This window comes from Meles meles, chromosome 9 (genome assembly GCF_922984935.1).
Source record: "Meles meles chromosome 9, mMelMel3.1 paternal haplotype, whole genome shotgun sequence".
Classification (NCBI taxonomy): Eukaryota; Metazoa; Chordata; class Mammalia; order Carnivora; family Mustelidae; genus Meles; species Meles meles.
The window spans coordinates 32,871,056-33,015,234 of record NC_060074.1 but is presented as its reverse complement, the minus strand read 5'-3'; the positions used below and the strand labels follow the sequence as shown (position 1 = coordinate 33,015,234).

Here is a 144,179-nt window from a genome sequence, read left to right as displayed (position 1 = left end):
TTTAAGGGCCTAACGGTTTTGCTGCAAAGCTACCGAGGGCAGGAATACACAGAGACATTAGCCAGAATTCCTGAACATTCGCTTTTAGACTTCTGGTTTCTCAGCTGAAGTATTAACATTCTGCTACCCAGGGAACTTTGCAGAGTCAAATGTGGTGTCAGTCTCCCGGGTTCACTGCTGGGAAAATGCCAGCATGAACCAGGGGCGATTCGCCCTGAATCTCCCAGTTACATGTGTTCTGAGTTTCCAACTGCTCCTTTAAATAAGCAGATCCGTTCTCAGACTAACTGGCCAAGTGGGAAATATTTTGTCCAAGCTTCCTCACACCAGGCCATACAGGATTTATCACAGAGTCTTAAAATCCAAAGACATCCTCCCAGCCCCCTGGGGATCTAGATTCAGGAGTCTCATGAAGGCAGTAAGCCTCTTGACGACATGCCCAGGACCACACAGCAAATCAGTGTCAGGGATCGGGATCAGAAAACAGAACCTGTACCCCTGCTTTGTACAACCTCTGTCTGAGTATGGCCCTTTGAGGTCTCGGCTACGTGACAAAATGCCATATCACGGAGGCCCACTGTATGTCAGCTCCCAGCTCAGAAAACTAGGCTGGGAAAAAAGTAGCAGCAGAGCTAAAGACTTGGCCTTATTCAACCCCACGTCACCCCTTCTAGAAAGATCAGGAAGAGTCCCCTGCACAGCTCTTCAGAGTGCAGGTTCGATTTTGGGGAAGCCCTTCCAACCAAGAAAATATCATGCCGGCTGTGCGATCCTGGATGGTCTGAGGTCAGAGTCCAAGGTCATAGGTTAGACAAAGGGTCAAAACAGCAGATTCTGTTTTCTAATCCCAGCCAATATTAACAGGTTTAAAAGTTGCTTTTTTTTTCTTACAGTATGCAAAAGAACCAGGTTTGAATCTCTTTCTGCCATCAACAGTCCTCCATCAGACATCCCCCTGCAACCCAAAAGACCTGCAAAGGAAGCTCCATAACCTGACGTGAGGTAAGGCCACAGGTATACCGTAGAGGTACTTACAGTCCGGGTCTAGAACAAAGCTCTAGGCAAATAAGCAAATCAAAACCAGTCCCTCCACATGTCCTAGGCATTGGGCAGCCCTGGGAGTGGGCAGATGGCCCGGGGGTTAACCAGGACATTCAACGAGAAAGCAGCAAGCACAGAGCCTGCCAAATTCAGAACTGGAACCCCAAGCCCCAGACTCCAAAGTCAAGGTGCACGCTGCCCATCTTTGGGGCTTTCCAGGGCCAGGTCTACACCACAGGCCCGGCGTGGATTCCTGGCTGCTGACTCCCACGGAGTCTTGTCCCCCACCACCCCCATGCAGGGGCTCGCCAACGGTCTCTTTAAAGTGGCAGCTGCCCTGCCAAAGTGAAACCAGACACTGAAAGTGTCCTTCCCCTCTCTAAGGGTGCTGGCTGACGGGGCCGCCTCCCGGGGCCCTGGGGGTGCTAGGAATTCTGATGGATGTTCTCTGAGGACCCTTCACTGCTTTCGTTGAGGAGCGTCTCCGAAGTCTCCCCCAGCTCATCATCCGCCCCCTCCTCCTGGATGGTGAGGTGCACGTCTGGGGAGGAGGACTCAGAGCTCACGCTGTCTCCTTCCATGGAGCAGAGGGTGCAGGACAGGGCGGGCGCCACGCTCTCCTGCAGCATGTTCAGCATCATGGGCACCTGCACCGACCTCAGGCCGGACACCATGGGCAGCGGCTTCATGGCCTCCCCCCAGAGCCTCTCCTCATCTTTGTACAGCAGCAGGAGGCTGGACTTCTTCTCCCGCCTCTTAGATTTCATATAGCCCAGCATGATTCCGATCAAGAAAATGCCGTAGAAGGACATGACAACCAGAACGTAGAAGTATTCATTGCCATTGTCGCTCTCACTGCCGGGCACGTGGGACACCAGGTGGCCGCTGGGGGCTTCGGTGCTGGGGTGCGTGCTGTTCAGAGGCTCCATCTTCAGCATTGAGGCACCACGCACACGGCCAAGGTCTGCAGAGAAACCTGCAGGTTAGAACTTGCCCACGGGCCCGCAGTATAGGGAGGAGGCTGAGCACGAGTTTGTGGGATTGCCGCATCAAAAAACCTGACAACTGCATGGAGAAATCCTGTTAGGAAGGAGCACAGAATAGCTAACAGGGGTTAGCTGTGCGAGGCAGGAGTGGATGGAGGGAAGGGAGGAAGGCATAGGGAGAAAGGCGACAAGGACTTTCCTTTTTTAGGATATACACGTCCTCATATCTGCATTTCATAAAGCGAGCGTGTAAAAAGCATTGCTTTTGTGGTTTTAAAAGCCAAAGGGAAAAATCAGCCTAAGACAAGGGAGTTTAGAGAAAATAAATCATGTTTTAGTCACTGGGAAACTTTTTCTAACAGAGCAGAGAAAAAAAAAAAAGAAAGCTTCTCCAACGTAAACCTATTTTTAATTCAAAACTGGGTTTCCTGAGAACAGAGAAAGGGAAGGAAAACCTCATCTACTCACTGCACAGAATAGCCCTCTCTCAAATGTTTCTGAAGCCAAGTTGCATTGCTAACTTACCCAAGGCTGGCAAATTCTTCCAAAGTCCTGAGTTGCTAAGTGGCCAAGTCCAAGAACGTCCTTCCTCTCTGCGGGGCTCCGTGCTCTGACAACTCTGCTGCTGCCCTTGGGATATATAGTCAAGAAATGCATCGTCACGTGTTCTGGGAGGAAGATTTACAACAGAGGTTGGTCGTGGCAGAGTGAACAGCACTGCGGTTCAATTCACTGAACTCCGCAGCTGTGCACAGAGAGACTGGGAATCCGAGACCGCTCCTCACCGCCCCCCAGCCCCGAGCCAAAGTTTCCAGGTGGCCCTGAAAACGAGTGGAAAGAGGAGAAAAGAATGTGCCCTGTTGGAACTGTTATCCCAAAGTGCGCTCTCATTCAAAATGAGTTCGTGCTGCATCTCCCTCTCGGGGAATAACCATGATGCCTCCGCAGATTTTCAGAGACAGTCAAATACCATCGTCGGGATAAAAGACAGTTGGAAGCAAGTGCAGGATTTACTGTCAAGACACTCGCGCTTCTGTTTCAGTTCTTCCACGCACCATGCAAATGTCATAAATCCTTACTGAACCTTTCTGCACCTCAGATGCCTGATCTGTACACTTGCTGGGTGCGGGAGCTTTGACATGGAGAATCAGATGAGCTGTTGGAACTTCTGAATCCCTGTCAGCTTCATCATTCTAAGATGTAAGGCTGCCTGATACAGGGGAGCCTTTTTAATACCCGTCTTCTGCATCAAGCTCATACATTTATTTTTTATAATCAAAATATATCTTCCAGATTCTTTTCAGTCACCTGCATGAAGTGAAAATGGGTTACAACGCAAGACACTGTGAGCAGGTTTTCTCCTGTTTGATGGCACAGTGCTTCTCCTTCGTAAGCATCCCACAGAGACCATCCACACATCTCTTTGCAGTCTCTGGCGGGTCAGGGGAGGAGCAGAAATTCTTCTGGTGACCTGCTGAGCACAGTTCAAGCTTTTAAAACCTATGCAGACCTTGTGTTAAAATGGTTGCTGTGATCAAAATTGGAAAAAGGAATTGAAGACTTTGATGTCAGTCCATCCGCTCCCTGGGATGCTTATTCTGAGAGGCTATTATTCTAAGTTAAAGTAAACTGGGAGGGAGGCTCTGTTCCCAGTGGTCTGGTGGCCTATGAATTACAGCCAGACTGTCTTGGGGAATCAACTCTAGAGAAAACATTTCTCGTGGTTCTGGCGTTGTTCAGCTGAAGCGGGGGGGCGAGCATGGCAACATCCCTCGTTCCCATCTGGAATGTATAGAGCCCATGCACTGGGACCTTCATGGCGGCTACATGAACCCACCCAGGTTAGTGCCTGGCCCTAAATCTGTTGGGATACCTGTGGAAGAAGCAGGCTAATGAGTACGAAATGCTCTTTCCCCACTGGTGTCCTCACCTGACGGCTGAGGCTGTGTTCACCCATAAGTCCCCAACTGGCTCCAAAGCATAACTGTTGAGCACCCCAACGCCAAGTTCATCCGTACACTGGACCTTTGCTCACACCAATCAAGACATCCTCACAGTGCATCAGTATTGAAAAGCTCTACAGCTACCTTGACCAAAGTAGACTTGGCCTTATCAACTTGTATTTATCTAGAGTACCTGAAAACTTCCATCTTCCACTATGCCTACCATGGTTTGTCAGGGTCATCAGAACAAGAGAAACCCGGGAGAGACAGGGAGGGACATTCCTGTTGATCGTGAACCCCATATTATAGATTATGTCCTTTGGGACATATGAGTTTAGTAATCACCCATCAACGGCCAAACACAGCAGACTGGAATTTTTGAGGAGGCAGACAGGAGATGGAAAAAAGGGAGAGCAGATTTAAGGAGCAAGGAAGCATGGAACCTGGTGCCAAGAAGACAAACTGAGGCCAAAGTTTCAAATAACAGAAATCACCAGAATCAAACCAATGGTCCCAAGACAGTAAAACCAATAAAACACAGATGAAGACCAAGAACGCAGTCCAAAAGACAAAGCAATTCCGAGACATAGGAAGAGCAAAATCTTTCACAGGCATAAGGGAGGGAACAGTCCAGATGAAACTCTGCCAGATGCCTGCTTGGTGTCTCTGCTTCTTCTAGGGCTCCATGCTGACTTGATGCATAGGTGTTTCTCCTACACATCAGTGAAATGATGCAAGGCACTTAGCGCCCTATCTGCCAGATGGATGTGCTCCACCGGTGCTTTTTGTTGTCATCTTCGAGAGTGCTTTGTTGCTAATAAGAACTTCAGGTTGCTTGATGCGCATGTGCCTGACTCCAGCTTTTTTATCGTTGCTCTTTCCTCTCCCACCAAGAATACAATTTAAGTTGTGGGGCTTGCAACCTCATTACACACAGCTCCATCCTCTCTCCAGCTCTCACTCTTAACACTATTATGAGAATTATGGCAGTAAATAATGACATAAATAATGAGGGAGGAAGGAAGAGCCTCTACAAAGTGCACTTTATCAGGGAGAGGATGGCGACACAGCAGAATTATTAATTACATCTACTCTATGCCACAATGTTAAGAGACAGCAATGTTGAAGACGTAAATCCATCTTCCCCATATTTTCTCCTACTCTATAGCTTGCATTTCCATTTTCTTAACAGTGTCTTTTGAAGAGCAAAACTTTCTTCTTATTGATGGAGACCAATGAATCAAAATTTTCTATGGTTTGTGTTTTTTTGTATCTTAAGAAATTTTTGTCTAACCCAAGGTCATAGAAATTTTCTCCTATGAATTTTATAGCTTTAGCTCTTACACTTAGGTCTATGGTTCATGTCAAGTTAATTTTTGTATGTAATGCAAGGTGCGGATCAAGACTCATTTTCTTGTTGCGTCGTCCAACCGCTCCAACATTACATATTGAAAAGACGATCATTTGCCCATTGAGTTGTCTTGAAACCTTGATCAAAAATCAATTAACTATATATGTGTAAGTCTATTTCTGAGCTCTTTATTCTGTTCTTTTGATCTATCTATCTTTGTATCAATACCAGGCTGTTTTGATAAATCTATTCTAAAGTGGCCTAAGATAAAACTAAGAAGTCTAAGATTTCTGCAGCCCGTACTTAGCTGAGTGTCTCTAGTCAATTGAACATTTGTTGAAGGCTTTGCTTACCTCAACCCTGTGAGGTAAAAATTACCATAACCATTCCATAGATAAAGAAACAGAAGGTCAGAGAGGCTAAGCGAATTACCCAAGCCAGACCAAGAGTAGTAGGCTGAGGATTCCAACGCAGGTCCAAACAATGCCAGAGTCCATTCTCTTTTTCCCTGCCCTTTGCCTCACTCATTGAGAATCAGGAAAGGGACTGAGTAAAAGTAGAAAATAGAAGATGAGTTTTTTCCAACTTTCTTTTAAAAAGTGAATTCCCGGGGCACGTGGTAGCTCAGTCGGTTTAGCATCTGTGTTCAGCTCAGCTCATGATCTCAGGGTCCTGGGAATCCGTGCTCAGCAGGGAGTCTGCTTCTCCCTCTGCCCTTCCCCCTGCTCTGGCTCTCTCTCTCTCTCTCAAATAAATAAAAACCGTAAAATAAAGAAATAAATAAAAAGTTAATTCCTCCGTGGCCAGACGTAAATACAAGTGTGTATTTACAAACTGACTCAAGCATAAATGCTATCATGCAATTGCAGACTGTTTATTCTGAACTCATGCTATCAGAAACTTTGGGGGCTACACCAACCTTAGTATGTTCTAGAAGTTATCAGTGAAATAGTCATATTTTTATCCTATCTTCATATTGTCCTAGTAAAACAGTTTCCCTTGTGCTTATATTTATAGCTGATTTCTGGTCTTGTTTTGATTTTTTTTTCCCCTACCCAATCCCAACCCACAACTTTCTCCAGAGCTTTGAGTATCTTAACTTCCTGGTAACGTCATTGTCACCAAATGACCCTGGCCACACATCTCTGAAATTATGTTAGCAGCTTCTGTGACTAAACAAACTTGTTGCTGGGATAAGAGCATCGTGGTGAGTCTCATCAGACTGAACGTAAGTCTGGAGTCCAGAGTTCTGACCCTGCTCGGCCTCCCCCGTGCTACGTGACTGACTCAATTACATCATTTCTCTGTGTTTCAGTGCTGGCCCCTCAGGCATGTCAAGACTAGGATAATTAATTGTCTCCAGATACTCAGAAATGTCCCATAATCCACGAGGATAGCCATCTTCAGAGTAAGGAACAGAGCAGAACAAGATATGGGATAACCAGGCTGCAGGACTGGCGGAATATTGCAAAACGCAGCTCTCCGTGTCCACCCCTGATATTGCTGTTCCCAGAAACCCTTTCTGAAAAGTTGTGTCTGGGAACTCTTGCTGTGGTCATCCCTTGTAATGCCCTGAGTCACCGTCCCTGGACACATGCTTTATAGCATTCCTAGCACTTGGGAGTAAAACAGCACTGGGTATCTGCTAGTGCTCAAGAAGGCCTCCAGACCCCTCCTAGAGCACCAGCTGTGTCTCAGGGGCATGTGGCTGTAGGCAGGACATCACCCACAAGAGATTAGGATGCAAGAACTCGGCATTCTTAAAATTGGGGAATGCCTGATAAAGTTGTCATTAACTTGCCCTTGTTATTTATTCAAACTCTTTTTTGCCTGGTACTTATTTAGCAAATACTTGCGTAGTGCCTGAAATGTCTCAGGACTGCTATAAACACCTCCCAATTTTTTTTTATTTAATCCTCCTAAAAATCCTGTGAGATAGGCTCTGGGATCATCCCTATTCCATGGATAAGGAAACTGAGGCACGGAGTGGTTGGAGTAGCTTGCCCCAGATCGCGTGGCTAGTACATGGCAGAGCTGGGCCCAGAACCCAGAGCTGAGATTTTGAACACAGAGTCTTTGAGTCTCACCACCACACCGCATGGCCCATTCTAGTTAACTGAGTGTCCCAGGCACAGCACTATGTCCTGAATCTGCAGGAGGTGAGAAGAGAGAGAGAGAGAGGGAGAGTCTCAATGTCTCTTGCAACCTGCAACCTGTTGGATACGGAGGACTGGGGTCATGCCTACACCTGGAAGCATCTGAAGGGTGAGAGGCTGTGTCCAGTTCTGGCTCTGAAGAAAGACTGTTGAGTAAGGAAAGCTCAGGCTCCCAGAGTTTATCAGGAGAAAGCTATGGGAATGTTTCTGATAGGCCAGATGTGGGCCACACAGAAGGGAGCACACAGACCTGAGATACAGACTAGTTCCTGCCCAAGATGGCAGGCGGCCCAAGGGCTAAGGGAAGAGATTCATTCCCCACATCCAAAGAAAGTGCCTGGAATGGAGGCAGAGCCCATGGTCCTCCCCAACAATGGCTTTCAGTCTTCCCAAGGCCCAAGGGGAGGGGAACACTTAGGGAGAGGGAAGGACAGAAGTTGTTTAACTGTAAATGAACTTGAGAGGTTCCTACCATCATGTGGGAATGAACATTTTAATTACCAAACAGGGGCTGCTTGGGGAGACTAGAACAGCCAGAGGACTTTTTGTTACCTAAGAGTGACCAGAAAGGCCGTGGGATCGGCTCCCAGACTTCCACCCTGGTGCAGGGGAGGAAATGGCCCCAGAGAATGAGTCTGAAGAAGTAACAGGACTCATCTTAAGGGTTGTGTTGTAATGACACCCTGCAAGCCTTGCCTGTTTTTCAGGAAATTACCCGTGCAGAACGCTGGCCCCAGTGCCTGCCGCTGTTGAGTGTCTGCTTATCACAAATACAAAGCAGTGTTACAAAAAGACAACATTTGGGGAGCTTCACGGCAGGATCTACCTTAAATTTAAGTTGAAGAACTGGAAATGATTGTTCCTGGTTTTATTCCAAAGCACCTAGAGTAGAACAGTAGCAAGAATGTGCCAGAGACTCGTCACAGACATCCTTATTTAATTTCCACAAGAGCCCAGGGCAGGCTGTTCTGAGCACAATTGTATAAATGAAGAGAATGGGGTCTGAGAAGGCAAGTAACTCATCCTGCTCCCGCAGCAGGACACAGCAGACCTGCGATGGGCCATCCTGCCTCCCACTGAAACCATGCCAGACACGTACTCCATTCCCAGGATGTACACTGCTCAGCCGTCGCTGGTCACTTCCTCTGGCCTCAGCTAATCAAGGGGTCAGGACTGGCTTCAGAACACCACTGACAAAGGGTGCTCATGAAGGGCTTCGGTGGATCCAGTTGAGGAGGGCAAAGCTGACAGTTTTTTTTTTTTAAAGTTTTGAAGCCCTTCAAAGATTTTCTTAAACCCTCTAGGTAACAGATTATAACACGGGGCCCAATAAAAGCTAAGAGGTGGACTATAGTTAATAATATAGTATTACGTACTTGACAGCCGCTGAGAGTAGATTCAAAGCATTCTTCCCACAAAAAAGGAAAAGTGAGCCATGTTAACCATGTGAGGTGATGGATGTGTTAATTATCTTGTTCTTGGTAAACATTCTACTATGTGTATGTATATCAAGTGATCACATGGTACACTTTAAATATATACAATCGTATCTGTCCATTATTCCTTAATAAAGTTTGAAAAAAAGAAACCTAAAAGACAGAGCTGGAGTCTAAATCACAGGACAGCCCAAAGCCAACAGGCCATAAGAGTCTATTTTGCCACAGCCATAACTATGCAAGCAGTCAAGGTCAGCCCTGCTGGGCATGGAGAATGGGCAGCTATCCAAGTACTGCTCCCTGTTGAGGTCCTGTCGGCAGGATTTACCTATAGGATCACAGCTGGGACCCAAAGAAACCAAAACTAGCTCTTCATGCAGGGTAGCAACTGCAAAGAGGCATCCTGCTTCCTGTAAGAGATCAAGGAATGAAGACCCGAAAACAGGCGTATTAAGTCTGATACCCAGAGCCATGCTAAGAGAGCAAGCATTCCTTCTGAGCTCAAGAAATAATTCACCCCTGCACATAAGCAGGAAAAGAGCGTCAGAAATGTTGATTCATACTGAACAGTGAGCATGAGGAGAAGACAATGTACCCCTGCCCTGTCTGGGAATGAGGGAGTAAAGGGGAGGGGGTCCTGGGAAGTGAGAAAGCCACACGAGCATTTGGTCATTGACCATCAGTTAGATGGATTCAGAGCTTGGTGTCTTGGATTAATCTTTCCAAAAATTTCAACCAAACCCCATCATAATCCTGGCCCCATGCTCCACTGTGCATAACCTAAATAAGTGATATATTCATTTGGTCTGTATCTCTTCATTTATTCATTAACAGATTCATTTATTCAAATAAATACCTATCTCCTGCAACCTAAGCAAACAGGTATTGCATAAATTAAAGAATCAAAACAACAACAAATGACTGATTATAAAGAAAAGAAGTCAAAATAAAAATTAGCTTTGGATAACAGTGGCTGGCATTGGAACTTTGTCAGATCCTAGCTTCCTGCATAAATGATATTAGCTTCCTCTTTGAAGGAGACCAAACATTTGTCTACAATGGATCACTCCTCCCAGCAGCTCAGACATGGGACTGTTATCCCCTCCTTGAGCTAGATCACCATGGTACTGCGCTAGCCTCTAGCAATTGCCTAGTGTGAGAGCAGTCAGGCTCAGCCCTGGGGTGACTCTATGACACAGATAAAACCCATGGAAAGCCAGGTTCTCAAAGCAAGTCTGCTGGGGAAGGACCACATTTTCTTTATCCATTCACCTGTTGAAGGACATCTCGGCTTCTTCCACAGTTTGGTTATTGTGGACATTGCTGCTATGAACAAAGAAAAACTCTAAATGGATCAAAACATCAATGTGAGACAGGACTCCATCAAAATCCTAGAGGAGAACATAGGCAGTAACTTCTTTGACATTGATCACAGAAAATTCTTTCAAGACATGTCTCCAAAGTCAAGGGAAACAAAAACAGAAATGAAGTATTGGGACTTCATCAAGATAAAAAGCTTCTGCACAGCAAAGGAAACAGTCAACAAAACAAAGAGGTAACTCACAGAATTGGAGAAGATATTTGCAAATGACACTACAGATAAAAGGCTGGTATTAAAGATCTATAAAAAACTTCTCAAACTCAACACCCAAAAAACAAGTCAAAAAATGAGCAGAAGTCATGAACAGACACTTCTCCAAAGAAGACATATGAATGGCTAACAGACACATGAAAAAATGTTCAAAATCATTAACCATTAGGGAAATTCAAATCAAAGCCACATTAAGATACCACCTTACACCAGTTAGAATGGCAAAAGTTCACAAGGCAGGAAACAACAAAAGTTGGAGAGGCTGTGGAGAAAGGGGAACCCTCTTAACGCTGTTGGTGGGAATGCAAGCTGGTACACTTTGGAAAACAGTGTGGAGGTTCCTCAAAAAGTTAAAAAATAGAGCTACCCTATGACCCAGCAATTGCACTGCTGGATACTTACCCCAAATATACAGATGTAGTGAAAAGAAGAGCCATATGCACCCTAACACTTTTTTAAATTGAGATAATAATTGTCACACCATAAAATTCATGATTTAAAGTGTACAATTCAGTGGTTTTTCATTTATTCACACTGTGCAACTACCATCACTACCTAATTCCAGAACATTTTTATTGTCCCCAAAATAAACCCCATACCCATTACCATTACCCCACTCCCTCCAACCAAGAGCCTTCTGTCTCTATGGATTTGCCCACTTTCAATAGTTCATAGAATTAGAATCACATGGGTTGCCTGGGTGGCTCAGTCGGTTAAGAATCTGTGTCTTGGGGAGGTGAACCATAAGAGACTATGGACTCTGAAAAACAACCTGAGGATTTTGAAGGAGCGGGGGTGGGAGGTTGGGGGAACCAGGTGGTGGGTATTATGGAGGGCACGTATTGCATGGAGCACTGGGTGTTATGCAAAAACAATGAATACTGTTACGCTGAAAAAATAAATTAATTAATTAAAAATAAATAAAAATTAAAAAGATTAAAAAAAAAAAGAATCTGTGTCTTGATTTTGGCTCAAGTCATGGTTTCAAGGTCTTTGAGATTGAGCCCGGCAAGGGGCCCCACGCTGGGCATGGGGATTCTGTCCCTCTTGCTTCTCTTGCTTTCCCTCTGCCCCCCAACCCCCTGCTCTCTCTCTCTCAAAAAAAAAAGGGAAAGAATAAAAGAAATAGAATCACACAATATGTGGTCCTTTGTGACTGGTTTCTTTCACTTGGCACAATGTCTTCAAAGTTCATTCACATTGAAGCTGATATCAGTACTTCCTTCATTTTCAAGACTGAATAATATTCCTCTGTGTGGATCTACCCCATTTTGTTTATCCATTCATTGGTTGGTGGATATTTATGTTGTTACTGCTTTATGGCATTTGTGAATAATGTTGCTGTGAATATTCATGTACAGGATTTTGTTCAAACATATGTATTCAATTCTCTCGGGTATATACCTAGGAGGAGGGTTACTGGATCCTTTAGGAATTCTATATTTAACTTTTTGAAGAACCACCAAACTGGTTTCACAGAGGCTAGACAATTCCATATGCTTGCCAACAAATTTGAGGGTCTCCTTGGCCACACTTGTTATTTTCCTGTATTTGATCACAACAGTCCTAGTGGGTGTAAAAGAGTATCTCAGTGTGTGGTTGTGTTTTTTTAAAGATTTTATTTATTTGACAGACAGAGATCACAAGTAGGCAGAGGGGGAGGAGTGGAGCAGGCTCCCAGCTGAGCAGAGAGCCTGATGTAGGGCTCGATCCCAGGACCCTGAGATCATGACCTGAACTGAAGGCAGAGGCTTAACTCACTGAGCCACCCAGATGCCCCCTCAGTGTGGTTTTGATCTGTATTTCCCTGATGGCTAAAGATGTTGAGTACAGGCATTATGGTCGTTTGTATATATGATTTGAGAAATGCTATTCAAGTCTTTTGCCCTTTTTTTTTACTTGGATTGTCTTTTTACTGTTATGTTGTAAGAATTCCTTATATATTCTAGATACTAAACCCTTATTAGATATATGATTTGCAAACACTTTCTCCTTGTCTGTGACTTGCCTTTTCATGTTCTTATTAGTGACCTTTGATCCACCAAAGTTTTTAATGTTGATAAAGTTCCACTGATCTCTTTTTTCCTACTATTTCCTATGCTTTTGTTATCATTTCTAAGAAATTGTTGCCCATCCAATGTCACAAAGATTGACACCTATGTTTCCTTCCAAAAATTTATAGTTTTGGCTTTTATATTAAGTTTCTTGATCCACTTTGAGTTAATTTTGTATATGATGTGAGATAGAGGTCCAAATACATTATGTTGCATGTGGATATCTTTTCTCCTTTGAATGGGCTTGGTACATTTCTGGGAAATCAGTCGACTATAGATGTTTGGCATTATTTGAGAGCTCTCAATTCTATTCCATTGATTCATATGTCTAGCTTTATGCCAGTACCACATTATTTTGAACTCTATACCTTTGTAGTTAAGTTTTGAGATCAGAAAGTGTGAGTCCTCCAATTTTCTTTTTCTTGTTTAATATTTTTGGCAATTCTGGGGTTTTTGTAATTTTTTTTTCTTTTTTTTTTTTTTAATAAGTGAATCTTTTTTTTTTCCTTTTCAGTGTAACAGTGTTCATTGTTTTTGCACCACACCCAGTGCTCCATGCAGTACATGCCCTCCCTATTACCCACCACCTGGTTCCTCAACCTCCCACCCCCCGCCCCTTCAAAACCCTCAGGTTGTTTTTCAGAGTCCATAGTCTCTCATGGTTCATCTCCCCTTCCAGTTTCCCTCAACTCCCTTCTCCTCTCCATCTCCCCATGTCCTCCATGTTATTTGTTATGCACCACAAATAAGTGAAACCATATGATAATTGACTCTCTCTGCTTGACTTATTTCACTCAGCATAATCTCTTCCAGTCCTGTCCATGTTGCTACAAAAGTTGGGTATTCATCCTTTCCGATGGAAGCATAATACTCCATCGTGTATATGGACCGCATCTTCCTTATCCATTTGTCCATTGAAGGGCATCTTGGTTCTTTCCACAGTTTGGCGACCGTGGCCATTGCTGCTATAAACATTGGGGTGCAGATGGCCCTTCTTTTCACTACATCTGTATCTTTGGGGTCAATGCCCAGTAGTGCAATTGCAGGGTCATAGGGAAGCTCTATTGTTAATTTTTTGAGGAATCTCCACACTGTTCTCCAAAGTGGCTGCACCAACTTGCATTCCCACCAACAGTGTAGGAGGGTTCGCCTTTCTCCACATCCTCTCCAACACACGTTGTTTCCCGTCTTGCTAATTTTGGCCATTCTAACTGGTTTCAGGTGGTATCTCAATGTGGTTTTAATTTGAATCTCCCTGACGGCTAGTGATGATGAGCATTTTTTCATGTGTCTGATAGCCATTTGTATGTCTTCATTGGAGAAGTGTCTGTTCATATCTTCTGCCCATTTTTTGATATGATTATCTGTTTTGTGTGGGTTTTTGTAATTTCTTATAAATTTTGGAATCAGCTTGTCTACTGCTAAAAAACAAAGACAACTGGAATTGTGATAGGGATTATATTGACTCTGTAGGTCAGTTTGGGGAGTATTGCCATCTTCATAATATCCAGGCTTCAAATCCATGAACACAGATGATTTTCCATTTACTTATTTAGAAATACTTGATTTCTTACAAAAGTTTTTTTTTTAGCTGTTCATTAATTTATTTATTTTTTTCAGCATAACAGTATTGTTTTTGCACAACACCCAGTGCTCCATGCAATACGTGCCCTTCCTATTACCTACCACCTGTTCCCCCAACCTCCCACCCCCGACCCTTCAAAACCCTCAGGTTGTTTTTCAGAGTCCATAGTCTCTTATGGTTCGCCTCACCTTCCAATTTTTTTTTTTATAAACATATAATGTATTTTTATCCCCAGGGGTACAGGTCTGTGAATTGCCAGGTTTACACACTTCACAGCACTCACCATAGCACATACCCTCCCCAATGTCCATAACCCCCTCCCCGTCTCCCAACCCCACCTCCCCCCAGCAACCCCCAGTTTGTTTTGTGAGATTAGGATTCATTTATGGTTTGTCTCCCTCCCAATCCCATCTTGTTTCATTTATTCTTCTATCCCCTAATCCCCCATGTTGCATCTCCATGTCTTACAAAAGTGTTTTGTAGTTGACAGTGTATAAGCCTTACACTTCATCTGGTAAGTTTATTACTAAGTATTTCACTCTTCTTTGATGGTAAGGTAAAAGGAATTGTTTTGTTTTGTCTTGTTTTCATTTTATTCTCATATTGTCATGCTAGTGAAATACAATGACTTTACATAGCAGTATATTCTGCAACTGCACTGAATTTGTCTATTAGTTCTAACAGTTTTTTTCTTAGTAAATTCCTTAAAAATGTTTTATATATAAGATCATGTCATCTGCAAACAAAGATAGCTTTATTTCTTCCATTTCTATCTGTGTTACTTTTATTTCCTTTGCTTGTCTAAATGTTGTTTGTTTGTTTGTTTGTTTACTTTTCTGGTCTAATTCCACACCATCTGTATTCTTTGTCATGTGTGGCTGAAATCTGTACTCAGTTTGTTTAATGGTTAGCAAATGGGGTGCCTGGGTGGCTCAGTGGGTTAAGCCTCTGCCTTCAGCTCTGGTCATGATATCAAGGTCCTCAGATCGAGCCCCACATTAGGCCCTCTGCTCAGCGGGGAGCCTGCTTCCCCATCTCTCTCTGCCTGCCTCTCTGCCTACTTGTGATCTCTGTCTGTCAAATAATAAATAAAATCTTTTTTTTAAATGATTAGCTAATAATCACATAATGATTCATTTTATTTAACTCCTAGAACCAATAAATTTCCTAGTCATCATCACAGGATTCTGTGTGCAAGTTGGGGCACATCATCAACGCTCAGACAGGCAGTTTATAACTCTGCCTTAGCACTTCCCACTCACACAGAGCTTTACTTTCAGCCAGAGGTGAGAGACTATGGTCTATTCAGGTCTTTCCTGAGCATGCACACTCCCCATGCAGGTGTGTGACTCTCTAGGTTCCCAGGAATGTGTCAGAGCTTTTCAAAACCTCTGTGAGAATCTCATTCTTTAGTTTTTTTTTTTTTCTTTTAAGTGTTCGTTTTTGTTTTTCTGATCAGTTTATTGTTGGCCCCAATCATCATCCACTGCCTCAGATAATCACAGAGTTAATCAATGCCTTCTAATTGTTTCAACAAGTGCCCTGGTTTTCCTTGATAGACAAATTTGTGCTAGGCAAAGAAAGACGACTTTGCAAAGAGTGTCTCCTAGGAAATGACTAGAAAGGTAAAATAACAGCAATACTCTAAAAAAGAGGTTTTTAAAACTCCTTTAAGGAGTTCCCATGCCATTCTGCTCCCTCTGGTGGCTGCCAGACTACTGGATTTCAGTGTGATTTCATCTTCAGGCTGTTAATTTTTCAGGCTACTGCAGAGCTGAAAAGCAGAATAGGAACAGAATAACTTAAAACACCATAAAGCATGTTATTCTTACTGAAATTCAGTCATTGTTCCTGAATAAACATGCCCTAGATTGTGGTGAGCCTTTGGTTAATTTCCAGGGTTCTGAAAAAGTCAATTATGACCATTTTTGCCAGTTTTCTTGATGCTTTTATCAAAGAAAGGATTTTCAGAGGTCTTTAAAGGGCCATTTTCACTGACATCACATCAGCCTAGTATTCTGAATGCATTATAGCACTGTGGTCAGAATTTGGGCTCCAGCAGACAGACTGGGTTCAAATCCCAGCTCTACCAGTTACTAGCTGTGTCACCTTAGTCAAGTTCCCCAACTTCTCTGCCTCATTTTCCTTCTCTAGGAAATAGAGATATAATAATAGTATCTACTGCATCAGATTATAGTAAAAACTAAGAATTAATACATGAGAGTACGTGGGTGGCTCAGTCAGCTAAACATCCAACTCTTGATCTCAGCTTAGGACTTGATCTCAGAGTGGTGAGTTAAAGCCCTATATTGGGCTCCACGCTGGGCATGGAACCTATTTTAAAAGGGGGGGGGGGGATTAATACATGAAGAAATTCTAGTACAGTGCCCAGCATATAGTAACAATTTGATAAATATTGGTAATATTGGTGCTGCTATTATTGTTATTGTTATCATGTCATTCCTAAGCATTGTTAGGGGAAGGGCTATTATTCTATCTGTTTGACAAATGGAGAAAAGGGAGCAGAGAGAGGGGGAGGGAACTTGCCAGGGGTCACACAGCTAGTGGTCCTGATTGTATTGCCACAAACCAAGATGTAAGGTGACCTCCAAGTTCTTGTTTTCTTATGCCACTGATCCACCATCAAGAAGTCAGGACTTGGAGGCAAATATGACAGAAACTGAATTCTGTGCCTACAAACACTGATCCCCTGAGGACCAGAGACTCTCACTGCACCTCCTTTTTTTAGTATGCCCAGCAGAGAAGGGAGAATGAAAGTCCATGCACACAGGTGGTACAAAGTAAGCCCCAGGGAAAGGGAAGAAGGGGAAATGTGCAAATGGAGAAAGCGCTCCTGGAGTAAAAATCAGTGAGGTGAAACATCACGTTCTCCACATTGATCTTCACCCTTCCTTACCATTGACAGGAAGGATATTCCTTCATCAGTTCCAATTATATTGATATCACCACTTTCTAGGGTCTGGTGGCATCCAGGAGACTAGCCACTCCAAATTTGTTTTTGCAAACAAAAACAGTGAGCACCCCACTAGGAGGTCCAAAACCCTTGCAGCCCACTCCCTATGCTTGCCACCTCCTGCCATCTGTCCTAGGCGGTTCCATTTATCAAACAAATATTAAGCATCCTCTCTGGGCAAAGCACACCATGCCATGGGGTGTGGGGAGCTCTTCATTAAAAATATCTCCAGCTTCAAGAAGTGAAGAGACAAGGAGAAAAATAAGGCAAAAGCTCAGTCAAGTGGAGAGCCATTAGCCCCAAGGCCACCAGTGGAGTAGAAACCATGGGTCTCATGGTTCTAAAGGAAGTACTCCTTCAGCATGGGTGGATCAGGAGCCTTGGCTTCAATGCATGGCTATGAGTTGAGTGAGAGTTCAGTGGGTTGGAAGGAGTCTGATCCAGGGGCCTGGAGCTGCCTCATGAAAGCAGAGAATACAAGACATGATCAGGCACACGCTGGGAGAGTGGGAGCCACAACAGGCAGGGCCCTCGTGCCATGCCAAAGAATGTGGGCACAATACAAGTGTGACTAGGGGGAACCTCTGAGAAACTGGAAAAGGGGAACCCCATGGTCACGTGTGGGAGGCAGGTTACCTAACAGAGCAGGACTTTGAAGGTGGAGGAGGAGGGTGTTGACATCTTCAGAGTACAGCATGGCAGTGGAGGCTGGATATCCCTTCCCACTGGAGGCAAGACTGGATGGGTCACCAGCACTCAGGCATCCTTGGCCCCTCACCTGTCATGAACCAAAATGCTCTATGAGCCTAGAGAGCTAGGAAACTGAGTAGGAAAGGTGTAGGGGCCATTCAGGGGCTGGCAAGGGTGGGAGGCCTCTCCTATTGGGTCATAGGAAGGGCATGTGGCCCAACAAGCAAGGAATAGAGGCTTTTTCTGTCCTCCTGGGAAGAGAACCAGGACGGCAACAGCAAGAAAGGAAGGGAGGAACTGGATGTGAGCGATATCATGGGGATGTACCAAAGGCGGAACCAATGGCACTTGGGGTTTTTTCTTTCTCTAAAACCATATTCAGGGTGCTGGTAGCCACTTCCAACCCGCCGCCCACTCCACTCTACCCCCTCAAGTGGGCAAGTGTGTGGCATGAGAACATCGCCTTTGGAGCATGAAAGTAAGCTTCCCAGAGAGGGAAGACTAATATGGCCTGTCGTGTTCAGGCTTGGAGAGGAAAACAGACCTTGGGAAATGAAGGAGCCAGAGTCTGGATGTCTGGGCTCCAAGTCACCCTTTGCCACACTGGGGCCATGGCCAAGATCTCAGAAAGTGCCTGAGAGGAGGATCAGGGCCTGTGAAGAGCTCAAGGAGCATCCTGCCATGTGAACGTCCATTCAAGGAGCTGAGGAACGCTGCACATTGACCCAACACCATAACAGCTCAGGCGCAGGACGCCCTTTGGGCACCACGATGCTTCCAGGTCTCCCTGGCACCTCACATGCTGTCTAGTGAGAGGGGGAACTGCCACCTGGACCTCAAAACCTTTTTCCCAAATCACTTAGCCACTACCTGGAGCTGGTTGGTGTGGTGTCGGGGTGGGAGGAATCACCAATCAACCTACCATGAGGCTGGCCCAGGGCACATTAGGGCACCCTAAACAACGTGGGAAGACAGGAAGAAGGTCAAAGGAAACATGAACATCTGGGTGAAGGGTGAAGTTGGGAGGATATGCTAACTTGGAAGAGAAACCGTGTGTTCCTTTTGGGAGCAAGTGCCAACAGCATAAGACATAATCTGCCCCCTATCGTGCAAAAGCTCTTAAATAGTAAAGTTCCTCTGAGCTGCTATTTCCCTGGTCCCCCAGCTGTTCACCCTGGAACACTGTCTCTGCCACCTCTCCCACCCCACATCTTCACCTTCCCTCTACCTTCAAGACCTGATTCATGTGCCAATCCCACAGCTGCTTCTTCTCTCCCCTCACCCTCAAGAGACACCTCCCCACTCTGCGCTCCAACAACCTTTGCTTATGGACAATTTACGGCTCTGCAGATGGGTATCTAATTATCTTGCATGGGTGCCCAGGTGACTCAGTCAGTTAAGCGTCTGACTCTTGATTTCAGCTCAGGTCATGATCTCAAGTGTTGTGAGAGGGAGCCCCGCATTGGGCTCTGCACTAGGCTTGGAGCCTGCTTAAAATTCTCTCTCTGCCTCTCCCTACCCTCTCACTCTCAAAAACAAAAACAAAAAAACAAAACTCTTGCAAGGCAGTACATAGTATGTGTCCAGCAGGGTGTAAGTTCCTGGCAAGAGGACTCTCTTAGAATATTTTCCTCCATCTTCTACACGAAGCCAACAAATATTTGAAGTCAGAATTCATCCCTTGCCTGCCCCTCCTCTACAAAGCTCTTCTTTCTCCTCTTAAACACACTCATAGTCCAAAAGGGGCTATAACGTAACTAGACACTAGAAAGAGAACAGGAAAAATGAAGTTCAAAGACAGAGAGTGCCTTGTTTTGGTTTGAGGTTTGGATGAGATCCAGCTCCCCAATTCTATGATCCATTCTCAGGGAAGAAAGACACATATCCCTGGAATGCTCAGGGAAAACAGTGGGATTCTGTCACTGCCTCAAAGGGCACCAAAGGAAGGACAGTCAATACCTGGACATGGCAGTCAGGTGATGCTTCCGGCTCCCCAGAACTTGTGTGTAGTTTTTCTGGAGACCAATACTACCTTCATGGAGCCATGGAGACCTACAGAAGCATGTGTTTTACTCAAGAGACTATGAGACCACAGGGATCATTAAACCCATGTCTTTCCATTTGCATGTAAGAAAACTGAGGCCCAAGGAGAGGAATTGAATGAACAGTTATCTAAATGTATCCTCACAGACCTAGATTTCCATTGTCTTTAACTGGGTTCACCTCTGTCCTCAGCAATTACAATTTCAGGCGAAAACAATGGCTCCCCCTTCCCCTGTTCCCTGATACTTCACATCCTCACCAAAGTACAGACCCGCAAGTTTAGAGCTAACAAATGCTTTAAAGGATGTCAACTCTGGGATGTCAGGTGGAGCCAACAGCTGATGCAAGTTGTCCTGATGTCCAAGTTCTCAGGTTCACAGATCAGCTTCTTGAATGTTGAGTATGTTCATTTATAACATACGCATGCATATGTTATATGTATATTTTAATATGTATCAAGTGTAATATTTCTAAAAGATCATAAAGGAAACAACATGTGAGTGACTTCCATCTACGTTCTTTTCCTTCAAGTGAAGAGGAAAGAGGAAGACAAAACAAAAGGACCCTGAGAATTTTATAAGAGTTTGTCTTAGCAAAGAAGGGCATTTTGAGGCTGTTTAAACGTTGGTTTTATTGCTATATAGTGCGCACAAGAGACATTCAGGACCCCTACTCCGGATATCTTTTACAAATGTTATTTAGTAAAATGTTTTTATGCCTGATAGATTAATGATGTATCTTTGAACTAAATCCAAATACAATGTATCCATCAGAGATGTGAGAACAGTGTTCTCACAGCTCAGCAATGAGCCAAAGGCGGCCTTCCTGTCCTCTTCTGCCTAAGCCTCATCTCATTGCCAGGGTGGGTGAACAGGAGGGGAGAAATCTAAGAAAAGAACAAATGGAGTAAAGCAGAGCAAGAAGAGAGAAAGCTAAAGAAGGAAACTCCACGTCCAGAAGAACACAAGGAAACACATGGAATAGCAGTTAAAATGAACACAGTGGAGAGATATGTCTCAACATAAATGTCAAAAATATAATAGTAGAAAAAATAAAAATAACCTTGGAAATTTAAAAACAGGGGCGCCTGGGTCGCTCAGTGGGTTAAGCCTCCGCCTTCGGCCCAGGTCATGAGCTCAGGGTCCTGGGATCGAGCCCCGCATCAGGCTCTCTGCTCAGCTCTCCTCCCTCTCTCTCTCTGCCTGACTCGCTGCCTACTTGTGATCTCTCTCTCTCTCTCTCTCTCTGTCAAATAAAGAAATAAAATCTTTTTTTAAAAAAAGGAAAATTTAAAAACAAAAATACATATTAGACCTTGAAAGCAAATTGCAGGAAACTACATAGAGTATATTATTTCACTAAAGCTTAAGCATGCAAAACAATTTGTTCTGCATGGATATGAACCTAAGAGTGAAAGTATAAAAAAACTGCACAGGAGTAGTGATCACCCAGTCAAGTTGGAGGTAACATCCCAGCAGGAGAAAAGAGAGGAAAGACAGGAAAGGAGACTAGGAAAGAGAATGAGGGTAGTGGCTTCACTTGACTCTACATGGTTCTGCTTCTCAGGCTGCATGGGGAATATACATGCATTTGCTGTATTATTAGCAAATAATAGACCTTTGTGTATGCCTAAAGTACTTCCTAGCCAAAAGAACTAAGTCAGTGTTACTCCCAAAAGAATTGGAATACCTGTCCCGCTGCCTCTTTCTTTCCTCTCCATCTCTCTTTTCTCTTTCTCACTATCTACTCATCCCTATACAATACATAGTTTACATACATATGTATTAGGAAAGGAAAGATTAAATAGGTGGATAAGACAGGTGATGGATGATAATGATGGTAGATAGAAGATGGATGGGTGGATAGATAGATAGAAGATAGGTATGGAAAGATAGGATCACTATTATATACATAGTGTTATTATATACACGTGCTTTCCATGATCTCTTACTTAATACTTATAGTGACCCGTCTTACAGATGAGATAATTGAGGCACAGAGAACCTATCTCACAAAGCTATCAGGTGGCAGACCCCCAAATCAAGCCCAGGTGAGTCTGATCACAGCATTTACTGATCTTCTGAGCCATGATACCACTTGAACTAAAGAAGCCAGAGGCATTCAAGAGTTCCCATCCCGGGGCTTCTGGATGGCTCAGTGGGTTAAGTACCTGCCTTCAGCGTAGGTCATGATCTCAGGGTCCTGGGATCAAGACCCACATCGGGCTCCCTACTCAGTGAGGGAGTCTGTCTCTCCCTCTGGCCCTCTGCCCACTTGTGCATTCTCTCTCTCTCTCTCTCTCTCTTGCTCTCAAATAAATAAATAAAATCTTAAATTAAAAAAAAAAAGATTTCCAGTCCTTCCTCTAGAAATCCAGAGAGGAGAGCTTGAGATATAAAAAAAAATAAAATAAAAACAAGTAAATAGAATGAATGGGATGGACGAAATAACTTATTCTTAGCAGAAAGGAAACCGCCACCCAGGTTCTATCTTCCTGATTTTTGGCTGCAGCTTAATGAGGTCCTTCTTCCTCATAGCCCCAAGGAAGAGACATGCTAAGGAAGAGACCACGTGTCTTCCAACACGCAAATCACTGCAGAAGCATCTTATTTGTCGCAGCCACGTCCTACAAATCTTCTGTCCTGTTTGACTCACATCAGTTTACGCATCAGCATCAAAATGTCCATGCTTTCCTGCACTTACAAACCCAGAGTCTTGTGAACACTGATAAAGTTAGGGAGACCTTCTTTGAGGAACGCTGCTGCTTCCTGGTTCCAGCATGAATACTTAGTTGCATTGCCCCAAAGGCTCAGGATCAAACCCCACCATCAGCAGTGACTCAGTAGGAAACCTCACCATCCTGATACTTTTGCAACTACGTGTCTTTTTCAAAACCAACAGTGACGTCACATAGTAGGAAATAAAATACATTTGTAGAAAAATTTGATCTGAATATTTAAAATTCAAATAATAATTCTTACCATTCAGATGTGTGGAGACTTAATAGGCCTATTCTTATTTGAAAATTGCATGTGTAGGTTGTTTGGGATTAATACTTTAAAAATACATACTGCTTAACCATCTGCTTTGTGTTTGCTCTTAACATTGAAGTTGTGGTTAAATGATACATATTTTACATTTAAATACTTGGAAACATGGCCAAGATTCATTAAGAAAAGCAAACATTTAGCTCCCCATTTCCTCTGACTAATTTTCAGAACACTTTTGTCTATGCCTTTCCTGGAGAGTAACCCTCCATCCCACCAAAGACAGATATGTTCATTTCAATGATTTCAAATAACATAAGAAATGAAACTCATAGTGCCAGAATATAGGTATAACAGATGCTCCCTGGGGCACAGAACAAGGAAGCAGTTTTCTGGACTACATGGAAGAAGCTGAGCTCGCTTGGGCACATTCTTCTGCTTACAGAACAAGTCTTTGCCTGTAATACAAGACTGGATGGATGGGACATTTCTACAAGCACCAAAATGTGTCATTTCCTTTCTTCTTCTTGCTTTGACCAGGGTCAATAATGCCATCATCTTGACTATTTGGGACGTAAGCAGTCCAAACTGCATGCTTAGCTGATGATTATGCAACAAGGAAAATTTCATTATTGCAAGTTGTGGCAAAGATATCTAGCTGTCCGACAAAGACTTGTACTTTCCTCCTATTGTATAGAGATTCTGTGAGGAAATGGCTGTCAATCCAGAAAGATATCCCCTTTGCCTTTACACTAGGTGAGGTCAGTTCTCATCAACAGAGCATGAGCAAAGGGATGAGTATCACATCTCAGATAACAAGCGGTAAGAAGCCAGTATGTGTTATCCACAAGGTGGAAGGGAGCTGGATCCCTGAATCACTCACTGCACGGAAGGCAGCATGCCCGAAGCCACCTTGGACTTCATATGAGCAAGCAGTATGGTGTTAAGCCACTGAAGTTTGGGAGTTTCACCGTAAAGCAACTCATCTGATTACTAACATGTGGATCCAATGAGAACCATCTCAAAACATAAAAATATCTCCCCAGCCAGTAAGTTACCTGGACACCTTGCCTACATGCTCTGCTTGTTAATGAAATGATGAGATAGCAGACCCCAAGGCTGTGACATCAGTGCCCCCTCACTTAAGAAAGAGTAACAATTAACTCAAATCAGCCCCAAGAGGACTCCACAGTAGCCTCTTCGGACAGTTCCGCTGAGTCGCCCATGACACAGCACCCAGACTCAGAAGAACAGCCCCCAAATGATTTCTATCTTTGTTTAAGAAGAATAAAGTAGAATAAAGTATGTGAAGAATACTGGGATACACCAATCATTCTGTTTTAAATTTCTGGAAGTCCCTTAAGCCTTCTGTTTTACCGCACCAAATAATGAAAGGCTTAGCTAAAATTGCCCTTTGCAGAAATGTTCCCCCCCCCCATTTTTTTTTAATATCTGGGCTTTTTAATCTGTTCCATCAACTTAGTCAAACAGGTCACAATTGAGATCAGAAGGAAAAAAGTCAAAAAGCCATTGAATTCATTTGGCACATGACCTACTGAGGAAATGGCTATGTAAATACAGCCCTAGCTTAAAGCCTTCTGTTTGCTCAGCTGTGTTTATTTAAATTAAATATTAGCCCTAACTAGGTCCAATATTTACCATCTAACCTCCATTCTGCTCACCTGAACTTGGGGTTCTAAGTCGTGGGCAAGTAGGACCAAGAAATTAAATACTTGTGGTATGCCTATTTTCACATGAATTCAGGTGAATGCCATAAATTGGGGCCAGGGGTTCCAGAAACACAAGCCTCGGTGACGTGAAGTGTCAGCGTGTTTTGAAGCAAAGCCCAGTCAGTGCCTTTCAAACATTTTTCTAGTACTGGAGCCCATATTTCTCAAGTGAGCTTGCGCAGAACTCAAATAAGCCAAGGAGGCACATTCTGAGCTGCCGTAATTAAAGCCCCTCCCCTCACTGTTCCCCCTTTCCCTCTGGCATCCCTGGGGCTCCTCTGCCAACATCTGGGTTCCAAAGATCCAACTCAGAAGAAACCGAGGCCCCGTAACATGCCCATAGCCACTTAGCCAGTGGGGGGCTGGGTAAGGACTGGAAAGCATCCCAACTCCCAGCCCTGTACTCTTTCCACATCATGGGCAGCGGCTAGCTTCTTCTCTAAATATGTGCACATCATCTCTGCATCCATGAGTTTCCTGCCTAAATTGGGAGCATTTCCAGAGACACTTATCTTCTGGTTCTGAGGCCAGTTCACGCAGCCACCTCTGTCTAGACACTAGCATCCTGGGGTCCAGAAGTCTCACTCGAGGGTCGCTAGAAAGTCCTTGAAGTGAGTGCTCTGTGCGTGGAGGGCTGTGCGTGAAGTGACATGTGATTTGCGGTGTTCATGCAGTGGCTCTGTAGACTGTGGACCCTCTCCCTGCAGGAGACAAGCCAGTATATCCCATACACTAGTGGTTCTCAAACTTTAGTGTATCTAAGAACAATTGGGGGGGGGACAATATTTTTTTTTAGAAGATTTTATTTATTTATTTGTCAGAGAAAGAGAGAATGTGTGAGAGAGAGAGAGAGCGCACACACACAAGCAGGCAGAGTGGCAGGCAGAGGCAGCGAGAGAAGCAGGCTCCCTCCAAGCAAGGAGCCCGATGTGGGACTCAATCCCAGGACCCTGGGATCATGACCTGAGCCAAAAACAGCAGCTTAATTAACTGAGTCACCCAGGAGTCCCTAAAAGGCAGATTCCTAGACTGTTTCCCTGGATGCTCCTCTTTTCTTCCATCAAAAATCTGCAATTGCAGTCACATGAATGAACCTGGCTGGGGAAATGAAATGATATTCTGGGTTTTCTAAAAGGAAAAGGAAAGAAAGAAGAGAGAAGAAAAAAGAAGAGAAGAGGAAAGGAAAGAATAGGAGAGGAAAGGAAGGGAGGGGAGGGGAGGAGGGAGGAGAGGAGGGGAGAGGAGGAGAGGGGAAAGTCCCTTAAGCAGTGGTTCTCACCCTGGGCTGTATCTGTGGAGCCCTGGGGAGGTTTATAAATGGATTTCAAGGGACACATGACTTCCCTGAAGTTGAAGGTAATTTTTTTTGTATGGATATAGAGTCTTCCAAGGAAGATTCTTCATTTTCCTCTGATATCTGATCCACAGAAAGGAAAGACCCACCACCCTCGAAGCTGAAGTACATAAACTTGCAAACCATATACATCTCCACCTGTGAAACCTTCCAGGTAAACCTTCCCCTCGCACCCTTGTCCAATGAAAGCAGATATTCAAGGAGTTAAATCATTCATGGGACTCTAGTTGTCTTTTATTTGCTATTTTCAGGACCCAAACTGAAGGGAGCAGAGAAGATCCTCAGAGCCTGGTATCTCTTTTACCAGATGAGAAATGGAAATCTAGAAGGTCATTGGCCCAAGGTCAGCTCAGCTGGTAACTGGTGGAGCCTGGGGTGACACCTGCTGAGCGTCACCACCCACCCTGTCCTGCTGCCCCCCCCACCGCCCACTCCTCCTCGTCCTTCCCTAACCACCCCCCACCCCCAGACCATCCAAGTCAAAACAAGTTTATCTCTATTAAGATGCAGGTTAGGTAGTGGGAACACACAAGCCAGCTGAGTATGTTTCCATGTACACGTAATCAGGAACAGAATTCCCTTTCACGGTCAAAAGTGTTCCAGTCTGAACATCACATGACTTGGTCACCCAAAGCTTGAGGATCTGCTTACAATTTTCACTATTCTCCTTCAGCGGGAAAAATTAATCTATTTCTAATACTTCACAATTCCTTTCATGAAATTTAACAACTTCTAGGCACGGGGCTTGCAAACCAGCTATCCCCAGGTCGGATGCTGCTTGGAAATGTATCTGGGGACTCAGCACTTTTTTAAAAAATGATGTTAAATGGCTATTAGGCATTTTTTTTTAATTTGAGAAAGTTCATCAAAAAAGCCTGGATTAGCAGGCTTCTCTTAAAAAATTCTGCATCCCAGAGGCTCCATTTCCTCCTGACTGCCATTCCCTGGCCCGGGCTTTTGGGTTCAACACAGCCCTGCCCCGAGGCCTGGAGCCTGTGGTCTCTCCATTTATGTGAATTTATGTATATGTGCTATGGTTGAATGCGAATGTTCAAGTACTGACCCCAGTACCTCAGAATGTAACCCCATTCGGAAATAGGGCCATTGCAAATACGATTAGTGAAGAGAAGTCATGAGGGGGCCCCTAATCCAGTAAGATTGGTGTCCTCATAACAAGGGGAAATTTAGACACAGATTTGGACATAAAGACACACACAGGCGAACCCCATGTGGATAAAAAGGCAGAGTCTGTGCCAACCTGTCTACAGGCCAAGGAAGACAGCTCCCAACCCTGCAGAGGAATGCCCCGCCCCACCCCCAATCCCCACCCTCGACAGAATCATCCAATGCCAAGGCTGACATAGGCTGACAAGGCTGACATATGACCCTGACATAGTCCGACGCCACAAAATAGGAGCGTGCCACGTGAGCCACGTATCAGGCACTCGGACTTGGCCTCAACTCATTTCATCCACCCCACGACCCGCAGACACAAGGTCATCATCCCCACTCAGCACATGAGGAAACTGAGGCTGGCATCGAGATTAATGAACTTGCCATCATCCCGGCCCTGGAGTTCAGGCTCAGAGCCCTTGTTTTCACCCAGACACATGGGTCAGGGGGCTGAAGCCCAGAACGAACGAAACCTTTCCTCTTTCAACCCGTCATTTATTCAGGGGAGCATCTCTGAAAGGTCTCTCTTCGGTCTTGACTCGTTGAAAATGCTCATTATAACCAGCTTTGTCACGCTGAGCCCAGCGTGTTCTGTCTGCCAAAAAGGGACTAGGACTAGATGCAATCAAGATCCCCTCCTTCCATGAAATCACCAGGCTACGCAGGAAGCTCATCACGAAGCGAGAAACAGCAGAAGTGACCCCCAGGCTTTGAGCCTGATGCATTCGTTCCTTAGGCAAATCGTGTTATAAATATTTGAGAAATGGTGCAGTCAGCCGGAAATGAACACGGCCTCCATCTCCCAGTTTCCCTCCGTAACCTGGGGCATATGTCCTGGGTCACATTTATACGTAAATAGCGGCTGTGGTGCCGGGACTCCCAAGGGCAGTCTGCAGAGACCCCCCTCTCCAAATAAGGAGCAGAATCCCTTATTCCACCAACCAGGGCTTCAGATCGGGGGCTCTTCGGTGGGACTCGAGCCTCAGAGCTGTCATCCCCGCTCCATCAAACAGGGGAAATAATGATACAAACACAAGTAAGGTGTTTGCAACTGTGCCTGGCTCATAGTCAGGATTCAGTAAGTGTCAGCCATCATCAGTGAGGGCACACTGCTTTCTCCCTGGGTGACCTTGATCGGCTTTCAGATCTGTAAAATGGGAACTGTAGGAAAAACACGCTCTGCTAGCCTCTGTACATTTTTGTACGAATTAGAAGGAAACATGGATTCCAAATTACTGTGTACATTGCAGGCACTGTACGAGTGTACAGGTGTCCCTGTCTGGCCTTTCTGTTGGGGATAGGGCCTGGGCTCCCCCAAAAAGGCATTAGCAGGAATTCAATACCTAGCTCTATCTCTCGCCTCCTGGGGTAAGTCCTGGGACTCACCAGGCACATTCCAGAGCCTGCTTGGCCTCTCACATCAACCCTCCTACCATCTGATTGGGTCAAGACTCTTTCTCTCTTCAGCATGATTTTGTCCCAGGGCCCTACCCTGTCACTGGGCACTGCTCAGACCCATGCCTGGCTACCATGAGAGATTTCAGTAACTGCATCTCAGGCAAATGTTCCTGGAGCCCAGGTTTGGTTTTTTTTTTCATCTCTGAAAGCGCCATCCCAATGTTCCTGTTCTCCCTGCAGCGTCCATCCTCCATAAATCATTAGTTTCCTTCACCTGTAAATAAAGGATAGATTGTCCAGATATCCTGCTTCATACTCAGGCCATACTCAGTCCCTTAGGAAGATGGTCACCTCCCTCCACTACCTTCTAAAGATGATTCTCCAGACAACTGGTAACCCCATAGCCAGGCTGTCTCTTAGCTTGGGTGACCCTACTTGTTTTTGATACTTGGGGCCCCCAGATTAACTTCTATGAGAAAACACTCTTTGGGGAGGGCTTTGTGAGGCCCCAAACACCCCAGACATGATGTAAGTGAACCTGAGTCCTAGACTTCCAAGGATTCAATCAAAAGGACCAAACATTGGGGCACTTGGGGGACTCAGTTAAGCATCCCCCTCTGGGTTTCAGCTCAGGTCATGATCTTAGGGTCATGGGATTGAGCCCTGAATCAACCTCCACTTTCATTTTGCTTGAGATTCTCTCCCTTTCCTCTCTTCCCTCACCCCGTAATTCCACTGCTCCCTCTCACATGTGCTCTCTCTCTCTCTCTAAATCATTTTTTTTTTTTTTTTAGAAAAAATGCTCAATATCTTTTTAGAAAACCACAACTCTCTATGGGGCGCCTGGGTGGCTCAGTGGATTAAGCCGCTGCCTTCGGCTCAGGTCATGATCCCAGGGTCCTGAGATCGAGCCCCGCATCGGGTTCTCTGCTCAACAGGGAGCCTGCTTCCTCCTCTCTCTCTCTGCCTGCCTCTCTGCCTACTTGTAATCTCTGTCTGTCAAATAAATAAATAAAATCTTTAAAAAAAAAAAAAAAGAAAACCACAACTCTCAAACTCCGTGACCACCTGACCCCCTACTCACCTTGGCTCTAACTAAACTCTTAGTGAGGCAGAGATCACTGCACAGGGCCACCATCTGGAAAGGAAATATGTGAATGTGGCACAGGAAAGAGCTTTGACAAACAAGATGCAGGGTTATTAACATTACCTGTTCATTCTGCCTTCCAGGCTGACTGTTCAAGAGAAAGCCGCAGAGACTGTTCATGACGTTCAGAGCCTTGCCCGCTTTCTTCTTCTGACAGGATCCACCCAGGCACTCAGGGCCTCCCTCTGAACTAGGACAGTGCTGGGGTCTGCCCTGTCACCTTCCACTTGTGTCAGGGCTGGGAACTTTACAACAAGATCGCTGCAGGGGAGACGGGATTCCAGTCCTCAACCACATAGCGTTGGATGAGTGGGCATCCGTCCAAAGGTGCCAGAAATGTGTGTGAGAAGGATTAGTTTTAAAACACTTCTTGGAGGAGCACCTGGGTGGTTCAGTAGGTTGAGCATCCAACTCCTGGTTTCAGCTCCAGTCCTGACCTCAAGATCATGATATCGAACCCTGTATCAGGCTCTGTGTTCAACATGGAGCCTGCTTGAGAGTCTCTCCCTCTCCCTCTACTTCTGTTTTCTCTCTCTCCCACCCTCCCTCCCTCAAATAAATAGATAAATAAAATCTAGGGGTACCTGGGTGGCTCAGTCAGTTAAGCGTCTGCCTCTGGCTCAGGTCATGATCCTGGAGTCCTAGGATCGAGCCCTACATCAGGCTCCCTGCTCATTCTGTTTTTCCCCCTGCCCCTCACCCCACTCATGCTCACACTCTCTCTCTCTCTCACGAATAAATAAATAAAATCTTTAAAAATAAATAAATAAATAAAATCTTAAAAAAATAAAAACACTTCTTAGAAATGAAGTCTAAGATATGAAATAATCAGGCAGCAAAACAAATACAGGTATCTCTATTACTGTGTCCTTTCAACCAATGTCCAGTGTGGTCTTTACACTAGGGTTGGTTAGGATTTTTCTGTGAGGGACTGATAACTGCCTCTCCCCCATTAACAAGTTAGAAAGAAGCGGGGCCTGAGCCTCAGAATCCTGGAGAGGCCAGCAGACGCCTTAGTCTTCCCAGAGCTAAGAGGGGATGTGTCCCATCCTGATGGGATCTGGAGAGCAAGGTGAGGGCACAAAAGGAAATCCTTAATTCCCTCAGAGGAAGGGCTTTGCAAATCCCAACAAAGCTTACTCCTAGTTTCTATTGCTATGTAACCAACCATCCCAGACAGTGGTCTATTGATAACCAGCAGATGCTTTTATCTCTCCTGGTTGCACAGGCTCCACTGGGCAGCCCTGCTCGGCTCGGGGTCTTTGTTGGGGAGCAGTCAGAGATCATGTTGGAGGCTTGTCCGCTTACACGACTGGTGCCTGGGCTGGGAAGAGCCAAGCAGCTGGGTGTTAGCCGCTAGCATTCCTCCGATAGCTCTGTCTGCCTCTGGGTGGTCTCTCCCCACGATCCCTCCAGTGTGGTGGCTCAAGTGTAGGTCATTCTTAGGCGGCTGCTTTGCGCTGTAAAGGCACGGGGGAGAGGAAAAGAGATAGAGAACTGGGTGGACACCGTGTCGCCCGTCTGATCAAGCCTTGAAAGTTATGCAGTGATACTTTCATTGTATTCCATCGGCTAAAAGCCAGTCACTACACTGGCCCGCATTCAAGGGGAATTAGATCCACCGTTTGATGGAAGGAGTATCAAAGAGTTGCATGTTTTAAACTCACCACAGTGGTTTTCAACCCCATTTACACAGGAGAATCCCCAGGGAGCGCTCGATGCTCACACCCCACTCCAACTGAGGTAGACTCTCCCCCAGTGGAGCCCAGGCATCGATCCCTCAGCAGCACAAAACCGAGTTTAAGAGCCACAACTTTAGGGGCACCTGGGTGGCTCAGTGGATTAAGCCGCTGCCTTCGGCTCAGGTCATGATCTCAGGGTCTTGAGATTGAGCCCCGCGTTGGGCTCTCTGCTCTGTGGGGAGCCTGCTTCCTCCTCTCTCTCTGCCTGCCTCTCTGCCTACTTGTGATCTCTCTCTCTGTCAAATAAATAAAAATAAAAAATCTTTAAAAAAAAAAAAAGAGCCACGGCTTTAGACAGACATAATTTTTAAAGGTACTTAAAACTTACGCCTCCTAATCTCACTTATTAACCTCAGCAAACCCAATGCTGGCCTTTTGTAATAAATATATATTTCTATTTATAAATAAACATATATATTTGATCTATAACATGATATCAGTTTCAGATATACCACATAATGACTCGATATTTGTGTACATATATATTTTGAGGAAATACATATGTGTGTATTAAGCTATGTGAATGCACATATCTATAAATATTTCTACATGTAAATATCTCTATCAGGCTAACCTTGGATTTACACTGACGTCTCCAGCTCTCACTCATTACAGCATGAATAGTTCCAGGCACCCCTCTGGTTCACGTGTTGGATTACATCATTTTCCAATAGCGAGACGCCTGGCTCCCAGCATCTGTTATCCACTTACTTGTTCAGTTCCAGTGTGTGTGTAAGTGCGTATGCGTGTGTGAGCACACCCATACTGGCCTCAGAATTGTGGTATTTGTCCGTATTAAGAGATGATCACCACAATGCCTGGTTAGCACCCAACAGCACACATAGTTACAGAAGTTTTCTTGAGATGAGAATGTTTAAGATCTAATCTCTTAGCAACTTTTCATATCTAATACAGCATTTTTTTAAGATTTTATTTATGTATTTATTTGTCGGAGAGAGACAGAGCACAAGCAGGGGGAGTGGCAGGAGGGGCAGAGGAAGAGGCAGGCTCCTGGCCAAGCAAGGAGCCCGATGTAGGACTTGATCCCAGGACTCTGGGATCATGACCTGAGCTGAAGACTTCACCGACTGAGCCACCCAAGCGTCCCTACAGCATTGTTAACTACAGTCACCATGCTGTACATTGTATCTCCATGACTTATTTATTTTATAGCTGGAGGATTATACCTTTTGACTCCCCTTACCCATTTCGCCAGCCCCCCCAGGCCCCTGTAATAAATATTTTTAAATATCCTATGTTTTCAATTAAAATTCATGGGTAATATAATTTGCCTATACAGTTTGCCTATTTGCCTAAATAATAATAATAATAAATATAAAATAATAAAATAATAACTCGCCTATTTCCCAAAATAGCAATATATCAACCTAACTACCGTCAAAGGTAAATACAGAAAGGTAATTTATAATATGGTGGGGTTAATGTGGAGCACAAACTCAGCCATCATACCTGGCTGACTAAAATGTAACACAGAGGCCGCTGAGGGCAGGACGGGTTTCAGAGAAGCAGGTAAGCAAGCCTTTGGGATGCCGAGGCCTGGGGACCACTCTGCAATAGAAATCCCGCCAGGGGCTGCCTTCCTGGAAGCTTTCTTAGCCCAAACAGCCACCCTGTGATCTAAGCACAGCTCCTCATTGTCCCTTAGGCTATGTTCAGCACTCGGAGAACATGCAGATTAGCAGATTAGCATCTGAGATTAAGAGACTCTTAATCTCAGGAAACAAACTGAGGGTTGCTGGGGGGTGGGGGAAGGGATAGGGTGGCTGGGTGATGAACACTGGGGAGGGTATGTGCTATGGTGAGTGCTGTGAATCGTGTAAGTCTGATGAGTCACAGACTTGTACCCCTGGGGCAAATAATACATTATATGTTAATAAAAAAAAATTTTTTTTTAATCCTCATAGTTTCAGCAAGACCCCTTGTCACACATCACATGCTTGAGAAACAGTGATAAGGATTTGTGATTATCCTGAAGGACCAACAAAACCAGGAGCAAAGAAGAGCAAAGGGTCTTGGTCTCTGAGCGTTGATGCCCTTGCCTTCTCCTGTCTTTCACAGCGAAGTGTGGAGGCACCTTTCATCCATCGGTGCAGGGATGCCTGGCCATTCCCGGCAATGATACAGTAACAGGAGTGTCCCTAAGCAGACGCTCAGACTCCACAGTGTCATGTGTCATGTAGTCAGACTGTTGCGCTCTGTGTAGAGTCCCCAAGAATGTGACCACTACAGCTGCATGCTAGCACGATGTGTTGTGCTGGGGACTCAAGCGCAGTGAGCTGCTTGATGTCATTAGTGTGACTTCTCCAAACAAAGCAACCCCTAATACCCTCTTCTCATAAGGATGCCATATTGAGCCCTCTTTAATGACCCCATTTTTTTTTAAGATTTTATTTACTTATTTTACACAGAGAGAGAGAGATCACAAGCAGGCAGAGAGGCCGGCAGAGAGAGAGGGGGAAGCAGGCTCCCTGCTGAGCAGAGAGCCCGATGTGGGGCTCGATCCCAGGACCCTGAGACCATGACCTGAGCTGAAGACAGAGGATTAACCCACTGATCCACCCAGGTGCCCCTAAGGACCCCTTCTTAACTGAACTACCTCTTTACAGGCCCTGTGTCGACACAGTCACATTCTGAGGTACTGGGGGCTGGGGCTTCAACATGTCAACTTGGTCCATAATAGTAACCAGCTCTTGGGAAGCTTCTAAACAAAGCAAAGTTGTCTATCTTCAACCCATTTTCAGAGTAATTGTGTTCCAACAAGACGTATTATATACTATTGAAACTGTGCCCCCACCAACACCAGCATTAAGTTTATATGTGAAATGGAGAGAGATTCTAGGCTCGGTTCATTAAAAACAAGTTTTACACTTACATGGATGTCCCATTGGGCATCTGACGATTGTGAAGGCTGAGAGACAATTCATGTGTGCGGAACACAGTCAGGCACCACCAGCTTCCCCCTACTAACTGCCAGTGACCCTGCTTCAATTATTGTGATGCTCAGAATGCCCCCTAGGGCCCAGAACTGGTTTGACTGAGGATATTTGATTTAAAGGAAGCCAAGGATAAATCACAACAAATATTTCTCTTGTCAGTGAAAAATACTACCCCCTATTTTATTTGCTTAGCAAGTTTTGTTATTAGCATTTCTAAAATTGGGGGCAGACTATTATTGTGTTCAGTTCTTGAGCTTAACTGCAGGGCTATGTGACTTTACCCAATGGAAATTACCGAAGGCAAAGGGAATCCCAAACAAAAGTTGTTTTGCTTTTAGTCTATTCCAAATCAGCCATACGGATGATGCTGTCAGTTGGCCTAATAAATAGTCCAAGGTTGACAGCATGCAATAAGAGAAAAGAAGTTCTTCCCTTGTTACATTCTTAGGAAAAAAAAAAAAGAAAAACAAATTTACCATTGATCAAATTTTCTAAAAATGTTTCAAAGTTTGAATGTTTACTTTGAATTTGAGGTCATATGTGTACACACAAGTAAAAAAAAAAAGAACATTATAAAGAAAAAACATCATTGTTTAACGAGGAATAATATTGTGCCCCAAATCCCAAGCAGGGCAGGTGGTGAAGCCACACATCCAGCACAGGTCTGCCTGACACCAGGGCCACGCGGTCCACCCTCACACAATACAACATGGATGGGTATTTGGGAGAAGGACCAACACAACACAGCCGCACACTGTGGAATGCGCAGCATTTCTCCTACAAAGCAAGAAGGCTTTGCTATCAGGTAGAGCATGTGGGATGCTCCCTTAAAGCACTTCTTGACACATCTCCTGTACATTCTTAGTTATCTTTGGACAAGACCTAAATGTCACTCAGACAATCAATGTCTAAGTCTAGAGGGAAAAAAAAAAAGACATTCTCAAACATACATACATAAGCCTGAACTTAAAAACATTTTAATGTTCAAATCCATTATTGCCTTAATGGTTAGAGATTTGTTTTTTTTTTATTTTTATTTTATTTATTTCTTTGAGAGAGAGAGAATGGGGGGGAGGGCAAAAGGGAGGGAGAATCAGACTCCTTACTGAACAGGGAGGCTACACAGGGCTCGACCCCAGGACCCTGGGATCATGTCCTGAGCTGAAGGCAGATGCTTAACTGACTGAGCCACCCAGGCGCTCCTTTAAAGGTTAGATTTTAAATGGCCTGAAAATTAAAACATTATTATTCCATGTTTGGATATTTTCTTCTTCAGCACATGTAAAAGTTGCTTTGTTGGGTCCTTTGAGATATGCCGAGATAATCTTACTTCTGCATAGCCGGAGATAAAACTGCCCCACATGACCCAGTCTGTCCATCAAGATAATGTCCATGAAGACCCAGTCTATTTCTGTCTCAGCATTCAGGAGTTTCTTGCCCAGAAAGAAGGGAGTAGGAAGCCAAAGTCTGAATGTTGTTGCTTTTTAACTGATTTTCTTTTGATTACAGCTATGGATTCTTTTATAGCACGAGAGAAATCATTTGTGGTCATGTCTATATGTTGAAAAATAACAGACACCTTCTAAAATATTAGCCAGAAGAGTTTTAATAGTTTTCATGGCCAACGTAAATCACAGCGCAAGTGATGACAATAATAGTTTGATACATATTTGTTGAATTAGCAAATGGATGGTATGATGGCTCAAAGCACGTAAACACACGAGAAAAGTCAAAATGACCTGGAATAGTCAATATGGTGACAGACATGACAAAAGTCCCATCTGAATGTCATCTTCTAGGGGACAGAAAAGGGATTTTACTTTAGCCAAGGCATTCAAAACCATATGTTTTGGATAAATCTTCTTAGACACAATCATTATTTGTATTTGAAGCCGTTGAATGATTCTCAAGGACTTCATTCTGGCAAGAAAAAGACATTGTTTATAATTCATCAGATGCATGTTACAGTATTTTGTATTCTGTGATTTTAGCCTGAAATCCCAAGAGTCCCCACCACAGACTCTTTCCCTGTGGTCCTGAGACGGCTGTAACAGTGCAGGGTTGAAGACTCTTACAGTGGCACGAGACACTGCTGTGGGAGACCCCACACCTTTTCCTTTGAGACTGGTACCCACAGGAGCACCACGTACACATGTTACTCGGTATGGGTTATAAATCTACAGAAGTTCAGAAAAAGTAGTGATCAATTAACACTGGACTTAACGAATCCCTTTTTTTCTTCCACTTCCATCTCCTCCTAACACAGTGAGGGTGGCCTTCCATGACTGATGAGATCACGTGTGCATGGTGGATTCATCCAGGTCAATGTCGTGAGAAAAATACCCAAAAGGTACACAATTATAGTCTAATCATTGTGTCATAATGTATTCAGACTATTATGCTAATTTGACAACAGCCAAATGGAATTTGAACAGTGCAACTAATTTTCCTTTCAGGTCATCCCTATTATACACCACCCAGCTGACCATCTGGCAATTGATTTCAGGGAATGATTGAACATTATTTCAAGCCTGCCTAGAGACCACCAAGGGAATTTGACAAAATGGAAATAAAATGATTCAATTGCGGACCTAATATTCACAGATTTTTAAGACTTTTAAAAATTATTTTTCTTCTCAGCACACATTTACTCAGCTGTTATGTTCCCTGCATGGAACAATATACCAGACATCGAAAAATGAATAAGGCATGCCCCTCAAGAAACGTATCGCTGAAGCAAAGGAGAGAGAGTATACAATGACCTACAACGTAACGTTGGCTGTTCACTAGGGTAGCCACAGCCAATGTCTCTGTGAGACATTGTGAGTATGCTGGCAATGTACTTAGTCTAAACTGAGTGTGCTGTAAGTATATGATACACAGAAGATCTCAAACAACTTGTTATACCTCCTTTATAAGCGTTGCATTGTTACATGTTGAAATGATATTTTTAGATATATTACATGCAGGAAAATATGTTTTCAAAATTAACTTTTGCATTGCTTTCACCTTTTTCAATATGGCTACTGGGAAATTTTAATTCTATATCTGGTTCAGGTTATACTTCTACTGGACTGCACTGATTGATGTATGTGCTACAGAGAGACAATTGCACACAGAGGAAAAGGCGATAGATTCTGCTGGGCAGAAATTTTGAAATTTAATGCATGTTGGTCTTTAAGGGATTACTTTAGAAGAAGTTTGGGGAGAAAACCAAAATGGAAGAAATAGAGGCAACATCACAGAGGCCTTAAACTCCTTGGCGAGTCTGTGGAATGGCTGGTAGACCAGAGTGGGAGAAGGAAAGCCAGTAGCCATAGACTAGGCTGGGAAGCATATGGAGGCCCAGACAGGTAGGGTCTTGTCTGTCCTAACAACGAGTCCAACTTGATCCAATGAACTAAGGAACATCATCAAAGGTCTTTAAGCAGGTGATTGACATGTTTAGGACTTGCTTATTCTGGGAGCAGAGAAGGAGGCAAAACCAGGAGAAGAGAGACCATTAGAAAATCAGGCCAGGAATAAAGAGAGCTTGAATAAGAGTGATGATGGGAAGGGCAGCCATGAATGAGACACATCAGCTCAATCTCAAAGCACCAAATGATGTGGTGCTTTCTTTGAAGTCAGGACAGAGTTTACCCGCCAAGCTCATGCTTACTTTCTATCTGATAAATGCACTTAATCTTACTGTCAACCAATAAAATTGTAGAGAATTATATTTTTTTAAAGATTTTATTTATTTGACAGACAGAGGGTCAGGGAAGAACACAAGCCAAGGGGTGGGTGGGGGTAGGGGGAGCAGACTCCCCGCTGAGCAGGGAGCCCCATCCAGGGCTCCATCCCAGGACCCTGAGATCATGACCTGAGCTGAAAGCAGACGCCCAACCGACAGAATCATACTGATTTTCAGATAGTCTCTAGAATTCATAATCTCTACGTTCTTTAGGGCTTACTTCTCATTCATCCTGAGTCCACAGAGGACGATAACAGCAACTTCTTGCTAAGTCAGTGCACGTGGGGTGCTTCCTCATGAGACAGGCTCTTCCTTTATCTCATGCCGTGCCGCTGTTGCAAAAGACGAGTCCACGCGGCCAGACCCGGACTTGACTTGCTCTCCTTCCACTTTCCTTTTGCACAAAGGCCACTGAAATCTGTCCTCTCATTCCTCTCTTGTTTACATAATAGCTACTTCAGTCTTCTGTCCTCTTTTTGTTTTCCCTTGGGGAGAACAATGCTACGGTCCCCAGGATTCATGAGAAAAAATGAAGAGTATAGTTCAATTAGCACTCGTCAGAGGCAAACATTGGAGTGTTCCAAGTAAGTAGCAAGACACGAAGCCAGCAGAAAGTTCGTGGAGGCTGAGAAGGGGAGATGGAAGGCAACGGCACAATAGTTTAGCCCTGTAAAGAGAGCTAGAAAGAGAAAGTGATATATTTAATTTTATTGGGAAAGAAATTAGTAGAGGAAGAGAGATTAAAATACACACACATACACGTGAGCACATGTCCACACACACCCACTCACAAACCTGAGAGCCGCTGACTATGGCTGTAAAAGTAGGAATCTTCGTTTTTTAGTCAATATGTCTCTTCGCTCTCAAGAGCCTATTGGATGATTGGTATCATTTTCAAATGTTCACAACAGCTTTCTGAATGGAACCTCCTAGAGAGTCATATGTAACAAAACGTGAAACTGACTCATAAAGTGAAACATTCGATTTCCAGACATCTCAGTGTATGACTCAATTAACCAGACCACATGATCTGCTCATAAGAAAGTGTAGGGGATTCCATTCTCCAAAGTAAACACTCCAAAGTATTCTGTACTCAGTTACTGACCAGCCAGGATATCCTAAAATACTGGTGGGGGCTGGGAAGCTGGAAACTGCCCCAATCAATCAGGGTTTCTTAGTTGTAAGCAACAGAAACCGACTCTGGCTATATTAAGTAAAAGAAAGAGAGAGAAAAAGAAAAGAAAAGTATTGAAAACCTATGGAATAATTCACAGAAGTGAAGGAAAAGTAAGTAGAGAGACCTAATTTCAGAAAAGCAAGGAATCAGGGAAGCTCTGGAGAACTAAGTAGCAGGAACCAAGGACAGTCTATTCAGGGAGCTGACATCAGGATTCATCGGGTTACCCCATAATCCTCTGCATTACTCCATGTGATGTCCATGTTCTAGGGAAAGAGCTTTTTATCAGTGTAGTTTGAATCACCGATCCACTTGTCTAGGGAAGACAAGGTTCCTTGGTTGGCTGCCCCTCCAAGCCTGAAAGCAGCAGAGAAAGTATGGTTGAGTCCTCTGAATGGAAGAAGTGGTGTAGGGCAGGCAAAGCAGCAGGTGTCCTCTACAAGACCGACACACTTTCTGCATGCATGCTATCCACTATCTTCACCCACCCACCCACATGGTCCACCTTCAATCCACTTTCTCCAAGAAGCCTTTTCTGGATTTACAAGCCCTGTCGACCTCTTTCACTTCTGAACATATACAGTACAGCTAGTCATTCGCACATTCATTCAACAGCTTTTCAAGCCTTCACTATGTGCCAGGTACTCACTCCATGGCATACCATTCTTCTCCTGATGGTCCCACTCCTCTCCTTCATGTTTCAGTTATAATTGTTCACATTTGGGAACTCAATTAAGATAGTGCAGCACTTATTGGTCATTTGTCAATCTTTGTTGCAAGTCTCAACCTTGGACCAAATGCTCCAACCTAGATACAAGCTCTGAAATTATTTTAAAAACCTGTACCACCCAACTACTGATAAAACCAAAGACCTCAGACATACTTGCAGGACAGATCAAGTCTAACTCTAAGTAATACAAGTAGGGATCCTGAGTTTACACTTAATTTGCCGTTATTCATCCCATCAATAAACAATACCATCAGATGTGTTTTTTGTGCAGGACACTTTCCTTCACAGAGCTGACATTCAACAGCACACACTGATACACTTGTCTCCGTTTTGTTAAAATAGTGAGAATTTCCATGGTGGCTAGTCAATAGTCACTGTCCTGAGCCTCCAAGTACATTATTACCATACTAGCCACCCATCCCCTTTGCTATGACTCCTCCCCCGGACCCCACCTTCTCACAGTCCAGTGACGAAGGGTTCGTCTTTGGCACAGGACTCTGGTCTAGCCATCAAGCCAGTGTCTGCTCTGATAGGTGCCCACACCATCCCTATGGATAAATATTTCTTATATCTCCCTGGTTCTAAGTACAATGTTGGGGTTAAAGATGGGCAGACCCTGTCTTTAAAGAACTTGCTGATAGAGTACTACCAGCAGTAAAAAGGAACAAAGTAGATAAATCTTAAAAACCTTGTGTTGAGCAAAGGAAACCAGACATAGAAGAATGCATATTGTATGATTCCATTTATACAATGTTCTAGAGCAGAAAACAAATGAACTTTGATAATATAAACCAGAAGAGTAGTTCCTTGGGGTGAAATGGAGGAGGAGGGTGTGTCTAATGGCTTAAAATCTATTTACTTAGCCGTATGTGAATTATACATAAAAAAGAGCTTAAAGTCCTATGAGGAAGACACCACCTTCAAAAATTAGTTTAATGCTCATTAGAAAGCCAAAGTCCCACAAGAGACACAGCTAGAACCTGCATAGACAAGTGGTTATGACTGTTTTCTCTTGGGTTGTGCCCAGCTGTCCAGATTTAAATCTTGTTTGGTGTTGGGGTGCCTGGGTGGCTCAGGGGGTTAAAGCCTCTGCCTTCAGCTCAGGTCATCATCCCAGAGTCCAGGAATCGAGCCCCACCTTGGCCTCTCTGCTCAGCAGGGAGCCTGCTTCCCCCAACCCTCTCTCTGCCTACCTCTTTGCCTACTTGTGAAATAAATAAATAAAATCTTTTTTTTAAAATCTTATTGGGTGTGACTGCAGGCAAGTTGCTTTAGCTCTCTCAGTTTTCTCATCTGCAAAATGGTCACAATAACAGTAAGTATCTAGGGTTGTTTTAAGAGTCAGATGCATTTCAATTTAAGATTGAAAGCATTTAGGATGTTTGGTACATGGGAGGTATACAACAAATGTTCATTATTAATGAGATAATTATTGGACTTCACAGAAGGAGGTTGTGTCCCACTGGGAGAGCCCTGAGAAGGAACATTTGGGCTGAGATTTGAAGAACTGATTATAAAATGTGGCCATGGGGAGAAAGTAGGACATTTTTTGTGTGTGTGCTCATCTGGCCACTCTAATCCAAGAATTCTCTGCAGTGTCATCTTCTCAAGCAAGGAAGTGATCTTCCCTTTGGCCACATTACCTCTCTCTCTACATATGATCTCATACACTTGCATTTATTTTTTTTAATTTTTTTTTTATTTATTTGAGAAAGACAGAGAGCATGAGAGGGGCAAGGCAGAGGGAGAGGGAGAGGCAGACTCCCCGCGAAGCAGGGAGCCAGATGCAGGGCTCGATCCAGCACCCTGGGATCATGACCCAAGCCAAAGGCAGATGCCCAACCGACTGAGCCACCAGGTGCCCCGACACTTGTGTTTAATCAAAAAATTAATCAATTAGTATTTAAGTATTTACTTCATATTTATCTAGGAGACTAGAAGCTGTAGGTGGCCAAGACACTCACTTTTATATCCCCAGGTGTTAGCACAGAAACTTTCAGGAATTACTTAGTTGTAGTGAATAATTACATCATTTATTTTATATAAATCAAATTACGCTTACTCCATTCGAGTCGACTCAAACTATGTTCATGGTGGACCAGGCTTCCTCTATGGGCATAAGTATTGGCTCTGCACTTTCTCCAGGTGAACCCTGGGCAAGTGAGTGAGGACATCTATAGGCCAGTGTCCTCACATGTAGACCAGGGTCATAAGAGTTCATCTACATTGGGACGCCTGGGTGGCTCAGTTGGTTGGACGACTGCCTTCGGCTCAGGTCATGATCCCGGACTTCCAGGATCGAGTCCCGCATCGGGCTCCCAGCTCCACAGGGAGTCTGCTTCTCCCTCTGACCTTCTCCTTGCTCGTGCTCTCACTGTCTCTCTCTCTTAAATAAATAAATAAATAAATCTTTTAAAAAAAAAAGAGTTCATCTACATCGACTTGTTGTTGTTACAACCAAGAGAACACTTGTAAGGCACTTATCACTGTGCCTGTCTCATGATAGGCGCTCAAAAATGGTGCCATTCTCAGTGTCAGAGAGTCATTTTCAGTCCCTCTACCCACACTGGAGCACTGTATCACTCCACCCAAGATGCCGCTATGCCAAAAACATTAAAATGTATTAAAATACTCTTTTTTTAAATTTTTTTTAATTTATTTATTTCACAGACAGAGCGATCACAAGTAGGCAGAGAGGCAGGCAGAGAGAGAGGGGAAAGCAGGCTCCCTGCTGAGCAAAGAGCCTGATGCGGGGCTCGATCCCAGGACCCTGAGACCATGACCTGAGCCGAAGGCAGAGGCTTAACCCACTGAGCCACCCAGGCGCCCCAAAATCCTCTTGACTGTACACATCCTTCTATCCTTCTTCTCAAATTCCTCCCCCAAACCCCAACTGGCAGAACGTGGAATAAGGATGATCTGCTTTGTCTTCGTTGTATACAGCTGGCCCAAGAATGCATTGCAAAGACATTTATCCCAATACCAACCATGTGGCTCCTTTCTCTTTTTCCAACTCCAAGATCAAATTTCCTTTTTTTTTAAGATTTATTTTTTGGGGGTGCCTGGGTGGCTCAGTGGGTTGAGGTCTCTGCCTTCGGCTCGGGTCGTGGTCCCAGGGTCCTGGGATTGGGCTCCACATTGGGCTGTCTGCTCAGCGGAGGGCCTGCCTCCCTTCCTCTCTCTCTGCCTGCCTCTCTTCCTGCTTGTGATCCCTGTCTGTCAAATAAATAAAATCTTGGGAAAAGATTTATTTTTTTATTTTAGAAAGAGACAGAGAGAGAAAGTGTGAATGGGGGGAAGGGCAGACGAAGAGAATCTTCCATCAGACTCCCCGCTGAGGGCAGAGCCAGGCGTGGGGCTTGATCTCATGACCCTGAGATCCTCACCTGAGCTGAAACCAAGAGACAGAGACTTAAGAGACTCAGCCACCCAGGTGCCCCAAGATTATACTTTCTAATGCTTTCCAGTAGTGAGTCTGTGAGTTTTACTAAAGTATTTTAGAATGTATAGAAATCTCACACCTACTGTATCTCATTTTACACTTCCATCAACCTTATTATAACACCTTTCAAAATAAAGTTAGAAAATGAGAAGATAACATAATCTGTCCCCAGCTGCACCTACAGCAAGGGTTAGGGCCAGGTTTCTAAATTCAAGTTTTCTGGCTCTGAACCTGACATTCTTTAGCTTCCAGTCTAGACATAAGTTTCTGGAAATGTCCATAGCAGGGGAATAATGACCTCTCTGAATGTCTTTGCATCTGGGTATGATGAAGCTCGATGTCTGACTTTGTCTGACCCCCAGGTCTAAGCTCCAGGGAAATCAGATTCTACATGATAAGCACAGCCTGAGGCTTCAAGATTTTAATTAGCCACTGGACTAGTATGAATTTCCTGCAGCAAAAGTTCAGCAGAATAAAGTCCAATCACCAGGCAACAAACATCATTGGAAAAACTCCCACCTTGAAGAGGTGGTGAAAGAGCCCATCCCGTTAGTAGAGAAAAAGAAAAGTCCTAGATGTGGGAGCCCCCAGGGTGGGCCAGCTTGGATGACCTGACCACCTGCTGGGCTCTGCTTCCATTGTTTGTTTTTTTCCCTGCATCAAGTTATACTCAGTTTCAATGTGGTGATGTCATTTTCTTTTTTATCCTTTATCAATTATCACAAAATATAATAGCATGCTTTACATACATATATACATATTCGAGTGTAATTGTAAGCTTTTTTTTAAGATTTTATTTATTTATTTATTTGACAGAGATAGAGGGAACACAAGCCAGGGGCACAGCAGAGGGAGAGGGAAAAGCAGACTCCCTGCTGAGCAGGGATCCCAATTTCAGGGCTCAATCCCAGGACCCCAGGATCACGACCTGAGCCAAAGGCAGAGGCTTAACTGACGGAGCCCCCCAGGCACACCGTAAACATTCTTTTAACCTTAATAAACATACTAAATTCTTCAGTGAGGAAATCAGCGTGAAAGCTTCAAGCCATATCTGAGCATTCAGTAAACGCTTACTAACCTAGAATCTGCTGAAATTTCTTTCCAGGTGCCTTTCAGGGCTTCACAAAATGGCACAAAGGCAAGATTTCCTCCTAACTCCACCATGGTACCAAATATACCCAAAAAGCAGAACTCTTTCGGAGCCCTAGTCCCTTGCCTACCCGATTCTGATGCATCAAAACACCATGAGTTAGAGTTTCAAAGTCAAAATAATCAGACTACTTTTCACCACCAACCCTGGAGAAATAAAACTGCAAACAACTCATTAGAAAGGTTGAAAAAAAGGCATCTTGATGGCTGTCCAAAATACTATATCACTATTTAACATTTTCTCTGGGACGCTTTCTCTCTAAATATTGCAGGGGAAAAGAATTCCTGGTTCTCTACACATAGATATGCATGAACCATAGGCTCAAATTTCTCACATGGAAGCCTTGACAGGTCCCCCCTCTGAAAAGAAGGCCCACCGGGCTGACACTTCCTCATTTGCATTTTCCCTCCCCAGCTGCCTGAGTAAATGTCATGACTTTAAAATGAAGTGTGGTTTTTTTGCCCAAATCCAAAATGTCTTTATTTGCACCCTGGAAATGCTGACATCAATTGCCTTACAAATCCAGGGAGAAAAAATCCCAGTTAATTGCAGTTGACGAGACAGTAGCATCTCTAATAATGGTAGGCACAGGGCTTGTCGGCAAGGTGTCTGTTGCCATAGTTACTCGTAAGGTAAGACAACGGCAGCTCCAGAAATTAAAGTGTCACGGAGCGGAGAGTGACTGCATATCACTTAGCTAAATGCGCCCACGTGGCACCTTAACTGATTATTCCAGAGGGATGCTATCTTCCTCCAGGTGAAGCTAATAATCAGGAGCAATGGCCTCTGGGAGACCAATTTTCTCAGGGCTTTTTCTTCTAGATCCAAAAGAATGGTGAAAAGGATCCCTTGATAATTCTTTAGAGCAATTCTTCAGCCTCTGCTCTTTCAACGGTTTAGAAATGGAATGTCACATCAATTGACCACTTGGAACATTTTAGACTCTCTAATACCCGCTGCCTCCATCGCCAAAGAGGGACGAGCTGAGTTCCCAGTGACTCGTCCTATCTATACCATAGCAAGCGACCACATCTGCCTTTTCCCTTAAATGGTTGGATTCCAAAACGAGCGTGCCAGGAATCAAAGTGTGTATGTTCTTACCTAAGTGTATATTTTACCAACTTAAACAAATGAGACACATTGATGAATGTGTTTAAACCATTTATACAGGGGCGCCTGGGCGGCTCAGTCGGTGAAGCAGCTGCCTTCCGCTCAGGTCATGAACTCAGGGTCCCGGGATCAAGCCCCATGCGGAGCTCTCTGCTCAGCGGGGAGCCTGCTTCTCCCTCTCCCTCTGCTGTTCTCCCTGCTTGTGCTTTCTTTCTCTCTCTCTCTCTGACAGATAAATAAATAAAATCTTTAAAAATAAATAAACAAACAAGTCATATATACACATACATGTGTCCACAATTCAAGGATTCTTGGTAGTGTTTACAGGGCTTTTGCTCCCTTCCATCAGAGGAGAAAATTGAGTCAGAAATAATCCTTTTCCCATTGGCCCAGCTAGTTTCAGATGGCTCCCAGAGCCATTCACAACTCCTTGGAGGCTTTTGTGAGGTAAATAAGCCTAAGAATACAATCTCTTTAGAAAGATAATGTTAAGTTTATTATATAGCAAGGAGAGAAGGAGTTAAAGTCTTAATAATAGAAATAATTCTCTCCCTATATAAGACTACATTATGTGGTGAAAAAGAAACACACACTTTCTGTGATGGAATACACTAGAAGGCGATGAAATAAACTAGAAGGTTGAATTATAGTACTCAACCAACATGTGCAGTGCTACCCTAATCCCACTACATTTCCTAAGAGAAAGGGTCTCTACAAAAATTAGAATATAGGAATATAAAAAAAGATGGGAAGCCTAGATTCCTCACAAAATCCTGCCTGCAAAAGGTATGGTGTTTTTGCTTCTTATCCAGAAAAACAAAGATAATGTAAAGGAACGATTGTTCTTTCCTATTTGGTACAAATTTGGAGGGAGAAAAATGCACATTCGCAAGCATACACACAAATCTACATATGTATGATGTATTCGTAAGTATTAGCATATCGCTGTGATTCAGGTCCCAGGATTCAGCGAGTCTAATATTTTTGTATCTGTCAATATTTCTCAGTTGCCTGGGAGAACCTGAAAGTTTCGAGCCTCTTTTCCCTGGTGGCTCTTTGTCAGAGAAGATAAAGGAAAAGGAAATCAAAAGTCCTAATTGCATCAGCTGACATTGGAAGGGACAGCCGAGGGATCACTGGTGAAGACTGGCAACCAGCCCCTTTTCTCACAGAGGAAAATTACCAGAACTGGCTGCAGTGGGCTAAGAGCAGCCAGTGCCGGGTGGTCTCCTCTCATCTGAGACCGAGCAGACGAAGTTCTGCAAAGATGGGAGAGGGAAGCCCGGATTCTACCTGGAGGCCACCCGGAGGCCGAGCATCCCCATCTCTGAGCAGGTCCCCCACCCCCTGGGACAGTGGACAGACGGACAGAGGGCATGAAACACTACTGGCCAAAAGCTCCACAGGTGCTTCCTAGAACAGCTGCAACACTAAAAGTCAACAGAAAAGCCCTCATGGTGTGGGCGACCACCAGCTTGTTGATAATACAGTTGTAGAAATGGAAGCCCCAGGAAACCCGGTGGCTTCTCCTGGCGCCTGGAAGACGTGAGATGGGGGGAGGCGTGGTGGTCCTCCATGCGGCTGCTCAGACCCAAGGACTGCCACGACCAACAGTAGAGGAAAAACAGAAGTCAACGGAAATATGGTGCTATAGAGATAATAGAGAGTTCAACCTATCGTCCCAAAGGACATTGTTAGGAGCCTCATGAGGGTAAAGACCTTCTGACTTTTCCCCTGCTCTATTCCAGCTCCTAGTAGAGAAACTGGCTCATAAAGGCACTCAAAACATTTTACATGAATAAATGAATAAACAAATGAATAAATGAGACATTGCCTACTTTTCCACCATAAAGAACCCTAATCATAAAAAAAGTTCAATGCGAGGGGCAGCTGGGTGGCTGGGTAGGTTTAGCACCCGCCTTCCACTCAGGTCGTGATCTCAGGGTCCTGGGATCAAGTCCCCCAGTCGGGATCCCCACTCAGCGAGGAGTCTGCTTCTCCCTTCCCCTCCGCCCCTTGGAGCTTGTTCTCTCTCTCAAATAAATAAATAAAAATTTTCAAAAGGTTTTTTTAAGAAGCTGAATGCACACACATGGGGGATTCATGGGGAAGGGGGAGTGTTACAGCCTGGAGGAAAATACGATCTTTGTTTCTATGTCACTAGTTAGACCATGAACATGGAATATGGTCTGGTGAAAATGTTCTCCTAACTGGAAATTTTTTAGTCTACACTCATACCACCCCGAACGAGCCTGATCTCATCTATTAACTAGAAATTTAAATATTTTACCATTTAATTCTTATCTTCCCTTTATGCGTAGGAACCTAAGACACTCCTAGGAAAAAGGCAAATAGGGACAAATGGCACCAGGATCAACGCTCTAGGAGATGGAGTCTTTTGTTTTTTAAGATTTTATTTATTTATTTGACAGAGAGATAGAGACAGAGCACAAGTAGGCAGAGTGGCAGGGCTTGGTCCCAGGACCCTGGGATCATGACCTAACCCAAAGTGCAGCTGTTTAACCAACTGAGCCACCCAGGCACCCCTAGGGGATGGAGTCTTAAGGCACAATGGAATGAAGGAAGCAGGCAACGACCAGTTGAAATAGAGCCCGTGTTTGCCCATATTCCAATTTCAGGAGTTTCAGGCTCTTTGGATTTATGGCCCTAAAAGGAGAGAATCGTATGTGGTTGTTCTGGAGCAGAGAGGAGGAACCACTATACACCTTTACCCCTTCCCAAGTAGAAGCTACTACTGGGAGTGAGGTAGCGTCTATTTCCAGAGCTAAACCCAATGGCACAGCTTCTTGGAAAGACCTTCGTCAGTGCCTGGGCAGCTGGTTCCACATGCTCTTGCCTCCACACTAACCTCTTCTTGACAACAGACCTTGTTCCAAGAATACCGTTTCCAGACTCTATTCACAAATAAAGGGCAAAAAGACACAGCATTAAAGTTTCACCACCAAAACTCACTCCCCCAGTTTAGGCAGATCAACAGTGCTAATCCTCTTTGACCCACATGGATGGCGACCCAGTCCTTCCGCTAGAAAAGCCAGCAGATTTCCATATGGCTACTGAGCTCAGCCAAGACACTGCACACTTTGTTCTCAGGCAAAATGAGTCGTCCATGGAAGACAATTCAATTCTAGCTCTAGGATTGGGAGGAATGGAAGGCTGAATGGGCCCCAAAGGCCCTTTGCATCACCAAGGTTGTGTTTTCCAGCAATCTTCAGCGGAACAGGCTAAAAGGGAAGGTTCCTAAGTGCTGGGAGGGAGCATGAAAAGGAAAATAAACAGAATGGAGAGACAGCTGGAGTGTGGATGCCCGAGTCCCTTCTGAACTTTGTACAGGGAGACCTCACATGTTCTCTCTTCCCGTGGAAGCGGGGACAGACGGACATTGCCCTGCCACAGGGCCAGACTGAGAAAGAACTCCACTCACTCTTTGGAAATCCATGGGAATTTTTCTCTCTGGCCCTGAACCTGATACCCGAATATAAAGAGGGATAACTTTGTTTTCTCTTCCTCTCAGTTCCCATTATCAGTTTCAGATGCTTAAATTTCTTCTAATTCCTTCCCCGTCTCTGCCGTTCTTAGCCTGCTTAGCTGCTTTGCCCTCTACCCCTTTCGCACCAAAGATGGGAAAAGAATTCTCAGGAGGAAAAAAGTATAACTTTCTCATCACAAAAACAAACTTTTGGCATTTGTCCTTAGGGCTTATCTTAAATAACATAACATGTTATGTTCACATGTTATGTACACATTCAATAAGTATTAAATATCAACTTTATACCCAGCCCTCTGCAGGAGATATTAAGTTGGACAGAGTACAGACCCTGCTATCCTTGGAATCCCGGTGTTATAATAATTTGTTTATGCGCCTTAACGTTTTCATATGGATAGGAGCAAGGCATTGCGGGAATGCAGTGGAATAAACCCTTAATTGTCCCTGGAGATATCGAGGAAATCTTCTTGGAAAGGGTGACATTTGAGCTGACTCTTAAGGGATAAATAGTAATTCTCTATGCAGTCAAAAAAAGGAAAGAGCTTAGGAGGCTAAAGTAAGATCATCTTAAAACGAGAGAAGTTGAAAAATCACTTGTGTGTTCAGGAGACTGCATTCAACAGGTGAGACTGGGTAAGTATGTAAAAGCCAGGGCAAGTCAGGGCAAGGACACTCTCTATTTAGAGCCTTGGACCGTGTGGCTAGGAAATTAGGGGAATGGAAGGGTTTCAAGTAAAAAAGCAGCCTGATAAAATTTGCATATTAAAATGATTCCTCTAACCGTGATGATGAGGATAACTTGTCTGGGCAAGACCAGAGGGAGGGGAACTAGGGAGGAGGTACTGAGAAGTCCAGCCAGAGATGGAGTGGGTCTGTAAGGCAGTGGCATGAGTTTGGAGAAGAGAGCTTCACCTTATTTGTGGCTCAAGTTCCCAAGGTAACTTTTTTCCCTAATATTGGGATGTGGAATCAGACAAGAGGATGTCTACATCCTAAGGCAAGGGTTGTGTGTTTTCTTTGCTTATCTTTTTTTTTTTAATTTTATTTATTTATTTGACAGAGATCACAAGTAGGCAGAGAGGCAGGCAGAGAGAGAGGAAGGGAAGCAGGCTCTCCACGGAGCAGAGAGCCCGATGTGGGGCTCCATCCCAGGACCCTGGGATCATGACCTGAGCCGAAGGCAGAGGTTTTAACCCACTGAGCCACCCAGGTGCCCCTCTTTGCTTATCTTTGTTAAAAATTATCTCATCCTGAGCCTGAACTAGGCTCTTCCAAGGCAAGTGAGTGGTGGTGGTGGTGGTTTGTCATTCTTGATCATGATGGCAATGATGGTGGTGGTGATGATGGTGATGATGGTTATGATGGTGTTGACGGTGATCGATGATGGTGATGATGGTTATGATGGTGATAATGGTGATGGTGACAACCCACGCAGAATATGAGAATAAACTTCAAACAATCCTGAATTAAGATTATGCACCAATTATTCTCTCAAAAGTTCTGTTATATCTTCAGAGATAAAGTTACCATTATTAGTTGAGGCTATTCTTGGCCTTTGATTAGGATGTCGCCCAGGTAGAGGAAAGGAGGACAGAGCTATGGGCCTGACATGTACTTGGTAGGACAAGAATGAGATTTGGCCATAGTGATCCGAAGGGGCATGTGCAACCGAATGTTTATAGCAGCAATGTCCACAATAGCCAATCAATGGAAAGAACCTAGATGTCCATCAACAGATGAATGGATAAAGAAGATGTGGTATATATATACACAAAGAAATACTATGCAGTCATCAAAAGAAATGAAATCTTGCCATTTGCAAAGATGTAGATGGAACTAGAGGGTATTATTCTGAGTGAAATAAGTCAATCAGAGAAAGACAATGATCATATGGTCTCTCTGATATGAGGAATTTGAGAGGCAGTGCGGGGGTTTGGGGGGTAGAGAGGGAAAAAATGAAACAAGTTGGGATCGGGAGGGAGATAAACCATAAGAGACTCTTAATCTCATAAAACAAACTGAGGGTTGCTGGGGGTGGGGGTGGGGGGTAGGGAGAGGGTGGTTTGGTTATGGACATTGGAGGGTATGTGCTATGGTGAGTGCTGTGAAGTGTGTAAGCCTGATGATCCACAGACCTGTACCCCTGGGGTAAATAATACTTTATATGTCAATAAAAATAATTTAAAAAAGAAGAATGAGATTTGGCAATGATAACTGTATACCTCTCTCAAGTCTGGAAGTTTCTAGACTTGACTGATTTTTATAAATGGAATTAAACCTCCCTCTACTTCTATTCTGACTACAGCTAACCTCTTTCAGCCATTTAAAATGTGTCACAAACTATTTTAAGCTCTTCATATGCACTATCTCCTATAATCTTTTTAACGATCTAGGAGTAGGTTTTGTTACTATACCCATTTTGCAGAGGTGGAAGCCGAGACACAGACCCATCCACTACCTTGCTCAAGGTCACACAGCTAGTCATCCACGATTCTCTGCAGATTGGCCCTGTTGACCCCAGACCTTTCGCTCTTTTCCTCAACGCCAATACCACTGCTCCTGCATGGGACAGACATAGGCGCAGAACCTTTGTGCACATTCATATTCGGGTGACGAAGCTCTAGGCTGGCCAGTCAAATCAACAACAGTGAAAGTTCAAGGTTGCAGTAAGTGAGAGGCACACATTAGCTTCAAAGAGAAGGTCATTGCTATGTGGGAAGGGATCTTCCCCTGGCCACACAGAAATGGCTCCCACGCTGGCAAGTGGAATTCTGTGAAAAGTCTGCTATTTAAAGCACTTTGCTGAGAGAGGGAAAAACAAAAAACTCCTCGAATGAGGCACTCAGAGCTACTAGAAATCCCCAAAGACTCATGACTGACATGAGCATTTCTCCACCTCTGCTCTTCCCCTTTATGAGGACATGGGGCAAAGTCAAGTTATTAAGGGAGCAGGTAGAGGGAGAGGCGAGCCGCGGAGACAGTGACTAATATGAAAGTCATAGGAAAGGTCAGCCGAGAAGACTGTAAGGAGCAGGAGACGGGGCAGGCATCCAGAGGAAGTGGTTTTGTTAAGACTTGCTGAGAGCAACAAAGGTTCTGGGAAAACTAAGGACCCCATGGGAAGGTGAGTGACCCAGAACTTCAAAATGTGCTACTTGAGATCAGAAGATGTCTACTCACTGTAACATTTTTCAAATGGGAGCCCTAGCAGATAAACAAGGCTTCAAAATCTTAAAATCTTCATGTGGGTGAAAATACAGCCTGATTCCCTGGAAAGATGTCTTGTCGTGCCTCCGAGACTCCTTCGCTCCCCCGGACTTCAAAGCACAGATACCAGGTTTCCAAACAGGCCAGGCTACCCTCGAAGATTAGAGGAAAAAGCAAGAGCAGGAAGAGATGAAAACCGCAGTTGGTGTTTTGCAAATGGGAATTGTCTCTGTGAGGCACGGGGCTGGTCTCAGGTCTGTGGGTCGCGTGCGAAAATCAAAACGATTACACCAAGTGCAAGAGACTGACATGTCCCCCACCGGCCAAACAGGTGGCCTCTGGCTTCACTGTTGCCCTCGGCCTCACTGCAGAAACAGGACTTGAAAAGACGAGAGTCTCTGAAGTTGTTCCAGCTGAGCCTCTGGGGTCGAAGTGGTAGCCAGTGGGAGAAAGCTGGTTGGCAATGTCGCTTTCTTTAATCTGAGCTTTTTAAATTTTATTTTATATGGGAAATTCTCTTTAATCTTACAACATCAAGGTTTATTTTTAATCTTTTGAAAATCCCTTAAATTAATATTTGAGGACCAGAAATAGAAACATGCTATGTCCAAGAAATGATGGTGGATTTGTCTTCTATTAGCTTCTCTTGTTTTCTTTTGTTTGTTGGGGGGTTTTGTACCCCCCGCCTTCTGAATCTCTTTCCTTGCCACTTTTATTTCCAATCTGTTTAGTAAAAGATGAAAGCAGCCCACTTTTGCAGACGAAGCTGAGAGGAGATTCCTTTCTTCCGCTGAGAGGGTGTCCTCCTGTCCCGGGTAGTTTTTCCACCAGCTGCAACCAGACGTGAGCCCAGCCACTGCCTCTCCTGGGAGCACCATCTCCTCATCTGTCCACCATCCAAAGGCACATCTGGAGCCCTAGCCACTCTTCAAGTTCAACAAGCTGAGATGGCTTCCAAACTTTTTGGGTAGAAAAGACAATATTTTAACACCAGGAAGTGTTCGAAGCCCTCCCACATGAATGCCACTGTGCATTTGCTATTGCTTCATTTTTTAAAACTATCTGAATGGCAGAAAGCAGTGGCCTCGATGGTCCTCTTAAGACATATATTTGCAGATGAGGAGAGCATCTACCCAGATCGGAACAGTATCCGTCAGTGCATCCTCCAGATGCAGGATCCATGAGTCTAGTTTCTGATGCACAGACTGAGCCACTGGTCGCTCACAGGGATTGGAAATTCCCAGGGCCGTAGGGTCCAACCTCTGCTCAAAACATGCTGTTCCAGTCTAGCTGTCCAACAGCTCCACTGCATTACACCAAAGCACTGGGGCGTTGGGCACTGCCATGGAGACGTTGTCACTCCCCTAGGAAAGACCCTTCCCAAATTTTAAAGTACCACTAGACTCCAAGGGCCATCTGGCTGGAAACATATTTTAATTCCCAAAGACTCATCACTACCTGAGATAGTCTTAAAGTCCTTAAAGTACCTTGGCGTTCCCAAGCCCTTATTCAGCAAATTCGGCATTAGGCATATTTCTAAGTGCAACTGACCATCCTGTGATTTCCCTCTTCCCATCTGTGGCAGACCTCATGCTCACGAGACACTGCCATTGTGGGTAGTATCTGAAGTGGCTTCTGCATTGTTCTATCCACCTAGGATGGTTTTCTCCTCTCTCTCTCTCTCTCTCTCCTGTCCCTCCTTTACTCCGCCCTTACAGTCTTACTCCAACCACAATACCTTACTCTTATTCTCACTCCCTCCACTTTACCATTCTCCCAGGCCCTAGATCTGATAGAAGCACCATAATCGCTGTGCACGGGAGCTCGCATTTGGGATCAAAGAGGCTTCTGATCCATACATAATTCTAGAGATTTTTCTCCCTGCACAGTGTCCAGCAACAATGCAGTCTTCTTGATAACAGAGATAACTCAAACTGTGGAAGCAGACAGAGCTGAGCTCACATATTGCTTTGCTCATGTTATCATGCTTGCATGTTCTCAAAAGTATATGTTGAGCAACTTCTATACTTCAAGCCCTGTTTTGGGTGGGGAGGACTCAATACGGAGCAAAACAGTCTCTGTCCTAATGCCCCGGAAGTTTCTGGTGGAACTGACGCGCAGATCCACCAAAGAATCTTACAAATAATTGTTGAAACTTGCAATAAATCGTACGAAGATGATGTACAGGTGGGATAAGAACATTTAACAGAAAGAATTCACTCAGTTTTTCTGGGGGGAAGTGAAATTCAAGCTCACACTGCCAGGGTGAGTACAAGCTGGCTGGGTAACAAGAGAAGGAAAAACTGGTTGTTTAGGATAAGAACCTAAATGTCCATTAGTAGTAGAATGAATCAGAGAGAATAGTGGAGGCAAAGGTCCTGAAATTAGAGGTGGAGGAGAAACAGAAGGGACTGAGAGTAAAGAGAGAGGATGAATGGTGCAAGACGACGCAAAAGTCACGGGCCACGTCTGGGAGGCTTCTGATGATGTGGGATTTTTTTTAAAAAAGCAAAAGGACAGGGGCGCCTGGGTGGCTCAGTGGGTTAAGCCTCTACCTCCAGCTCGGGTCACGATCCCAGGGTCCTGGGATCGAGCCCGGCATCGGACTCTCTGCTCAGCGAGGAGCCTGCTTCCTCCTCTCTCTCTGCCTGCCTCTCTGCCTACTCGTGATCTCTCTCTCTGTCAAATAAATAAATAAAATCTTAAAAAAAAAAAAAAAAGCAACAGGACATTCACATCCAAAGTATATATTAAAAAAAAAAAAACTCTTACAATTCAAAAAGGAATGAGCAATTACAAAGCAGGTAAAAGGCAGGCCAGTTCATGCCACAAAGGACGTCAGAATGGCCAACAAATTACATGAAAGAGAGCTCAGATGCATCAGTCATCAGAGAAATGTGGATTAAAGCACAGGGAAACCTCACTATATAACCACCAGAAAACAGCTGAAAATGCCACCGTCCTTAGTGTTGGTCAAAATAAGAGGCAACTGGAATTCTCTCACACTCCAGGTGGGTGTGTAAATTTGCACAATCACTTTGGGAAAACCTGTGGCGAGCCTACAAAAGTGACAGGTCTGTGTGTACCCTATGAGCCATGGCTGAGCACACACCCCAGAACGTCTATGTCCACCAAAGCAGCCTTCGCAGCAGTTCCAGGTAGACTGGGTCCAAACTGTCAACCACTTAAATGGCCACTCACTCTAGAATGAATGGATAAACGGTGAAATATTACTATAATAGAACACCACGCTTCAATGAAAAGAAAAAGCTAATGACACACACAACGTGGTTAAAGCTTACAGATGTGATATTGAGTGAAATGAATGAAATGGGGGGGGGGACAACGCAGTCTGGGTGGCTCAGAAGGTTACACATCTGCCTTGGGTTCAAACCATGGTCTCACGATCCTGGGATTGAGTCCCATGCCTGGCTCCCTGCTCGTGGGGAGCCTGCTTCTCCCTCTCCCTCTGCCTGCCACTCTCTCTCAAATAAATAAATAAAATCTTTAAAAAACATTTTTAAAACAGAGGGGGAAAGCAAGCAATACAGGGAGGGACGTGCAAGCCAGCTGAGAGTAGGTCTTAAAGACTTTAGATGAAGAAGGTTGACGGCTGCATGAGGGGAAAGAGCCTCCCGCCCCACAAGCCGTCGTAACCTACACAGAACAGTCATGTCGTCGTCGTCTGGAAGTTAGGCGGCAGATCTGAAACCCTCTGGAGGAGCACCAAGTCTCCATCCAAGCTAAGCATGAGTCCCACCCAGATAGCACACTCAGCATCCCGGGCAAGCTGGGGGCTCTTTCTTCCAAGCCCTTTAGAAATCGCCCCCCAGTGGCCTGATTCCTCCTGGCCATGTTGCCCCCTGACCCAGACAACCGGGCGAACTTCAGGGGCGCCCGGGCAAATGCAGAGGAGAAATGAGCTGCATGGAGGAAAAGGGAAACTAACACATGCCCGAGGTTGAGTCAAATGACTGGATTTTCAACAAACCGTCACTCATAGCAAGGAATTCCAGTCAGGTCTTCAGGGCCAACGGTGGTGCTGAGGGACAGGTTTCTAGAATGCATCTGAGGGACATGGCTTCTGGGAAGTCCTTTCCCCTCCTCTTGACTTCTGCAGCATTTTAGCGATAAGCATTCTTAAGACATCCCTCCATTCTTCCTGGTTTGGTATTCATGGGTACGCTTTTGCTCCTGTTGGGTGGTAAACTCCCCAAGGGCAGACACCTGACCAGTTCGTCTTGATTCTGCCCACGGCTGGCAGGTGCACCCACCCAGACTCACTGAGCCAGGGAGGCAGCAGGTGTCCCTGGAGCCAGGAGCGGCACATCCGCTGCAGGACAGACCCTGATGGGGTGTGGGGGCAGGGGAAGTGGGGGGGGGCGCCTTGCAGACACCCAGTCACATGGAGTCCCATCATCTGGGGCCTGAGTTATCACTGCTTCTCTGAGAAAAGTAAAAATAAAGTGTTTAAAATTCAAGAAGGCATCTCAGCGAAGCAGGGGCTAGGTGAAGACAGCCCTTGTGCCGGTATAAACAGCAGGCAGCGAAGGATGGAAATGGAGCGCCAGAGAAGACAGGCAAGGTCGCCTTGCCCTTGGGTCTCATTAGTGGAAATAAATCTTACAGGAAAGTCACATCTTTTAAAGATGTTTGGAAATTTCCTGGGTGATCATGAAAGCGCTGGCCGCAGTGTGAGGTTTTCAGAATAGACAGCGTCTGCCCTGAGAGCAACTGGATTGGCAATTAGGACAATGTGGGGTCAGGAGCTCTCTTCACTTCTTTAGCTGCTAATTAAGAAATCAGCTACGTGTCAGGGGCTTGATGTTACCTAACAGGCTAAAGCCCTCCATGGTGATGACAGTAACATTGGTGTGTGTTCTGGAGTTAATCTTGAACTGGATTTCCTGCGGTGATGAGATTAGATCGTGTTGTTCTTTGACAGAGCCTCTTTATGGACATACAGAAGACACGGCTGCGCGAGAGGAGTAAAGGCTTTTACCTTCTCGCATTCTCCCTCCATCCTCATGCCCCCCACCAGCCCGACCGCCACCATGTGCCATCAGCCATCTTCACCTGCACATGGGTGCTCTTGGTACGATGTGTGGGAATCACAGGGCCGGGCTGCCTGTGGGCCCACGCCCTTCACTGTCACGTTCAAGTCAAAACCTCGGAGAGGGCAGTGTTGCAAAGATGTTTGGCTGATACAGATTCAGAGTCCAGTAGATCTGGTTTTTGCCTCACTTTGCCCCTCACCAGTCTCAGTTAAGCTTTGCAACCCCATCTAAGCCTCAGTTGTACTCATCTGTGAAATGGGAGTAGTGATAGTACCTACCTCATGAGTGTTTGGGGAATTAAATGAGATAAAGCATGTATAAGGTTTAGTGTAGTATCTAGTTCCTGAAAAGTGCTAATGGCACTATTTTTATTATTCTCTGAGAATGTCTCTTTATCTGACCCTCTTTCTTTTAGAGAGTAGAAACATTTTGTAGTCATTGCACTACCCAGGGAGAGAAGAAGGGATCTCTGCTTACAGAGGAAACTACAAATAAGATGGCCATACGTACAGATTTCTACGTTCAAGCTTAGAAGATGGCTCTTTGATAGAGGCTAGTTAGGATCTCACAGGAGGCTCTAAGGCCCTACATAGGACACACGCCTTTAAATATCACATATCACTGGGGCACCTGGGTGGCTCAGTCAGTTGAGCATCTGTCTTCGGCTTAGGTCATGATCCCAGGGTCTTTGGATCAAGCCCCAGGCCGGTTTCCCTGCTCAATGTGGAACCTGCTTCTCCCTCTCCCCACTGTTCATGCTTTCTCTCTCACTATCTCTCCCTCCCAAATAAATAAATAAATAAATAAATAAAATCTTAAAAAATATATCGCACGCCATTATGTGTTTACAGTTCTAAAGTAAACCAAGATCTTTGAAGGGTGCTTCTCCGTCAGTCTCGTTCTTTCTACTGCTAATGGAGAAGGATCCCTCAGATGGGTGCCAGCATGTTGCCTTAAGAATAGACAAGGCAGACACAAGGCAGTCAAGGAACATCCTCCAAGAAGAGTGGGATTTTACAAAGTGTGCGTAATCATCAATGAAAAAGGAATGGAGTGGCAGTGACCGTAACTCTTGGCTTTTCCCATCCCTGATGAATGGAGTTATCCCACGTTGCCTACCGAGGATGCTCTGAATGGTATGATATGAGAGATGGGTGTTTTCTTTGAGGCTGACCAACCTCAAAAGAGAGAAGGCATGAAGTCATATCACCGTAGGTGAACAACGGACGTACATCAATGCATATTAACCACTTGGGTCAGCAGAGTCGCAGTGACTGGTTCTGACCTAGGCCCCTGGGGTTTTTGACACAGAATCACTGGACTGAAGCACAGACAGTGCTGGATTCCCACGTTCACGGCCCAGACAAAGTGGAAGAATAAAAAAGAGGAAGGCGGAAGATTGCCACCTGCTCAACAGAAGTCACCTTAAAACAAAAAGCCAAAAAAATCATTGTTCTCAGTTGTACGTCTGCTTTCATCTTACCATCTTCATTTAGATACCAATTTGTTGATTTAAAGAAACAAAACAAACAAAAAACAGAAAGTCATGGTCACCAAGTTCTAGAACCTCATCCTTGTCTAAGACCTAGAACCCCTTCATTTCTATGAAAATTAGGCAAATAACTCCTAAAACCCAATGTGGAGTCCAGGGCTGGTCATAATTACCTGGGAAACATTTATAAATTACAGACACTGTGAGGTTAGCCCCTATGGACTGACCTAGAAGAATAGGGGTGGGCCTATCGATTGAAGCACCCCTGGTGATTGTGGTGGGTGACCAACTTTGAGAACCCCTGGAATGGGCCATTTCCATGCCCAGCTTTATGGAATTTGCACCTGAATGCCATCTCCTCATTAACAGTCCTCCTTATAATTCGCCATTGGGAAGCTTGCCCAGCAAGTTCCAAGAAGATAACGAGTCTCTTCTAACTACTTATCCAGGAGTTTTCCTGCTCTTCTGCTGCAAAAAGTCCATTCCAACAACTGACAAAACTAAAAGGCAACCTCCAGAATGGGAGAAAATATTTCCAAAGGACATATCTGATAAAGGGTTAATATGCACTATCTACAAAGAGCTTACTAAACTCAACAAACAAAACACACTTAATCTAATTAAAAATGGGCAGAAAACATGAATAGACATTTTTCCAAGGAACGCATACAGATGGCCAACAGACATGGGAAAAGATGCTCAACATCAGTCATCATCAGGGAAATGCAGATCAAAACTACAATGAGATACCACCTCATGGCTAAAACCAACAATACAAGAAACAACAGGTGCCACTGTCCTTTACCTTGAGCTGTATTTGGACTTCCCCTCTCTCAAAATGGAATTTTGGAACTCGTTCTCATGCTGAACACTTTTCCTGTTGAGAATCTTATAAACACAACATGAGTTTGTCCCTGAACATAGGGGCTATATGTCCAGAAAAACAGGGACACCTGGGTGGCTCAGCGTTAAGTGTCTGCCTTCATCTCAGTCGTGATCCCAAGGTCCTGGGATCGAGCCCAGCATGGGGCTCCCTGCTCAGCAGGAAGCCTGCTTCTCCCTCTCCCACTTCCCTGCTTGTGTTCCCTCTCCGTTGTGTCTCTCTCTGTCAAATAAATAAATAAAATCTTTAAAAAAAAATAAATGTCCAGAAAAACAATCACTCCCATAGGTGCTCAGGAAAATTCCTAATGAGCCCGTGAAGTACTACTTAGAGAGAGAGAGAGAGAGAGAGAGTGCTGTATTTCAACTCTGTGTATGTGTATATTGTAGGAGAGGAAAGATTTTGAGTCAGATTTAAGCAAAGCAATAAATTAATCTTTTATTCCAACAAGGGAAAAAACAACCTGACCTTGTATCTGGAAGCTGGGGAAAAGACAATCTTCTCTTTTATCATTTTGGAAAGATGCCAGGCGTGGGGAGGCGGGAGAGGTAAGGAGGGCGGAGGAGTAGTTTTTCTTTTTTAATCACAGTTTTTAAAATGGTACACTAGGTCTTGTCAGGCCTAAACCTCCCTAAATCATCCTTCAGAGGAAAAAATCCTGTAATCTCCCGTCCTCCTTTGTGGGGAAGAAAGATGTCATGGAAACCACGCCTGTGCCTAAAACAAGAGATGGTGACAATGAAACGTAACTGTTTCCATGACTCCAAAAGGAGATGTTGGTCTCGACGCGGAGGCGTTTTATCAAGCATCAGAAACTTTCCCCGGGCTGAGACGCCTATGCCCACCCTGCCCTGGTTACTCTCTACTCAAGCTTTCAAGTCAAATTCCCAGAAGCTTTTTCTTCTCCCCTCGGTTGGAAAAGATCCCTATTCCCCTGGATGCCAGCACTTCAGACCGTGAGCAGCGGTTCTCATGAGCGGGGTAGGACCGTCTGGAGACATTTTTGGTTGGCGCAGCTGGGAGGGAGGCATCTAGTGGTAGACGCCAGGGGCGATGTTAAGCATTCTGCAATGCACAGGAGGACCCTGACAAAAAAAGGATTATCGACGCCAAACTTCTGCAGCAGGGAGTTTGAGAGACCATGCTGGGCAGTGAGCTGTGTGCTGGCCCAGCAGCAGGACTGGATACAGCTGATGTCCCTCCTCCTTGGCCTTTTTCCTCCTTGGTTTCTAGGACACTAGACTCTCTGGGTTTCCTCCAACCTCACGGATCCATCCTCCAGTCACTTCCCATCTCCCTGACTTCTAAATGGAGGGGCGTGCCTGTGCTCCATCCTTGGATCCATTCTGACTCTGGTCCATGCCCTTAACTGTCCACAGACCCACTGGCCCCCTCCCACGAACTGCACTTGGACATTTCCCCTTGGACATCACCAGAGCGTCCCTGACTCACCATATCCAAAACGGAGTTCCTGGTCTTTCCTCAAAACACCTGCTCCCCCAATTGCACTACTGGGTATTTACCCTAAAGATACAAACGTAGTGATCCGAAGGGGCATGTGCACCCGAATGTTTATAGCAGCAATGTCTACAATAGCCAAACTATGGAAAGAACCTAGATGTCCATCAACAGATGAATGGATAAAGAAGATGTGGTATATATACACAATGGAATACCATGCAGCCATCAAAAGAAATGAAATCTTGCCATTCGCGATGACATGGATGGAACTAGAGGGTATTATGCTTAATGAAATAAGTCAATCAGAGAAAGACAACTATCATATGATCTCCCTGATATGAGGAAGTGGAGATGCAACATGGGGGGTTAGGGGGATAGGAGAAGAATAAATGAAACAAGATGGGATTGGGAGGGAGACAAACCATAAGTGACTCTTAATCTCACAAAACAAACTGAGGCTTGCTGGGGGGAGGGGGGTTGGGTGAGGGGGAGTGGAGTTATGGACATTGGGGAGGGTAAGTGCTATCGTGAGTGCTGTGAAGTGTGTAAACCTGGCGATTCATGGACCTGTACCCCTGGGGATAAAAATACATTATATGTTTATAAAAAAATAAGAAATAAATAAAAAATTTAAAAAAAAAAACCACCTGCTCCCCTAATGCATCTCTGTTAATGGTCAGCTCTGCCTAGTTGCTCATGGGAGTAATGTTGCAGTGGTCCTGGATGCCTCTCTTCCTCTCAAACACTCAGCCAATCTACCATCAAATCCTGTTGACCCAAAATCTATCCAAATGTGACCGCTGCTGTCACCCCTGATGGCTTCAGCTACGACCATCTCTCACCCTGAATATCACACTGGTCCCCCTGCTTCCATCTCTGGCCCCTTCTCAGGACAGGAGCCAGAGTGATCCTTTCCAAATGTAAGTCAGATCATGTCACTTCTCTATTGGGAATCCCCCAAGGGCTCCTTCCTATCAATCCCGGGGTGGAAGCCAAAGTTCTTACAGTGTCTTGATAAGGTTTTATATAATCCATCTGCTTCAAAATCCCCTAATCTACCCCAACAGTGTGTCTGCGACTCATAGCCTACAGCTCTCCCCTCTCTTTCTGCATCACACCGGCCTCCTTACTCTTCCTGGAGTCTGCCAGTCAGGACCTTTGCTGTACCCTCTGCCTAGAATGATCTTCTGCTCAAGTCCCTATAACTTGCCCCAAGACCCTCCAGGTCTTACTGAAATGTCACCTTCTCAGAGATACCTCTCATGGCCACACTATTTAAAATTGTAGCCGCCCCCCCCCCATCTCCACTTATAGGTTTTAATATTTGTTCCATAGTGTGTATCACCATCTGGCATGCTACTGATTTTCCTTAGCTGATTTGTTATCTGATCCTCCCAACAGGATGCAAGCTGCCTAAGGGCTGGGATTTTTTCTTTTTTATTGCTGTCCCTGCAGCACGCCGGTAAGTGCTGTCCGGGGCAAATGCCCACAGTGATGAATGAGCAGATCCCCAGTTCAGCATCAAGATTGTCCAGGAACAGGGGGTGCCTTGTTGCATCCCTGGCACAGGGTCGGGCTCAGCCCTCCTTTTTCTTCTCTCTGACACACTGGTCCCTTGCCTAGACCATGCACTGGACAAGAAGCTTTGGTACAAATTAAATGAAATGACTAATTGCATTTAATTTAATAGGAACTCAATCCATTTTTAATCACATTTCAGTCTGAATGCTTAAAATGTCAAAAAGCATCTTTGCCTCGGTGAAGGCTTCCTCCTGCTGACCTAACCGGTTTATCAATTCACCAGGACTGGCGGGGGCTGCAGAGCTCGCCGGAGGACAGGCTGTGAGCAGACTTTCTGCACCATCTTGTGGACAGTCTGGGAACTACACCTCCGGGCAGCCATCTGGGTCCCCGCGGGCGTGAAATGCGTCTGCTGACGGGTCTCTTCACAGCCCCAAAGCCAGACGTTTCTCCTCCCCATTCTTTGACTTCCCAGACCATCCTTGGCTGGGATGGTTTCAACCTTTTTCAGGAGAAAAATGAATTTCCACGTGGCTCCACAAGGACAACAGTGAAAGTGAAGGCCACTCGCGGTCTTGATGACTCCCAAATTGCTCGTTTATCAGCACCTTCATCCAGCTCGAGTCCCCGTGTCTCGTGTTCTTGTTTGTTGTTGTTGTTGTTGTTGCTTACAATCTTTATTGAAGTTATACAAAAAGAATCCCCCCAAAGTGAAAAAATACATTATATACAAAAACTTTCCCTCAGGAGGAAGGCTCTGCGCCCTCTAACATGCAGTGCTTTCAACTGTAGCTCCGGCCTCCACTGTCCCCTCCACTGCTGCCCGGCTTTCAGCCTGATTTTCAGCCTCCTCCTCCATGTTTTCTGAAACTTCATTTCCACTGGAGACGGCATCCCCACTGCCTCCATTCACCTCCAGCTCTTGTTTGGCTTTCTTTGCATCATCTTTTCGGGGACTCTCTTCCTCTGGTTTCCTCTTCTTTCTGACAAGGTGGGAGATACAGTCACACAATTTGATGAGGAAGCACCATCTGTTGGTTTTCTACTGGCAACCATGGAGACTGAAGTGCCTCCTCCACCAGGAGTGAAACCTGAAGTAGAGCTCTCCACCAGAGAGAGTCCGGAAACACTGTGGGTAACATCAGTCGCTAAGATCCATGTCCTGCGATGCATGAGTTCAGTGACGTCAGGAGAGGCTCTCCCACCTTCTGCTCCCAAAACTCAGCCCTTGGGAGTTCTGATACATGCCTTTTATTCAACACTTCCAGAACTGAGGTTGTAGGTATAAAAACTCCTGGGAGAGGCCACAGCTTCATTTCCAATCACACCAACCTACAGACAGGTGTTGAAGGGCAAGGGCAGAGCAGGAAGGCGTAGAAGAAAGGTCTGAAGGTGGACACCAAGGGGCGAGGCCCGAGACAGAGAAAGGCAAGGGGGCCTCTAAATTTGACTTCACACACCTTTGCTTTGGTCCTGTTCAGTCCAACTGCGTTCAGTAGGATCTCACTACTTCCATTGGATTAGGGAGGGAAAAGGTGTTAGATCCGTCTTAACTGGTGAAAACTCTACATTACCATCATCTATAAAGCAGTCCTATTACTCTCAAGAACTCCAAACAATATTAACTACAGCCACTGAAGTCTGGAAAAGATTATAGACCAAGAACAATGACCTGAAATGAGCACGTGAATTGTTAGAAAGGAGCTTGTGCTTCTGAGGTGTGAGAATCCTTTGGCCAAGATTAGGGGGATGGTTTTCCTGATAGCAATAAAGAAATGAAAGAGTGTGGAATTTTAAGTAAATTCAGGCTTTAGACACCAATACCTGAATTACCGTGAGAAGGAGAAGGGAAGAGAATAAACATTATTATTAAGACCCTATTTAAAGCATTACTAAGGCGTATTACATACCTTTTCAACAAAATTAATAACTCTCTTCTGAGGCCAGCTCTGTGACCTTGTACTAGTAACTTAACCTCTCTGAGCCTAAGTCTTCTCCATAAAAGGATGCTGACTGAAAAGCAGTTTGATGATTCCTCAAAAAGTGAAATGCAGAATTACCATATGATCCAGCAAGTTCACTGCTGGGAATGCACCCAAAAGAAGTGAAAGCAGGAACGCAAACAGATATTTCTACATCAATGTGCAAAACAGCATTATTCCCCACAATAAAAAGGGAAATGACTCAAATACTCATCAAGAGATGACTCTATGAACAAAATGTGGCATAAACATACAAACGATCATTATTCGGCCTTAAAAGGGAACAGAATTTTTTTTAAGATTTTATTTATTTGTCAGAAAGAGAGAGCACAAGCTGAGGGAGCAGCAGAGGGAGAAGGCTGCCCACTCGCTGAGCAAGGAGCCCAATGTGGGACTCGATCCCAGGACCCTGGGATCATGACCTGAGCCAAAGGCAGACACATAACTGACTGAGCTGCCCAGCCATTGTAGAATGGAATAGAATTCTGATGCAAGATACAACATGGGTGAACTTTGAAGACATGATTCTGTGTGAAATAAGACAAACACAAAACAACGAGTATGTACCGTCCCACTTAAATGAGGTGCTGAGAACAGGCAAATTCAACCTACAGGGACAGAAAGTAGAAGAGATGTTAGTTACTAGGACCTGGGAGGAGCAGGAATGGGGAGTTAGTGTTCAGTGGGGACAGAGTTTAGTCGGAGAAGATGCAAAAATTCTGTACATGGATAATAGTGGCCGTGGCTTGTCGTGAATGAGCTTAATGCCACTGAACGGTACACTTAAAAATGGTTAAAATGTTAAGTTTGGTGTTATACATAATTTAGCACAATAATTAGAAAACCATGCTGAGTTACCATTCAAAGCCAAGTCTTTCTCTGACCCCCAAATCAATGTCCTTTCTACCAGATCCTCTCATTCCAAATGTGTTGAATTGTGGTTTTGTTAAGAATTACTTGGCAGAAAGTGTGAATAGATGTTGGAAATTAATTGGGTAGTTTTATTGGTCCCTGAAGCACAAAAAGGAAATATATTGCAATGAATTTTTCCAAATAAGAAATATTGCTTCCGGCTTTCCCCCTGAGCTGATTCCATTCTGAACCATGTGTCTCCCCTTGGGATGGGGGGGTGCGGGGTGGGAGGGCAGGGCAGGCAATTTCTCTTCTTCTGTAGTCTTGATGAGAAAAGTCTCCACAATGTATTTTTTTTTTCTATTAACAATGTAGAAGGACGACTTTTTTTCCTCCAATTTTAATTGAGATGGAACATTCCAAGACCAAGAAAATGTCATGCATTGGATGATGAGTAAGCCGGACATCATGGGAATGACAGTCGCAGGACACAGCTATTTGCCAAAAATGTGACCTATGGGATTTAAGGACCATGTCACGCTGCTCCGCTTGGATGGTTTTTATTTGGATGAGATTAAACCATCAATTCAGTTTTCTTTTGCGGGGAAAAATGTCCAGAGCAAACCAGAGTATGGAAAGGGGGTTGTACGCAGCCATGGGGAAGGAGGGAAAGGTGCCCCTAACTTTGGGAACTCTGGGACTTCCAGAGGAAATATCCTAGTCTCCCTGGTGAGCACCAAAAGAAAAAGTGATAAGGGGATAGTTAGATGCCCCGGTTATGCTTTGACCTGGGAGGAAACTAAGCGAGGAGGACTGTAACTTTGAAGACAAATGACAGAATATGAATCTCTCCACATGGGGCACACAGTCTATTTTCTTATCACTTCCAAATCCTGCCAAAGAGCACAGTCAAGACTGAAAATATAAAAGGCCATAAAAGGGAGGTCCGAATGGCTGTCCAGATGTGTGTGAATCCATTCTATGAGAAATCACGCTGGCGAGGACAGATAAAAATGCGATGGGCTTCCATGGTAAAGCTGACTTGATTGATAAACGTACATTGACCACATACCGAATAAAAGGTTTGGGGCCAGGTTCTATGAAATACAGAATCAAACCCGATCCCATCCCCATGTGAGATTATAATCTAGCTTTACATTTTTTTTGGAATTTAGTCCCATCAACAGAAAACTATCCTGATTTGAATAGTTAAATTAAATAACGAGGAGCAAAGGTAGGAATTCCAGTCTCGATGGAGGGTTGAATATGTGCATTTAAGGCACCCATCCCCGGGTCTTCATTAATGTGGTAGCAAGAAAATGTTGAAGGACGTAAGCCCACCACAGTAAGGAAAATAAAAGAACGGCTATTGTTGAAGTGAAGTCAACAAACGTCAGGGAGACAGAGGCTGGATGGAGGGATGTTAGAATAAAGATTGGAGGAAATCACGACCTAGAATCTGCATGGAAGGGAATACATTCCAGAAAAAAAGCCAAACCCTCTGAGGAGATTGAGGACTCAGACACAGCAGGAATGTCGAGGTAGTGAAGTGAAGGCATGTACAAGGAACAGCTGCTCTGCCCACTGTGCTCACTGGAAATCTCTTCCCCACCCTCCCCCTGCCCCAGGCTAATCATTAGAGTGCTCCTCAAGGCAAATCATATGGGGTCTGGAAACATCTCTGCCTTCTGGCATTAGGATGCCCTCAGTCTTGCAGAGGCAACCCCCTCCAACGGATGGCTTTTGCCCACATACAGGATTTTTTTTTAATATTTTATTTATTTGACAGAAATCACAACTAGGCAGAGAGGCAGGCAGAGAGAGAGGAGGAAGCAGGCTCCTCGCGGAGCAGAAAGCCCGATGCGGGGCTGGATCCCAGGACCCTGGGATCATGACCTGAGCCAAAGGCAGAGGCTTTAACCCACTGAGCCACCCAGGCGCTCCCATACAGGATATTTTATTGCCTCATGCTCCACTCTGAATGGACCAAGGATGAACTTCCAGGATAGAGGTTGTTTCCAATAGCTATTTTTTAAATGGCTCCCACTAATATAAAGAAAACCTGGTTTATAGACAAGAACTCAAAAAAACCGAAAACTCTCATTAGCAACTGTTCCCATAAAACGAAAATAGGATGCTATCTAAAGAAAGAAAGAAAATCATAGACCAAAATAAGAGCAATTGAAAATTTTTAAATTACTGCAAACAATATTCATTATATGGTTTGGGAAAATAAAATCTATCTAAAATCAGGTCCCAAACTTGAGAGATATAAAACTAATCCATGGATCCAGTATTATCTAATAGGACTTCCTGGAAAAGAGAAATGGGAAGGGAAGAAATTGTCAAAGAAACAATACAAGACAGTGAGAAGTCAGAGGTGGGAATGAGCATTCAGGTAGTGAGGGAAATTTTCACAATGGAGTAGAGTTTTAGCTCAGCCTTGAAAGATGTGTGGGATTCTGACAAATGGGGAGAAGCAAGGACCTCAGGACACAGCCTAGCAGGGTCCAGACCAGAAGAGAGCATGGTCTGGCCCATGAACCTGCATAGATTCAGGTCCAAGTACCATCTCCCCAGCATGGGTATCTCCAACACTGCTCTGTGTGGTATCTGTTGGAATCCTCACAGAAAGACCAGGGGGCCACAGTGAAAATTCTGCCCCCCTCCCTAGGAAATTGTTTAAAAGTCCAGAACAAGGGACAGGATGGGGCAAAAGAAACCCTCAGAGTGACTTTAAGTGGGCATGAGGCACCTTTGGGGGGTCAAGGAAATGTTCTAGAACCAGACTGTGGCGATGGTGGCCCGACTCTATAAATTCACTACAGATCATTGAATTACACACTTCTAATAAGGTAATAATAAGGGAATCTTACGGTATATCAACTCTACCTCAATAAAGCTGTTTTTAAAAAAAAGAAAGGAAACCGTTGCCTGGGAAAATGTGGTCGTCCTGTTCATCCGTGAACGAAAATGAGTGGAATGACTTACGCATCAGGAACGGGATAACCCGGTGGCCTACTCTGAGCCAAAATTAACAAAAATCCCTTCGCAGAGTACAGCCATCTTCCTGCAGGCTCATATCCAACGTGTTCATTTCCACCCGGTCACCGATGAAGTGCCCCACCCAGAGCCAGCAGCAGAGCCGTCACTGTCTCGCTGACCATTGGGGCAGGTGGGCAGTGCCGTGCTCGGCCCCCAGGGCAGGCCGCAGCGGCCCCGGTGACAGAGCAGGTGGGCAGGGGTCAGCAGGGCAGGGATGGGGCAGTGAAGCAGAGTGAACGAGGACACCCATTTTTAGGGCACCATCACGGGGACGGATGGAGGTCACACACCTAACATCCTTGGCAAAGTCTCAGTGTTAACTCTTAAAATTATTATTTTTCTGGAACTCCCAAGCGTGAGAATTATTAGTGTCTTACAGACCCTGGTTTCTCAAGAGGTTTTGCAATAAAACTGACATCATTTTTCTGGTTGTTTGTTTGTTTGTTTGTTTGTTTTGTTTTTAATTTGACAGAGAGAGAACATAAGTAGGCAGAGAGAGGGGGGAAGCAGGCTCCCCGCTGAGCAGAGAGCCGGACATGGGGCTCGATCCCAGGATCCTGGGATCATGACCTGAGCTGAAGGCAGAGGCTTAACTCACTGAGCCACCCAGGCGCCCCATTTTTCTGTATCTTTAAAGCAAAAGAAAGAACAGGAAGGATTGGGGAAGAAAGAAGGGAGGGAGACCCAGGCTAAAATTCTTGTTCCTCAGACTGCCATCTAAAATCCATCTTCTTCCATAGCCATACTGCGTTCTATGACATCAAGGGCGTGCTGGTGACTCGGGATCGTGGGTGTCCTGCTGCGGTGAGCCTGCGTCACCTCCTCTACCTGTGACAATAGCATGTCCTGCTGTACCAGGTTCCCATGACTCTGTAGGAGAAAGGCTCGGGGTCTGCGCCACTTTGAGAAGCCAGGAAGCTGGGGACGGAGCTGGCAGACGTCAGCATGCACGGCGCACGGCATCCCAGGGCTGGTGATTCACGGAAGGGGAAGCATCCATTATCTCCACGCAGTCCCCACCGCTTCCTGTAAATGCTGCGGAGGAGGGAGGCGATCCGCCCGGGCAAGGCTGCCTCCGGGCTCCCCACCGAGCGCCAGCATGTCTCTTCTTGATTAATGATACTGTGTACGTTTTTATTTCCCTCGTTATTAGAGTATTCCTGGGAAGGGGGAGGACAAAACAACGTCCCAAGTGACTCAAAAGGCATATGACATTATTATTTATCATCAGGGAAAAAAGGGAGGGAGGAAGGGAGGGAAGGACTATGTGACCAAAAATCCTAGCAGCTCACATCGCACACCTTCTTTCTCCTGGTCTCCTGCATTTTAGCCTGGGCAAAGGTGAACCGATGAAGATGGTCCCAGAGCAAACTTTCCGAATCTCAGAGAAGAGAGACATCCTACGCTAGACTTGCGGAATGAAAGGAATTGCTAAAGCCCCGCCCCGTGTCCTCAGGAATTTAAATTTGCCCCAGGAGTCAGGATATATACACTCAAAACAAAATAACAATTGGATAGCTTGCAAAACTTCTAAGGTTTGATCCAGCAGGTCCACGACTCAAGAACTGTCCTATACGTGAGTTCCCACTTATGCCCAAAAGTTTAGTAAGGGCCCTTTGCTGTCCTATTGATTGTAGTGGTAAACTCTGGAATAACCTAAAAGCCCAGGAAGGAAAGAATGATTAAGTACATTATAATACAGGACACCTGGTTGGCTCAGTTGATTAAGCGTCTGCCTTCAGCTCAGGTCATGACCCCAGGGTCCTGAGAGCAAGTCCCACATCCCTTCTCAGCGGGGAGTCCTCTTCTCCCTCTACCCTCCACCTCCACTCATGATCCCTCTCTCAAGATCTCGCTCTCAAACAAATCTAAAATAAATCTAAAACAAAATAACAAGTATGCATAAAAAATTTTAAAAAGAGCTGTCTGGAGACAAAAGTGCCACATAAATAGGAAAATTCCAATTGAGTGCTGAGACAGTCAACAAGAGAATTGATAACATGAAAATAAAGATATACAGAAAAGGGAAGGAAACACAAAAAAAATGTTTAATACAAGAAGACAGGGGTAGATACTCAAATATCACATTATAGAGATGGAATAAACAGAACAAAATTGATAAGCAAAAAGTATAATTGGGGGGGCACCTGGGTGGCTCAGTGGGTTAAGCCTCTGCCTTCGGCTCGGGTCATGATCTCAGGGTCTTGGGATCGAGCCCCGCATCCGGCTCTCTGCTTAGCGGGGAGCCTGCTTCCCCTTCTCTCTCTCTCTGCCTGCCTCTCTGCCTACTTGTGATCTGTCTGTCAAATGAATAAATAAAATCTTTTAAAAAAAAGTATTATTGGAAGAACACTTTCAAAAAAAAAAAAAAAATGGGCTATGGGTCGAATTTGTCCCCACCCTCCCACTCCCAGAAAGATACATTGTCCTAACTCCTAGTATCTCAGAATGGGACCTTACTTGGAGGTAGTAGGGTTATTGCAGACAACCAGGGTAATAGGACCGTGTCGTTATGAAAAGGGGAAATTTGAACACACAGATGCACACACACGATGTGAAGACACAAGGAGAAGAATGCCATGGAAGGAGCGGGGCGATGAATCTACAGGCCCAAGACTGCCGCACATCATGGCAAGCCGCCAGCAGCTGGAAAGAGGCAAGGAAGAATTCTCTGATGGATTTCAGAAGGAACATGGCCAAGCCAATACACCTTGATTTCAGACTTTAGCCTCCAGAACAGTGAGAACAGATTTCTTCAGTTTTCAGTCACCCAGCTTGTGGGATTCTGTGACAGCAGCCCTAGGAAACTAACACACTAATATTAATACAATGAGATGAAAAAATCAAAAGTTGGGGCACCTGGGTGGCTCAGTCATTAGGCGTCTGCCTTTGACTCAGGTTATGATCCCAGGGTCTTGGGACCGAGCCCCACAGCAAGCTCCCTGCTCAGTGGGAAGCCTGCTTCCCCTGCTTGTGTTCCCTCTCTCACTATGTCTCTGTCAAATAAATAAATAAATAAAATCTTTTAAAAAAAGGAAAGAAAATCAAGTTTCTGGTTTTTACCAAAACATGACACAATTTCAAGACTTTTTCTCTTAAAAAGTATTCATTTTGCCAGGGTAAGAAAAATAACGACTGAACTGTTCTCATAAATTTGGATTTTTAAGATAGCGGTAATGTCATTGTAAATAAAAAAAAAAAGGTAAAGAAAAGCACGGAGGGGAAAATAAGTGAACCACAATTTCACAATCACCACCATGTTGGCATATTTCTTTCCAGGCTTTTCTCTATGCGATATGCGTGCCACACAGATGGGCATGCATGTGTGCACACACACACACACATACACACACGCACATTTCGACCTGAAGTGCCTCTACCTTTTGATTCCAACTTTCTTCCCCCAAATCATTCATAATATGAAATAATCCTCATGATATAAGAAGTTGTGAAAACACTTGTTGCCCTTATGATCAGTCGAATGGATGTTATATGACATTTAGCTATTTAGATATTAGGGCATGTAGGGTGTTTCCAATCGACAGTTACTATAAACAACTTCACCATGAAGGTCTTTGTCCAACCCAGCCTGAGCACCCCTCCCCTGACCCCCACCCAGCCCCCTGTTAAAGCCATCCTCTGATCTCATTCTGACCTTCAGTCTTCCTCCCATTTCAGACACAGAACCCTTCTGAGTTCTGAAGGGTTGAAGGGTTCAGCATCCAGTACAGGGCCATGAGGGTAGACAAAGTGTAAGGGCAATGGAACTATAGGCTTTTACAAATAGAATTTGGAAAGCTGTGGCATCACATTATTTGGGCAACATAGCAGTGGGTTTTTCATTCCTATTTTGATGAAGACTGTGGAACTGTGCAGTATCACAGAGCAAAAATTTCACAGCTGTGTTCTGCTAATAGCTACGATGTTTTTCCTCCAGCGGAAAGCTGGGACTCGGGGATGGGAGAAGGGACATACATACACCTCAGCCTATGGACCCGTGCTCTCACTTAAAAATGATTATCTTAACATGACTATGGTCATTAAGGAAACCCAAAGTGAATGATTTTAAAACTCTATACATTTCCTGGTAAAGCACAAACACTTGTGAACGAAAAAGTCCATGATTTAAAAATATTGAGATGTAAGCCACATAAATCAAAGCTTTCTAGGGTCCTTGAGAATTTTGCCAGTAATTTGTTTCAGACTGTTAAGAAGTCCTGAGGTCAAAAAGTTAGGGAACTGCCTTAACATGTGGAAAATCATATAGGTATGAAATCCTCTGGTTGTAAAAAACTGACAAAGTCTTTAGGGACTGCCCATTCTTTATCCAACATGTGAGTGTTCATGCAGGTTAAGAACAAAAATGAATGTGAAGAAAGTAGGGCAATCTTTAGCTATAATGCACCTTGTAATCAACATCAAAGAATTTATACTGGAGAAACTCCACAAATGTGGTCACTACAGGAAAATCTTCACTTATGGCTTGCCTTTGATTAAACAGGAAAGCTCACACTAGGATTTCCATGAAGAAACCCCATAAATCCAGACAATGTGGGCAAGCTGCAGGTCATCCCACTCTTCCCATGAGAGGGCATTTTCTAAAATCTACCACCAATATTTTTCACTGGAACAAATATTTCTAAAATTTGTATGGAACCAGAAAAGACCCTGAAGAACCAGAGGAAGGTTGAAAAAAGAAAACCAAAGCTGGAGACATCACAATTCCGGACTTCAAGCTGTTACGACAAAGCTGCAATCATCAAGACAGTATGGTACTGGCACAAAAACAGACACATAGATCAATGGACAGAATACAGAGCCCAGAATTAGACCTTCAACTCTATGGTCAACTAATCTTCAACAAAGCAGGGAAGAATATCCAATGGAAAAAGGGCTGTCTCTTCAACAAATGGTGTTGGGAATGAAAAGGAATGAAACCAGACCACTTTCTTACACCATACACAAAGATGAACTCAAAATGGATGAAAGACCTAAAAGCAAGACAGTCAAAATCCTAGAGAACAACACAGGCAGAAACCTCTCTGGCCTCGGCCATGGCAACTTCTAACTAGACACATCTTCAAAGGCAAGGGAAATAAAAGCAAAAATGAACTACTGGTACTTCCATCAGGATAAAAAGCTTTGCACAGGGGCGCCTGGGTGGCTCAGTGGGTTAAGCCTCTGCCTTCGGCTTGGGTAATGATCTCAGGGTCGTGGGATCGAGCCCCACATCGGGCTCTCTGCTCAGCAGGGAGCCTGCTTCCCCTCCTATCTCTGCTTGCCTCTCTATATATATCAAGTAAACAAAATCTTTAAAAAAAAAAAAAAAAGCTTTGCACAGCAAAGGAAACAATCAACAAAACTAAGAGACAACCTACGGAATGAGAGAAGGTATTTACAAATGACATACCTGATAGAGGGCCAGTATCCATAATCTATAAAGAACTTATCAAACTCAACACCCAAAAAAATCCAGTCAAGAAATGGGCAGAAGAAATGAACAATTTCTTCAAAGAAGACATCCAGATGGCCAACAGACACATGAAGAATGCTCCACATCACTCGGCATCAGGGAAATACACATCAAAACCACATGAGATACCACCTCTCACCAGTCAGAATGGCTAATATTAACAAGTCAGTAAACAAACGTTGGTGAGGATGTGGAGAAAGTGGAGTCCTCTTACCTGCTGGTGGGAATGCAAACTGGTACACCCACTCTGGAGAACAGTATGGAGGTTCTTCAAAAGGTTACAAATAGAACTACCCTATGACCCAGCAATTGCACTACTAGGTATTTATCCAGAGGGCACAAAAATGCTAATCCAAAGGGGCACATGCACTCCAATGTTTATGGCAAACATTAACAATAGCCTATATACACACATATACATATGCATGCAATGTGTACACACACGCACGCATGTGTGCAAATATTACTCAGCCATCAAAAAGAATAAAAGCTTGCCATTTGTAAAGACACAGATGGAACTAGAGGGTATTATGATAAGCAAAATAAGTTAAAGACAAATACCATATGATTTCACTCATGTGGAATTTAAGAAACAAAACAGATGAACACAGGGGAAAGGAAAGAAAAATAAGATAAGATAAAAACAGAGAGGGAGGCAAACCATAAGAGAGTATAGGGAACGAACTGGAGGGGAGCTGGGTTGGGGGATGGGGTAATTAGCGGGTGGTTGTTAAGGAGAACACTTGATATTATGAGCACTGGGTGTTACATGCAACTGATGAATACATTCATTGACTAAATTGAATTTAAATTTTAAGAGAAAATCTGTAAATGCAGAAAAACTTACAGCAACAAAAAACTCATATTAGAGAGAGACCCTATTTCTACAAGGTAATCCATGTAGAAAAAGTTTTAATCAGAGGCCCCATCTTATTGTGTAACAGAGAACTAACACAACAGGATTTCTCTTTACAAAGAACTGAGGATTAACAAGGAATCACCAAATGGAAAAGTTGCTTCTGAATGAAACCCACCAAGTCAACACGATTCAAAAGTATCAGTCAATAAGGATGCTAATGGAAAGGTTTGATGAAAAGGGTTTCAGAAAGTCTAAACTAGAAAAATGCATCTAACATTAGACACATATATGCCTTGTGGTTATAATTTTGTTAACATTTTAATTTAATCAAGAAAGTGATTGAATGCCCACTCAGGGGACCATGGACCATTATTAACGCACTGGAGCTGGAGATAACTTCCAAACAGATTTGACCTTGGAGTCTACATGCTTGCAAGTAGATTGGAATCAGAGGCAAGTTTTTGTTTTGGGGGGAGAAGGGGTCACATTGACGATATCACTTAAATCAGGCTATCTATATATATAAACGTAGCCTGTTCTTGTATCTTTTCATGACAACAGAGACCTGCTTCAACTAAAATCACAGGTGTCACTTAGTGTAGTATAAATATTAAGCTACCAAAGTTTAAAGTAACAATCTGAGCAGTTAATGACAGAGAAATGAGGCACAACCTTCATGCAAAACACACGAAGCTGCTTTCTTACAGTTAGTTGCAGGATTCCATACAGTGACCTGCTTTTATAGAAGTGTTGTTACTATCAAGGTACATACATCTGTTTTTGTCAGAAACAAACATCAAGTGGTCTTGAAGGCAGGGAGGGGGGTGGATTTCTGAGATTATCACGGCAGGAAACAATTCTTTCACAATTATAGGAATAAACCCAGATTTATGGCTGCCATGTTGCTTTTAATTTCTCCCACAAATTGTAGGATCTCTCATTCATAATATGTGAATATCGGCACTTATTTTTAAATGCTGACAGCAGAGAATCTGTGTAGTCACACCCAAAATAAAAAGGAGGCATCAGGAAGGGTTAGAGAAAGGGAGAACAGAGGAATGCTATCAGAAACAAAGTAGGTTAAGACCAGAATTTCTAAACTACAGTTATTTGCCTTCAAATAGATTGGCTAGGCCAAGAAAAGGAAATTCCCCAAACTCCTTTTTCAAAACAAGTATTTCAAGAATGCCAGTTTAAGTTTGACTTTATAGACTTTTTTTTTAAAAAAAGATTTTATTTATTTGACAGACAGAGATCACAAGTAGGCAAAGAAGCAGGCAGAGAGGGGAAGGAAAGCAGGCTCCCCGCTGAGCAGAGAGCCCGATGCGGGGCTCGATCCCAGGACCCCAGGATCACGACCTGAGCCGAAGGCAGCGGGCCAACCCACCGAGCCACCCAGGTGCCCCATATAGACTTTTTTTTTTTTTCCGAGAAAAAAAAAACACAATTGAGTTTTAATATCAGAAACTTTTTCCATACCTTTATTCTTCAAATTTGATGTCAATTTACAAATAAATAGTCCATACCATGTGGCTATATTGCTTCTTTATGGTGTACACTTCTTCAGGCAGAAAGCAGCAATAACCAAGAATACATCCAAAATGAACTCGCAGTGAATAACCAACTGTTAAGCGTAGAGAAAGGACGCATTACATTTCGGCGTGGTCCAGTATGTACACTGTTAAAAGTGGATGCCCTTTAAAACATCACAGATGTACATAATTCTCTTACAAAAGAATGAATTCACACAATAGGTTTTAAGTTTTAGAGTTATATCACAGGAAATAATTGCTTTAAAAACTATAAAATTTGTTTATTTTAGCAGCAAAAGAAAAAAAATTCCAGGATAATCTTTAAACGTTGCTGAAAAAATTGCAAGCCTTGGAGAACGTGGTATTAGATCCATTACTTAAAAAAAAACAAAGCAGTACTTAATAGAGACCACTTACAGTTTTGTTCTGCTGTTGGTAAAAACCTTTCTAATAAAGTTGAAGCTAAAAAATCCCCAGCAGGGAAGGTGGGGAAGGCTGCCGAGAGAAAAGGGGAGGTAGCCGCCATCAGCCCTCAGACTTACTGTCACGGGCAAGGCTGAAAAGTCTCATGTAACTTATTTCCAAAAAACAAGTTCTTCAGAATCATTCTTTTTAGGATCTATAGCCTGTTTTCAGATGTATTAGATTTAGCAACTGACTTCGACATTCTTCAAAGTTTTCCTCCCCAAGCGTCTTCAAGCTAAACCAGTACTTTAATAAAATCCTCATTGTTGGGTGGTGTTTTTGGTTTTGGTTGTTAAACCAACGGTTTCTTTTTGAAAAGTTAAGATGAAAAGGTCTCATTTTTCAAGTCACTAAAGATGGTGTGGGTCAGAGTAACTTGTTTGAAAGGGGATGCTACTTTATGTAATTTCATACTCTGCTGTGACATCTGACACCTGGCATCTGAGATTTTAGGACTGAAAGGAATTCCAAAAAATGAGAAAAATGGAACGAAATGCAAATTAAGTCAGTTCTGTTAGAGGCTTCTGAAAAGAAACAACTTGTATCCAGAATCAGTGATAAGCTGCGTATTCACCTGACACTGTTTTCAAGTCCCAATTATATTGTTTTCTCCCTCCCTTTGAAGCACTGAACCTTCTTTTCTAAATACAACTTCTCAAAAATCATCTGAAAGCAGACATTCTAAAGATAAAGCGTCAGAAACAAATTCTCCACCCACCCTGACTTAATCTTCAGATCACAACTTCCTGACAGAGAAGCTCTGTTTAATTTCTTTCATTGTTCTACTTCTTGGCAGTTTTCCCAAACTTTATGAATAAATTTAAACTATGACAAGGAAAAACACACTCAAAACATAATGCAAATACACACAAATACAAGAAAAGTTTGAAACAGAACACCATATGCAGTATCTCCAAATATGGTGTGTGTGCAAAATGACCAAAAGCTACAGAGTCCTGGGTCTCAGCGCTCCTACTGTCCTACCTGGACCTACTTCTTTTCTTTGTTTTTGCCTTGTGATGCCTAAAGGAACTAAGAATCGAAAAATAACCAAGAGGACATTAAAAAAAAAAAAAAAAAATCATAGGTACCATGTTTTCTTAAGTCTTGATCTGAACACATCTTCATTGGTGCAATAGTACTCTTGATAATGCTCAAATACAAGACAAGCAACACACATGAAGACTTACCATGTACATACAAGCAGTGTTTTTAGAATCTTAAGTAACTTCCACAGTAACATAAAAGCCTACAAATTAAATCTTAACTCACCTCAGTATAAAGTTAAATTCTCATATATCTTAGTATGAATGCCAGTATCAGAAACATTCTCCATGTTTCCGTATTCTAGTGTAAAAAAGTTGTTTCATAGAAAGGATAAGGTGCCTTTTTAGTAAGTTGCCACCGCACTCTCTCTCTCTCTCTCTCTCTCACACACACACACACACACACACCAGTGCAAACTATCAAGAGAAAAATTCTCATTCTGAAATGCGATAGATTACACATCTAGACTAAAAGCATCAGAGTGGACAGAGTAGCTTTCCATGATTGAGGTGCTATAAATATAAACAACTCAATGTACATACGGTTGATGAAATAAACAATAGCTTTCTATCCTTTGCTTCTTAAATCCCACCTTAAATTTTAGAATTGTGTCCAACTCTAAAAAAAAGTCTGGACATTTTCCTAGCTTCAAAGCTAACTAGAAGACCCTGGCTATTTTGAGGGTAAGCTACTGGAGACTAATTACCCACCAGTGCTACACTTGCTGCGTTTCTTCGTTACTATTAAACATGACCCCCTAGTGCTATCTTGTTTCATGCAGCACCCATCAAACTTCCATCTTTTTCCCTAATAAAAAATAAATATATATAGAAGACGCTGTCAGGCATATATTCACAAGGTCTCAATTTCTTAAAACATAAGTATGGGTATATTTATTTCTCTCAAATGCATACAAGACAATAATTACACAGCAACAAATCTTTTGTTCAACAATGATTTGATTCATAAGCGTTTGAATTTACATAATTTCACATCCATACCCTTGCATTTTTAAATACTGTAAGTAAAAAAGCCCCCCAAATAACCAGTTCTTATATTTCCTATTTATCCCTCTATACATCCAAACTTTAAAAAGTTACAAACTGAACATTATACAGAACATATAAATCATGTTTAAAAACTTGAGGTTTTAAAATCACTGTTCCCCAAAATGATTCAAAGTCCTCATGCTGACAAGTGCAGTCCTAGGTGGTAAGTTGGAAAGGGGGAAGAAAGAAGAGACAGACACCAGTTTGCTGTCTTAATGTTTTACTAATCCCGTCAGTAAGAACGGCGACGTCAGAAGGAACAGGCGACGTCAGGAGAAGTAACAGCTTAGGTTTACTAGGAGGAACGGGGTTTGCCTCACAGCTGGAGACATGCACTTCAAGTATTTTCCTATTTGATCTGAGCTCCTGCAGCAAACGATGCTGAAAGAGAAGAACTATTTTCTTCCATACATTCGCTCAATGTCCGCCTGGTAATGTGTTTTAAGCTCTTTACGTTTCAGCTTGAAGGCATCTGTCACCAGACCAGTTTCGGGGGTCCATGGTTCCGGGCTCAAACGAATTTTTACTGGAATTTCGAATTTTTCTAGACTCGCTGAGATGGTGGAAAGGGGGGGATATAAATGCAGAGGCATGAAAAACGTACAATTAAAATTCCTGGCAAACAGTGTAACTTTTCTAGTCTTAGAGCGCCCATCAAAATGCACAACATCCCATGAATCTCGCTTCTAAATAAGCCATCCCTCAAAAACACTAGAAGTAAATAGATACATATGTATATGTATGAGAATTATAAAATCAAAATTTTTTGTTTAAAAAATCTACATGGCCATCAACAGAATAAGTTAGGTTAAGTTATGATGCAGGCATAAAATAGAATAAAATTCAGTCGTTAAAAATAAGATCCACATGGTAGGGTGTATAAAGATATTTGCAATATATTGCTAGGCTTAAAAAAAAAGGCAGTTTGGGATTTTTTTAATAGCAGATAAATGTTATGCACACAGATGTGTAGGACAACTACACACACCAAGTTATAAACTGTATAGCTCTAGGGGTTAAGATCCATGATTAAGGAAAAGCAAATGCCGCACACCTATGTTCTGAGTTTATTATTAAGGAGATCACTTTAGAAACCAAAAAATAATGAAGTTTAAAGAGAATCTTGTCATCAAATCAGAATATTCAGCATAAGCTATGAGGACAGAATGTTTGCTTACTACTGTCTCTATATACTGCTGGATACCAGTAAGAGTCTCAGTAGCAGAGGGTTGGACACAGGGAGAGAGATGGACAAAGGGAGGGATGGAGACAGGGAGAAAAGGGAGAGGTTTTCCAGCATTCATTCAACAAATATTTATTGAAAAAAATTACTGTGTAAAGCATTTTACTAAACACTCTTAAACACTCTTTAAGAAACACAAAATAGTTTCTGTTCTCAAGTGGTATAAAATCTAACAAGGATAAACAGATGAACATCTAGCCATGATTACACACACACACAAACACCATACACACAGGCACACTTGCTCACTAAGCTTGAAGGTATAAGTACCTTGGGAGCAAAAGAGATCAATTAACTCTAACTTATAAACATAGACATAACAAGGTCTCCTTCTTCAAAGACTAAAGCTATTTCGGGAGTGCTCTCCTGGAGGGAAAAACCACTGTGAGCAAAAGCAGCAAGGCCTGGACCTCAGAACTTATGGAATGGTTCTTGTTTTGTTGTGTTTGTATATATGTTAAAGCAAATATTTTTATTTTCTTCCCTTTTATTCTCCCATCATATAAGTATTAATAAGCAAACTGCATATCACAGAATAAGAGCAAAAATCGCTCAAGGAGGGGCACCTGGGTGGCTCAGTGGGTTAAAGCCTCTGCCTTCGGCTCAGGTCATGATCCCAGAGTCCTGGGATGGAGCCCCGCATCAGGCTCTCTGCTCTGCAGGGAGCCTGCTTCCTCCTCTCTCTCTGCCTACTTGTGATCTCTGTCTGTCAAATAAATAAATAAATTCGTAAAAAAAAAAAAAAAAAAAAAAAAAAATCGCTCAAGGGGTCTGCATCCTCTTCTGCAAAAAAGGTTAATGTATTTTCAGCTGTGTGCTGGGCAGTTCTACTGCATGAGGCAGGAGTCTTTGTTACTGTCCTTACTTAGAAATCAACTATGCTCTCAGGAGATGTACATGGGTGCCAAGCGGACAAGCGATGATAGACTGGAAAAGTCAGTTTTATGTATCTACTGGCTTAGGCTAGTGTTCCCAGTTAGTCAATTAAACTCTAACGCAATACACATTGTAGATAAAGGATTAAGTCTACAACCAGTTTCCTTTATATGAGGCAAACTGTCCTAGATCATCTTAGCGGGCCTCGTTTGGTGGACTGAAAAGGCCGCAGGAGCAGAGCTGAGGTGTCCCCAAACAAAAACCAATTCTGCCTGTGGTCGGACCTCCAGCTGCTGCCAACCAGCTGCCCTACTGATTTTCAGCTTTACCTAAGTCAACCGCCAAACATCACATAAACCAATTCTTCACAGTGAGTCTCTTTGTAGATAACTACTAATTCTGTTTCTCAGGTGTAAACCTGATACAAATTTTGCCCAAGAATGAAGTTGGATCCCTTCTTCACATGACATTAAAATGAACTCAAATGGACCAAGGACCTAAACGTAACAGCTGAAACTATAAAACTCTTTAGAATAAAAAATAGTGTGTATCTTTGTGACAGATTCGGAATGGTCTCAGGACACCAAAAGCACAAACAACAAAAGAAAAAAAATTACCTTTTCAAAATTAAAACTTATTCTTCAAAAGATCCCATCAAAAAAGTAAAAACACAACTCACAGAATGGGGGAAAATATTTACAAATTGCATATCTAGTAAGGGCCTCGTGTCTAGAATACATAAAGAACTTGTACAGCTCAGTAATAAAAAGGCAACCCCATTTTAAAAAAATGAGCAAAGGATCTGAATAGACATTTCTCTAGAGAAGACAAAATTGGTAATAAATGCAAGAAAGGATGCCCAACATCATCAGCCACCAGAAAAACATATATCAAAACCAAGAGATACTCTACTTCATACCCACTAGGATGAGTAGAATCCAAAGGATGACAGTAACAAGTGTTTTGAGGATGTGGGAAAACTGGAACCTAACACCAGTGGGAATGATAAAATGATGCCAAAATTTTAGAAAACAGTTTGGAAAATACTTGGAAAAAAATATTCTGGAAAATAATCCAGTGATTTCTTAAAAGGTTAAACAAAGTTGACACAGGCCTAGCAATTCCACTCTGAAGTCCCTGCCCAGGAGAAAGGAGCCCATCTGCATAACCCCTTGTACATGAATGTTCACAGCAGGATTATTCAGTAACCACCAGAGCAACCCACTGCAGCACCCCCAACATACACGCAAAAAGGGGGGACAGGACACATCCACACAAGCCACTACCAGTACATTAACAGTGTAGAAAATGCAGAAAAGAGTCTTGGGCAGATGAGGATGGCCTAGTGGGGCCAGGACCCAGCTGAGAGGAGGAGAAAAAGGGCAAACCCAGAAGACAAAAGCTAAAGGGACAAGGACAGGGACTGGTGCACGGGGGTCATGGGAGCACGATAGGCGCGTCCTCTGGAAGGGCCTGTGAAGTCTGCTCTTCTATCTAGCTGCAGGAAAACATAGTTGGTTTCTGAGCAGGAAATGACATCACCTAAGCCGTGTGACGGCAGCACAAGTGAACGTGAGCACTCTCTTCCCTTCCCGCCTCAGTCCTCAGTCTGTTTCACAGCCACTCACCTGAAATAGCAGCTTCAGAAAGCACTTTGAGGACCTCGTTTTCCATTTCACAGCTGTTACACAGCTCCTCCCAAGTCCCCTGAAGTCCTTTCTTTCGAGCGAGTTCTGTTAGTTCCTTTTGGTTTGGCACAACAAACCCAATGACGTAAGAATGATAACTGAAATACAGAAAGGACAAAGGGGTAAGGATCTAAATGGCACAGTGTGTGAGCTGCAGTCATGATTCCACCAACGCTGTTGTCATTGGTCCACGACTGCACTAAGAACATACGTGACGCCCATTTGGTACTTAGCACACTCATCTCATGCCACTTCTACTGCATGATTCACAGTATGTTCAAGGCTCTGACAGAGCTCCCTGCTAAATAAACCTTCATCTGATATTTAATGACAAATTTCAACTATGTGTGTTATGAATACTTCCATTTATACATTTTTTAAAGAAAATTACAAATATTAGAAAATTCAACTCTTAAAAAAATCAGTAATTTACACTAATGGGTTAAACAGAAATTAAAATTCATGTAAATAGAAATTGTATCTAGGGGCGCCTGGGTGGCTCAGCCAGGTAAGCATGTGACTCTTTGATTTCAGCTCAGGTGATGATCTCAGCATCGAGACCGAGCCCCATGGCAGGCTCCACGTTCAGTGAAGAGTCTCCCTGGGATTCTCTCCCTCCCTCTGTTTCCCCCTCCACTGCTCACGCACTCTGTTGCCCTCAAACAAATAAAATCTTTTTAAAAATATATTTAAAGAATTAAAAGTAAGAAAAAAAAATTGTATCTCAAGAAATTTGGCAGCAAATCAAAGTAATGTGGTTACATTTACTTTTTTCTTTTGTTATCACGAGAACGGTTAATAAAAGCTGTAGGTACGCCTGCCAATGGCAGTAAGAAATGGCAAGCAGCATCAGGAAGAGAAGGGTAGTATGGTTAATATCACACAAGTAAAAGCCAGAACTGTAATACCACGGAAGAAAACATTTCTTGGCTAATTGAAGGGCAGAATAATTTGTAATACAATGTAAAAACATCTCTTGGCTAATTGAAGGGCAAAATAATTTATAATACAATGTAGTACATCTTTAAAGTCTGTTTCTAAATTGGTTCTTCTGATACCAGATTTTATCTTTTCACAATAATTATTATGTCAACTGCTGCAGTAAGTAGTAGCACAAAGTAGCTGATCATTAACACTGGCCACAAAATAGTTGATCATTAACACTGGAGACATTACCACATAGAATACTGTTAGGGAAAAATGTCACCAGAGTGCCAATCTAAATTTCCAACACATTTCCTAGGAATACATTTCCAGGATTTTTAACTTTAAACTCTCCTTCCCAGCTTCCTTCTATCATTACAGACTAGAGATGATAGGAGTTAAGCCACAGCTTAACATAGCTTAAAGCAGAGCCCCCCAGCCCTGGCGAGGGTCCCAAGCAGGCTCAAGTCTAGCGCAAGGTAGTAGGTGTGGAGCAGGGTCCAGCTTGAAGACTCCTATCCTCCAATGTCCTTCTTTACTCCCCTATGCTCTGGACTGTTTCTGGGAAGCTTCCCTGTGTGGAAAGACGTGGTGCTGGGGGTGCCAAGGCAGCAAGAAGGAGCACTTGACTTTCTTCCCCTGTCCTCACACAGGACACCACAGTGAGATGTAAACAGAAAACAGACAGAAGGACGAGGAGGGGAAGCGTCCCAAGGACAGAATCAGTTACTGGCTTTCCTGAGAAGAGGCCACTCCGAGAGACAACAGATACGAAAGAAGAGTTCTTAGTATAGTTTTAAGAAGAAGACTCATCTAGGAAGGAAATGCCAAAAACACACAATAGGTTTCAAGTAAAAGTAACAGAATTCTACTTTCTTACCTGTTTGCATATGCACAAATGTTATCTATAAGGGAGAGGTTCTTCAGGGCTGCCTCTACTTTCCCAAGAGAAACATATTCTCCCGCCTGCAGTTTCACAAGGTCCTTCTTACGATCTGTGCAGGACAAAGGCCAGGAGGGGGCACATGGGAGCACAGAAATACCTTGAATACACAAGAATATTGGCCATTCCCGAAGTAATTTGCTATCAATTAAGTTTATTATAATAGTTACACCAAAATTAAAAGAACACAGTAAATTAGGCCCTAATTTCAGTAACATCAAATAAATCCTTTCAAAAAAGAAAATCAGTTTCTGGTCAAGAGTCCCTACCATCAGGGCTTCAGGCATGTTCTGCTGAACAAGTATGTTCCCTATGACATATTAACACCAGGAAGGAGAAGAGTTCTCAATGACATGTGAAAGCTCATGTTATATCTGGAGAGAAACATATCCCCTCAACACAGAATGGTAACGGTTAAGGGTCAAGCCTCTGGAATGAATTCCCACCAAGTGAGACCTGGGCAGAGTCTCGAGGGAAGATAGGCAGTAGCCAAGTTCACTGGCCCTGGTAAACAACAGATAGGTAGGTCAGCTTGAACCTCCACAGCACTTGGGGGGAGAGAGGGGCTGGAGGGGGAGGCGGAGAAGTGAATCTGGCTACAGAACAGAGGCACTGAACCGAGCCCCTAGCTGCCACTACGAGTTTTTTAGCAGCGAAGTGGCCCAGTGAGATCAGTGCTGACAGCTCAAGCGTGTGTTTAAGGGGGACAAGCATGTCCAGAGAGACAAATTTCTTGCAACAGGGTGACAGAAGGTGTGCACCTGACCTGTGGTCATGGTGAGAGGGCAGAGAGAAAAGAATGATTTTTTTTTTTCTTTTTTTGGTGCAAAATGGTAGTTTTATTAAACCACAGGGACAGGACCCGTGGGCAGAAAGAGCTGCTGCCAGAACAGAATGATCTTGAGGCATGTTTCACCTGGTAAATCAGCAGAACATGGGTAACACATGGGGAGCTCACTGAAGAGTCTCATCTCCTCCCAGGTTTCTAGGTAGCATGACTAGGACAGGAACACTGAGAAAAAGATAAGAGGGAAGGCAGGGAGCTATTTTCTGCTCTAGGGGTCATAGTACTCCAACTGCCAGGCCTTCCTTATCTCACAGGCAAGGCCAGGACATAGTTCCAACAGGAGAGCCGTGTCCAATAAACTTTAGATACCAAAGAACACACACACAAAAAATTCCCTACTAAGAATTTGATTCCTTCAGGGTTATCTAGTAATTAAAAATATTACTGCTACTGAACAGATTTTGAGATCTCCTAAAATGTCAAGCCTTACAATTTCTTCACAGTTTCTATTTTATATTCCAGAGATGATACAACAGACTCTTTCAACACTGCAGAAAGATCCATTCTTGTATTATTAAAAAGCTTCCCTAAATACACAGTTACCTCTTTTGTAAAACTGTTTCAGAAACATCCATTGTTGGTGGAGGGGGGGATATATATACATACATTATACACACACACATATATTAGTTGGCTCACCAATAATCTTTAAACAACCATCGGGGTCAAACTCCCCAATATCTCCAGTACAGAGCCACCTCTGTCCATTTTCATCTTCAAAGAAATCAGCTTTCGTTTTTGCTTCATTTTTGTAGTATCCTAGTGTCACGTTTTGGCCACCAATAAGAATTTCACCCCTGGGGTGTGGTTTATCAGTATTAAAGTATCCACCTAATAAACACAAAATAATTAAGAGTTAATTCAAAATTTTTATTTCTATATACATCATGTGAAAATCAGAAACTGTTAGTTTCTAAATAGGGACATCTGATCTTAATCCAATTAGTTTCCCAAAGGAAACGAGGCAGACAGTATAAATGAACAAAACTCATTAACGTAAAATTAGGTGCAAAATTTCAGTTGCTTACCCATAAGCACTGATGCTTTTAAACTACTATTCCAAGCAAACATTACACTAAAAAAATCCAACGCCTGTGGTATAAAATAATCATGTGTACTACAAGGTAAACTCCTTTAGGGACTCTGGAGATTCTTATAAATCTGATAAAAGTACTAAATCATGTATTCAATAAAACAACTCTGTAAAACCAAATTACACTATATTTAAGAGATGTATGCCTTATAAAATTCAGAATGACTCCAAGTTAAAATTTGTCAAACATTTTCACTAATTCTGCTATAAGAGAAATGAAAAATAGCATCAAACCTTCAGAATCTTTATTCTGTATAAAAGAAAAGTGAAACCAACCAATCACTAATAATCTATACGCACTGATAGAATCAAATGAAATTTTTTAAAAAGTGATTGGTATTTAAATGGCAAAACAACAGATTTATGAAATCATAGTAAAAATTTCCTTCTGATGATTCTAGATTGAAACCATCAGGGAAAAGAAAGAAAAAAAAAGAAAAAATATGAAAAATCCTGTTTCAGAGATTACATTTTATGATTTTTGCTTCTACAAAATAAACTTATGATCATTCCTAATTTACTGACATCATTTAGCAGATTTCAAGTTTTTGCCGTAATTCTTCCTTGCATTCATGTAATAAAATAAGCAAAATAAAAGGAATTATACCTCTTCAGAATCATTCTTGAAACAAGTAAATGCAAGTATAGCTCTAGATAAAATAATTCTATTAGACAAAAAACAAGCACTTGTGGGTGATTTATATCCTAAAGTAAGAAAGAAAATGAAGCAGTTCTAACTTTAAGGTTAAATAGTATACAGATTAATGCTCTGTGGTTAAAATAGGTTATTACCTTCCTCCCAGTTCTTTAATTTGATTTCACAGCAAACTAATGGTGCTCCCACTCTGCCAGTATTGTAGTCCCACACTAAGATACAAATGAAAAAAGGTATTTGATTAGAGTGGTGACTAAACAGCTTCATTTTTCTACCAAAGACGAAGACTTATCCCAAAGCTCTGACATCCCCAGAGAATCTTTAAAAGCAGGAGTCACAAACTAGTGAACCATAAGCTATGGGGCCCACACAAGAGTTTTTTTTTTATTCTGACTTGGTTATTGACATTTAAAACTCAAGCCATTTTACACAGAAGTGTGGACCCTCCAGGAACAATAGGGCCCACATCTGCAGCAGAGCAACAACTGGGGTCCCCATCAGACGGGGCATGCCTGCTCCAGCTACCCTACATGCCTGCCTTACTCCCATCACGGATCTTCTCACCCCAAGGCCCACTTCCCTCCATGAAGCTGCCTGGCTCATGAGTCTGGAGCCCCTATCCTCAAGGATGATGGGTCCCAATGGTGTACACCCACTCCACTTCCTTGTCAGACCAGAAGGCTTTGCAGTACATGCAGCCTCTCCAACCTTCTCCCGTCTATCACTATCTCAAAGGGAGACTTCTAAAGCCTCCTGGACAGTAACCTAGGCTATCATCCTATTTAAACTCATACATGGGAGTTCAGAAGACCAGGCTGGGGATCAACTTTCAAGGATCTGGGAAAAGCACACATCACTCTTGTGAATTACTATTTCATCATGTTTCCTCTTCAAAGATCATTCAAGTATCAGAAATAAAAGGCTGATTATTTAATAATTTATAGGTTGTTTTATTTACAACATAAGCTGTAGCTGATTAATCACATTCAACAAAAATCTTAAAAACAGAAGCTATAAGGATCCTCAGAAGGAACCAGAGAAGCACGTAATTAAGACTTTTATTTCCTGCAAAACAAAACTTAGAAGTAGCTTCCAAAATATAGAAAACAGGAAAACATAGAAGTAGTGTATGATAAACCTGACATAAGAAAGGTACACAGAAACATTCAAGGTAAACAAGGAAAATGATCAATTAGGAGGTTTAATATCTGTCAGTATCTAGAAAATATAAAGTAGCTCTTCCTAGTACTGAGAAGGAAAATAACTTTCCCCAATAAAAGGGACACATGAGGCACTCCGGGATTCATCTGGAACCACTGTAATGGATTGCCTCATCAATTATGTCAACATGATAAACCCTAGAAATTATATTCTCTAAAACTGAATCTGGTTTTCCTCTCATTACACAGACCACCCCCATAAACCACTTCCGAGTTTGAGCATTATACAACTGTATAAAACATGTTTATTTTTCTTCACAAAAAGACACTTAATAATTGATATAAGAAAATAAGTGTAGAATACAGCCAATGCTTGTTACTAAAACTTCTTTTCCAGAACTCTAAGTAGCTTTTAATATAACATATCATAATCTAACATGAAAGTATCCTTTAATTATTGACTATTAGGTGTATCCAATACATTCTAAACACTATCAATAATCACAGTACTTAGAATTTACCATCATTCTACTACACAAATACCTTAACCACTTTTATCCTTCATACTGCAGAAAAAACCCATTACCAAAGAATGCCTGGAGGTGTACCCCAGCCTCTTATTGGACACACCACTTTGAAGAACACCAACCTTCTGTAATTGTTCCTGCACCGCAGGATTCAGTCAGTCCATATCCCTGACCAACGGGACAACAGAAACAGATGTTCATGAATCGCTGTGTGGTTGCAGAAAGTGGAGCACCTCCACATAACAGAAGCCGAATATTTCCGCCTAGCAAGCCTCGGACTTTTCGGAAAATAAACCTTAAAAAAAAAAAAAAAAAAAAAAAAAAAAAAATCAGAGAATTTGAAGTTGAATGGCATTCTCCACGTCATTCGGACTAATCTCCCAATTCTGAAATGTGAGATTCTGAGAGTCAGGCTCACCCAAGACTACACAGCCAATTCAAGAGATTCTCTCACCCACTACTTAAAACTTAACTTTTTTTTAAGTTTGGCCAAGTAAAGAAAGTAGCATTTTCTCTTAACTTTCCAAGTTAATATTTGAATTTAAAATTGTCAGGTTTAATTTTATACAGTAATGGCAAACTCATGATTATGGTCAGAGCAATTAGTTTTATATTATATAATAATACACATATTAAGAGGCGCCTGGATGGTCAGTTAGTTAAGTGTTTGCCTTTGGCTCAGGTCATGATCCCAGGGTCCTGGGATCGAGCCCCATGTCAGGCTCCCTGCTTAGCAGGAGCCTGCTTCTCCCTCTCCCCCAACTTGTGCTCTCTCTGGCTATCTCTGTCACTGTTTTTCTAAGAAATAAAATCTTTTTAAAAATACACATATTAATACTGAATCCTGTTTATTTTCAATAAATAATAAATAATAAATACTGAGTTAATTAACACATATTAATACTGAATAATCCTGTTTACTTTTAATAAATAAATAATAAATAATCCTGTTTATTTTTAATAATCCTGTTTATGAAGATATGTCTCTTCATAAAATTTAGCATTAAAAGCAAAGCATTTTTTTTGCTTTTGCTTACTTCATTAGGAATGTGTACGTATTGGGGACACCTGGGTGGCTCAGTCAGTTAAGCATCTGACTCTTGGTATCGACTCAGGTCATGATCTCAAAGTCGCGGGATCATGGACTCAGCCCCACATCAGGCTCAGCACTCAGTGTGGAGTCTGCTTAGATTCTCATTCTCCCCTCCTCTTTACCCCTCCCCTTGCATGCACCCATACTCTATTTTTTGAAAAAGAAAACGGGTACATATTTGTACAATCTCTTTTTAAAATTTCACTGGTTTCTGAAGTGTTTATTGTTTTAAAATGTCTGCTAAATTAAAAAAGGAAAACAATTCAAACATCCAATTAAAATGTTTCTGAAAATACACTAAAGAAAGACTGCTTATTAGTAATTTTTTTTTAATATTTTATTTATTTGACAGACAGAGAGCACAAGTAGGCAGAGAGGCAGGCAGAGAGAGAGGAAGGGAAGCAGGCTCCCCGCTGAGCAGAGAGCCTGATGTGGGGCTCGATCCCAGGACCCTGGGATCATGACCTGAGCCGAAGGCAGAGGCTTTAACCCACTGAGCCAACCAGGCACCCCGCTTATTAATAATCTTTATCAAAAAGGGGAAAGGGTTTTTTTTTTAATAACTCTGAAAAAGCAGAAGACCAAGCAGCAATCATTTTTGTATCTCACTCCCAAGTTAATTAAAATAAGGCAAAAAAAAATACAGTTTCAAATAATGTGGAGCATGTAAAAACTCAGTTAGTACTGCCATAAAAAGGGGCTCAGTTGGTTAATCAACTGCCTTCAGACTCAGGTCATGATCCTGGAGTCTCAGGCCTGAGCCCCATATCCGGCTCCCTGCGGGGAGCCTGCTTCTCCCTCTGACCCTCCCCCCTCTCAAATAAGTAAAATCTTTTAAAAAATTCACATTAAAACAAATAAAAAGTCATATATTATTTAGTTTCTAAATTATTTTATAACTAAATCTACTCACTCAGCACTACAAAAACAAGAAATAACAGTCTGTGGTAAAACCTATCGTTTAAAAGTTTAAACACAAAACATTTACTCCTATTTGGTTGCCATTTTATATTCATAGTGAAATCAATTTAAAAACAAAGAAACACTATTTCTCAAAATAACTAAAATTACATACGTGTCCACAGAAAATAAAAGCACATTATTAAAAATAATAAAACTGTAAGTGAAACATTTTTTCAAACAACACTCCAATCTATTTTAATTGCTCATATTCTTATGCTAGATGAATTTTTAGGGTCCCTTTGACTTTCTAAAACCAATTTATTTCTTATAACTATCTCAATTACGTAGTCTAGTAATATGAACAAAATGGTTATGTGACACCAAAGAGAGAGGGAGTCCACTGACCTGTCACACAGTGGAGTACCATGGCCTTTGGAAATCTGTTCCATTTTGTAATTGTAGGCCAGAATAAACAGATTACGTTGGAAACTACTCATTTCGTTCACTTTATTCATGACGTTTTTGTAGATCCGATCCATGATTTCCTAGATGTATAAAAATGAGTTAATATATTCAATAATGCTATCAGCTGCCTTGCATATTATATCTTAACATCAGGTAAATATTTCTATCAGAATTGAGGCATTTTAGAAGATCTATCAGGAACAAACTTTTTTTTTTTTTTTTTTTAAAGATTTTGCTTATTTGTCAGAGAGAGAGAGAGGGAGAGAGAGCGGGAGTGAGCACAGGCAGACAGAGTGGCAGGCAGAGGCAGAGAGAGAAGAAGGCTCCCCACCAAGCAAGGAGCCTGATGTGGGACTCATCCCAGGACGCTGGGATCATGACCTGAGCCAAAGGCAGCTGCTCAACCAACTAAGCCACCCAGGCGTCCCAGGAAAAACTTTTAAAATAGAGCCACAACTAGTTTAAAAATGAGGTTTCTGTAAAAATAATTTTTTATAGCACAAATATACCTAGATGTTCATGGGGGAGGGGGGAGACAAAAAGAAATAAAAGCCTTAGGTCAGTAACACGATCAGTACTGATTTTTTACATGGCTTTGCATATCTTATTTATTTTGGAAAAACTAAACTTACTACATAAATGAACAACTATATGAAATGGTTTTTAAAATTCTCATAACCTGGGGCGCTTGGGTGGCTCAGTGGGTTAAGCCTCTGCCTTCAGCTCAGGTCATGATCTCAGGGTCCTGGGACTGAGCCCCACATTGGGCTCTCTGCTTGGCGGGGAGCCTGCTTCCCCCTCTCTCTGCCTGCCTCTAGATCTACTTGTAATCTGTCAAATAAATAAATAAAATCTTTAAAATTCTCATAACCTTATAAATACAGAGAGCCACATTCTTTGCTCACAAAAGAACCACAGGATTATTTTGGCTGGTTGGTTGTCTTTTAATGCTACACTCAGGAAATGTTCCCTTCTCTGCACTGCATTTTGCTTGCGAGCCCTATGACTTGAAATGGTTTTTCCTCTACAATCTTAAATTATATTTAATTTCACATGAACTAAAAGTTTACATGAACTAAAAAAGTAAAATACTACACTAAGGAAACTATACACCTACAAAAACTATCAAACTATTGGCCTTTTACATATGGAGTAACTATTTAACTTCGCTTGGACTGGAGTACTCAGGACTTGGTAATGATTCCCAACACTTTGAAACAAAATCAGGAGCCACATAAGACTTAAAATTCAGGAGACGGAAAATTGTTACCATCCCACTTCTACTCAACTAATTCCCAGGCCCCTGCCCATGCCAGGTACATTAGGCTACACAGTGCTTCTCAGGTAATTCAGAGGCACACTCAATTCTCTATCACTTTTTTTGGTGACTAGGCCAGACTGTTCCTGGGGACTCAGGAGGTAATGGCACAATTTGCTTAGAGGAGGACGAAGTGGTATCAAACCTTCCACCCGACCTCCTGCCGGGCTTCAGGTTTCTACTAATATCAAACATATCATGAAAATGATCTGAGTAAGAAGCAACTTAGGGAAAGGACCTGATGATGTCACCGGGAAGCTGAAACCATATTCAGTACATTTTAAAAATAGATAAAACTAAAAAAGAAAAAAAAAAAATCAAGACAATGAATCCAATAGAGCATTAAGGCAATATAATCAATAAGGAATAAATTCTACATTAACCACCTTGTCAACAGTTATCTTTTAGCCTAGCACTTAGGTTCTGTAGCAGATGACACATCTTTAGTATTCAACATTAATTAATGGTCAATTCTTACCGGGACAGCTGCCATCAGTGTTGGTTTCAACATGGTTGTATCCCCTTTGCTTCCTTTTTTTATTTTTGAGGACTAGAGAGAAAAAGTGATTCATATAAACTGTTCCTTATCTCAGAAATTTGCTGGAATTCTTAGACCAAAAAGGTGTATTATAAATTCATCATTTTTATTTATTTATTGTAAAAACAAAAAAAATTAAAAATAATTATTTTTAAATGATTAACTGCCATCCTTACAATATGTTGTCATACGAATATAGAAAAGTGTGTTAAAAAATTATAATTTTCTTAGTATCTGAAGTCACAAACATTTAACTTACCTGATCTGCTAAAGTCTGTGGTGAAGAGTAGCCAATGCGGCATCCGTGAGAAAGACAGACAAGCTCAGCACTTAATTCTAAAACATGGGCCAGAGGCAGATACCCAATATAAACATCTTCCTCTCTAAAAGAAAAGGGAGATGTAAAAGCAACTGTCAGGAGGGGTCTCTGCTGGAAGATACTGCAAAGCAAGCCCACCCACATGGAGAGAGGGGGAGAGAGAGGGAGATCTAGAGAGCACACGTGCACATGCGTGTATGGGGGAAGGAGGGGGAGGCAGACAGATGCTGGGGGGAGGAGGGGTGAGAAGAAGTACAGTTCAACCTAAAGCCCAGGAGGCAGACATGAAGGAAAAGGCTGTCTCCAGGGCCACTTGAAGGCGCTCACTAACTACAAGTGCTACAGGAACAACGTGCAGAAGACAGAAGAAATGGGGGCTGAGGGGCCAAAACATGAAGGGTTCTTCTACAGAACAGAGGAAATCATCCGAAGAGGAATGGTCTTTAAAGCTGGGGAGGGCAGGGTCGCCTGGGTGGCTCGGTGGGTTAAAGCCTCTGCCTTTCGCTCAGGTCATGATTCCAGGGTCCTGGGATCGCGGGCAGAGTGCCTGGGTGGTTCAGTGGGTTAAAGCCTCTGCCTTTGGCTCAGGTCATGATCTTAGGGTCCTGGGATCGAGCCCCACATCAGGCTCTCTGCTCAGCAGGGAGCCTGCTTCCCCCTCTCTCTGCCTGCCTCTCTGCCCACCTGTGATCTCTGTCTGTCAAATAAATAAAAAATCTTTAAAATAAAAAAATAAAATAAAGCTGGGGGGGGCTCCCAAATAAAAAGTTCCAACAGAATCCACAACTGCTGGCCAGAAATTTTACAACAAAGATTCCTGTTTGGAAAGTTACTTAGAAATAATAAATTATACTGTATGTAAGAAAATGCATATGTCTGTATGTATTTCAAGAACTGCCCCCGGGGCGCCTGGGTGGCTCAGTGGTTTAAGCCGCTGCCTTCGGCTCAGGTCATGATCTCAGGGTCCTGGGATCAAGTCCCACATCGGGCTCTCTGCTCGGCAGGGAGCCTGCTTCCCTCTCACTCTCTCTGCCTGCCTCTCTGCCTACTTGTATCTCTCTCTGTCAAATAAATAAATAAAATCTTAAAAAAAAAAAGAACTGCCCCCACCCCCAAAAATATGAAGGGCAAAGACTAACCCAGGAAACTACAGCTTTTAATTTTTTCTGAAAACTTATCCATTCATAAGAGAAATCTCTCTCTCCATCCCTAAATTAATTTCCACAGTAACCTGTGAGTATAATTTCTGTGCATAAGGGCATCAAAAATACCCCAGCACTCCCACCACACCATATCAGTCATCAAGTACTGACTCCTCTACTACCTGTCATGATCCCATTTGGCTTCCCCCTCAGTCTCTTCCCCCCAGTCTGCCTACCCTGCCACCGCAGCTGCGGGAATTGGCCTTAAAAATAAGAGAATGGATAAAGCTCGATAAATACTGGAACAGATGAAGTAATTTGTTCACCTGAATTATAACATGTTTAGGTATAAAAATGACTACAGCGGGGCCTGGGTGGCTCAGCCAGTTAAATGTCTGCCTTCAACTCAGGCCATGATCCCAGGGTCCTGGGATTGAGTCCCGTGATGGGCTCCCTGCTCAGCAGGGAGTCTGCTTCTCTCCTGCCTGCCATTCCCCCTGCTTGTGCTTGCTCTGTGTCTCTCCCCTTCCCTCTGTGCGTCGAATAAATAAAATCCTTAAAAAAAAAAAAAAAAAAAAAAAAAAAAAAAAAAAGACTATAGCAGCAATACTATCAACTGATTATTTAAATTAAGGAATTTAAGTCAGATAAAATTTACACTTTTGAGGTAAAAAAGTAATGATATACAAATGATATATACATTATATAATGATATATAAAAATATATTTTAAACCTTACAATGGTAATTATTTTGTAATTAATTTTCAAGTCCCTCCGATTTTTTTGAAGGAACTGCTTACTGTCAACAGACTCCGAAAGACTAATTTAGCCACATACCACTAAATGGCACAAACCACGTTAATGTAACAACCAGCATCAACAAGGGACTACTTCATATGCATTGACCATGTGACATACCCCAGTCCTGGAATCCTTTCCGCCATCCCAGTTATACCAGCAATAATGTTACTGTGGGAGATCATGACTCCCTTCGGAAGTCCTGTGGATCCACTTGTATACATGATTACTGCAATATCTAAGGGCCCTGGTTTGCTAAGAGGTTTGTTTTCTGCATTGGAGGAAAAAAAAAAAAAAAACACACACACTTCTGAGAAATCAGCCACAGCACCCATTTTTTTCATAATCATGTTTGATAACTCAATTTGACAATCATGAATTATATTCATTCAGAGGTCAATGAAACAGATGAATTCCCACACATAAGAGACGTATGTTCTACTGAGGAAAACAAACCATAAATCTATAATGTAGTAAGAGATATGAAGAAAAATAAAGACAAGGTGAGATGATAGTAGAAAGTGTTTAGATGGAAAAGTCACGAAAATGCTTTTCTGGCACACTGGTGTTTTAGTGAAGACCTGGATACAGTGAGGAAGGGAGACATGGAAACCCTGGAACTGGGAGACTGCCTCAAATAGTAAATAAGTGAGAGCAAAGGCTCTGACATAGGAACCAGGACCGTATCTGGCAAAGCCTTCAAGGCCACGCTAAAGACTTTGGATTTCACCTGGAGTAGAAAGCAATGCTGTTTTGAACAGGGGCGTGTCATCACCAGCGACAAGGGTCACTTTGGCTGCTACACAGATGCCTAACTTGGGGAAGAAAAGCAACAGGGAGACAAATGGCTATTCCAACAATTTCACCATGAAGTAAGTGTGGTTGGGCTACGGTACCCAGACACTTGTTAACAACTGTTCTCCCCCTCATGGTGGTGAAGTGGACTTGGCTACAGTCCGAATCCTCGATCAAAGACAGTGTCCTCCACCAGCACAAACCTAAGGGCAGCAGCCCACATCCTGGAGGTGACACAGCAGGAAGGCAAAGAGAAGTGGGTCATGGGTGGCACCCCCGAATTAATCTTAGACCACCCCTAAGTGTGCACTTCTTAAATAAGTGGCAGAAACAATTTTAAACATGTTGCTAAGTGAACTTTCCTTTCCTACAGCCACAGATCTATTTCATGACAACGCGTTATCTTCATTCCAGTCCTTACTTTCCAGCCTGCCATTCATTCCTCCATCCCACACAACTCTCCACCACCTCCTAGCAACTGCTCTGGGGTGGGCCTCCCACAATGCCTGTGTCATCCACTCCTCCAGGGCACCTGCTCTCGTGGTCGACGCCTGCCTCCAAGAAATGCTCCTTTACGCAGCCTCATGACACACTGCACGCCTCCCTCCTTCCTCGACCCACCGTCAGTTGCTTTTGGAGACACGGCTTTCTGTGGGTAACCTCACCTCCTTCCATAGCTATACTTATAACCCAACTTCTAGCTTCTAAATCTCTAACTCCAAACTTAACCTCCAGAGTACATGCCACTCCCCACTAAATATCCATGTCTGAATGTCCCGCTAGCACTTAAATTTCCGCATGTCCAATGGTAATGTCCGCAAAACCCCATTCCCAAGCTGAGTGCCTACATCTAATTTATCACTGAGTTTCCAACTATAAAGGAAATATCGTCCCAGCATCCCAGCAGCTTTTAGGATATTCCTTGATACCATATGCTTTCTAACACTTTCTGAGACTTATCTGAGAGTAGGAACTTCCAGCATCACCATGCCTAATGTTCAGGCGCATTATAAAAAGATGCAGAGTTGGAGCAGGGAGCGAAAGAGGGGATCTAAGTCTAGCCACTCCAGCTATCTGTACATACTTACAGATGATCCACATAGGACTAGTTTAATGGCATTGTTTAGGAAATTAACTTCAAACCACTGAAAACTATCTCAAAAGAGAAACGGGAAACCTGTATAATGTTCTCCCTTTAGAACAATAAACTAATGTGTGTATTCTTCCTTAAATGCTACTTTGAAAGGTAGAGAAAAGTATAACTAGAGTGACCTTACTTCCCAAGGTGATGGTCTAGAAAATTATTTGTCCCTGATCTGACTTCGGGATCTGGAACCACTCCGCACAACACGGCCACTGCAGAATGACCACAAGGAACTGGGAAGGTGCACCATACCTGTGCTGGCCTTGGCTCCCAGAGCCTGCACTGCAGCCATCGTGTGCACGATGACGCCCTTGGGAAACTCGGACCACGTTGGTGGCTTACCATCCACAGTGATGATATGCCGCAGGCGTGGGACTAATGAAACTATATCCTGGAAAAACATAAGCATTTAGTATGTTCTTCGCTGCTGTTCCTCAGGAAACAACTTAGCAAACAGTCCAGGACACAAGAAAAGTAGTTTACCATAATCTGAATTATTAATTTTTGCCTTCAAAAGAAAGGTTAGGGGGTGCACTGGTATGAATAGCACTCTTTTCAGATGAAGAAACTGGTCTGACATTTCCAATAGCTATTTTATAGCATTAGATTTACTGTGTATGCCCCTGTTCTTGGGTGAAATCCTAATCAGCAATGTCACTTCCTTACAAAATAGGCATATAAACAGAGGCCTCCTGAAATACAGAGTAACCACAAGTCCTAGGTTTTTATGAGGCTCATAAAGATATGCGGGGAAGGGGAGGGAACTCACAAATCTGGGTATAAAAAAACCCAGCAGATACTACTGTTTTCACTGGAAGTCATCTAAGCACTTTCAAAACTTTCTCCAACAGTTTATCACAGAAGTCTCTTTCTTCCCTTTAAAAAATCCTAAAAACTCATAATGACTCAATGCTTCAGAAATAAATGATTACTTTAGAAACAACCCTTGAAAATTATAAATTTACTGAAAATAGACTAGAAAACAAATGAGCACAATAAAGAAAAAAGGTAATCCCTAAACCTTGGATACCATGTTAATGATCTGTAACTCTGCACTACTTATACATAAATACATATGAAATCTACTTTTTCTTTTCTAAAGGCAAGGAAGAAAGTATGGTATTCCTAAAAGTTTACAAAGATATTCAGGATTTTAAAGATCATAAAAGTATCAATATTAGAGCTCATGACAATGAGAATTCTGAAGTGCTGAACAGTTATAAAGTAACCGCAATCCTCACCTTCAACTTGGTTTGCAAGAGTTCTTTACTGGTAATGATGTTGGTCACCTCTGTTTCGTTTAGTCCATGAACAATAGCTGGGCCTCCTAGAGTAGCATACAACGTGACAACTACAGGGAAAAGAAGGACAAGTCATGTATTTGCACATTTCATCAAAGTGCTACATGTGAAGTCTCTGCAAGCAGTCAGGAATTCTAATGGTATACTGAACACTAAATTGTCAGATCCACAGTTTCTCAGGTAACTGTGCTAGGATTAGCTAAATTATTTCAATATACTAACAAATATACCCACTCACCCTTTCCTACTTCCTCCAAGATTTCCAATATCTTTCATTATGTAACTGTGCTATGATTAGCTAAATTATTTCAGTATACTAATAAATATTATGCCCGCTCACTTACCCTCATCTACTTCAAGATTTCCAACATTTTAAAACAAATATTTTAAGTTTTATTTCACCTACAGATGTTACTCTGAGAGGATGCCACAATGGAAAGAATTACTTCTGACTCCTAAAATGTCAAGCCTTAGTTGTTAAATACTCAGTACTAAAATATGAAAAAGAATAATAATGTAGATAAAGATAATGTTCTGAGTATCAGGTTGAAGGTGTTATATGTTAAGAAAATAACAGGTGGCCGTACTGCTTATTCTAGTAGAAAATTTGAGAAAAACATTCTTAGTCATATTGAAATTTAATCATCATCATCATCATCATCATGTGGACTTTTATCTGCTCGCTGCCTAGCTCACAGAAGTCAGACTTAAAGTGACTTTAGAGGTAATTATTTTGAAGCTTCCCAAAAGAAGCAAACTATAAACCCAAGTCTATGAAAACAAAAAGGTATGTCAGTTTAAAAAACCAGTGGAGGCCTTTACAGCAAGAAATCTGATAAAAATAGCTCTTCTGTTCCATCTGAAAGGTAAGACAATGTCCATAATTAACATCCCATTATGGCACCAAGATCTGTGAACTAAGCTTCCAGAACTACCTCACAGACTGGGGCATCTGGATTGCCACTTAAACAACCACGATATAAAAATCCCCTGTCATTTCACCTGGCTCATGGCTCCGAGTACCGCAGTTTTAGAGGTCAACTGCTACTACCAACAGAAGAGGTGGCAAAGTGACACTAACTTCACAAGAGGATTCCTGAGAGAACCAGCAGCATAATCAAGGACCCACAGGCCTGGTCCGCGAGGCCCCACGGCCCCTATTAACAGGCCTACACGAACTACACAATTTGTTCCAAAGTAGACCTATAACTCTAAGTTGTAACAGAACGGTCCCCTGATTAGATGCAAGGTGGTAATTAACTTCAGAATTTTAATTTCTAAATAGTGAAATATTTATAACAAACAGCATCCTCTCTCCCACACACATCAGAAAGCCCACGTACGCTGAAAATTATACATAAAGCACGTCTGTGCAGCAATCATCCATTCGGCTCTGGTTTCACAGAAGATGGCGATGTTGGTCTTTGGTTTCTGACCCAACATCTGTAAACCATTTCCAAAATTAAAAGCTCTGACAAAGACATCTTCATAGGACAGCCAATTATAGTTTCCAAGAATAACCTGATAAAATAAACACAAAACATACAAATACCTTTTAATATAACCAGAATATTATTTCCTAGGAAGAAGCCAAGATTTGTTCCAAATTTAATGACAAACCAGTTATGTTTGCATGTAACTTAACTATTTTAAGATTTTATTTATTTGACAGACAGATCACAAATAGGCAGAGAGGCAGGCAGAGGGAGAGAGGAGGAAGCAGGCTCCCTGCTGAGCAGAGAGCCCGATGCAGGACTCGATCCTAGGACCCTGAGATCATGACCTGAGCCGAAGGCAGAGGCTTTAACCCACTGAGCCACCCAGGTGCCCTTAAACACAAAGTTAGAAAGTAAATTTCAAATAAAAAACTATTTTGAAAATTAGTTATTTTTTATATTTTCTATGACCAATCTTATGCTAAATCTTTTATTGGGGGGGTCTTCAGAGTTTGACGGGATTTTAAAGGTTAGCTTTTTTGTGCAAAGCTTATGTATCAATAATTCATTTATACATCATTTAAACAATTTAGATGTTAGCTTAAAATTTAGCCTAGTATCAAGTACTGATACCAAAAATTTACTTTCCCCCTACTTATGAATTCCCAGATTTCAATATCAATATGATTTATGAACAGAAACTGGCTAGACCCAAGATAACAGACATATTTATGGCTGTTCAGTGTGAATGGCTCTCTCCTGTACTGAACTCTAAACAAGTCTCTGTTTACGCAACCTCCAGGACTAGTTTCAGTATTCATCAAAGTCTTTCCGTTGAAGCCTTAAATGCCCACTGACACCACTGGGCTTTCAACATTTCATTTGTGCTTACCATAGGTAAAGGTAACATTAAGTGCTCATTAGTTATAATCCTCTTTAAAAACTGGCTAGCTTACTTTTCTTTAAGAATTTTCTCCAACTTAGACCATAAATCCCCAATTACATACAGACTGTATTAAAAGCTCCTCACGCTCCATATGTGTGTGTATGTATGTGTGTGTATATATATATATATATAGCTATGTTCAGAAACTATATATATTTGTATATATATATACAAATATTATGTCCATAATTAACATCCCATTATGGCACCAAGATCTGTGAACTAAGCTTCCAGAACTACCTCACAGACTGGGGCATCTGGATTGCCACTTAAACAACCACGATATAAAAATCCCCTGTCATTTCACCTGGCTCATGGCTCCGAGTACCGCAGTTTTAGAGGTCAACTGCTACTACCAACAGAAGAGGTGGCAAATATATATATATATTTGTATATATAGTTTCTGAACATGGCTGTTTCACTCATATGTCTCATATACCTTAAAACCATCTAACCAAATTCATTTCCAAAAACGCATCCAACATTTCATAGAGTTCTACAAATAAGAGATTGGATAAAATTGTGGCGGAAGGACGGGGAGGCGTGGGAAGAGAGGATATATACTGCCCTCTAGTGTCCTATTCCATAATGGACTTATGGAATAAAGTCTTATTTTGATGGATAAGGCAACTGGATTTAAAATATGTGTTTAAATTCACAAGTACCAAACTCTCACCCTGCTCTGCACCCCCCATGAAATGCTCAGCATGGGGAGCTCCAGTGACTTCAAAAGGAGCTCTGTGGGGGTGAGAAGACAGATGAGAACTTGGCCAAAATGTGCACGAACTGGATTATGATTAAGAATTTTATACTCCAAAGATCAGCATGAGCTACCTCTTAAGACTGTAGAATCTACAATCTACAATCTAAATGATGAGCTTTGTAAGTTTCAGAGAATGTATATACTCTGGAAAGTATTATCTACATAATCCAAAATCTTTAAAATATGATAGGGCCAACACTGGCAAAGAAATCAAATCACGAGTTTAATTCAAATATAACTAAAGAGAATTTCACTTAATTCTTTAAACCACTGAATCTCCTAGTAGCCATCTTTCCCATAAAGATTACATTTCAAGGCCCCTACCTACCCCCTAATTTTTACTTTTGCTGGAAAAAAAATCCCAATTCTAACTCTATCTCCCGTGGTTAGCTTAAACCTGAGATTAAACTCATTTATTTATTCCCTGTCCATACGGCTGAAGAACACCCAACCTCATTCTATCCAAGATCATAGATCTCACCACCCAGAAATCCGATAAGGACTCCCTGATCTACTCATTTTCTCACCCTCTGAAATGGCTACTTGAAACCTTCTCTCTACTCAAATATCCTCCATCCCCTGTCCAGGTGATAAGGTGATAATACTGTCTCATACATCACTGAGAAATTAGAAATTCAACAGAAATGCCCTTATCTTCTTAGCACCAAGTTTAATAACCTGCACACATCTGTACTCCCATTCTTCACAGTCCCCTCATGGTATTACGATGCAGTGTCCCTAACAAAAGCCAAACTTAGAAGAACTTTACTTCGAAGCACTTCCCAAATTTCTACCTCCAGCCACCTCTACTTCCACACTCAAGTTCAAAAACCTTATGCTGGCCTACAAAGCCCTAGCCATGCCAGTGTCTCTGTGCTCCCATCAAATCCTCTTCCCCAGACTTACCACCCCTAACTCATGACTTCCTGTAAATACAACTTTGCCCTTTCTGTCCTTCAAACAGGTTGGGCCAAGGCAGGAACTAGGATGAGGTAAGAGATGTACCACCGGCACAAAATTTAGAGAAGTACTCACTCTCAGGATTTGAATACTTTCTTCAACTTTGTACCTCAAGTGCCTCACCCAACTGGGTTCATTCCAGTTTTAGAGCCAGCGGGCACACACCTTGTCCCACTGTATAGAACGTTCATTACCCAGAACTTTGCAAAGGTGACTCTCCTGCTGTTCAGGCCTCCACTCCCTAATCTCCAATCATCTTTATGTCTTCCTAGTAGTTATTTCATCTGTTAACTTACTGTCTCTTTTCCTCCCATACAAATATAAGACCGATGAGAAGAGTGATGTGTGTCCTATTCATTACTGTCTCCCTAGTGCCTAGAACAAAGCACCTAGCATAAAGTCAGCACTCAGTAATTATTTGCTATACACGTGGAATGAACAGTGTAATTAAACACCATTTCAATTCACTTTGGGCCCTGAGAGTCTTCTGACTCCTTTCTCCTCCAGGAGCCTCATTTTTAAAAGACTGCTTGAAAAAAAATCCACATCCATTTAATCTTTTAACCTCTAGAACTACTTCTGTTCTGGTCTCCATTCCACTGAACACATCTCTTGCCTACTACCTCTTAAATATTCTCACTCATGAGACACAAGAATGTTCAATTTTCCCAACTCTGAGAGAGGCAAGGGAATGACTAGAGTGGCTAATGGAAACGATGACCAACCATGGCACCTCTGAGTAGCTTCCTCATTTGCAGACATAGGGGGAAAGTTAAGACCTGCCTTGTGATCACTTCCCTGTCTCATATTTAATTGGTTGTATTTTTATTCTAGGACAGGTGTGACAAACACATGACTAAATATCAATGTTATCACTCAGCCCACCACTGCCCCAGAGGAACTTAATCATTTACTTTGTTCAGGAACAGATGAAATTAGGTGCTTTGATGATGCTAATGACGAGGGCCTCTTATCTCAGAAGATAAACTATAAAAATAAAACCAAGATAACATAAAGAACATTCTGTAAAATAAAAGCACACAAATATTTCACCATTCAGGAACCTGAAGAATGAGACAATCCATAAAGATCAAGTTTTCAGGTAGTTGAGGTATTAAACAGTGCAAGTACCAGGACTTTGTTTTCTTGGAGCCACTCAGAATAGAAATACTTCCAGTTACACACTTCCCTGCTGTCTTCAACCAAGTACACCCAGCTTCACTGAACCTTTCTCTATGTGAATGAAGATTATTACAGTTTACTGTGAGGGAGCCAGGGGTGAAAATCTTCAGCAAGTCTGCATGGCTGGTGGTGATCATGAGGAGGAGGAAGGTGGCTAACCTTTGCCAATGTTCACTCTGGACTAGTAAGCATATCGCAGCAACCCTCACAGAAACTACTAAGCCAGAGTTACTCTTATTATCCCTATTTGACAAAAGAGAATACTGAGGCATCGAGAGAGTCGGCAGAACTTGCTCAAAAATAACAAAAATGTCACTGACCACCTAAGTAAGTGAAAGGACTAGAACAGGAATCAGGGCAGACTCATTCCAGAATCTAAGCACCAAACCACAACACTTGGACTGCTCCACAGAAAGGAGAAGAAATGCTACTGGGCAGGTGAGGAAGGTGTCCTGATTATCACCCGTGAGACCCATTCAACTGCTGTGTGTGACTGCATTATAGTGGGGGCCAGAGTGCAAGTAGAAGACCTGGTAAAAAGGGAAGAGGGGGCTGTAAGGGGGAAAAAAAACAGACTTCCAGTTTAAAAAACAAAAAAAAAACACCATTTAGTACACGGTAGTGCCTTTAACAAACAGAGGCTGACTAGGAGAGAACATGTATGGAAAGGAACCAAACTTTTGGATGGGGACAGTACTATAATAACCAAAACACAAGCCCTGGCCAAGAGACTGACCACTGGTTTTCACATAAATTAAAATGTAAATGTCCTAACCAGTCAGAAAGTAAGTATCATACACACATGCAAATAGATTTTAAAAAATAGGACTCTGGAGCAAGAACCAACACAAAAGTAGGCACCGAACAGAAATGAGTACTTCTGTTATCGTTCTGGATCAATTTACAAGGAATGTCACAGTGAAATCTTCTCTTTCTACGCACTGTGATTACATAATTCCTACTATTTTCTTCCCTCTCGTGTGTAAAATATGTAAGAAAAAGAATTTTAAGTGTTTCTAGTAGTTACTAAATGTTAGAACCAGCACTGTGCTCCTTTCCATTTCACTGTAAACTTATTTTTACTCTTTGCAACCTTGTTCTATTTCAGCTACATGTATTTTAAAGTTCTCTGGACACCAATCCTTCACTGTTCTTCATTTCCAAGGACCTTAGTACAATGCATTCGCAGCTGGGAAGGCTGGCATCAGGAACTGCTGACACAAATTCCAGGTACTAAGCTCTGCTGTATTTTCATAAAGCCGTAGGAAACAAGAAAAAGCTTGCCAATCCTCAAGAATATGACAGCCTCTGCTTCCCTGCCTCTCTGTGCCCCACCCCCTCCACAGACCTGTCTTAGTGAAGGTGATAGCCACACTACCGTGGGCATATTTACAGCGGAATCACCACTGTCTTTTCTTCGGCTTATCTACCCTTGGGAGCTCAAAACAGACTTATAGCATAAGATGAAAATAAAGCTTCAGCATTCATTTAATTGAAATAAAATGTCCAGGAATCTTTGATTCAACCATATCAGACACCTTCTGGGGTTAATCCCTAAGCTCAGCCCCCAAAACAGGAAGAAAGGAAACTTGTAGATATTGCTATACCACTAGTGGGCTTTTCCAATTTAAGATTATCTTCCAGTATGTGAACTATTAATGACGATACATTCATGGGAAACATGCTTGCGCACCAGCCGGTAAGCACTCAGCAGAAGCCACACCAGCCTAGGCAACGCCAACTCTTACTATCTACCTAAGCACCAGTTGTGAAATGTCCCCTTTTAACTCTCCTATCAAAGTAGATGCTGCTTCTGCCGCAATACAGTGAGTATAAACAAGAAACCAAAAGGGGGGAAGCCTAGCTTGTTTATAACACCCAGATGAAGTACCCACCATCCAGTTTGTAAACCACAACACCATTGCAACACAGACCAAGAGAAACTCAAATCACTCTCTTGTTGAGTAAGTCTAACAGAAAACATTTACTTCATTAACCATACAGGAAACCTAAAAAATTTTACTTTCCCAATAAGCCTAATTTCAAACAGGAAAAATATAACATTTTATATCAGAGGTTATATAAAGACTTCCCCAAAAAGTCTGATGAATCACGAATGACAATCTGAAGGCAAATGTCAATGGTAGAAAGAGCTGAGATTGAGATCCTGTAGACAAAAAAGTCTGCTGATTTTTTATAGAGTTTTTTTTGTTTTTTTTTGTCAGCTTCTAACTTCCCTATTTGAGTTCAAATATGTTGAATAAACGATGACTACAAAGCCACCATGGGCAGGACAGGAAGGAAAAGGCCACATACGCAAACACACAACAGGGAAAAATACTCTCCTTGTGTACACTGTGTTATCTGGCCACATTTAACCAACAACTGTGAAAGCTCTAGATTTTATTATGTCCTAATTACACTGATAAACTGAATTAAGAAGGAATTTCCTATTCACCATACTGATCTCCTTTTTACATACTTGGAAGCTTAGTTTGTTGCTCTAAGTACTGAATGAGGACTGAAAAACAGTGCCAGTCCCATAAAATGCCTGTAACATGGAGAAAAATTAAACCTCCTGCTAACAGAGAGCTTCTGTTACATATGCCCAGATTTAAAACAAGGGAACCCAATCTTTTGATTCAAATAGGATTAGACCAAGAAACAAAAAGGAATGTTTTAAAAGAGGAGGCATCCAAGTAGAAAACTTCAGCAACTCAAAAAGCATACTGTTCTTGGTACCTTTTATAACTACCAGACCTCTCAAAGACAAAATCAAGGATGGTATACCCTAAAAAATAGCAACTACGTATGACAAAAACTCGGACACCATTATGATATAATGTTTTACAAGTTATAATCTATAGGTTAGACAAAAGGAAACAAACATGCTTAACTACATAACTTCAATTTCAAGAAATGTGCTATTGAATCAGACAGACCTTAAGTTAACAGAAAAAAAAATCATTTAAGTGAGGCAAAACTAAATAAATAAATAGTCAAGGGACCATACCATTTCTCCAAGCCACTTTTGAGACTGCAGGGTAGCACTGTTAATGTGACAGGCAAAGCGAGATAAAGCACAATTTCAGGCAAAACAAGATACAAGATCGTTTTATTTAAAGGGGATGGACACTTACAGATTTTGCTTTTAATTTCTAGGAGTTACTGGTGTTGACTGGCGTTAACTTGCTTGCTATCTCATTTATGTTTGAAAGAAAAAGACTCTGGAATTTGTATGAGTAAGTGCAAATTTAATGGGCCAATAGGGCCCATTATTGTTAAATACCACTGTTAAATACCAAACTGTTAAATACCATCCCCCTGGCCCTGCAGTCACAGGAGAAACTCTAAGTATTTCATTCCTGGTGTGATTATTTGAACTTTCCCTTGATACCTGAGCCTTCCTTCATGACTAACAAAAAAAAGGCGGCTGAAGTCAGGATATAGTTGGAAAAAAGTAAAAGAGAAAAACAATTTTGGGGCGCCTGGGTGGCTCAGTGGATTAAGCCGCTGCCTTCGGCTCAGGTCATGATCTCAGGGTCCTGGGATCAAGCCCCGCATCAGGCTCTCTGCTCCGTAGGGAGCCTGCTTCCTCCTCTCTCTCTGCCTGCCTCTCTGTCTACTTGTGATCTTTCTCTCTGTCAAATAAATAAATAAAATCTTTAAAAAAAACAAACAAACAAAAAAAAAACAATTTTGCCTACATACATAATAAACCTATAACCTGACCAAATTATCAATCAAGCAAAGATAATTACTGATCATCTTACTGCCTCTAAAAAAAATTTGTCTTCAGAGTCATGACTCCATATTCAAAAACAGCATTTCCTGGGTGGCTCAGTGGGTTAAAGCCTCTGCCTTTCGCTCAGGTCATCCCCGGGATCGAGCCCCGCATCGGGCTCTCTGCTCAGTGGGGAGCTTACTTCCCCCGTCTCTCTGCTTACTTGTGATTTGTCTGTCAAATAAACAAATAAAAAATCTAAAAAAAAAAAAAAACCAGCATTTCCGTGCCATTTCTCTACTCACTATCCTTCATAGTGCTGCACTACCCCATGTTTCTCTACTCACTATCCTTCATAGTGCTGCACTACCCCATGTGTCTCTGAAGTCACTCATATAATTCTGACCACCCAATTCCCAAGACAACGCTAATATAATAAAACTAGAGCCTTTACACTAGATACCACAACTGTTCTACATACACACACGTGTGTGTGTGTATGTTATGTATACACACATTCAGTTTATCCTCTCAACAACTCAGAGCTGGCGTTTGTTAAGTAGTCTGGAGCAAGACAACCTAGGTTCTAGTCCTGGCTTTACTGCTTCTAGCTGGATCGTTGGTGCCTCTGTGGCCATCATCCGCAAAGTAACAACAGTAACATGAACTCATAGGACGACTTTAAGTCTTAAATAAGGTGGTACATGTATAGAACTTAAATCGGCCTGGCTCATAAGAAATGCTAATAAGTATCAGCACCACTAATCATCATCTTCACATGACAGATAAAGAAACTGATGCAAATTTGTTAAATAAATAATTTTTTTCAAAGTCACATAACCAGTAGGTGGCAAAGCTGAGATCCAAACCCATAGTCTGGATGGATCTGGAATTCAGGTTCTTAATCACTATGATATACTGCCTCTAAGGGTGTCTTATCCTCTGTTTCAAACCAGCAATGGCAGGTGCTATTGTCTATACTGGTGAAGAGAAATCCTTAAAAAACCATGCAGTTGCCACTACCGAAGTACCAACACATTAAGCACCCAATGGAACCTACATTAAAACCAGAAAAAACGGGGCGCCTGGGTGGCTCAGTGGGTTAGCCTCCGCCTTCGGCTCTGGTCATGATCCAGGGTCCTGGGATCGAGCCCCACATCGGGCTCTCTGCTCAGCAGGGAGCCTACTTCCTCCTCTCTCTCTTTCTGCCTGCTTCTCTGCCTACTTCTCATTATCTGTCAAATAAATAAATAAAATCTTTTAAAAAAAATAAAACCAGAAAAACCCAGAACCATCTCAAGCACACAGAGGTGCTTGTAGAACCAACAGAGAATACCGTTTCAGACCCAAAACTGCTCAAGACAGTCTATACCAAGCTGTGGTCAACATATTAGGCTCAGTGGGCATTCTGTCCAGTCTGGAAATTCAGAACAAATCCGTGTGGGAGAGTACAGGAGATCAGAACAGTCCTCTGCTCACCCTGGCAGACTGCTTTTCCTGCCACACCAGCCTCATGGGACGGCAGCAGGCTGTCCTTGTCCCTTGCCACCACTTCAGAGAGAACCTTTTACTCAGAAAGACAAAGGCAATGAAATATCACCTTACCTTTTTAAAAATTTTTCCATTTGGTTGTACTTCATCTTCCTCATTTAAAATTTCACGTGTTCCCAAGAGTCTTTTGTCCTTAAATTTGTTTTTTGCATACATAAAAACTTTATCTAGTGTATCACATCCAGGATATAATACTGAAGCCAAACCATCCAAACTGTTAACTGATCTGTATGCAGACTCAGGTTTTGAATTTACAGGTTTTGCTTTAATTTTGTTTGCTTTTTCTTGTCTTGTCTCAAACAAAAAATAATACGGGATGTATGTTAAAACAGTATAAAGTGACATCAGAAAATGTATGAAATACAAAAGAATGGGATTGATGGTCTGTTTTAGCTTCATGGTAGATGGTTTTGAAGATACGTGGTTATTCATAAGTGCTCAAAAAAAGTGGAACTAATGGACTTCCAGAATCTAGAAGGAAGGGAAAAAAAGGTATTAGTTCAAAATCATTTTAAAAGAACTGTAAAGAAAAAAATCTTCATTTTAGATCGGCAAATGACATTTTCCCCCCAATCAAGAAGCAGCTGGTACTGGCCTCCAGCAAAGTTCAGTCCACTCCCAATATGGTCAGGTGAGTCTCTCACAACTATTAGCAATGGAAATTACCACAGAGAAGTTTCTACATCATTCTGTAAACAGGTGACTTTCCCAACCTAACCCCAAGTGTCCACAAACACTTCCCAGTGGTGAGAAGAAAGCAAGCCAGAAGACCAGAATCAAGGCCAAAAATGTATTGATTTCCTGTTCGTCCCTCAGGGATGGCAAGTGCTTTGCAGACACACCATTCTCCTCCTTCATGGCCCTGCCTGCCTGCTTAATAATCACTGCATTCTTTCCCAGTGGGCTCTACGCTCTCGCTCTAGGTGGCAACAAGCAAAAAGTGTTGGCAAAAAACATAGAATTCACTTCCCAAAGTGGTATTTTTCAGTTTGGCAGGTTAAACTGTGAAGCAAGAAGGCAGTAAACTCTGATCATTTCTACTTTGCATTCATCAGATTTACTGACAATCTCCTACGTGTTAGATCCTGTTCTAAGTACAGGAACTACAACAGTGAACACAACAGTCTCTGTCCCTTCCCTCTGGGAGCCTACAATTCAGTGGGAGAGGAAGACGCACAAACGTACATATATAGGCACACCAAGTGATGGTAAATCCTCGGAGAAGAAGTGAACCCAGGAAAGGGAAACACAAAGTGAATGGGCGAAACCAGATAGGCCAGTAGTACAAGGGTGGTCCACAGGAGTCTCTCCAGCCTGGGCTATCTGAGCAGAGACTTCCAAGAAGAGAGAGAGTGGGCCATGTGCCTTTCTGGGAAAAACTGAGCACTCCAGGCAGAGGAAACAGCCTCTGTGTGGTAGGCACGTAATATCATTTAAAAAAAAAAAAAGGAAAGAAAGAAAGAAACCTACGAATTATTCCATCCAGCTCCAAATCCAGGGTTATGATTTCTAGCATTCTCATCTCCTACCCCCAACTCCATAATGGAGAAGTTCTATTAAATTCACATGTGGCCAAGAAATGTGAGGAAACATGAGGAAGCTCTCTACTGCAGGCACAGCAGGCCAAGAATAATACCAGGCACCTGTTAGGTTATGAGAAGCTGAGGCAGAGACTAACTGCAGAGAGAGAAGCTCTGCACAGAGAAGACCAGAGGCAACAGGGCAGGCCAGGCCCCCATTCACAGAAAAGACAAGCTGCTGTCCGTGCCCCTGGCTTTGGAACAACAGCACATAGGTTCTACATAGGCCAAAGCAGGCTGTAAGCACAAAGAGCCCCTCAGCAATCCCTAAGTGGACTGACTTCAGTTAGAACAGAGAACAGGGAAGCTCAAGCCTCATGGCATTACAGAAAACAATGGAGACTTCGGTGATGAGCAATTAAGATGAGGCTGGTAGTTCCAGGATAGCAACAAGGAAGAGTAGACCAAATAGAAGTTTAACAGAATCGGGGGGAAGAGAATTGAAGAAGAGCCCTTCCAGAGTCAGAGCCGCTCAAAGACTGGCCTCAAATAACCCCTACAAAGGCCATTTAACTGAATCACACCGTGGGGCAATTTATGGCCCAGGGCTCTGTTTAACACAATAACGCAATCAGCTAGCTATCTGTGGAGAATAATTGCTGGGTGTGAACCAACAGAGACAGATTTAGCAGATTAACAAGGCCAGAGAAAGAGATGGTTCAAGAGTGCTACTAAAACCCTGCAGCCATCCCCTAAAGAGGGCCCTTCAAGGGAACTCTCCCTAATCCCAAGGCAGTGCTCACTGAGGAGCAACATCGAAGGATGTGGGGGGGGGGGGGGTAAAAATGCCAGCCAAGTCACTAAAAAGACAAGCAAGCAACACAACAAGCCAGGGAAATGGGGAGGGGGCACTCAGCATTCAGAAATGTTATAAAAGATCTTAAATGTGCAGTTTACAACAAAAAATTAAGAGGCGTGCAAATAAACAGGGAAGACCCAAACACAGGAAGAGAAAGCAGGCAACAGAAATTGTCCTTGAGAGGGCCCAAATGTCAGACACACACAAGACATCAAAGCAGCTATTAAAAACATATTCAAAGAACTAAAGGAAATCATGCTTAAAGTCCAGGGGCGCCTGGGTGGCTCAGTTGGTTAAGCGTCTGCCTTCAGCTCAGGTCATGAATCCCAGAGGTCCTGGGATTGAGGCAATCAGACAAGAGAAAACTTGAGATAATCCTTTACTCCTAGGAGTAAGGTGGCTAGTGTGTGACAGAAGCCAACAGCTGGGATTTCCAGCTCCTGACTGCCCAGAGGGTGGCAGCAGCAGCTGCTGCTCCTCCAGTCCTCCCCAGTAACTGAAATCTTTAAATACAGTGCAGTGGTATCTGTTATCTAAACCCTGGAGAATAAAGCCACAAATCACAGGAGTTGTTGTGAAAGAAGGCAAAAATGGTTTGGGTGTCTTCAGAGAGAAAAATATATCAGCAGTGGGATGGCCGGTGGAAAGGAGATGAATACAAGTCTTGAAAATGAGAAGTCTGAGATGCCAGTGAGTCATCCAAATATATAAACTGTGAAGATTAAGAGGGATCAGAGCTAGAAGCACACATTTAGAGCCATACTCAGATGAAGGATGAGAATGTAAGAAATCTCCAAAATCAAGTTCAAGAACAGAAAACTTGGGAAGGAAACCAAAGCCCAGACTGAGCAAGAAAATCCCGGTGGCAAGACCAATAAAAGTGGAACCAAGAGAAAGCAGTGCTGTGAACGCCAAGGGTTGGGACAAGGAGAGAGGGTTCAGAAGCATCAGATGCAGCCTGCGTGTACCAGCCACATGCAGGGAAGACATTTCGTTGTTCCAAAAGCCTCTGAGAAGACTTCACCCTTTTCTAAAACAGGGTACAGAACAAACCTCTGGCCAACTACATCTTATTAGCTGAAGCGGCTGTGGAAAATCTACAGAACTAGGAAATAGTCACGGTGCTCTATTATATTGCCCATCTTATAGTATCAGCTTTCAGAAAGCAAACCTGAACAATTAAATCTGTTCATCACTTCCTTCGTGACTTCTAGGTTTACAGTTCATGTTAAGAAGGCCTTATCCATACCAGGGTTACACTAATGGTCTCCTGTATTTTTTCTAGTATTTGCATCATTTAGATTTTTAATCAATATGGAATTTATTTTTCTATACAGTGTAAGGAAGAAAGCTTTTTCTTCCGGATGAACTACCTGAACTGCTTATTAAATAAACCACCCTTTTTGGGATTAACCAAAATGTCATCTTCAACAGTACGTCTTTGTTCAGATCTGCATCTGTTTCTAGACATGATTCTGTTCCTTGGTTGGACCTCTCTACTGCTTTGCCGTGCCTCCAAATACAGTAGATTGACAGCAGTGCTTCTCAACTGTGATCCACAAGACCAATTACACCAGAATTACCTTTGCGAGTATTTAAATAGCAGACTCTTCAAACATGCCGTCCCCCCTTCCTTCTCCCCCCAATACCTATAAATTGAAAAACTCTAAACAGCAGACTCATTTTTTAAACAGCAGCCATGGAAATTTTATGTACACTGTTTGAGAACTTCTATTTTTAGTATCTAGTAAGACTCCCACTACGCATGTTCTTCAAAATTTTCTTATCAATTCTTACAGTTATTCTTTTACATAAATTTTGAAGAGTTAACATTTGTCTGGCGGAACAAAATGAAAATCAAAAGGAGAACAAGATTCAGGGGAAAAGATACATAACAAAATATACAAACAGCTCCCATAAAATTAACAAACCAAGCAACGCATAGGAAAATGAAAAATTTATATAGAGAAGCTCTATAAAAGAGAAAAAACACAGATTGTTAATCCAAATAGACAATACGTTCTCCTTAAACTCAGATTTAAATTAAAATGAAGCCTTACCAATTTCATCCAATAGTTCCACTACTAATGACTTAAAGACTAATATCCAGAGTGCATTAAGCCATCCTGCAGTACTTAAAACCCACACACAAACCCAAACTCGTAACTCTGAGAATTCTACAGAAAAGCAAGTGCATATTAAGTACAGATGAATAAGAACTCAATTATTCATTTATTTCTCAAACATTTATTGAACACAGAATTCATACCACTCTCTCTTGCGGATCACTGAGTCACAGTCATGAACAAAACACAAAAAGAACCATGAACAAATAACTAAATATCATGAGGCAGAAACAACTATGGAGACATACATGCAGGCTAAACAAAATGAACAATATTGGTGGGGTGGTGGGGTGGAGAAGGCTGTTGCTTTAGGAAGGGTAAAAATACATGTCACAGGGCACCTGGGTTAAGTGTCTGTCTTTGGCAGGTCCCTGGCAACTTTGGGCAGGAAGGCGGCTCCCTCCCTCTTTACTGCTCCCCCTGTTTGTGTTCTCTCTCAAATAAATAAAATCTGTAGAAGGAAGGAAAGGAGGGAGGGAGGGAAGAGGGTCGGGGAGGGGAGGGGAGAGGAGAGGAAAGGGGAGGGGAGGGGAGAGGAGAGGAAAGGAAGAAGGGAAAGGGAGAGAAGAGGAAAGAGAGGAGGGAGGAGGGGAGGGCGGGGAGGAGGATGGGGAGGGGAAGGGGAAGAGTAGGAGAGGAGAGAAAGAGAGGAGGAGAGGGGAGGAGGGGAAGAGGATGGGGAGGGGAAGGGGAAGAGTAGGAGAGGAGAGAAAGAGAGGAGGAGAGGGGAGGAAGGGAGGGAGGGGAGGAAGGGAGGGAGGGGAGGAAGAAGGAAGGAAAGAAGAGGGGAAGAGAGAAAAAGAGGAGAGGAGGAAAAGAGGGAAAGAAGAGGAGAGGAAGAGAGAAGAGGAAAGGAGAGGAGAGGAGGAGGAGGAGAGAAGGGAGGAGAGGAGAAGAGAGAAGAAAATGCAAGTCACGTGTTAGGAGCAGACAAGGAGAAAAAGCCGCATGGGTATCTGGGAGAAGGGAAATTCCAGGCTGAGCCCAGGAAGGATGGGGGACAGGGAAAGAGGAGGGCAAAGGGGGCATGGTAGAAGAGTGGGGCCAGATCCCAAAGGGCCTGGGACCACTGCGAGACTGTACTGACCTGAGTGAAATCACCTGTTAGCATCAAAAGGCCAACTCTGGCTGCTGCAGGACAAAGGAGACCAACTGGGAGCCTTTGCAGGGATCAGATGTGGGATGACCAAGATGCAGACCAGAATGAAGATGAAGCAGTGAGAAGGGACCCTAATCTGACTCTGTACCTTCAGGACAGAGGGCTGTACCTAGGAGAGTGAGAAAGAGGCGGGGGGGGGGGGGGGGGGGGGGGGGTGTTCAAGGTGTTTGGCCTGAGATAATGAAACACTACTGAGCTGCACGAAAGGAAGACTGCAGGAGGAACAGATCTGAGCAAAGCACAGTTCAGTTCTGTTGAAAGCAACTCAGACAGAGACAGTATTTTGGGCCATGAGAGTGGCTGGAATGGCTAAGGGAGTGAAAAGTGTGAAGGGCAGGTTCTGGGGCAGATCAAAATTGAAAGGCCTGGGGCATGACAAAAAGGGTCGGTGTTCACAAGAAAACCAGACGGGTAGAGTAAAAGGAGGACGACACTGATCAGCTGTACACACTACCTAACAAGTCAGCAAAGATGAGGACTAAAATGTGAATCAAAGCCTCAGTAGAGGACTGCACACTCATCAGGATGGCTACTAACAAAAACAAACAACCAAAATAACAGTCCTGGCGAGGATGTGGAGGTAGAGAAACTGGAACACAAAGTTCTGCTGTTGGGAATGTGGCATGGTGCAGCAGCTACTGAAAATACAGCAGTTCATCAAAAAATTAAAAATTAAAAACAGAATTACCATATGATCCAGCAAATGCACTTCTGGGTGTATTTCCAAAGGAATTAAAAGCAGGGGCTCAAATAGGTATTTGTACACCCAGCTTCATAGCGAGTTATTCACAACAGCCAAAAGGTGGAAGCAACCCAAATGTCCACTGGTGGGCGAACATGTAAACAAAATGTCAATAGAGACACACAACGGACTATTACTTAACCTTAAAAAGGAATGAAGTTCTGATAGTTCTGATACATGTTACAACATGTATGAATCTTGAAAACATGACACTAAATGAAATAAAGCAGACACAAAAGGACAAATAATATATAATTCCACTTACAGGAGATGCATAAGGAATCTGGACTAGATTGCCAGGGACTGAGGGGAAGGAGGGCTGGCAAGATGTGTTTAGTATGTATAGAGTTTGGAATAGCAGGAAAGTTCCGCAGATGGATGACGGTGATGGTCCACAACAATGTCTACTTAATGCCAATGAACTGTACACTTAAAGATGGTTATAGGGGCACCTGGGTGGCTCAGTGAGTTAAAGCCTCTGCCTTCACCTCAGGTCATGATCTGGGGTCCTGGGATCGAGCCCCACATCGGGCTCTCTGCTCCACGGGGAGCCTGCTTCCTCCTCTCTCTCTGCCTGCCTCTCTGCCTGCTTGTGATCTCTCTGTGTCAAATGAATAAATAAAGTCTTTAAAAAAAAAAAAGATGGTTACACTGGCAAATTCTGTTACATGTATTTTATTACAATAAAAAAAAAAAAAAGTGTGAGGGTCACTGCTGACCTCGAAAATAGCTATGGTAAGGGTCAAAGCCTAACTAGAGTGTGCTTAGGAAAGGGGAAGAGCACTCTACAGAAGAACAGAGAAATGGATACTAGGGCAGAACAAAGCAGATTCTTTTGTTTTCAAGATAAGAGATAGTGGGATGCCTGTGTGGCTCAATCTGTGAAGTCTGCCTTCAGCTCAGGTCATGATCCCAGGGTGCTGAGATCGAGCCCTGCATCGGGCTCCCTGCTCAGCGGGAAGCCTGCTTCTCCCTCTCCCTCTCCTGCTTCCCCTGCTTGTGTTCCCCCACACTCTGTCAAATAAATAAATAAAATCTTTGGGGGGAGGGGGGAGAGAGCGAGAGAGAGAGATAGTTACAGCTTGTCTGCATACTGATGGCTATGACACAGTAGAGGAAAGAAAAAGATTATACAGAAGAGAGGATGAGACGCAGCACCCAAGTGGAGAGGATGAGACGCAGCACCCAAGTGAAGAGGATGGCTGTGCACAGGAACGGGGACACAGATGTGTGTGGGTGGTACCAAGAGCCATTAGAAGATTGTTTTCTGAGTGCTTCTATTTTCTCAGAGTAATAGGAAGAAAAATCGCTGACTGAGAGAGGAAGAAAGGAAGGTATTAGAAAATTAAGTAGAAAGAAAGTATTAAACAGTCATCTAGGAGAACAGGAAAACAGAGAAGGAGACAGTAGAATCACCTGACAGCTCCTAAGCCCCACCTGAAGGTGGAGTCCTAGATGTAAAGGGAAATTAAAGATCTGGTTGTGTGCTTCCCAGCCAAGTTCAACTGATGGAGCACAAATGGGAACCAGGCAGAGAGCGGATATTAACCAAGGAGAGGGTTTTACAGGCAAGTACCAGAATGAAACATGGGGAAGGAGAGGAAAACAAGGGAATGAAGACTATTTCCATGACTGATCAGGGAGATTTAAGTTAAGGAAAGAAGGATGGCCCATAAGGAGGGAAAGGGCTTGTGAAAAGGAGATAGGATCGATGATGCAATCAGATCATGTGTGGTGACAGAACTGCGGATGCTGAGGTACTAAGAGAGAAGAGAGTAAAATGGAACCACAGGAGGTGATGGTTTGAGAAGAATGCTTGAAACTGGTATGCCGAAGAAGGCATACAGTTACTGTTCATGGAGAGGTCCAGGTTGTAATGATGGAGGAACGGGTAGCAAAGGCAGACTGGAGTAGGACATCTTTTAGAGAAGTGTTGAGGGATGTCTGGGTGGTTCAGTCAGTTAAGCAGCTGCCTTCAGCTCAGGTCATGATCTGAGGGTCCTAGAATCGAATCCCCACATCAGGCTCCCAGCTCCACAGGGAGTCTGCTTCTCCCTTCCCCTCTGCCTGCCACTACCCCTGCTCCTTCTCTCTCTGACAAATAAATAAATCTTTAAAAAAAATCTTTTAAAAAAATGAAAATTTTAAAAGAATTAAAAAGTGTTGAGTCTGGAATGAAATCAAATAAACAGAAATTAAGCAAGGGAATCTGTATGTTTCTCAGCTTGATACAAAACAGGGTTGGGGGGAATCCTAATTTTTTTTTAATTTTGTTCGTTATCATACAGCGCAATATTGGTTTCTGGAGTAGAATTCAGTGATTCATCACTTACCTACAACAAACAGCCGGCACTCATCACAACCAATGTCCTCAATGCCCACCACCCACCTAGGCCATCCCCCACCCACCTCCCTCCATCAACCCTGTTTGTTCTGTATCCTTAAGAGTCACTTATGGCTTGTTTTCCTTCCTCCCTTTTCAGAAAAGGGGTTTGGAACATGCACAAAAATCCATGCGTAAATACACATATATACTAGTCTTGGCTCTGCCGCCGGTCACTATGAGACCTTGCTTCTCTAAGTCAATAAATTGTTAATTTTCTTATCACTAATGATGCTGGAATTCAAGTAAACCTATTTTAAGACTAAACTGTACTGATGCCAAGCACTCCCAGATCAATCTTGGAGTACTGGCAATCATCAAATATTAAAGAAGTAAATGAGCAGAGGAACCCATTTTTAGCCCTGTCTTCTATACAAGACACTCTTCTCCTTCGGTGGGGGGGCAGGGGGAGGGTAGATAGTACAAGAAGTGCCATGCATTAAAAACAAACAAACAAACAACAGGAAGATTTCTAAGGTCCATTTCCAAAATTTTAGCATTTTCCAATCAATTCATTTTGAATTGTGTGAATACACTATCTTAACAGCAAAAATACTTTTTAACATACAGTCGAAAGACAATATGGATGGTCTGTGAGAATATTCCAGTGTTTGATGGACTGATCCAACAAAGATAGAATGGGCTAATACCTGGGTTAAATTTCCTGTCGAGTTCAGAACTACTTCAAACCAACCAACACATACAGACACACACACATTTTAATGCACTGAGCAAGTTATGTTTTCATATATTCATCCTGACCTCTTGCATCTCTAGCCATCTAAAAACAAGAGCCAAGTACTGCTAGATGGTACACTTATTTATGCAGATAAATGTGTAAAGCCTAAGGTCTACACAAAAAACCAGCTCAATCTTTTTATACACCAGAATGTCCCTTCACTCTTACTTGGGGCAGTCAGGCTTAACAAATAAAAACAGAAGATACCTGGTTAAACTTGAATTTCAGATAAAAAATCAACAGATTTTAGTGCACATATGTCCCAGGCAGTATCTGGAACATGTAGTAAAAAAAAATTCAGTTTTTATCTGAAATTCAGATTTAACTGACTGTCTTCTGTTTTATATGGCAACCCTAATCCCATCCCCAGTCTACCACGAAGTGTGACAATTAATTAGGATGACAACCACTCTGGGTTGCCCCAGCTGTGGGGTTTCCCAAAACACAGGACTTTCAGTACTAAAACCAGGAAAGTTTTAGGCAAACCTGTCACCCCACAATTAACCAACTCACAGAATAGGCAAACAAATTACAGCCTGGATTCTACCACTAGTTAATTTTGATCTTTTGTTAATGAAGTAACTTTTCTATGCCTTATTTTCCCATGTCTGTCATCATTTATCTAATCTGCAAAATTTAAAGTGAAGAAGTGCAAAAAATAAAGGATTCTGGAAAATGCAAAGGCATTATAAGTGCTGGTTATTAGTATAGTTGGTTTAGGTACAAAGTTCTGTTTATGCATAATTTCAAAGCAATTTTACTTATAGAGTTTAATTTACATACTTTATATAATCTACTGAAGGTACTATCTATCACTTGCAATACTAGTTTGCATATAAAAATGTTCAATAGACTTGCTCCTTTTAGACAATAAGCTCTTGGTTTGATGCTGGCCTCCCCGCTTACTTATTATTATATAACAGGGACAATTCCCTTAACATTCCAGAGCTTCAGGTTCACTGTAGAACTGGGGAGATGGTAGTAATAAGCCTCACAAAACTCCCTTTGGGAACAAAGAAAGCAGGTGAACACACTCTACATAAACTACAAAACACAATGCATGTATTGGTAGCACTTTAAATTCATTTATGCCAAACTATATATACCAATACCAATATTTTTTTTTCATCGTGATTATTTATACCCTCACTGATTCTGAAGATACTTAAGTTGAATGTATGCTTACTGAGACCCTAGGCCATGGAGCCAAACAGATGGAGTCTGACACTTAGTTCTACTACTTACTAAATGTCACCTTAGGTCAACTGACTTTCTAAGCCTCAATGTCCTCACCTGTAAAATGTGAAGAGTTTATGTATCAAAGACCACAAGGAGTACTCAGCAGCTAGCATGTGTGAAGAAGGGTGGTGTGTTTGCTTCACAGGAAGCATTCCAGCCTCAGCTCTGGGTTACCATTACCTTTTCAGGTTTCAGGCATTTAAGATTCTAAAGGTTAGAAGAACCCAAAATCATAGATCCACCCATAGAATTCCTTATAGGACAATAAGTAAAGAGAATACGGATACTTAACACATCTTGCATTTGGAATTGGTATGATTCCATTTAGCATCTCTAGTTCACTAGTCAACTTTGAGGATTTCTCTCCAGGAGCTTCAGTTAGATGATGACAAATTTGTTTTTGTTTAGGAAAACATTTATGAAGAATACTTTTTTCTCACAGCTAGCACTCCATACTAAAGTTTAAATATTCTGGAATTTTATGACACAGAACTATTGGATCCCACTTTGTGGATCCTACCCCACACCCAAAGGTAAAGAACGGATGTGCAATGTAATTCAGGACCAACTCTGTTTAACCAACTCAACTTATCAGACCTCCATACTTTTAAAAGAGCTGATCCTCAAAAGACTTCCCCAACTCTCGGGGTTTTTATAGTCTCATCTACTGCTAATAACCTCATGCCAAGGCCCAGCAACACACAGGGAAGTCAGAAGTGGTTTTGTCCATTCATCAATCCTATCATGTGGTAGATGATCCCCAAACACCCCCCATCCAGACAACTCACACCACAGGCATGGGCTCTCTGAATTATGTTGCTTCACCCTCCTCATCTAAGGGAAGCCCTATTCCTATTCTTTCTACTCACTTTCCAAACCACATAACTCCCCTTATTATTATATCCAAAAGAAGTGACATGAAATTCTCTATATGGAAGTGCAGCTTTTTATCCTAGAATTTTGTTTAAGGTTAATCCGTTGAAGGGAAATGGGGAGAATGGTATGTTCAGTCATCTTTTTACTATTCAAATGGTTGGGCATAAAAACTAAACCTTAGGAGCCCTACTTCATAGCACTATTTTGACAAATTCATCAGTGTGTCCTATCCAGCGAAGAAGTAAATGCCTTAACTATATTATAATACTGAATAGGACCATTTAACCCTCTGCAGTACTAATTCCTTACTTATTCCAATTATCTCCAAAATGTTTAATGAGAGCCACCTATATAAATATTTCAGGAGAACATGAACTATTAGATTATATAATGACATCAGCCTAGATGGTTGGTACTTGAAGGTCTTACTAGTAACTTCAACTCAATCCAGGTAAGTACTTTATTTAGTATTACATGAAACTAAACCTAGAAGAGAGGATTGGTTGATGGCTCAATTAACAAGTTCACTTTTGAACTCAACTATTTCCTTCCCTACTTTAAAAACAGAAAATGAAATTGAAGAAAATTCAAAGGCCAGAGGCTAAATAATTGCAAACTTATGAAGTATGTCAGCAAAAGTAACATGCTTAAAATAAGCAAAATAAAGAACACGTTTGAGGAGATAGTTCAGGTAAATTCAGCCTTTGAGAATGTAAAGGGATTAACATGTCAAAATTAGTATTTTCAGGATAATTTTCATCTACACCATCTAAATCTATCCAATCTATATCTATACTTAATTTTAAGAATTTATAAATTGTTCAGTAAGATTCCTTAGCTATTTCCTTATTTTTTCCTCAACCCTCCTCAGCCCAAAAGCCCTTTATCTCTATCTTGGCATGTTGTTAAAAACAAAGCAAGGTGAGGCCCAGGTGCCTCTGTCAGTTAAGCTTCCAATTCTTGGTTTCAGCTCAGGTATCATAATCTCAGGGTTGTGAGATCAAGCCCCGGACAGGCTGGGCATAAGCTTAAGATTCTCACTCTCTCCCTCTGCCCCTCCCTCACCTTTCTCTCTCCCCTGTTTAAAAAAAAAAAAAGAAAAAAAAAAAAAAACTTAAGAAAATAATATAAGGGATGCCTGGGTGGCTCAGTGGGTTAAGCCTCTGTTTTCGGCTCAGGTCATGATCTCAGGGTCCTGGGATCGAGCCCCGAATCGGGCTCTCTGCTCAGTGGGGAGCCTGCTTCTCTCTCTCTCTCTGCCTGTCTCTCTACCTATTTGTGATCTCTGTCAGATGGGTAAATAAAATCTTTAATAAAAAAGAAAGAAAATAATATAAATCACGAGAACTGTTAAGTATGTTACAGAAACATGTAATTACGGGATAAATAACCTGAATCACAACCAACATTGTATCAACTTTGTTATCTATATTATCTAAACCTCAAATAGTTAAGAATAAGGTTTAAACATGCAATACTTCCTTTAGTGAATACTTAGTCTTTTACTGTTTTTCACTTAATTCATAAAATCTTATTCTATTTTTCCTTAACTCTTTACAGAAATTTTCTTGTTCCCATAAACTATTTTGCTGCTAATATAGCTTTTCTGAAACAAGAGCTATGAAGATACGGTCTTCCTGTCTCTCCTCCAGTCTCCAGTGTGCCCAGCTTTCTGGCCTCTTGCAGCTTTTCTGTAAATGTTCAAAACCTAGATTGTGTTTTAAAAATAGAAGGCACAAGAAAAAGGAATCTTCTAGCTTCAACAGCTATGAGAACTATCTGACCTTACTCTAGGAAATCGTTTTGAGTAGCCAAAAAAAAAAAAAAAAAAAAAAAAACAGCAAACCTGCTGCTGTCCCCATCTCCTTCCAACCTTCAAATCTAGATCACTTTCACATAGGAATGAACAATATTCTGAATAATTTCTCTCTACTGCATGGGTATATGCACCGATAACCCTTTCTGCTACCACCTGAATGTGCAATACTGGATAAAGGTGAGTGAAGTCCTAAAGGCCATCAGAACTTGTCTACTCTAGGAAATACTTAAATATAAACTACCAGAATCATGAACAGAATACACTTTAAACCAATATAACTGAACACCAAAAAAAAAAAAAAAAAAATAAGAATAATGACTAACTGTGCATCTCTTTAACAGTTAAGACACTAGACAATACCTATGGTAATGGGTTTACAGTTATTCATGTACAACTCTATTTGTTAATGTTCTTCTTCAAATTCTACAGACCCTTTTTCAGTTGACTACTAATGCCAACAGCATTAAAACAAAACTTTGTAATCAAAATCCGCTTCTCCAGATTTTTTAAGGAGCCCAAAATACTACACTCTGACCATCACAAAAGGACATGTTCACATGCACATCAGTTCAATTTTTCCATCATTTCTGAAGTCACAGACCTTCTGAATATGCACAGTTCCCACATGGAACACCATGCAGTTCTAAGTTTTAGAATACAAGACACCGAGTTCCTCAAACCGTCTGTAACTTTCCCTTTACTACCCAATATATCAACCTGTATACAGCGACAAATGTCCTTTCCCTAGGCAAACTAATGAGAGATAAAGTTACTTCTGTCACTTTGCCATAGCACTTTTTCCCCAGGAACCACTCACCACTTCCTTGTCCCCTAAGTAGATATACTAAACTCCAAAACCACTCCCCCGTCTACCCCAATCCAGCTGAGCCTCTATAAAGAAAAAACTGACTGCAATCATCTATATAAATGCCTTACTATTTAATACCCATTATTTGATATACAATACTTTTTTTTAGGTAGTAGGTAGGCTTCATGCCCAACATGGAGCTTGAACTCAAAAACCTGAGACTCAGAGTCACACACACTACCAACTAAGCCAGCCAGGTGCCCCTACATGGTAAATTACCTTTGCAATTTCAATTACTTTGTAAATCTAAACTCTGCTGGGTCATTCTTAGCTAGAAATTCCAAGTCTGGAGTTTCCAAAACCCACTAAGCACCAAAAGAAATTTGTAGAGAATCTACTGTGTTCCAATGTATTTACTTAGTGACTTCAAAGCGCTATTCATGTGGCTAAGTATACAATTCAAGAAAATGTGGGCAAAAAATGTCTAAAATAAAGTGAAGGCACATCAACAGACAAGGAGTATTCTCTTTCCATCACACCTGCTTCATTACAAGATGGTCACCTTGGATTTGCACATAAAAAGGACTAGAAAGACACACTCCAAACTGGTAAGGGCTGGTCCCCTCATAGAAGAATCATGGGAACAGAGAAGTTACCCTTTTACTCACTGACTCCTAAACTGTTTAGTTTTTAATAATAAATATTTACTTGCATTCTTTTTAAAATCCATAGAAAACAAAGATTACTCAATTTGACCAATGTGTGCAAAGATGGGGGGGAGGGACAAAAATTTTGAAATGAAACAGAAGATAAACGTCAACACTCATGATTCTAATTGATAAAATGCTTATTGCTTGCTTTTATAGTCTCAAAGTATTTTATCAACATGGATTATTTCTTGTAACAGTTCTGGAAAGAATACAACCTGCCATATTCTAGCCCACCACAACTATGAGTAATATGCAGAACTTGCTGCAGGTTAACAAAAAACCCACTGCTGTTTCCCAGGCCTGGAACCTACAACTTGGTTAAGATGTCCAGTTAGGAATTTCAAATAACACTAACACAAATTTTAAATGGCCAGCACATTCTGAAATGGTAATACCACTCTAATTAGTGCTAAACTTCACAAAATCAATTATTGAGTTCAGAAACGCTCAGATACTTAAAAATTTGAGAAAAGATCAGTGATATTGTTGAATAACATGGCTTAATGTTCCAATGTATTTGTATGGAACTAAAATTGGTACAAAAGCTACCTTCTCCTAACTTTCATAATTCTACAATCACAAAGTAGGACGAATTTTTAAAAATTTGACAGTTTAGACACACTTGGTTTTAACTTAACACAGTTTATGCTTAATAGGAATATTCTGTAGTTAACAAAATTAACTTTTTACCAGCTGACAATGGTAGGAGGTGCTAGTGCCTTCCAAATATGCGCCTTTGATTCACTACCTGTCAAAACAAACAAAAAAAAGACAAACATTACTACTTGTAGTCTGATCAGAGCCAAATAATCAACCTTTTCCTGGAGATACTTTTACTTCCAAAAGCTCACAGAAAAATGTCTGCTTTTTTTGAAAACATCATCTATCACAGTAGCAAATGACATTTTCTCATTAACCTTTCATCAAAAAAAAAAAGCTTATTATGTATCCCTACACACCTATTAGAATAGCAAAAATCTGAAAATACTGGTACCACCAAATATTGGCAAGAATACAGCACAAGAGAACTCATTAATTGCTGGTAGGAATGCAAACTGCATGGCCACTTTGGAAAACAAGTTTGATAGTTTCCTAGAAAACTAAACATACTCTTTACATTATGATCCAGCCTCCTGGATGAACTGAGTCCCTTTGGTATTTACCCAAATGAGCTAAAAGCTTATGATAATTTAAAAAAAAAAAAAAACTACATAAAAATATTTATATTGGCTTTATTCATAATTGCCAAAACTTGGAAGTAACCAAGATGTCCTTCAGTAGGTGAATGCATAAACTGTGGTCCATCCAGACAATGGAATGAATATTATTCAGCACAAAAAGAAAAGTGCTATCAAGCCACGAAAGACATGGAGAAACTTAAATGCGCATCACGAAGGGAATGAAGTCAACACGAAAAGGATACGTATACTTTTTTATTCCAACTCTGTAACATTCTGGAAAAGGAAAAGCTATTGAGGACAGTAAAAGGTTGCCAAGGGTTAAGAAGGAAAATGGGGTAACAGGCAGAGCACAGAGGATTTTGGGGGTGGTAGAACCGTCATTACATACTTGTCCAAACCCACAGAATGTACACCACACAGAGTGAGCCCTCAGGTAAAATAAGGACGCCAAGTGATAATGGTGTTATCAATGTAGGTGCACTGACTGCAATATATGTATCATTCTGGTGTGGGATTATTGATAATGGGGAGGCTGTGCATACTTTAGGTCAGAGGTATACAGGAATCTCCATGCCTTCTGCTCAATTTTGCTTTAAACTTGAAGCTGCTCTAAAAAATAAAGTCTATTTAAAAAAAAAAAAAAGGTACATCCAAAACTTTGAAGGCACATATTGAGTTTCTTCTCTCATAATGGTAGTGGTCAAGAAGAATAATTACTAAGATTTATAAACAGTATTTCACTGTGTATACAACACTTTTATCCACTAATCTCAAATTTTTTTTTTTAAGATTTTTATTAATTCATTTGACAGAGAGAGAGAAAAGAAACAGAGACAGAGGAGTACAAGCAGGGTGAGAGGCAGGGGGAGAGACAGAAGCAGACTCCCCTGCTGAGCTGGGGGCCTGTCCTGGGGCTGGATCCCAGGATCTGGAGATCATGACCTGAGCCAAAGGCAGACACTTAACCATCTGAGCCACCCAGGAGCCCCTCAACGATTTTCTCAACTGCTTGTGAAGCAGGCAGGTTTGCGGTCATTATAGGCTTAAAAATAAATAATTTAACATCAGCCCAAACTCACAGGGTCTGTAAATGGACTTAACAGTTAAGTATTTTGACAAAATTTAGCATATCACTACTCATAATTAACTTCCTTATTCCCTGTCAAGGTAGCCAAATATACTTTAAAAAAAAAAAAAAAAGGAATAGGCCTTAAAACCAGATAACCAAACCCCCCCACTCTTTCTCATTTGTTTAGAGTCTTCTAAACAAATTCATTCGTCCATTCATCCATTTATCCATCTATCCATCCAGGTTGGGGGAAATCTTACAAATTTACCTGCTATTTCATATGCCAGTTTCCTCATACATAAATAGGGATGACAACGTATATATATAATTCATATCCAGAATATTTGTTGAAATTCTATAAATAAAATACAACTCAGTAGAAAAAATAGGCTACATATGTCCATGGGAAAAAACCTAAACACCCATTAACTATGAAATTGTCTCGGGGCGCCTGGATGGCTCAGTTGCTAAGCGTCTGCCTCTGGCTCAGGTCGTGATCCCAGGGTCCTGGGATCGAGCCCCACATCGGGCTCTCTGCTTGGCGGGGGGCCTGCTTCTCCCTCTCCCACTACCCCTGCTTGTGCTCTATGTCTCTCTCTCTGTCAAATAAATAAAATCTTAAAATTGAAAAAAAAAAATTTAAAAAAAAACTATGAAATTGTCTCAGTATTAAACACAAATGAAAACATTATCATTTCCCCCATCATGTTTTTTTAATTAGAAAAAACGGGGCACCTGGGTGGCTCAGTTGGTTGGGCGGCTACCTCCAGCTCAGGTCATGATCCCAGGGTCCTGGGATCGAGCCCCACATCAGGCTCCCTGCTCAGTGGAGAGCCTGCTTCTCCCTCTTCCCTCTGCCTACCATTCTGCCTACTTGTGCTCTATCTCTGTCAAATAAATAAATAAAATTTAAAAAAAAAAAAAAAAAGGAAAGAGGGCGCCTGGGTGGCTCAGTGGGTTAAGCCTCTGCCTTCGGCTCATGTCGTGATCCCAAGGTGCTGGGATCGAGTCCCGCATCCGGCTCTCTGCTCAGCGGGAGCCTGCTTCCCCCTCCCTCTCTGCCTGCCTCTCTGCCTACTTATGATCTCTCTGTCAAATAAATAAATAAAATCTTTAAAAAAAAAAAAAAAGGAGAAAGAAAAAACATCACAAGCATTGGCAAGGATATAGGAAACAAGAGTGCTCTTGGCTTTGTTGGGGGAAATGCAGCCACTTTGGAGAGCAATTTGGCAGCATCCAGCAAAGCTGAGGATGTAAATTCCTATGACCTAGCAAAGGCCTCCTAAAAAAAATTTGCCCTGGAGAAATTCTGGCACATGTGCATATTTTATTTTGTTAATTAAATGGCCCAACACGACAGGTCCTAGTATTTAACTGGCCCTTAATAAATGTTGAATCTCCTCCACAACTAGTTAATCAATGAATGCCTACTCAGCTCCATACCCAATGCTTTCCACTCTGGAAATGTGTCCATAGGCCTCAAAAAGCTCCCAGGACCAAGTACTGAGATGACAAAAACTATTGGATAAGGAGATAGGCTGTATTAAGGAAACAGGCAAATGAGGTCTTCTGTAAGAAGGTCAAGGAAGGCTGACTAAGAACTGATTTATTTAACTAAGAACTGAGTGGATCCACAGATTTTTGGCAAAGGACACGAGAGAGGAAACCACAGGCAATTAAAATAGCATCTGTGAAAGGAAAGAAGAACTGGAGAACTCTTAAGTACCTGAAAGCAGGCTGACAGATGACCCCAGAGGCATCAGGCCCTAAACCCTGGAACCAGCAAATGTTACCTTACTTGAGAAAAGATCTTTGCAGATGTGACTGAATTAAGGATCTGGGGATGAGAGAGCAGTATGGGATTCAGCTGGTCCCTAAATGCCACCACAAGTATCCTTGGAAGAAAGGCAGATCTGACATTCAGAGAGGGCAATGTGAGGACAGAGCAGAGCTGTAACGTGCTGGCCTCGAAGTCTGGACCCAAGCCACAGAATTCAGCAGGCCCAGCAACTGAAGAGGCAAAAACAGGTTCTTCTCTGGAAGGGGCAACACTCTGCCAACGCCTGATTTCAGCCCAAGAAACTTCTGGCCTCTTTTAACTGTAGGATAATCAATTTCTGTGGTGCTAAGTCACCAAATCTGCGGTGTTACAGCAGCTCTAAAAAGCAAAGGCAAGTGCTCACTGGCACTGCCCTCTATGCCATGCTAAAGAGCTATCCAGATTTGTATGCAGAATAGCCATCCCTCATACTGTTAATTCCCATGCCAGTGCGGGGAATTTATTGATGGAGGCAGCGGGGACTAGAAACAGAAAAATCAGAATCAAAAATCCAGAGAGAATATGAAGCTCTGGATCACCAGACATTTGACCAAAAAAACCCATCACAATGAAAGACACAGATGAAAACTGAAGTGGGGGGAACTCGATGGAAACAGTCGATGCAGGAAATAGAAAGAATACTTTAAATACATAGGACTCATCTTCCAAAAGATAGGAGAGGCTATTAAAATGATGAAACAAAATTGGTGCACCATACAGGATTAAAAATAAGAAAAAGCTCTTGGAGGCGCCTGGGTGGCTCAGGGGGTTAAAGCCTCTGCCTTTGGCTCGGGTCATGATCCCAGGGTCCTGGGATTGAGCCCCACATCGGGCTCTCTGCTCAATGGGGAGCCTGCTTCCTCCTCTCTCTGCCTGCCTCTCTGCCTACTTGTGTTCTATCAAATAAATAAATTTAAAAAAGGCTCTTGTTAAAATTAAGAAGAGCACCTGATATTAAATTTAAAAGTCAACAGATATATTAAGAAAAAAAGGCTGGAAGGCTGGGAGTTATTTCCCCAGAAAGGAAAACAAAATCAAAGTAGAAAACAGAAATCAAAAAAAGATTTTTAAAAATAAGGTTGTAGCTGGGGGTAGAGGGCTATAGGGAGTCTGTGATCACTTGATAGTAATTCCAAGTTTATCTAGAGGAAAACATTTTAAGATTTGCTAATAAAACCTGAAAACAAGAATACTTAATGCATACTTACCCTATTAGATGTTAAAAATAACACTAACTGTTCTGGTACAGAATTTTGAAACCAGAAAACTGTCACGGGATTTTTGTATTGGACCATAGTGGCATTTCAGATCAGTGGTTAAAAGATTAAGTTAAGCAGCATTAAAGAAAACTCGGAACTGAGCCAATGGGTGGATTTAAATCTTAGAAAGATGAGGAGCAGATCTGTGAAACGAATAACCTGGCAATTCCTCTCTTCCACAGCTCCCACGTCCCAAAAGCCATTTGTTCCTAAGCATTTTTTTTTTTTAACTATAAAATAATCTCCAGTACTATCATGGTAGCCCGCACACCCTACTGCCTGGCCTGCCACTTTCAGAGAGAGAAGCACTGGTTCTGCCGGAACTCTATGATGCCCTTGGCTCCCATCTCCACCCCAGTGGACTACTGCAAACACAACATCAATAGGGACCCAGCGGCCTATGACCTAGGAGGCCTGTATCAAAAATAAGGACATGCTGATCCAGTAATATTCTCTACAGAACTTAGAACTGGCATTCAATTAAAATAATCTGAGAGAATTAAAAGAAGCTGAAGACTGCCAATGTAAACTTGTCCTTCAAGATTCAGTTGAAGCCTCTAGGGGAGGTCCTCCTCAGTGCCACAGAGCTGTGTCAACCTCTCTGTGCTAGCACTCCATTCCTGTCAACACGAAGGCATGAGTAAGCACACAATGAGGAAACTAAATAGCTTAACAGATGCAGTACAGGAAAACAGGAGGGAAGTTAGAAGTGAAAATGAAAAATAGAAACACACAGCAGAGAGAATGAGATCGCGTTTTAAGCAAAGCAGCTGACCAAATTTGTTTTTTCATAATGATTACTTTGGGTTATCACAGAAAAGAAACCAGAAAAGGATTCCAGGTATGTAGACATTAAAATAGCTCAAGTGGGAACACCTGGATGGCTCAGTTGGTTAAACCGCTGCCTTCGGGTCATGATTCCAGCGTCCTGGGATGGAGTCCCACATCGGGCTCCTTGCTTGGCAGGGAGCCTGCTTCTCCCTCTGCCTCTGCCTGCTACTCTGTCTGCCTGTGCGCGCTCTCTCTCTCTTTCTCTCTGACAAATAAATAAATAAATAAATAAAATCTCAGGAAAAAAAAAAATAGTTCAAGTGAAGGATGAAGTACAGAGTTTAGAGCAGTAGTTACAGAAAAAGCAAGACAACAGGATATGGGGAAATGTGAAGATTAAGCTTTAAAAATTAGTATTCAACATTTCTAGAATGGTAGGGTGATTTGCAATAGACACAAGGAATATGAGAGGAAGAGCAGATACATAGGAGAGTGCATGAGGATAGGGCTGGATGTTAAGTGTGTGGGAATGACTAGAGGAGAGATTCAAGATATTGTCAGAAATACAGGACTGGGGCTCCCAACAGAGCAGCAGATGTAGATTGAGAGTCATCACTGACCCTATCCCTATTAGAGTCGAAACCATGGAATCCCTCAAATACAGTGTACATTCACTTGTAAAAAGATTAAGGACAGACACTACAAAAGCCAGTTAGAAAGGTAAAGAAAGCAAGAACAGTATCCTAGAAACCAAAGGCAGACAATGAAGGTTGATGAGGACACTGTCAGGAGTGTCAAAGGCTTTTAAGAAGGCGACAAGCATGGGTATCTGGGTGGCTCAGGCAGTTAGGTGTCTGCCTTTGGCTCAAGGCCATGATCTCAGGGTCTTGGGATCAAGTGTATCAAGCTCCCTACTCAATGGAGAGACTGCTTCTCCCTCTCCCTTTCCCTCTGCCCTCCTACCTACTTGTGCACCTGCATGCATGCTCCCTCTCAAATAAATAAATACCTTTGGCTTTGGATTTAAAAAAAAAAAAAAAAAAAGGCAACAAGGAGTTACCATATCAAAGTTCAAGAACTCAGGTTGGCCTGACACAAATCTATCACACTTTCTTATCTTCTTTATCAGGAAATTTCTAAATTATAATCTGCACATTAGTACTCAGCCAGCAAGCTATTCATACGCATATTTTATCAACAGTAAATCTACTCTTTCAGAATTCCTGAGCTCCCACTAATAAGCACAGACTGGTCATTTTGTGTCAAGTTGTTGTTGGCCTTCCAAAATTTGTTTGGTGTTAGGTTCAAATCTTTCAATTCAATTTAATAAACACTATCTCTTGTCCTTTACTGTGCAAGGATACGCAGACTGATTGATTCAACAAAATAGGAGTATCTTTATGCTGGGCACTGGGTGTACATCAGTAAGTAATACACAAATACACTTGTCTTCATAGAGCTCTCTTTTCTAGTGGAGGGATACTTAAACACAGCAACTGCCCCTTAAAGAGTCCAAAAGAAACACATCTAACAAGGTAACAAACACATTTATTATCTCATGAAGCTTATTTGAAATCAGTAACAAGAAACACAAAGCTATAATTAATCACCTACAGGTAACATGCCTGTCTGCGGACATCACATAACATAAACATTATTAACTTAAACATGCATACAGTCAGCTCTCAGTTATCTGTAAGCAAACTATCCATGCATCAAGAGCAATTCCCTAATACTGACTCATGTTTCTGAGTTATAAACTATAATATTCTGATACATGATATCGTGTAAAAAATATACAGTTTAAGATTTTTACAAACTAACTCAATCATTACACATGCCAGCTTTACTATGTCCCCATTTTTTTTTTAATTTTATTTATTTATTTGAGAGAGAGATCACAAATAGGCAGAGAGACCGGGGCGGGCGGGGGTGGGGGGGAGCAGGCTCCCTGCTGAGCAGAGAGCCCAATGCGGGGCCCAATCCCAGGACCCTGAGATCATGAACTGAGCTGAAGGCAAGAGGCCTATATGTCCCCCATTTTTCAAATGAAATTGCAGAGACATGCTCCTTAAGTCCAATAACCTTCAATCCATTTCCCAGAGCCAACTAACCCAAGCTCTTCAAACTCAAACCATCCACAAAGTTGCCCCGAAACTAATAAGCCTCCAAGCAGGGCCTAGTTTTTTATCTAGGAGCCTACTCTCTAAGAGACTTCAAGGATCACAACAAGCCCCTTTTGGTAAAAATTACTGGCATTCCAAACACATGTACCTTTAATATTGTGTATATGTACTTTGGTCCTACCATATCATAAACCCTACGAATCATGCATAAAATGTAGAAATTACTATAAAGAAAGAAAGTTTCTAACATTTCTTCTTCCCTGTACCACAGAGATGGGCTATGTACACACCTGGAGCACAGGTACCTTGCAAGGCAGATCTCACCCTGATCCTAAAGAAACTGAAGCTCAGAGGTTAAGAATTTGCTATGGTCACAAAACTAAAATGAGGCAGAACTAGATCTGGGGATTTAAGTAACAGTGTGGTCACAAACCTCAAGCCCTTCGTCACTCCATTCTACTACACCAATCTGCTTCCTTACACCTGGGGTCTCATGAGCTCCCTCTCTGACCTCACTCCACACTTCCGGCCAGCTACTATCTCCCACAACCTTCCCACCTCGAGATGGTACTGGATAAACAGGTATTCATTTTATACCTCAGGAAAGTGATACACAAACTAAATACTAAATTTCAAAGAAGAGTGCCATGCTGTCAAAATAAGCATCAGTCCACAAAGACAGGCCTAGTTTCAGGGTAAATGATGAATACAAATTCTTAGACCCTAGCACACTAGCAAATGGAAAGTTACAATACAAAAGCAAAAGGACTTAGGAAAATATTCACCGTGGATATGTAAAAAATAGTAATAATGACCAATGTATTATGGTCCATGTGGTATAATTTCAATTAATGTGAATCCTGTTTACATTAAAATGTCATCATCTACAATTCTAAGATTAGTTCATTCTGGTCTTCTATGGAACTAAAATAAACTCCGTATTTCAACTTAGAAAGAAGTCCAGAGATCAAGTCAGTCTTGAATGGGAAAAGAAAATTTCTGGTTGTTTTAGTGTTACACTAAAAACACCCAAGGTCAGGCGCCTGGGTGGCTCAGTGGGTTAAAGCCTCTGCCTTCAACTCAGGTCATGATCCCAGTGTCCTGGGATCCAGCCCAGAATTGGGCTCTCTGCTCAGCATGGAGCCTGCTTCCTCCTCTCTCTGCCTGCCTCTCTGCCTACTTGTGATCTCTGTCTGTCAAATAAATAAATAAAATCTTTAAAAAAAAAATCACCAGGGGAAAAATATTAAAAAAAAAAAAAAAAACCAAGGTCAAGATATAGAATGAGGATTACTGCAATCCTGATGAAAGTAAAATGAGTAAAAGTAAACTTCTGTGGCTGAAGAACTTTTTATAATGTTGGCCAAAATAATAGTGAATATTTTACAACCCAGAAACATCAATGCAGAAAAACGAGCTGTTACATATCTACAAAATCAATTTGGAACTAAAATAATATTCAAAAGGTTAACTATTTCATCAGTCAGTGTAGCTAGTAACTAACAAAACCCATGCAAATACCCCAGTGAATTCCAAGAAGTAAACACAAAATAAACTCACAGAGGGAAATGCACAAAGCTAATGAAGTTTCAGAGAAACCAAAGAGAGAAATATGGCATAGATAACAAAAAAGCAGATCATAACACTGCTGAGCAAGAAAGGATTACAGGCAAGGAAACCCAAACTCCAGAAAAGCTAAATGGTGTGGAGAATGCCACAATGCCAGGCACAACAGTCATCATGGTGGCACAACTGGAAACAACTTTAACAACTCAGAGCCCACGTGGTTCTCTTCACTTGCTGGCTGCTCAATCTCCATTCCTACTCCTAGAACCTTCCATGCATTAGGCAACTACTTTCTGAATTGAAGGAAACAATGAATAAATGAGTTCATGTAAGTTCTTAACTATTTGTTCTCCATACCTCTGCTCTTTGCTTGCCCTCTGGGATATGATTCATTCCCAAAGCTTCCCTAACCCCCCTAAACCAGCTAACACCTCAATTTTATCTGTCAGTCCCACTCTTTCCCAACTGCCCAGGACATCCCATTTGAGTACCATCCTCAAACACAACTCTTTCTTCATATCCAACTCATGTCTCTTTCGCTCAGCAAAAGACCTTTCCTGGTTACCCTGGGCAAACATGACCATTCTATCGTCTGTATTGCTCACTCTATATGAACCACATCTTGTCTGTATCCTCCTATAGATTGAACATTCTTGTCCTTAAGAAATTATTATTTCCTACTCCCACTTAGATGATGTACACTTCTGGGACAGGTGGGTGGCTCAGTCAGTTAAGCTTCAGCCTTCAGCTCAGGTCATGATCTCAGGGTCAAGCCTGCATCAGGCTTCCTGCTCACAGGGAGTCTGCTTTTCCCTCTTCCTCTGCTCCCGCACGCTCTCTCACTCTCCCCCCCCCCCCCCCCCCGCTCATGTGTGTACTCTCTAACAACTAAAATCTTTTTTAAAAAATGATGTACACTTCTACCATATGATGGACTCCCTCACACACTGGATTCAGAATACCTTGTTATGTTTACCAAAAAAACTGCTTCTGAAGGACAGAGAAAAAAACAAAAAAAAGAGGCACAAGGAACCTTTTGGGAGTGATAAATATGTAAACTACCTTGATTATGGTGATCGTTGCACAGGTGTATACATGTACAAGCTCAAACTGTATACATTAAATATGTGATTTTTCAATTAAAATACACAGAAAGGGAGAAAGGAAAGACAAAGAAAACGGGGCGGGGGTGGGGGGGGACAGGAGGCAGAGAAGGCAAGCAACCAACACAGGAGGTCACCTGTGTATCCTAAACTACCATCTGTATCTCCCTGAGTGCTCATAACTTCATAAGGTGAGAATTAAAATATTTATGTTAAAGAAACTGAAATGAAAAGGATTAGAAAGATTAAGAAACCAAATCAAATTTACACAGAAAGTTTTATACACATGACTCCTCCACTCCACAGCACAGAGTTGATGATACAGGATAATTAGTGTATTTAGAAATGCTACCTGAATCATTATTAAGATCGTATTACAAAAGGTATTAAAAACAAGAGGAAACTCTTAAATTACTTGAATGAGAAGTACACTATGTCAACCTACTTTCAATGTGCTTTATAAATATTTCCCGAAAATTAAAGCACAAGATAAAGCCTAAATTACTGATGTTACTCAATTTTCTATGATTTATAATACTTCTTCCCAGTCTCCATTGTAAGACCTTACAATACATTAGACAATTCTTTGAAGTATATTTGTATATGTAAAGATAATAATGCTGTTTCAGAAGAGAAGGCAGTAATAAAAAGTGGATAAACTTAGAATATACTGCATACTCTAAAATTAGCATGATTAATATTTATTGATCACTGACTCCATGCAGGCACTTACCCTATATAAACCCTTATAACAATCGACAGGTAGATTCCATTATGATCTATATTTTATGAAGAAACTGAGTCACAGAGATGCTAAACAAGCTGCCCAAGGTCACACAGCTATCAAGAAGTAAATCCAGGACTCAAATCCAAGCAATCTTTTTTTTTTTTTTTTAAGATTTTATTTTAGAGAGACACAAAGTGAGAGAGAAATCACAAGCAAGGGGGACGGGCGGAGCGGAGAATCAGACTCCCCACGGAGAAGGGAGCCCTGTGCAGGACTCGACTCGATCTCAGGACCCTAGGATCATGACCTGAGTCTAAGGCAGCCACTTAACCAACTGAGCCGCCCAGAAGCCCCAAATTCAAGCAATCTTAACTCCAAAGTCCACATTCCTACTCACCAAATTACAATGGAAAAGACAGATTTTAGAGAAAAAATATTAAACAAGGATTAAATACGGAACTGGCCAAGTCAAAAATAGATTGACAAAAACTTCCCAAGAGGAAGCACACATGAATTATCCCTACAGTCACTTACGGAATTATCCCTACAGTCACTTACAGAACTTACGGATACTAGGCATTTATCTGCAAAACTGCCTAAGAACAAAAATAAATAAATAAATAAATATGAAGAAAATCGAACAAGGTTAATTAAAAGTTACTAAAAAGAACTTTAGAGGAAAAGCAGCCACTGTGGTTTTGTACTACAACTATGAGTCAAATAATGACAAGATTAAAGGAACTCGGATATAGGATATACAGAAGAAAAAGGAGTGCAGGAGGACTACAGTGTCAAAAATGAAATTAGAGAAGCAATGATGTTTAAGAATACTCATGCTAGTATTCATAAAAACAACAACAAAAAAAGCAGCAGCAACCTAAAGGTCTATCAAGAGAGCAAAGAGGAAACAAAATGTGTTGTAGTCCTAAAATGTCACACCGTATCACAGTGAAAATAAATGAGCTAAATAGACATGTACATACCCACTTTGATGAAACTCAATTGATAAAACCACAACGATTAAGTGATAACGAGTGAAAAAAGTTGTTGCACAATCATACAATACTACTATTTAAAAACACATGAAACAATATTATACACTGCTTGGGGATAATAAAACTGTAGAGAAATGCCTACAAATGCCTCAGATCACTAAACTCAGATCAGTGGTTAACTGGAGGATTTAGGGGAAGGGAGTGGGTTTAACTGGATTAAATATTATGAAATATTTTTCAGACATACAGAAAGCATGTCTTTTTAACAGAAGGAAGAAAATGTATTAGATTACAGCATCCCAAATTGCTTTATATTCCCAATCCAGAAAACTCCAAAAGGGCAATTATAATTATCCCTGAAGGAATGCTGAAGTAGGATTCACATTCAAGTACAAGAAAATTCCAGTTAAATTCCCTCAATTTAGGTTGTTACTATTTATGTCCTACCCTGTAAGAAGAGGGCTTGGTGCGGGGGGGGGGGGGGGGGGGGGGACACTTGTGTAATTAAAACAGATTAACACTGTCCCTAAATGTCATCACAGCTCCTTTCCTGATAAATTGTGTCTTCAGAGGTCAGTAAGAACTACAAGCCTGTCACCCCAGACAGGAGATGCAGTGCCCGGGGTATAGGAACATGGATGGACTCTGGAACCAAACTGCTTGAGAGGAGATCCAGAACACACACAGGCTAGTAGTCACTTTAGGTTCCCTGTGCCTCAATTTCCTCATCTGTGAAATAAGTGATTAAAAAAAGAAGAAGAATCCCTAACTATTATAAGTGAGAAGAAAGTAGGAATAGCGCCTGACCAGAGGAAGTACTGTAATGGTGTTGGCTATTAGCCTTATTCCAAAGACCAATCTTCTAGAAGAGGAAAAACAAAGATTTGCAGCAGGAAAGTGTTAATTGTGGTTACTTTCTAAGTGAGGTAGGGGATAGAAAAGCTGACCATGACAAACAGAAAAATGGAAAGCTTTTCACCTCTTGAGCAATGTTAGGACAGCAAGATAAGCTTTTTATTTTTCTAATATTCTTTGATATTATAATATCTCCAATATGAACATATTTGTAGACATACACACCTGGACCAAATTCAAGACAAACTTCCTATTCCCTGGCTCCCTGGTTCACATCAGCCCAATTCATCTTAGAACACCAGGCTATCGGGGCGCCTGGGTGGCTCAGTGGGTTAAAGCCTCTGCCTTCAGCTCAGTCATGATCCTGGGGTTCTGGGATCAAGGCCAGAGTCGGGCTCTCTGCTCAGCGGGGAGCCTGCTTCCCTCTCTCTCTCTCTCTCTCTCTCTCTCTGCCTGCCTCTCTGCCTACTTGTGATCTCTCTCTGTCAAATAAATATAAAAAATCTTTTTAAAAAGAAAGAAAGAAAGAAAGAAAAGAAAAGAAAAGACAAAGACTCAGGTGACTATCGCCTTCACTGCAGTCTCCCCTTCTTCCTCTCCTGCTGTCTGTACTGGTTATATACCACACTGCAATACTTCTGTCCTTACACCTTCCTTGCCTACACCATATAATGTTTATACAACTTACTTCCATCAACCAAGAAGAGCTGAGAACAGAGACTATCAATCATTTTCAAATTCCCAGTGTCTTGCAAGATAGGCACTAAATAAATACATGAACGAATAAAGCAGTCTCCCTACATATAACAAATACAACAAGGGCAAGTAGAAACCTGTAACTGAAGGCGGTTTATCCAAAAGGTTATTTAGGTATCTTCAGTTCTATTTAAGAACTAGCAGATCAGCTGAACCCACTGAATCATCCACCAATTATGCTTTATCCCTCAGAGTGGGAATTACAAGTATGTATGTAAAACATATTCCGGTAAAAACAAAAGCTAAACTTTTATTTAAAAGATTTTATCTGACATAGGGAGAGGGAGAGCACAAGCAGGGTGGAATAGGGAAGAGAGAGAAGCAGCTCCCCCTCCTCCCCAAAGCAGGGAGCCGTATTCGAAGCTCGATCCCAGGACCCTCGGACCAGGCAGGCAATTAATTGCGATACCCAGGTGCCCAAGAAGCTAAACTTTTAAATGAAAAGAATTAAGTCATTTAAAATGTCAGGGAAAGAGAAGTAGTCTAAAAACTGTTTCTTATGAAACTAAAAATAGCATGTAGAAGAAATCACAGGGCAATGTTTATAATGTCTCCTTTTTCAGGAGAGAAACAATCACAAGTCAGATGAAAGTATATACCCTATTAAGGTGGATGAAATCAAAACTAAATCACACATTAAATCAATTTCACACAAAGCTTCTATAGTGAGGTTTTGTAAAGAACCTATCAGGTCAGCTAAAATTGAGCTAGTTTTTTGGAATTTAACAGTTCTTTGTAATTTTTGGAAAATTGTCAGGGCTCCAGGATAAAGTACTGATTAGTGTCAGATCAGTTACGGGCCTGTCTTGGGTTACTACAGAAAAGGTGTCCCTCCTCCTGGCTAAGGTTCAGGCCTCCTTTGGATCCCACTCTCTTCCATCTTCTCAGGAACTTTGCAAAAATAAGCAAACACTTTTCTCATCTGTATTCAACCTCTCCCTTTCCATGAACACCTTCCCATCAAAATTTAAACTCAAATGATAAAAATCAAAACTCCAGAAAGTTTCCTGTTCTTGTTATCTCCGTTTTCTTCACCTTCTACTTGCTTCTGCTTCCCACCCCATCAACATCACCTGCAAAAGGGCACCCATGACCTCGGAGTCGCTAAATCCATAGGACATTACTCAATTTCCCTCCTAGCTCCCCCACTGGCTGCAGGGATACCACTCCAGCTATGGCTCCCACCTGAGCCAGGTTCCCCTGCCACTCCTTCCATCTCATTTGCCAAGCTCAGCCTCCTCTACCCAGCTCCATCCCAGGCCTCCAGCTGTTCTCATTCTAGCCTCTCCACAGGCAATCTCACCCAAGGAGTCTACATCACCTCTGTATGATGGCTCCAAGACAGTAAACTAGTAATCACTGTACAGCTTCTCCCAACTATTAATCACCATGTCTGGCAATTTTACCTCCAAATTTCCTTTTTCTCAGTATTTCTCCTGGTGATACAAGGCTTTTAAAAGGATCAAATGGGCTAACATGAGTACTTTGAAAAGGTTGGGGGGAGAGACGTGACTTAAATCTGAGCGTTACTATTCATTAAATTTAAATCTCCTTGAAAACAGGGACTTTGTCAAATTCACCTTTTTTACTTATTCCACATGGTACACCTAGCAGTGCTTTGCATGCAGACAGCATTTCAGTAAACGTACTGCAATGAATTATTTGTACTGGCTTAATACACATTCAACTGAAATATTCATGTACTTAACAGTTTGCATTTCCCAAACCACATAATCATTCTGTCTCCTAAGAGGTGAGAATTTTAAGTCAAATATAACTACCCTGGATACTTTTGATAATCATAATGCTGCTTACCTCAAGTTAGGAAAACCTGTCACCTTTTTGACCTGGCTTTCCTGAAAACATCCAACTCCTATCAAGTACAAAGTTGTTGTTTTTTTTTTTTTCCCAAAGTTTAGATAATGATTCTTGGTTCCCAAATATTCACGTTGAGAGGGGAAAATTTAAGTACTACAGAAGAGTTAGGCTGTAAGGCAGAATGACTGCTTCAAAAAGCTCCTGATCTCATTTTCCATCTTATAACATGAGCTAGAGTGGTATTTTGGGTAGGATCAGACACCATGAAACGAAAAGAACATTAGTGTTCAAAAGTTCTCAAACTCTTGCATTAGGCACATTTAATTACAGACTCAGAATGCAAGATTGTAAAACCTCACCTTATCAATTCAAAAAATTCCCTACTTTCCATCTAAATCATAATCCTCATTAAAACCTTCATTCACAAAACTTCTCATGAATCAAAACTTCATTCAGAAACTTCTCCTTCAGTGCACTTCTCATAATTTGTAATTAAGTATTTATCTGTATGATGATTTGCTTCTTAGCTGTTTCCTACATGAAAGTAAGGATCACATCAGTTCTGTTCAACACTACATTCCTTACATGGTACCTAAAATACAACATGAGTGAAAGGCTCTGGCTGAGCAATTAACTGAATGAGGAATGGAAATAGTCATTTAAGCAGAACCAGACAGCAGGGAAGCACAAGATCCTGAGGCTTTAAGATCTGACACACACCCCCACCAGATACAGCATGATTTTCCGCTCATAATTTACCCATCTTTCATTCAAACCTTCTTCCTTCTTCTTCCTTTCATAATTTACCCTTTCATAATTTCCTTTCTCATAATTTACCCATCTTTCATTTTTTTCAAACCTTCTTCCTTCTTCTTCCTTTCTTCTTCAAGAAGGGCATTTTAGACTCAGTATTTCAGCTTTAAATCCTGTCGAAATATCTTAACAAATCCCGTAACAGAGACTTGACGACACGAGCTGATTTGTCACCTTGACCCTTCCCGTAAAAGATAGCTTGAATAGTTTAAAGAACATGCCACAGTGACTATAGAAGTCTTAGTCATCCCCAAGGTAAGAACGGCAGAGGAAGATGCCAGAATAAAGAACAAAGTCTGTGCAAATGACTACCATCTCATTACACCTCTTCCCTTCAATAACCTCCTAATACACTTTGAGACAACAGGGCAACAACCTTCAGCTCCCAGGACTAATCTGGAGAAACAAAAAAGGTTGTGATAATCAGGAATGAAGGTCATCAAACTACAGCTCTCCTGGCCCACCCCTCCCCCCCTCCGGTGGCAACTGTTCAGCCAACCACCAAGGAGAGGCAGCATAATACAAGTGGTTAGATGCAAGAGCTCTGGCTTTTAAGACAGGCGGGTCTGAATCCCAGCTTCTCTTAACATGCTGTGATCTGGGCCAAGTTAATGCGTCCAAACTGCAGTTTCTCCAGCTGTAAAATGGGAATAAGCATCACCCTAGAGGGCTGTTAACTGCGTGAAGGTAATGTGCATAAAGCACTTAGTATGGTGCCTGGCATGTAATAAAGCCTCAATAAATTGTCAACTATTTGTCACTGTATTCAGCTGTGATCGCTTTCACACAGGCCTATTCCTCCTCTAGCTTCCATATAATTCTAAAGATGTTGCTCTACCCTTTCTATTTTTGAGGGGTCATACATGCAATAGCTTAGAGCACATTTTCTAAATGCAGACTGGATAAACCAGTTAAATGTCGGCCTCGGGATGCTCACCTAGGAAGCGGGCCTGATCATTCCTCCCCCGCTGGACTGCTGATAGCGCGAGCACCACCTCAGCGTGACACATTCTGTTACTGATGTATTAAACCGCACTTAGGGAAAAGTAAACCTGCAACTCTTAACCCCAGCCACCGGTCAGTCCTAGCCCCACCAGCACCCATCGCGGCCACAACAAATACCAAGGTCGCCCCTGCTCATCCACCCAATTTCTCCCCACAGTCAACACACACCCGCGCCGGTCCCTCCAGCAGGGTTTCCCGGAACCGCAGGGCTCCGTTTCGTCGCAGGGAACGCGTCAACGCGCACCCAAAGAAAGACGCCAGCCCCCCACGCCGTCCACCCCCACAGCGCCGGGAGGGACGCGGGGCACCCTTCCTCCCCCCGACCGCGCAGTCACCCGGCTGCCGTTTCCCCCGCTCGCGTGGGCCCTTCGGCCCAGGCCCCACGTCACCAGCTTCCCAGACCCCACGGCGGCGCCTCCCACCCTGCCCGGCTTTTCCACACACATACACACACACACGCCACGCGACCCCCGCGGCGCACAGCCCGGGGGCCTGGCTCCGCGGCCACATCCGGGCCCCAAACCCGCGCCGCCCTCCGGCCCAGCCCGGCCGCACGCTGAGGCCGCGCCGCCGACCAGCCCCCGCCGCTCCCACAACGGGCGCCACACTCACCGCGACGCCGGAGCCCCAGCTCTTCCAGCCTCGGGCCCACGCAGGCCTGGCTGCGCCCCCAGAGCATTCACGCCCCGTGCCGCCTCCTGGGGACCCTGGTGCAGCCACACTGTAAGGGGGCGACCGTCTGCTGTCCCGGCCGCTGCTGCCGCCGCCGCCGCCTGGTCCCAGCCCCGGCCGGGGCCACAATCCCAGCGTCGCAGGCCGGCGCCGGCAAACCAGCGTCTGTTGAGCCGAACCGCCCGGGACGCGCACCCCCGGCCGGCGCTCGTTGCATATGCAGAGAGGCCGCCGCCCATTGGCCCGCGGGCGGTGGCGCGTGCGGGGCTGGGCCTATCGAATTCCGGCCGGGGAGCTCGGCGCGGTCGGTCAGGGGCGGGACGGGGTTACTACGGGTCGTTCGCGGAGCGGCCGCGGACGGGACCCAGCCGCCACCGGCCGAGGGGTGGGGACCCGGCCGGCGGGAGGGATTAGACCTTGGCGGCTGGGGGAGGGGAGGCGGGCTCCGCGGCCGCGACGTGGGCGGAGGGCCGGCGGCTCGGGGAGGGTCTGCAAGGGGGCTGTCTCTCCGGGGGGAAAAGACCGCCCCTCCCCCCGAAAAATAACTAGAAACGCAGTTACTGCTGTGGTGTTTCAATCTTAACATAGATCATGAAATGATACGCATATCATTTTCATTCTTTTTTTTATCATTTTCATTCTTAACTGGATCATTTATCCTGTGCTTGCACACATTGTTGACAAATTTTGTAAAATAAAATGATTTTCGTAAATATCTGAAGCGAGAGGGACTCCCAAGATTCAAAGCAAATTCCTATTATTTCTCTTGCTTTGGCTTCACTTAACCCAGCAAATAACCCATCTTCTGTAAATGCACGCGCTATCTACACAAGATTGATAGTTGTTGTCATAAGGCTAAAGTTTACTCCAAACTATTGTTTTTGGACATTCTACTTCTGAATCTAGAAGTGTTACTGTATTTTAAAGAATTTATCTCATTTTAAACACTGCAAAAGGAAAGAAGACCTGAGTGCGGGTACACTGCCTCCCCACAAGCAAACAAATGCAAACCAAAACACAAATGACTAAAACAACAACCGCAGTGCTCTATAAAAAAGATGACTTTCATTACCCTAGTGGTAGGAGGGTTGGGCTTTTTCCTTTTTTGAACCTAACGAAATATTTAGTTGGTCTGTTAACAAAGTTATAACATTAAGTCAGATTTGATACCACAGGAAATAAAACTGATTTGGAGAGTTTTGGTTTTCTTTTTTTTAAG

General features: G+C 42.5%; 2 protein-coding genes across 5 annotated transcripts in view; both read right to left on the bottom strand.

Moving 5' to 3' along the window:
• KCNE4 (potassium voltage-gated channel subfamily E regulatory subunit 4) overlaps positions 1–2,775 on the bottom strand; it is a 3,274-nt gene extending 499 nt beyond the window's left edge. Inside the window, exons 1-2 of the mRNA XM_046018100.1 lie at positions 2,553–2,775; positions 1–2,005 (exon numbers count right to left, since the gene is read on the bottom strand). The exon at positions 1–2,005 is cut by the window's left edge and continues 499 nt beyond it. Coding sequence (XP_045874056.1) covers positions 1,467–1,979 — 513 coding nt within the window. The 5' untranslated portion in view covers positions 1,980–2,005; positions 2,553–2,775 and the 3' untranslated portion in view covers positions 1–1,466. The remainder of the gene's footprint in view (positions 2,006–2,552) is intronic.
• A 73,702-nt stretch (positions 2,776–76,477) lies between these two features.
• On the bottom strand, positions 76,478–143,149 carry ACSL3 (acyl-CoA synthetase long chain family member 3). 4 transcript variants are annotated; one of them, XM_046018786.1, is made up of 16 exons: positions 142,901–143,149; positions 125,116–125,173; positions 109,500–109,916; positions 100,227–100,404; positions 98,824–98,933; positions 97,835–97,973; positions 95,764–95,914; positions 93,643–93,766; positions 93,324–93,395; positions 91,468–91,607; positions 89,189–89,361; positions 87,517–87,591; positions 86,271–86,462; positions 84,722–84,836; positions 82,858–83,015; positions 76,478–76,641 (listed from the first exon to the last, which is right to left on the bottom strand). In XM_046018786.1, exons 3-16 carry the CDS (start codon positions 109,875–109,877, stop codon positions 76,523–76,525), a joined length of 2,124 nt encoding a protein of 707 aa, XP_045874742.1. In that variant the 5' UTR covers positions 109,878–109,916; positions 125,116–125,173; positions 142,901–143,149; the 3' UTR covers positions 76,478–76,522. The 4 variants fall into 4 exon arrangements, with proteins under 4 accessions (XP_045874742.1, XP_045874738.1, XP_045874739.1 ...); XM_046018782.1 differs by lacking the exon at positions 76,478–76,641 and adding an exon at positions 78,928–79,663; XM_046018783.1 differs by lacking the exons at positions 76,478–76,641; positions 142,901–143,149 and adding exons at positions 78,928–79,663; positions 140,830–140,979.
• Between the last annotated feature and the right edge of the window lie 1,030 nt (positions 143,150–144,179).

Bases quoted from the DNA above. Each gene is read 5' to 3' on its own strand.
- ACSL3 (XM_046018782.1), bottom strand. From the start codon at position 109,877: ATGAATAACCACGTATCTTCAAAACCATCTACCATGAAGCTAAAACAG. The intron at 93,396-93,642 runs GTAAGTTAAATG...TTTTCTCTCTAG, and splicing joins CACAGACTTTAGCAGATCAG to TCCTCAAAAATAAAAAAAGG. The intron at 84,837-86,270 runs GTGAGCCAACTA...TGTCCTGCACAG, and splicing joins TGGTTGTTTAAAGATTATTG to ATCGTAAGAAGGACCTTGTG.